Source organism: Harpegnathos saltator, unplaced genomic scaffold (assembly GCF_003227715.2).
Source record: "Harpegnathos saltator strain DR-91 unplaced genomic scaffold, Hsal_v8.6 scaffold772, whole genome shotgun sequence".
In the NCBI taxonomy this organism is placed as follows: Eukaryota; Metazoa; Arthropoda; class Insecta; order Hymenoptera; family Formicidae; genus Harpegnathos; species Harpegnathos saltator.
This window is the reverse complement of record NW_020230618.1, coordinates 125,162-269,340: the sequence shown is the minus strand read 5'-3', so window position 1 is coordinate 269,340 and position 144,179 is coordinate 125,162. Positions and strand designations below refer to the sequence as shown.

The window sequence follows — 144,179 nt, the reverse complement described above, 5'->3', positions numbered from 1 at the left end:
GGCTCCCGTGACGCTCGAGACACAATCGGCGACGGATCGATCTGTTTTTCTCGTGGCCCGACTTCGACCCGAGGCACCCAATCGGCCGCCAATTTTCCGCCGAGTCCGTTCTCCGGAGATCACTCGCGGTCTATTCTCCCTGCGTGCGCGCGAAAACGCCGTGCTAAGCGCCGCGGACGATGCGAGTCCTCCGGGGAGACGCTTAAAGAATATCCTTTACGGACGCTCTCGTGTACTTTCGATCTTGCTTTCGACTCGATCGTCATGCTTCCTCCGAAAACTCCGAAAAGGCTTTCCCCCGCGCTTGCGAACACCGATCTCTCCGTCGTGGAGAGACAACATTCTCTCGCAAGGCGATCTTTCCCCCGAGAGAAAGCCGCAGTGTTCAGCTGCCCATAGAAGATGTCTTGGGGTCTAATTAGGATCCAGCCCGACTGCGAGAGATATCTACGTAGAGTCTACGTAGATAGAATAAGCGATAACGCGACCTAACTCAAGGTTCACCCAATATTCTTCCTGATCTCCACTTTACGTTAAAATTTCCTCGTTTGTTATTCCGCCGATAATTCGATAGTCGCTGTAAAAACGGACCCCTTACTTGACGGAATAAAAATGTACAAACGTAATCGAGCGAAAGATAAATGCGGATTCCCATAATACTTTATCCCGAGATTCCAAATGGAGAACCCCAAAATAGGATCCCCAATTGGTATCACGACCGAGCCACTAAGTTCGGGACAAATTTGGGGATCCTAATCGGGTTCTGGCCTGCGTCTGATGACAGCCAGGACAATTTTCGTACAGGCGCAAGATCAACACGCGAAACGTCGTCGTTCCGCGGGGAACAGGACGACCAGGGTCCAGAGCAAAAGAACGTGAGCACACGAGACAACACGAGCAGCTACCTGCGAACTGTGCGAACCGACTCGCTCGTTGGCTCGGACTCGTCATTAGACGCTGGAGCCGCCGGCGGAATTGGCCGGTATGTAGTAGTTCCTCACGTGCAAATGATTGTGAAGATGTACAGCCGAGAGTTGCTGTTGCTGCTGCTGTTGCTGCTGGCCGCCGCCGCCGCCGCCGCCGCCGCCGCCGCCGCTCTGTACACTCTGGTGATTCCAATGGCCAGTCGGCGACAAAATCTTCGAGTCCGGGCTGACCGACGGCGGCGTGCCCGGCGACGGTAAGGCGTTCGCGTCAGCGACCACGTCGACGTCGACGTCCTCTTCGTCCTGATCAGGCTCCGGTAGGTCGTGCAGCTCGTCTTCGCTGCAGCTAAAGCGCCGCGACTTGGTCGGATCGGACTCCACAATCTGGTGTTGCTGATCGTCCGGCGCCAGGAGCGATGCCACGTCGAACTGCCGTTTTCTCGACGGCTGGAAAGACGACTGCCGCAGCGACTGGCTCTGGAAGGAGTGCTGTTGATGTGACTGTTGCTGCTGCTGCTGCTGTTGCTGCTGCTGTTGCTGCTGCTGCTGGTGATGATGATGCGGCGTCCACAGGCCGGTTATCGGTTGCGTGGCCACCGGGGGTCCGAGGGCCGCCGGAGGTGGCGGGGTGGCCGGCAATGGTGGCGGGCTAGGACTGTCCGGTTCCTCGTCCACCGCCAGTCCCATGTGCCTGCGTACTTTCCGCTGTGCCTTGCGCCGGCGGAAGTCACCGCGCCGGAAGTCCTCGAGATTCGCCGGGTGGATCGCCCAATAGTGACCCTTACCGTTGGCGCTCCTACCGGACTTGACGAAACAGTCGTTCAACGAAAGATTGTGCCGGATGGAGTTGCGCCAACCGGGTCCGCGAGTGCGGAAGTATGGGTAGTGCTCGAGTATGTGCTGGTAGATGTCGGATAGCACAAGTTTCTTCTCGGGCGACGACAATATCGCCATCGCGATCAAGCCAATGTAGCTGTGCTGGGGCTTGGGCTCCTCCGGTATTCGCTGGTGATGCGGATGCAGCAACGCCATCGACAGCGCCAACCGGCCAGGATATCCGGCGGCGGCGGCTGCTGCCGGGTACAGCGGCAACGGCGCCGGGAAACCCGGGCTCATGCTTAAAGTCGACGCGCTCGACGGCGGGTGGCCAACACCAGGGTGCTGTGGATGTAGCTGCTGTGCCAGTCGCAGTCGCTCCGCCATCGCGTAGTGGTACAGTTGCAGCCGATAGTGCTCGAGGCCTGGCAAGAAGCCGGCCATGGGGTTACCCAGACCGACGGCGAGCGGTTCCTTCGCCGGCGGCGGGCTCTCGTTGCTGCACATGGCCGCGGCCGATCGGACAGAGCGAACTGTTCCTTGAGATCGACACTGTGCCGGTTTGATCCTCACGCGAGCGACACGCGGACCAGGTGAGCGGCCGTCGCGATGGCGTCGTCAACGAGGGACTCGTTCGAGTTCGGGCCCGTTACGTGGTCATACGGATCGTTACCCAGCAGACCGGAGCAGACTGACGGAGTCAAGTCGAGAGGCACTGTGTGTACGTGTGTACGTGTGCGTACGTGTGTGTCGGCTCGCGGAAACACTGACTTAACCCGCCGTAACAGCCGGACTGTACGGTACCACCGGGTACACGGTACGCGCGCTCAACAGCCGTGGTCGGCGAGGCCCAAGCGTGGTGAATTAACGCCGCTCCGGGGGTGGCAACGTCGCGGCGACCGCGGTGCTCCCTGTTTTCCAACAGTTTTCACCCTGTTTGTCACGATGCGCTCCGAGCGGCCGACTGGTCATGATTTACGATCTCGCCGGTGCGACCGCCTCGCCGATGGCTTTCGCCCCACTCGCGGCGCGGGCGCGACGCCGGGTAACACCCACCACGCACTGCAAACACGGCCGCGGGGAAGGGGAGCCTGGGTTACCCGAGCGCGGGCGAGAACGCGCGGGACCCGGCGCAGCACCCGGCGCGGGACCTGCCGCGGAAAAAGGAGCCCGAGAACCGGTACGCCGACCAATGGCAGCGCGGAGGACGGCGCGGTAACGCGGTACCCACCACCGGCCGCCACACCTACGACGTCGCCGATATTGATCCCGGACAACCTAATCTGGCCACCGGGGGCGGTGGTGGAGATGGTGACGGCCCTGATGATGGTGCGGCTGCCAGCGTCGTCTCTCTTATCTACGTGGCCTAACGTAGCTCGATATCATAGCCGATCCTGTGCCAGGGAGTCGAGACGATCGATGCGTGTTTCCCGTTTTCAGAGCGTGCTGCACTGTGGCTTTCGGAAATGGCATTGCTCTTCTCCCTCCAGCTCCCCCATCCTCCAGCCCGGCCCCTTTCACGCCCCTCCAGCCCCTTGCCCACTTCCTTCTGCCTGCCTATCTCTCTCTCTCTCTCTCTCTCTCTGTCCTTTCCTCTGTCTGTCCTCTGGCTCTCTCGCCACGCAACAACTCTCGACTGTACGCGTGTCCCTCTCTGTCGAGCTCGGCGCAACGAGAGAATCGCAGGAATCCCCCAAGACCGTTGGTAGAGAAATCGTCACCACGATACAACGAGAGTCGCGCTATCCCCGACGACGACGACGACTACGACGACGACGACGATGATCGCGCTTTTCCTTAGCAATTAAGTCTCCCCTTGAGGACCGATCCGAAAATCGGGTCCTCCGGGTGGAGTCGACAAGGCCGGCGTCAAAGACGTTCTCGCGGACGGGGGAAGATTGAGGACAAGAAAGGAGGGAGGATCGAACGGGATATCACCGACCCCACCGTTCTCACACATATACACACACGTGTACGTACGCACACATATCCACTGCACCCTCTCTCCGCGCCCGTCGGAAAATCCTTTCGGGCCGTGCGCGGCGCGATTCGCGGACAAAGGATACGCGAGGAGTACCCGGGGTACTCGGCGTGCATTTATACACGTAGTCGCCGCCCCGCAACTATTTGTAAGCATCCGCCATGCTGGTTTCATATCTGCCGTTTCGGCTTGCACAAAAACACTATTTTCAATCGGGCCGCGCAGGGGTATCGGGGGCGGGAGGGCGAGTACGGGGCGGAGGGGCAGGAGGGGAAGGAGGGTGTGCAGCCGCAACAGCAGCAGCAGCAGCAGCAGCAGCAGCAGCAATATGGCGTTTATCTAACCGGACGTGTACGCCGACGTGCGCTGCGCGCAAGCGAGCGGGCGAGCGGGCGAGAGATCGGCTCGGGTTGCAATTGTCGCGACTCGTTGCAAATAACAGCCCGTTGTCAGCCGTCCCTCCCGACCCGTCCCGCGCACCCAGGGCGCTACTACTTGTCCCCTACTAACCGCTTCCATCACGACATACCCATGTATGTCTCTGTCGCATTCGCATTCGCCTGAGCCTCGTCGAGCGAGCGGAAATACAGCCAGCATTGGCTGCGCGTATTGCATATCGGCGCGTCACCGGCGACGCCGGAGTTACGTGCCCACCCGGTAGATACCGCATACGCGCAACGGCTGCGGATAACGATAGCCCGCGTTGTCTCCCGGCGAGGCGAGTCTCCCCCCGGCCGTGTACGGTGTACGGCTTTTGCGTCCCCGGGAGTAACGTTCATCCGGCGTGTTCATTCGTCGTGAGTTAAGCGCGCGTCGTTCTGCCAATTGCGCACGGAGAAAAAAGTTTAGTCGAATTCCACGTGACGATGGACGATGCAAACGCATTTTGGGAGTAGAGAAGGAAAGGGAGTCCCCGTGGCTGGTAGAAGCAAATTTGGTTCCGCGAGCTCCGGAATTCTGACCCCTCCCACTGAAACGCGCTCGGTTCGTTCGGAATCGTCACGGCCGATTCCGCCGATCTTTTTCCCCTCTGCGTGGAAATGGGAAAATATAGCCTCGAGCGAGATAACGTTCCCCGCGACTGTGTATCGCGCGTCGCGTAAACGAGAAGAGGAGGTTCGTTTTGTACTTGCGACAGGTGACAACTGAGCTTTCACGCTGAGCTTTCACGACTCGAGTCCTCGAAACCTTTTCCTCTTTGTGGCTGCGTGCGACAGTTAGCAAGAATTATGACTCTATTCAATTTCCCCGCTTTCGGACGGATTCGTATTTTCGAGTGGAAAAATAGAGATAGAGGGATACCCACACCCACCCACACACACACACACATACACACACACACACACAGAGAGAGAGAGAGAGAGAGAGAGGGGGGGGGGGGAAAGAGGGAGGGAGAAAGCCCACGAAGAACATATTGAACGTAAGTACGGCTCTTAGAGCTGCATTTAACGGCAAATTCGCGCGAATATCGCGTCGTGTAAAAAGATGCAATTTCCCGGCATAATCCACTTTGCGCGCTTTTTCGCGCCACGATGGGACACCCGGGGATCTACGTGAAACCCCGGGACATTGCATTAACGGCAACAGTGAAAATCGCGGGGTAGATAGGTGCGATAACCGGAGCCTTTCAAAGGAGGCGGCCCTCTTCGAAATAACCGGCGAGCGTATTTGCTCGCGCGAAACAGGACCCGGACGAGCTCGTAACTCTAAATCTGCTGCTCCGATCGAATATGCGATCCACCGCCGAGCAAAGAGAAAAAACTGTAGAAGCAACGTAGAAGCGAGAGAGAGAGAGAGAGGGGGGGAGAGAGAGAGAGAGAGAGAGAGAGAGAGAGAGAGAGAGAGAGAGAGAGAGATGGCGAGAGGAGCAACAGAAGAACGGTGAAACGGAGGGAGGAGGAAAGGCGGGAGAGACGGAGGAAGGCTGCGAGGTAAGGTGCTCTCGAATTCGCGGGGCAAACTCGAGCGTCGATAAGATCAATCTCTTCCGACGACGATGGCTACGACCGCGGGAAACAGTAAAGCCGACCGGAGGTGGTTGCGCGAAACCAGACTCGCCGCCGCTGTCAAAACACAATAAAACGCGCGATCGAGGGAAGAATCTACGGTCGATTTCTCGAGCGGTCGCCGCGATGACCTCCGGGTCACGTCTGTATGTGTGCGTGTCTGTGTTTGCGCGTGTATGTATGTGGGTGCTTATATAATGGGTGCGTGCACGCGGGGATGCGTACAGATGATGTACAGATACAACCGGGGCATTGTGAGCGCGACTCGCTTCGTGCCGCGCGTTAAAACGCGCTCTCCTCGCGCCGAATAATGGCGACATAATTGTGACGAAATGGAGCGTCATTGTGGGGAAAAAAGGTAGAGCCCGGGTAGACGCGGTCGAGGACGGCGGCGCGGATAAGTGGCAGATGCATGGCGCTCCGTTGACAGCTTCTCCGATTTCCCGGCGCGTCCGCGTCGTCTCGCGCTGCCGGAAACACGAACTGCTTCGGGGATGCCTCCCCACGTCCTTACCTCCGAAGGCACGACGACGCCGACGGGATGTTGACGAGAGAAGTCTTAGCCAGAAAAGCGTCAATTCGGAGACGAGAATTTCTGCTCAATTTCTGCGCAATTCACTCTCGAGGATATTTCCAGCCGAAATCGATGAGGTGACTCGAATGTACTCCACTGTCCGTACGGGAAACGACATGTCCGCCTCGATCGACTGAGGCATTCGCTCATGCGGTGTTAGCGTTCGCTCGAAACTCGAGCGAAACGTTCATACTCCGCCGCAATTTCGAGCGGCAGTGTCTGATTGCACCCAGCGCCTCGAGCGCAAATACTGCCGCTTTTCGTTCGTGTCGAGTGTGATTCCAATCCGAGGAATTTAAGGAGCAATTAGATCAAAATCAACTCGCGCACGCAACACGCTTGCTCCTTGCTCCCGCGTGGGAAAAAGCCCACTTCTTCCGGAGCGTCGCGCGCGCTCTATTTTTCGGCCGGGATATTAGAGTAGCGGGAAGTACGCGAAAATTGGGTAACGCTAATCCCGGCTCGCCTAATTCCCCGTATAATCCGCCGCCGCGGCGGAAACTCGCGGCAGTTTCCCCGTTGGTAAAGGTAATAAATGTCGCGGTGGAGCGACCAGCAAGTTCGAAGCCTGTTCGGAGTTTCACGTTGGCGCGCACGTTGGTACTCGACTCGGTATCCGACGGTTTTGATGCTTCGAAATACACTGCTAATCGGTTTTCAAACTCCTGCCGCTGTGTACACGCTCGCGACGGGCGATCGAACAAATCAAACCTCCCGATATCTCGGTGGAATTCAATCTCGCGCAAGACGCGTTAAACATACGGCCGGAGCGCGCACGCGAACTGCGCGCTCCTTGCGCGTGACTTGAAGCGTCGTCTACAGTGGCAGTAAGCAGTGAATTACGATGGACTTAACGTAACGGGACGCGACGGGACGTGAAGTGACACAAAACCTAAAACACATTGTTTTATATGCGGCTAGTTACGATCGACTTTACGTAACGTGAAATGTCGGAAGTTAACGCGACGTAAAGCTTGCCAATGTCAAGTTTAGATGTTGCATTCCGTCAAGTCGGACAGTTCGTGTGACACTTTCAAAAACGGAGTTCTTCCACCAGGTTATGCCCGTCGCCAAACTGAATTCTTCTTCGAAAAATATCTCTCACACTAATATAACCTCAAACGTCAAATTCACGTAACGTCACTTCACGTCCCGTCGCGTCCCGTTACGTAAAGTTCATCGTAATCCCGCCCTAAGAAGTAAGCGTGAACAGTAAAAAATGGACCAACCACAGTCGATTATTTCTGTCACAATCGCCTGTGATTGCTTTATTTCTTACTGCTTACTGCTTACTGTCATCGTAGACGACGCTTGACGCTTGCACGTTGTCATTGTTAAAGCGCAAGAATAATATATTATTACAGTCATTCGGCATTCCGGGAGAAACTCTCTGAAGCGCAGGCCGCGATGCGAGTACAATTCGTTGCTCTCTAAATTTCTTGCGATGAAATCTCACTCGAATTCGCATCTCGAGAGACGTGGAACTTTTGTCTCGAACGTCTCCATCAATTCGAGTGCAATTGTTCCTCACGCAGCAACGCAAACGGATTCGTTGCGCCGCGCGATAAAAACGCGCTCGATCCTTGCGAGGTGTAAAGAGCGCAATTGAAATCGCCCGAGAGCGGAGGAGTCAGAGCGAAATTCACCTGTCGCCAATCCTATCCCTCGGAAAGTGGAAATTGAAGCACGACGGTGCAGCGCGTACATCGTTCGCCGCCCGATGATGCTCATCGTGCATGTTGCATTCGTACGATCGTTAACTATTCCTACGACCGTGCCGTTTAGCAAATAGCGCAAACTCGGCAAACACTTCCGGAGCTGCCAGCCATTACGGGAGCCGCGCACCCATTAAATTCTCCGCGCGGTACGGCCGCGCAAGAGAAAGGGCATTTAACAACGATGCTTTATGCATATTCTAACGAGCTTGCAATCAACTGGTACTAAACATTACCGGGGCTTCCACGTTGCCACCCTTCGCGACCCGCTTTTGTAATGCGGATGGAAAGAGTGAAAGATGGGAGGGGTCGAGGGAGGAGATGAACACCAGAGGGACAGAGAGAGAGAGAGAGAGAGAGAGAGGGGGGGAGGAGAGAGGAGGGTTGAGAGGGTGCAGAGGGTGGTCGAAGGAGCGGGAAGTGCCGTCGGTGTTGGCGTTGGCGTCAGTGTTGGCGTTGATGCTGGTGCATCGTGATTGTATAGGTACAGTAACCGGTAGATAGCGAGGTATAGAGAGAGAGGTGAAGAGAGCACGCCGCGCGCGGCGGCAAAGAGAGAGAGGTCCATTAGCTTTGACGCTCGTCTCAAAGGGATGCTGCCGTTTTAGCGTCGTGTACCGGCCTGTTTCCTAAGCACCCCTTTCACGTTGCGCGACGTTATTGCACTGGAGACCGGGAAAATAAGCGATGCCCGTCGACGACGACGGTGACGACGACGACGACGACGACGACGACGACGACGACGACGACGACGACGACGACGACAACGGGTGGACGTACGGAAAAAGCAGCGCGCGCCCGACAGATTTCTCCCTCTTTCCCCTTCTCTCTTTCTCTCTCGCTCCTTTTTTGTCTCTATGCACGCTTAAATATTCATAATTTATAAACTCCCCGCCAGAGCGTCGGTCCCGTCGGGCTCCGGCTGTTTCCCGCCGTCAAATTTCCGGAGCTCTCTCGCTTTTTTGCCGAGCGCGCAAACTCCTCCGCGATAAGTAACGTGCCGCTGTTTTCCTCTCGACGTCGTCGCCGCCGCCGCCGCCACCACCACTACCATCGGGCTCCATAATCGGGGATCCATAATGCGATATCTCGGTGTCGATTAACAGCTCACTAAGTGTTAATAAACGCGCTCGCTCGGCGGAGGCTACGCGCTCGGCGCGCTTCTGAAAACAGACATTGTTCGGGAGAGACGCGAATCGTTCGCAGAGACCGTCGTCGTCGAGGTGTCGAATCGACGAGAGAGTGGCGGTTCTCCATTATAGAGTGCCCTCGAGAGAGCGACGGCGTGCTAAACGACTCGAATTGCCACTCGACGGAGAGAACGAAAGCGAGAGAGGGAGGGAGGGAGAGAGGGAGGCTGGCGGAAGCTGCGCGACGACGATCGCCACGGGGTGCCATTTGTGTTTACAGCCGCGCGGTTCTTCGCGTTTAACGAGGCGCACCGGACACTCCGGGGCTCTTCGGGGTGAGCCGCACGAGCCGCCGAATCGAGAGGTGTTGACGTTACTCGTCACCCTCCCCCCTCTCTCTCTCTCTCTCTCTCTCTTTCTCTCTTTGTGCTGCACGAGGAAAAGAGAGAGAGAGAGAGGGAGGAACAAGCGGAGCGGAAGTGCTCGAGATTGGAAAATCGGGAGAGGCGCGCCTTCTCGATTTTACTAAGTGTAAGCGCGATTCTACGATCGAGCGGAACGTGACCGTTTGGCCGTTTAACAGGATTACAAGGGAATAGATTAGATCCTCGAGGAGAGAGGGAGAGCGAGAGGGGGAGATATTTAACGGGGCCCGGTCCGCTCCCGCTCTTCACCGCTTGTACTAACCGCGGCAGAATAGCGGGATTTCCGCCAATATTTTGGGTGTTTAGCCTTTGTCGCGACTCGACGGCCATTGTCGCAGGGCCCCGAAATGGGCGTGGAGGACTCCCTCGTCCGAGAAAGGGAAAGGTAACCGGTCACTTTTCCCTCGGCCTCCGCGTCCGCGGCCCATCGCTATTTCGATCTTGCACAAAAGGGTTCCTGGCCGTCGCCGATTGACCGCCGCTCTCGAGATAATGAACGAGCCAGTTGGCTCCTTTCACGGGGATCTCCTTCAGGACGCTTTCCCGTTAGGACGCATCGCCGGGGCGAATTAATTTGGTCAGTTCCGAGGCAAGACGCTCCGGCTCCCTCGTCGCGAAAATTTACATATCGATCTATTCCTCGGCCATCTCCGAAAGTTACACACGCATTACACTCGGCGCAAATATTTCGCAAAATACAGATGCACGCTGGTGATTAAATGACAATCGTTCGCTCGTCGATGCTCGCCGATAACAACGGCAAAGCCATAACCGGTTTGGCGGCGAGCTCGCGTGATTTGCTTTTCTAACGGCGAGATAAATCCGCGCGCGCTCTCCGCCGCGGTGAATTATCGGGAGCCGGGTGGAAAAGAGTGGAGCAGCAGGGGGCGGGGGGTTGTACGGCGCGGCGGAAAGGCTTATCGAGCCCTTTGATACGCGTGGCTATCGGCGATCGAGAATACGAGATCAAAGCCGACGGCATCGCCAAGGTTATACCGTCCAAATGTCGCGGTAGCGACGAGGCTTCGGATGAATATTTCAGACCCTCCTCCCCGCCGCGCCATCACCGGCGGATAGCTTTCGGATGTCGTCCCGCAAAGAGCATTTGCGCGATCTATTAGCGCGTTCAGGACTCTCGGGGATGAAACCCTTTTGTCGCTCGTGCGAAGCGCTTAAGCGGTTGGTTAAGCCAGACGACGGGGTGCAAAGCCCGCCCGCTCGCTCGCGCGCGCGCGTCTCTCGCGAGTTCACTCGCGATCGATCGTCATCATCGACGGCGACGGCGGCGGCGGCGGCGGCGGCGCCGTCACCGATTACGCTTGATCCCTTGTTGACGGATAATCGCGCAAATCGCCACGTTTTTCAGAGGAGCACCGAGGCTCGCTCATGCACTGGCAAATAATTTGTCGGCGAGAGGCGCGCGCACACGCGCGGATGGATACCCACGTCGATCACACCACCGCGCGGCTCGGCTCGGCTCGGCTCGGCTCGACGTCCGGGACGACGTTGCACCCTACCTACGGTATTCGGCAGGCCTACAAAAACACTCGAGCTGTTGCGACAGCCGCCCATAACCGTATCTCTGTTTCGGATTGCTCGAGCGCCATTGTCCGGCCGAGACAGTTCCTAATCATAACACACGCTCGTCTCGAGAGCGCCATGATGCCCCTCTCAGCCTGAGCCCTTAATAACCACGGAAATATGTGTTACAATAACTCCGCGAAGCTCGACGCGTGGTCGTGTCGAACGGATCGAGCGGAGCAACCGTCTCTGCTAATCTGATGGGGGAATTCCAAAGAAGCACGCGAGAAATTTCACCCTTCCGCTTCGAAGGGCGCATACGTACACACATGCGCGCGCGTGTCTTTAGTTTCAAGCGTGCCGCGACGGAAATATCAAAAAATATTCAGGATGGAACCTAAAGAAAGTTTGAAAGCTGAGTTTGAGACACGAAAAAGACACCGTGTCGATGGAATTAATCAACAGCGCTGCAAATAATTGCAGTGAAAGTCTCCGTATTGTCTCTCCGTATTGATAGCAATATTATTGCGACTGATGCATCGTGCATTGTGTTTCAACAACAGTCGGGCATTAGTTTCATCGCTGATATCGCTGTTGAATCAAAAAGACTTCCACCCCAATTACGGCACTGCCGATCAAGTCTATTGTTACAACGGCATTTTTTGTCAGTGTAGACGCCGATCGCGCCCGTATGAGTGTCCATGCAAATCAACACGGCGCGGAACGAGAGAGAGAGAGAGAGAGAGAGAGCGGGTGAGTTAATCGTGGAAGAAGGCCGATATCGCGAGCATCTCGATAGCCCGATAGACATCGAGATGCCCGGCGACATCGATACTATCGGGCAGCTGTCGCGTGGCACGACTATCCGCAACAATACTCGTCGTCGAAGTCGATAACAAAGGGCAACCCCCAGTTTTCTCGATCCGACCACGGAAAGTGAAAGGGCTGCGTGAGTCGCATGGCGAGCGGCCACGTGAACACCCGGACGACAACCGCCGTAACCGAAGACTCGATAATTTTTAACGCGGCGATATTAAACGCGGTAATAAGACAATGTCGTAGTCGTGGTGAGGACTTTCGCACACAAATTGCCGCGACCGTAAACGTAAGACGTAATTTATCGTCGGTTTTATCTTCGTTCAGAGTACACTGATGTGTCTCGGATGAATTCCAGTGTCTTCCAGCTTAAGCTTGCATCTTACGAAAAGATGAAGAAATAAGGCTCTTTGCGTTACACTTTGCGTTCACACAGTCGTGATAATCGAGATATACGAAAAAGCTCTGACACCGAAGGATCGCCATCTCTTTCCCTCGGATTCGGAGATATGTTAAAACGTCTGGAAGAAAAAAAGATCTTCGCGGTCGTCGATTTAGCGGAGAATGTCCGACGGATTCATGCGAGGACGCGCGCATCCCTCGTGGTTTATGTTTTTGCACAACGGCAACGGAGAGAGTAGGCAGGCTGTGCGTAGGAAGTGGATTGGATTAGGATTTGGAAGAAAGGCCGAAGGGGTGGGCGACCCAATTTGCATGGCATAAACCACGTCGATCCTCGGGATTCAATTTAACAGGAGAGGAAAGCGGAAGACGCGCGCGCGCTGCTCTCGTCGATGTAACTAATACAGATCGCTGCTCTCCTCCCGCGCCCTCCTCCGTGCGGACGCGCGCTCTCGTTATTGCGGATTACGCGAGAGACCGCGCGGCCTCTCCTCGGAACTCGTCTTTTCGTCGGGGAAGACTTCTGTATGCGTTGCATTTCCGAAAAGCTCCCGAATCTCCACCGCGGCGTTGACCCGACGAGTTTCCGACATGCGGGCGATTTTTTTGTTTCTTTTTTTTTTTTTTTTTTCATAGCAAATTCATCTCTTCGTGCCTTCGAGAGAGAAAGCGAGAGAGGTAGGTAGAAAATGTACGAATCGCGGGTGACGACTTACTAAACACCAGTCTCGCTTCCGCAAGACAGATGTACGAACATGTGTCTCGCCGTGAGGCGCTAAATGCACGCTGGATTTATTCGGTTTGTCATCGGATCCACCGCACCGTGAAACTGCACGCTTATTTCTCGTATTACACCCACGTACTGTTGGGTAATCATCGCGTAATAGCCGAATAATAATTTCGGCATCGACATCGAGGGAGCCGAGGCGGTCCCGTAAGAACGAGGCACAGACTGCCCGGAGGCAAGGGGACCAATATGGGCACCTTAAACGTGCGCTTGCGTTTGCCGAAAGGGCGGGAGGCCGAGAGAGAGAGAGAGAGAGAGAGAGAGAGAGAAATGGATGGATGGGCAGATAGATAGAAGGAGCGAGAGAGAAGGACAAGGCCACCGTAAAGCCCCCGATGTATCTAACCCCACTGCGATGTTTATTATTCACTTAGAATGCTCACGTTCTACTTGTTCCCCGCAGAGCTCGATCCGAGATCGGCTTATCCCTCGAACGACGCGAATAAACGCCGGATGAGAATGTCGGATAAATGTTGACGTTCCTTTTTGTGGCCGGCTCGTGACGAGACCATCGTGATGATGTTAATAGCGGGAGGTTCGTAACGACCCCTTCTGCTACGAGCGAATGGGTTGTCCTTCCCTTTCGTCCTTTCATTGCTCTTGACAACTTTGGCGATATTCCTTTGTCAACTATCTGAATTTTCGTTCACTTATTTTTTTTCGTAGATTTCTCCCGTTTTAGACCGAGTGAGATGATACCCTGAGAGAGAGGAAGAGAGGAAGAGAGGAAGAGAGAGAGAGAGAGAGAGAGAGAGAGAGAGAGAGAGAGAGAGAGAGAGAGAGAGAGAGAGAGCTGTAAGCGATAAAAAATGGGAAACGCACGATCGTCGCACAGCGAGTCTATATTATTACGCAATCTTCCGTAATAACTATCTTTTCATTAGCTTAAATACTTTTCTCCGGGGAGTCTCGTCGTCATGAATAATTCCCTTACGCGATATCGGTCGATCACGTCGAATGCGGTATATATTACGATATTAATTGGAAACGTTCCAGACGCTTTAATTCGCCGGCAGCGGATAAATGGCGGCTATCGAGCGAGTACAATGGTGACGTTTACACCGGAGACTAGAGATTAAGGGTGCATTTGTGATATTTAGCTTCAAGTTATATTCAAATTGCGTTCTCGTGCAACTAGTAAGTCGTCTAGCTAACACCATATTTAGTTAGCAAGTTGCTCCAATGAGTTATCAGTTATCAAGCCGCTCGTTTCGAAAGCGTTGTAAGTCTGTGTCTTTCGAGCATTTTTCTCCAAACTATTTTTTTCTCGTCACTTTCGATCATAAGTGCGGTAATCGAATTACCAACTTTCTTTCGAAATTCAGACTTTATCATTTTCAATTATACTTCGTTTTTTTGCGTTTTATCATTCGCCGCAAGCATTGAAATAATTTAATCCTTTAACGCCTACTGGTAACTATAGTTATCAGAAACGCATTTAAGCATCCGTAATTTCAAAGTCAAAAAAGGAGATATTTTCGTTTTCTTCGCATCACTGTAAAGGTGAATTCTTCTTCTAAAAAATAGTACATAGATTGTATGTAGATTCGGTTTTAGTCTATTTTTAGCTCAGTTATAATGATAACATGTTTTGTCAAATTCCAAGTAGGCATAGTTAGCATTGTTACTGACATCTAGAAGTGCACTATAAACGAATAGATTGGTATCTGTTATAATTTTATACATTTGGAAGCTTTCTCAGATGCAAAATGTGAAATTAAAAAATACAGAAATCCAAAATGGCGAATTCAACATGGTGGACACGAAAATCAAGAAATCAATTTATTTTCGTGAAACCTGATGACCTACAGTTTTTATGCGGCGAAAAATGAAAGGACGATTGACTATCTAAACGGTGATCTATAAGATATTCTTCTGAAATAGTAAGCTTGACGCTCTGAATGATAAACTTCACTCACAAATATAGTAAAGTTTCAGTTAAAAAATGTCAAGCTGGCTATCAGAGTTATGTCGTATAGATTACCCTTCATTTTTCTCTGTATAGGTTGCTCATTTCGTATATGCTTTTAGGATCCAAGTCATATCTACCAATAAACAAAAAACGAACGATAAAAAAAACCAACATAACATTCTGATACTTTTTTGGTTATCACTACTTATAGTTTCAGTTCAAAAAAACTCAAATTTTATTCTTAGAACACTTATAAAAAAAGTCGGGCGTTAAAGGGTTAAACAGCTGATATATCATGTAAATATATTACTCACCGTAAACGACGAGAAAACCACAAGCTCGATGGAAGTAATCGCTGTGACCACAAAAACCACAGGTGACGCGATAGATACGGCTTACGTCAATCGCTGACCTGCGAGTACGGCTCATAGCTGCGCCATTTCTCGAATTCTGGAAAAGTAATTAACAATATCGGTGTTAGCACGATTGTCCGGACGATCGATCGACGGATCGCTCGCGGATAATTCTCGCGCAGCGCGATTTTGCGAGCGGCTTTTCTCGAGCCCGTGCCTTCGCGCGCTCCGTGATATTTCGACAGATATACGACGACGAAGAGTGACAAGAGACACGAGGCACGACCCAGGAAAATCGTTTGTTGCAAAGTGCGGTTAATGACTGTTTTGACAGAGGCCGGCGCTCGACGGGCCCGGCGCGAGGGTCCCATTGTCACCTGGACGTTGCAGATTGGAATCAATATTTACACTCAAGCCCGTGTAAGCCGCGGATTAGCGGAGGCTCAAGCTGCTCCCGCCAACCCTTTCCTGCGATTGAGTCAGTACCTGTCGTCCCGTGAAAGAGAGAGGATCGAGAGATTCCGGCGGGAGAGCGAGAGCACAATTCCGCGCATATCTCCTCGAGAGAGAGAGAGAGAGAGAGAGAGAGAGAGAGAGAGAGAGAGAGGAGGAGAGGCTTTTCAGAAAAGTGCAACGTGCCGGCCCGGTCCCGCACTCAACTCTCGAAAGCCCTTTCGTGCACTTAAGTAAACACACGTGTGTACGATTCGATTTCGATGGATTTCGTCGTTAGCACTCGTCACCGACCTCACACCGTTGCTACTCATTATCGAATAATAAGTAACTCGACGATGAATCGTTACTTTTGCTTCCGCTTCCTCGATTATCTTGCGCTCTCCTTTCTCCCCTCTTTATTTTCCGTAGTTTTCAGATTCCCCGATTTGCGCTCGCGAGAGATTGCCCATTGGGCTTCGATGACGATTTCTACTCCAGCTCGAGCCAGGTTCGACCGCCACGTGTACCCGATTTCTACTCCAGCGTGCTCGTTTTCGCGACTTCACGGCCCTTTAGACGATTTCACGCTCACAACGGGACGCACGAGGGTGCCGTCAGGGGCGTGACTGCTTGATAGGTATTTAGTTAAGGGTGCGCATTGAGGAGCGACAATACACACCGGCGATCATCATTGTGCGACCCGTCCCGGTATAGTTCGGACGACGATCGTGACGATAAAGAAGAGAGAGAGCCGCACGAGCGGCTCGCCGGCGGCGTGAATAATTCGCAATTGGATTATCCTAAGCTATCTGGGAATCTACGAGCCGAGCGGTTCTGCTCGAAACGCCACGCTCGTACGATCGAATTTGGAATCTCGATCGAGTAAGGGGGTAAATAAAAATTTGCCGCGGGACGTTACTTTAGCAAGCGCAACGCAAGCAAAAATGCGCGAAAACGACCGTGCCGGCCGATCGAAGCGATCGCGAAGAGAACATTTGACTTTTAACATTTAACTTGACATTTAACAATTATTATTATCGCGAAGAATATACCGGATGTCGGAACTTCGACCAGTGATCGTGCGTCGCTAATATAACGACCGAGAACGCTTGCAGTCTGTATTGTTATATCTCACGCTTGTCGATAATTATTTTATTATTGTAAAATGAGACGTTCTCGATGAGACGTCATCTCTTCATTCAAAAAATTTTGTCGAGAGAATTCCCTCGTCTTATCTCGCGAGTTTCATTTTCCCGCGGCGTTCCCGTGTCGAACTTTCTGGTGATCGATCACGATACTATGTTATACTATGAGAGAAGTGGTTACGATATTTATATATTACTGAAATTCCACCGTTGTTATATCAACGACGATTCTACTTGTCAAACAGCGGAGGATAGAGAGACGTCCTAACCTATTTCAATGGCAGCTCATTCTAACGATTCTCGCTTGTCGCTTGAAAACAGAAGTCGCTCTGACTTACCACTCGGACTTATCGTTCAGAATTGACAAGCCCACTGCCGTTGAGTCGTATTACGTGATTTTGTAGAGAAAGAGAAAAATCTGCGAATTTTTTTACTGCGGAGTGTTCTACTCGATCGTAAAAGATTTCCCCAAGTCGTACTGCAATCTCGACTTTCCGTTGGAACAAGTGGCGGCATATAGCAGAAACTCCGGAACTAATGGAAGTGGACCCGCTATTTAATCTCACCCCCCTGTTTCGCCAGTCGTTGTGTGCGTTCCACTTTACATGTATATATATATCGGAATGGAGCAGCCACTTCCTCGGGTTATGAAACCCCAAACTCTCCCTCTTCACCCCTTCTACGCGACCCAAGGTCAAGAATAGAAGAGAATCAAACCTCACACCATCTAACGGTATCTTATCCTTTGATTTATCGTCGACTATGTCTGCGTTTGGGGAGACGCTATTTAGCGCTATAAGCATGCTCTGTTCTTGTTCAACTTGCGACAAGACATAACAAAGACAGAGCACGCTTATAGCGCTAAATAGCGTATCCCCAATTGCAGCCTATAAACGACAACTCGCTTGGACAATACTTTTCATTCACACACGTTGCTCAGCCGATACTCATATTGAGGCTAATGGTAACTCGTTGGTCTCTCGTTAGTTCTGAAATCTCCGCTATGTGGCGTCACAGTCTCTCTCTCTCTCTCTCCTTCTACGGACGAATGGGGAAGTTGCAACACACGTTTTGACAGGTAAGAAATTTTTATCGACAAGTGATACAATTCGGCGATGAGTCAAGCGAATCTTTTATCGTCGCACACTTCGACCCAACGTCGAGCTAAACAAATTTCCATGTTCTCGCTTCAAGCACTTTCGAGCTTTCGAGGCAATACGATGTTCTCGACGTAGCTCCGCGCAAGAACATATCCTTTGCGAAGTCACATCCAGACAGATGGAGGTGAGTGTCGAAAACGTAATTGTCAAAAGTTACACGCCAATTCAGCCGGGGCGGCATCGATATTTCGCTCAACGGGGAGAAATCGTCGCGCGCGCGCGCGCGCGCGTTTGTTGTTTGTTTCGTCAAATTATTAGAAGAACGCGCGCTGCCTCGTAACCGCACGCACCCCCGGCGGATTCACGTCTCGCAGATGACCGCATAATAAAACCATTATTAAGATATTTAACATCATATTGCGCGCACACCCACCGGCTCCGGCGCGAGCCGCGGCGATCGCAACGAACAAAAGCGAGCCGGGCCGATCTCTTTATAGTTATGCCGGGGCACGTGCCCGACATAATTCACCATTGATGGTTATATTCCATTGTGGAGCGAGCCCATTATGGCCCGTACGTGTGCGAGGCCCGAACAAAACGCCGAAATGGTAAATACGTAGCCCGAGCGCGCCACGCCGCTGACAACTATTTTCCCAAGATATATCCGCGCGTTACATTGTCGTCGCGTGTGTACGCCGCGCTCGCGCCGGCGATTCGTATCGCGCCTAATCCGCCGATCGATCTCGCGTCATGCCGCGCGAATTAATCACCGGTGCGCCGGCGCGAGCGAAAAACGCAGCGCGATGTCCCTCCTGCCGAAATCGCAAATTCGCGAGAGTCCACATGCGGGCAGTTTTACAGCGCGGACAGAGACACGAGGTGATCGAATCTAATTCATCGTGCGCGATAATTAATTCGCACACGTTTAGCGCTGAGCGCTCGCGAGCATCGCGTTCACGCAACTTCGCCCGTATTGTTTCGCGGCGGACCCTTCGGCTACTTGTATATTTAATTGTCGCGACGTTAATTGCGAACGCGCGTGCGTATAGACAGTCGGAGACAATCGCCGGGGACACGTGCCGGCGAAGAAAAAAGCCTTAAAACGCGATGCCGCGTTTGTTTACGACCTCCGGGGAACTCCGGTGCTCTCGAGTTCGAGTGCTCGTAAGGGTGAAAAGGGTGAAAGGGGTTAGCCGCGTGTAAGTGTTACGGGGATACAACAAGGGGGTCGAGCACGCAGAGGAGTTTGTTGTTACAGTTAACACTTGTCCGGGGAGTAGTTTGAGATCTTTACCACTCTTTAACGTAATGTGCTGGGAATCGAATGAAAAGCACGTGTGGCGAAATTGGTGATAAATGCGAATGGCTTAAACGATTGTTGCGTACGTGTGTGTGTGTGTGTGTGTGTGTCTATTTTTATACTTAGCCCGTGACTGGTCAGAAAATCACAATTTTTATTCAAATGCCGTAAACATTTTTGCAGAGCAGAATTTTTAATTTTTAATTTTTTATCAAGCAAATGTTAAAATTATGTATCGGATAGATATTTTTTCTCTTTTCGTAATTTCTTTCTCTCTTCCTCTCTTTCTCCCTCCCCATTCTTTCTCTCTCTCTCTCTCTCTCTCTCTCTCTCTCCCCTTCTCTCTCCCTCTGGAAACAAAAAAGCACTCGACCACAAAAAGTTGCCAAATTGATGTGGACCAGCCGTCACCAAACGACGACAATAATTTCAACCACAAAAGGTTAATAAACTCTATTGACTGGATTTCATTGTGTGTTTTACAGATTGACTCGTCGGATTAAAATAATGCCGCGTAGCCTCAAAACGATCGATTCGCGTAACATCGTTGCTTGGGCCGTTTAGGTATTCGTAGGAGTCTTTCCTTCGGCTGGGATCTTCCGGATAGATATCTACGAGACATCACGCGAAAAACATATATTTGCGCAGGAAGTCATCGGTCACTTACCGACGTCGCGTATATCGTTCCGGGAAGCAATTAACTGTCAAAATGAAGCAATCGCTTAATTTCCCCTTCTTTCGAGCCGCTCTCCTCAGCCTAACTCGGAATAACTCAGATTGTTGCGCAGCCACGACAGGATCGTGACTTAAATTTGCGATCCAAAGTTTCGCACACCCGTATACCCGTCGGTGTCTCCCTCTCCCTTCCCTTCGCCGTCGCCACCCCGCCGGAGAAGTCGCGCGCGACTGCCTCGTCCCGGCGCGATCGTCGAAGGAGAAAAATAATCGGGAATCGATTTCGCGAGTAGAGTGCTGACCACGAAGAAACCCCGTCGCCGATTGCTTCGGGATTGTTTCAGATTGCCATTCGAGTGGCAAACACGTTCGCTACGGAATAACGGAAATGGAACACGATGGGGCGGCGGATTCGTCGACGGAGGATACGCGAAGGCGGGTGGTATAAGGGAGAAGGACGGTAGAAGAGGGGGGGGGGGCAATGGGTGGGTGCGCGAGGGGGTTGTAATCTGTATTATCCGTCGACTATTAGTGTCGAGAGGATCGAGGGTGCACGGATTACAGTTATTACAACAGATACGAGGAATAACATTATGCGTGACGCTTCCCGCGTCTACCTTCGATCATACCTGGCCTGACGATCTCTCCTTTAAATGAACCCTTAACCTGGCCTAAGGGAATTCTTCGTGAGAATCGCGCGTTCGGAGTCGGAGTCACTCCCCGATTGCGATTAAAAACGCGCGTAGAAGACGAATTATGGCGAATTACAGCTATTTCTCCATCCTCTCGTTGTCCACAGGCGTGACATCAGACTTCGTCTATCTTCGATGAGAATCAAGCTGGACTTTATTCTCGTCAGGTGAAGTCTTAGTGAGGTCAGCGCTTCGGAATTCTCCATCCTCATACAGTTTTATTTTCACCCATCGGCGTCGATACCGCGAATCGATCGCGGGACGCTCGAACGGGAAATGAAAGTATCGATGCTTCCCTAAAAAGTGACCATCCCCAGTGGTAACGATACTTCGCAGGGGCGTGACGACACTCACGATGCGCAGGGGCGCCCTTCTCCCCTTTCGCCGGCGAACACAACAACTGTCGGCCTATTAAACTAATTGACTGCGCAGTATGCCGGCAGCCGCAGCGTTGCGTTCGGGAATCACGTCGCGTTGACTTACAGGCGCGTTCTCTCGCTCTCCCTCTCTCCCTCTAACCATCCCCCCCCTCCCGGCTCCCTCCCTTTCTCATTACACACGCATCGTGCGTGTCGCAACGGAAACCTCGGCGCGTCGATTACGACCCTCGCGCGAAATTTCGCACGCATCGTCACCCCCGAACGGGCCGGTGTCGCGCCTCGAGGCCGCCGCTCGTTATGCAAATAGCAAACATGGTTCCGCACGGTGGTGCACGCTGCCAAGTGCAGCATCCACGCGCGCACCCCCGAATCTGCACGCCGGCTGGGATGCGGATTTGTTTCTTTATCTCGAATCGCTGGCGAATGGCGAATCGTATCTCCCCGGCCAGAGACTCGGAAAAATTCGAGGCTCGCGTGCATCGTTTAATCGCGTGCATCGTTGAGGAGAACCTCGTCGCCTCTCTTCCAGAGCGCCGGAAATTCGGCGAAAATTCGCGCAAACGCGTAAGCGTGAAAAAAAGGTCGGTCTCGCGTTTATGGGGGAGCGTCATTCGTTAAACACGGTAACCACGATGCGCACACACACACACACACACACACATACATATGCATACGCATATCATATGTATTTGAGAGCGCAGCGATCGGCAGCGGGATAGTTAATATCGCTTTTGAACACGTCGATCACCGATCTCGCAAATGCCGCAATTGTCGAGAGAAGCCGCGGCAGTTTCGATTATTGCGGCCCACGTGGGGGTTGCTTTCGCTCCCCTCACCGCCACTACTTGTTTCCACCCCCGGCAGATTTGATCGGTATCGAAAAGCGAACTTACCAGTGCACCCCTGCCGCCCCCGCGCTGCCGGTAGGCGAGGGAAGGAGAGGCAGGAAGAGAGAGAGAGAGAGAGAGAGAGAGAACGAGTCGATTCTCCTGCAAACCAACCGCGTGCGGTCGAACTGGTCGGCGAAGGTAGCTTTAATACCCGACACGCGCCCTCATCAAAGCGATCCCCGGCATTGGCAGTCCATTGAGATCCGCGCTTAACCACTTCATCTTCTTTCGGCTCGGCTCGGCGCGGCGCGGCGTGACGGCGCGGCGTGAGTGGCGGAGAGGAGCACAGCGATATCGTGTGCAGCTCGTTAGCTGAATCGTTCGGCGCATCGTTATTCCGCGGTCCGGCCGGCAATGGAGCCCGTTTAATTTTATCGCCGCGGAAATCGAACGTGCTCGCGGCGAATAATAGGTCGCTAACAAGGAAATAGGGACGGGAGGGGGAGGGGAGAATGGAATGGCCGGCCGATTTTCGTGCGTCTTCGCGAGCGTTACGGAACGGCGATAACGCCTCTCGGGATTGCTTCGAGCGATATTCCGCGCGAAGAGCGCGTTGAAGAAGCCGAGTCATTCGAGGTCGAGGCGACATTTCGCTTATGTGGAGCGAAATCCATTTCGAATCGCAGAGCGAACATTTTTATTCGATACTGAGGGGCGAGTCCGACCTGATATCTCCGCTGCCATTGAAATTCACTTTAATCGACTGAAACGCTCGTATATGAGTCGTGTAGGAATCTATTTTAAGTTTGAATTAAACATTCGCTCTTGTAATTCTGAGCGCTGATATTTTCACTGTCGCCTCGAGTGAGATCGCACTCCGGGAAATTTCGAGAGAGCGCGGAACCGAGAAGCGCGGCTTCTCGGGGGAGGGTAAACCTCCAGACGAAAAAATCCCCTTCCTGGGAAGCGACGTATCATAAATGATTCTTAAACGTTCTTGTCACGTTTTACTCACGATAATGGCGAAGCTCCGTGATATTTTCGCGCTTGACTCGATTTCCTTTTTTTGCGCGAGTAATACAAGTAGTGCAACTTGCCGACGAATTCTGCTCGACGTATGTTTCACGAATATTGGCAAGATGATCCTCGCCGTCGAAACAATTCCCTCCCTCCCCCCCCCCCCGTATAGTGTAGAGATCAGAATTATCTGCCGGTAATTGCGCTTCCCAATCGCGACGCTTGTATTAACGTCGCCGAGTAGAGTCTCGATCGCGCCTGAATTTGATTTAATTCCGCTCGATGCGCCCGCGACTTGATCCGCTATTTATCACCGTCATCGGGCGGTGTGTTAGCGGCGACGCCCGGCGATCATGGGACGGGCATTAATAAAATAACGCAGTCACGGATTTCCGAGCACTCAAATGCTCGCAGGGGGAGACGCGCGAATGGTGGTAGACAGTGGGTATCGGAGGGTGGCGACGATGAAACTCCTATCGGACCTTATGTTCGCGCATTGTGACTTTTCGTCGGGAGACATAGTGCAGAGAGAGAGAGAGAGAGAGAGACGGGGGGTGGAGGGGGGGAGACAGAGGGAAAGGCGCGCTGGTCCGGCATAATTGGCAGGGGTGCGCGGCGATATTTATTATACGTCCCGGGACGGCAAAAAGGAAGATCGTAATGGCCAACTGGGCTATAAACTGCACCGGCCTCTTTGCGGTTCGTTAAACGGAGCGCCTTCGCAGAAAGGATGCTCTCGAGCAGGAGACGACGCCTCTAAATCGATCTCGCGATCCTCCCTCCGCGATACCGGCTCCTTTACTTACAGCCAGATCTGTAACGATCCGGCTGTAGAGGTGAGCGCTCTTCCGTCATGAAACACCCGCGAGAAAGACTGGCCCGTTCGGAAATGGAATTTCAATTGGGACACGAAAACGCCGCTAATTTTTTAATTGAGTTTACACGAGCTTACGCGAGCGCGTCGTTCGCAGCGAGGGGGTGCGCTACGTCCGATTGTGAGCGCCGCCTGCCTCGCCGGCTGGGATGTAGCGCCGCTTGTTTGTCTCCGTTTCCTACGACGAGGTATTCCCGGCTCGGTCAAAAGCGTCTCGCAAATCGGTCCTATCCCCTCGCAGATCCGCGTTAAGCGGATTTAATTTGCGTCACGAGCGAACAGAGCGCGCGCGCGCGCGCGCTCTCCCTCTCGCTCTTTAATCGTCTTGAATGTCGCCATTGACGTGACGCACACTCCTTGGCGACGTCGGAATAGTACCTGTCACTATGGACGTGCGGGGCAAAACATCGGGCAAAAGTCCTTTCGACGCCCGATGACTGTGCCGTCGAGCGGAATCGGTAAACACCAAGTCGCAATACGTCACATTAATACATTACAATTTCCCCTGAACGAAGTAACTGTGCGTTAAGCGCGACGTAACAATATATTACATTGCGTTCGCATTGTCGAGCGAGAAGGTGCAACATCGGTGAAGTCTGCCTGCCATCGGGCTGTTTATTGGGCCACGGAGTAACTTGCACCCTTCAGCTTCACGGCTCGGCCGGTACGGACGGTAACGCAAAGTGACCTAGATAAAATAATGACGATCGCTCGAAGCAAGATGTCGAGACGTGTCCCTTAGACTTCAAGAACAATCGGTCGTTCTTTTGGGTTGTTATTCCCAGTCAAGGACCCGAACGCGTAGGACTGTAATATTCTGCAGACGCGTAAGTCCAAACATACGCGCGCGCGAGCGCGTACTCTTTTACCCTCCCTCGCCCTCTTCTTTCACTCGCTCGCTCTTTCTCTCGCAGTCGTTCATTCGCTCTGCCTGTCTCGCTCTCACCCTCTCTTCGGCCCCGTTTGCGCGCGCTCGCGCGCGCGTGGGTCGAGTGCGGGTATAATAATAATGTTCGGTAAGTACGTGTTTGTAGTTACCCCTGAGGTGAGCCACCCCCGGAGAGGCAAGAGAGCCAGGCTCCGCCTTCGTCGGCATAGGGTTGGTTGTCACGGGGTCACGGGGGTGGGACACTCGGGGGCGGTTCTTCGCCACCCTGCGTCCCGATTTAGCGCTCTCGTTCACGCGGGGTGCGCGCCGGCCGCCGGGAGGAAGAGGACGATGTGGAAGAGACGCGTCAAGTACGGCCTGAAAACGCACCCCGTGCGGAGGACGACAGTCGAGAGCTCGCACGAGTAACACCATCTCCTAAACGTGGCCCGCGACAGTGGTAGACGAGTACGGCACGACCTGAATCGTCGTGCCGTAATCAAGAACGTTCGGAGTTGACGCGACCCAAAAACAGCGGCCGTCGGTTGACGAAGAAACGAGTCGTCGTCGTCGTCGTCGTCGTCGTCGTCATTGAAGACACGAGTTCTGTCGCAGTTGAAAAACGGGGTCCTCATCGTAGCAGAAAGAAGAGGTGGGAGAAATAAATTTCTCTTGTCACAATCGGAGAAACAAGTGCTCGTCGTAAAGGAAAACTCAGAGAGAAGCTAGTCTGCGTGATAGTTGAAGACGACAATCTCTACCTGAAGAAGGCAACCCGGATCATCCCCCGACGATCACGACTTTTGACGACTCGATTTTTGTGAACGAAAAGCAGACGACACGCTCAGCTAAGCGACGTCAGGACCGCGTCCGCTTCAGGTATGTACCGTTTGTTTGTACTCCACGTCCAAGGCTCTGTCGCTTATCATTTCTGATCATTCGCGTTTTCATATCGAATGAACCATTTCGCGCGTACTTGGCGACGCACACTCGAACCCCCCTTCCTAGTGGCGCCGAATCAGTGTCGCGGAGAGAGCCCCCTTCGGGGCGCTGTTAAATAAATTGATAGTCGATTCACGGGTCCCAAGCAAACTGGTCCCGCGGGGCTACACGGGGTCGTAGCGTCGCGGAGGGGTGCCGAGCGCACGAACAAACACCATAAACTGCTTGCGCTCGGGATTAGCCGAAGAACTCTCGTCACCGAGAATAACCCGCGCCGAATGTTCGCTTTGTTACGCTCCGAGCTGAACATTTCGCAAGGTCCAGGTACTCGTGACACACCTGTGTGGCGGGGTCGCGTGTGCTCGACGTAATACCCGCGCGAATCACGGAGGCGTGCTCGGTTGGTCCGGCTCCGACGGCAAACTGGCGACTGCTGGTGGTGGGAAATTAGCGCGCGGAAAATATCCCGCTTAGGCCCGCGAATCGATAATCGCGATGATCATCCGGAGACTCAGGTGGCTGCCGGGGAAGTTTCCGAAAGTTCTCGCTGATCGCTCCGAGAGAGACGTGTCTCGCCTAATTTTTTGCTCGGCTACCCCCGCGCGATTTATAGCGCCGCTGAGCGCGCTTGAGGTCTCCTTTAAGCGGGAACCCGCTCGGGGAAGTCGGGAGAGTGGCGTCTTGAAAGTTTCAGCGACCCGGCGGCGTGGATTTAGCCGGCGCTCCCCCGCGAAGCGCTACAATGTGCGCGAATCGCGTTCCTCGTGTCAGATGTACACAGAAAGACACAGAAAGGTGATGCGCGATCTGTCGCGTGACTTTCGGCTCCGTCTGGTCCAGGTGGGAGAATTCTTCTCCCGTTGGAAAACAGACTCTCCCACGACGCAGCGCGGACGCGGTCCGAAAGTCACACGGGGGAAGAAAGAAAAGAAACAGCGAGCGAGAAGGACGCTCAGTTCAGACGGCGTGATTTTCGTATCGATTCACATCGGAGCGCAAAAATAAATGGCCGACTGCAACTGGGTGTACGAATTGCAATTGCAATCGCAAAAATACGAGTCGAGCTCTTAAAATAGAAAGACCCTTTTTTCCCTGGATGGAGCTAAGTACTCATGACGATCAGAGAGAGTGCATTCCGGTTATTAAAATTATTATCCGAGTGGCATTTAATCTCCTGATCCCCTCTCGACGAATTGCGATAGCAGCCCGCGGCGTTGCGCGTCTCTCTCTCTCTCTCTCTCTCTCTCTCTCTCTCTCTCTCTCTCTCTCTCTCTCTCTCTCTCTCTCTCTCTCTCTCTCCCTCTCTCCCTGTTCTCCTCCCCGCTCGCCCTTCCCCCCCTCTCTCTCTCTCTCTCTCTCTTTCTCTCCCTGTTTCTTTCTCTCTTTTCAGTGCCATTCTACATGATAACATTTTAACGCGCATATAAATACAAAGGCAAACGGATCAATGCGCTGCTGTCAAAGCTGATGCTTAGCCGCGATTAAACGACAAAAGCATTAAGAATTAACGAAAGAATTAAGAATTAAGAATAGAAAAATTAAGAATTACGTTGCGTATATTAATATAGGAGTTTCTGCGGGCGTACGCAATTCCGACTACTGGCCTTTATAGTTTGCCACAAATTCACACGAAACAGTTTCAATTGATATCGTGTTTCGCTCACTCAGAGGAAAGAACTTGCTCAAACGGGTGAACAACTCGCGACTATTTGTTGACCTATTTCAAAGAAACGCGCGCATATACATTTGAACAATCGTAATCTCCTGGCGATAAAATCTGTCTGTCGAAACTACTTGGTCAAATGTTTTTCACACGAGCGAATCCAATTTCATGATGCACGTTTCACCATGCAAATCCGCGATGAGCGAGTAAAAATGATGTTCGCGTCATGAGGGACAAAGAGAGGGGGAGAGAGAGAGAGAAAGAGAGGGAGAGAGAAAGAGCAAAAGAGCTCATCGACAAAACGATCGCACGACACAATTGACCGGCGTTATTTGTAATGGTAATTTTCGCCACAGTCCGCGGGTGTATATATATATATATGTATATATCGAGCTTTACGCAAATTCGTCGAATCACGAGAGGCCCCCGGGAGATCTTTGATTGCGAGCTCGGCCGGATTTTCGCGTGATCGAACTAATCGAGAGTCAAAATTAAACTCGACAGCCGGATCGATGGATTAATTGCGAGCGTTGAGCGCAATCACCGACAACCGGGCAACGCGATGACGTCGACGTTATTAATGCTGATTACATCGCGCTTCGTTGTCCGGCCGAATTACACGCTCGCTGTCCCAATTTACATCTCTGCGGAGGAAATGTCAACGGGGGCTGTGAGGGGGAAGGAAGGAGCCGCGGCTCGGGCGAGGGGGGGAGAGAGAGAGACAGAGAGGAGAAAGCAGCCGCTCATAAATTATGCGAAGAATGCGAGAGGCGCGTACAATTACCGAGAGAGAGAAAGAAGACGGAAGATTTCCTACGCAAGACAGAGAGAAGCCGGATAGGGAGAAAGGCCGGCGCGGAGGAGGATTCAAGTGAAAGAAGGAGGTTGAGGGAAAGAGAAAGAGGCAGAGGGAGAGGCAGAGAGAGAGAGAGAGAGAGGAGAGAGAGAGAGAGAGAGAGAGAGAGAGGGACACACGGAGAGATATAGAATCTAGAGGGGTAGGAGATAGTCATGATGGAAGGACGGAGATTTAACAACGTTACAATGAACGAACGAGCGGGCGAGCGAGCGAGCGAGAGAGAAAGAGAGAACGAGAGAGCGAACGAGAACTCTCGTCGTCTCCCCGGCCGCGCCGCGCCGCGTCGGCGGAGCCCCAGGATCGCAGATTGAATTGTAAAATAACCGAGAGGGGAACAATGCGCCCCGGTACAACATTGTGTTTGCATTTAAATAATCCGCGAGCCCGCGGGTACGTAATCCTGAGAGCGCCGCTACTTCTATCTCTCTCTGTGTATCTCTCCTCTGGTCTCTGTCTCTCCGGCTCGCACGCGCAATCCTCGAGCGCCGGCGGTCCTCAAGAGACGACTCGCGGGCGACATTTCCGTGCGATCGCGTCTCGACGGAAAACGATATTCGGCGATCGCGTTTGGTTATTAAATTTAATTGAATCGCAATAACCTGAAGTCCATTCCGTAATTCGCGACGAGAGACCGAACGACAGAGTCGAAGCGCATTGGGATTAATTAAAGAAGTGGAAGGAGACCGCGTATCGTGTGTTCCTCTCTTTTTCTCTTCAATTTTTATCACTGAGGAAAGACTACTGATAAAAGTTCCAAAAATTGTCTCCTATCACAAGACACAGGATTCTCCTTGCATAAATTCGCCGTAAATTAGACGGCGCTTCTCAAAAGCGTCCTTGCGAGATTTTTAACGCGGGTGACAGTTAAGCGGTCTTCGTTAAGTCGACGAGCGAGCGTCTCGCGACCGTTGATGGTGAACGAGCGAGCGACCGAACGACCGGCTGTTTCTACCAGATCTGCACTATAATTGTAAGTAGCGAGTAATTAATGCGGTCGATTCGAGTCCAATTCGTCCGACCGCTGACCAACGGAATCCGCGAGGTTCGTCGACGCAGCAGGCCCGGCGGGGGGTGAGAAGCGTGGGGCATGGGAGCGGGGAAACTCGCGATGGGACGGAGGGGTTGTTCCGGGTCGGGTACCGACATTGTTTCACGGTGGATGAGAATTTAATTTGCACGGTACGAGGCGAGAGAGGAAGGGACAGAGGGTGAGAGGACGATGGAGGAGGGCAAGAGAGAGAGAGAGAGAGAGAGAGAGAGAGAGAGAGAGAGAGAGAGAGAGCGCAGGAGGGCGCGTGAGGAGAGGTACAGAATTACGGAGGAGGGGGTAGGAGGGCGCTCGGATGGGTGCTGCCTTGTTTAAGCGTGGGTGGGGGTGTCAAATTGAATTACCCCCTCGTACCACGGCTCCCCGGGGACGTTTGCCGGGGCGCTGGCGCTCTCGCTGCGCCTCCGGACGTCGGGGCGGTTGCGTCGGTGTCTCTGTCTGTGCGTCTGTGTGTCCGTGCACGCGCGCGTGTGTGTGTGTGTGTGCGAGCGACACACAGCGAGCGCTTCCTTCTCCACGAAGGCGTTTTCAATTAAAATCAACACCGGGTCGGGGGTTGGCCCCGACCCGGTCGCTCTCTGCGCTCGGCCCCCGCTCGCTCCTCTTGCTGACCGTTTTGATCTCTCCTCCTAATCGGCGTACCTGTTCCGCGCGATGCACCCTCCCGCCTCCCCCTGCGCCCCCAGCCACCCTCCGGCTCGTTCCAGCCCTCACTTCTCTGCCCGCGCCGCGTCTCTTCGCTGTCTTATGTGCATTATGTTATTAATTCGGTTACCGTACCGTGCTCGTGTGCGGTAACGACCCGAGCTGCGTATTACATTACTTAGCGACGGCGACGGCGACGACGACGGCGACGGCGGCGAGGACGATGGAGCTGCAGCGGCAGTTTGCTCGTCGCACGTGTACACGCTTTTAGTTCCGCTACGCGTCGCATTGAATTTGATGAAAGTGGAAATAAAAAGGGAATGGAGAAACAGAGAAATGGAATCCTGCCGCAGGATCCTGCCTCCATCGCAGGAGACTGGCTCGGAACTTGCATGACTTTTGCGCGTCGTACAATGCGGTCATTTAAGCTGATCTGCATTTATGATTACGTTGCAACACAATATGTAGAGCGATATATATGTAGCTTGAAGCTGGCGCGCACGGAGAAAGAGACCAGCATAACAGCCTTAACATTTACAACGCCATGATTATTACAGCATTACGTGTGCATATGGTTAAAAGTCGCGGCACCTCCGTGTATTAATATAAATGTTAATACATAAGGCGATCGCGTTGGTCCCGCACCCCTCTCTTCACCACCTCCACCTTCGCCCCAACCCATCCGTTGCTCAGCACGCGTCGTAACGTTTCTTGTTATGCGCTTCCCGGTGAATCTGTCTTGGGGAGCGCGATCGATAAATAATTTTCCTTGTCCGCCTCTCTCGCCGTGTTCCTCGGAGGTTCGCGACTCGCCTCCGGCGAGTCGAGTCCTCGTCGGGTGCGTTAAACTAACAATACAGAAACCTCCAGTCACTTATTACAAACACAGAGCCAGAATTTTTCGCCGCTTCTCCGTCCCCGCTAAGAGGATAAAGGACTCGATTCAGAGCAGACTCTCATTTTCGCCTTTAACATTCCACCTTTTTTTCCTCATCCGACGGTACTCCGACCGCAGTGAGGTAAGAACGCTCCGGTGGAAGCGGGCGCGACGATGGAAACGGCGAATCGTTCTCCTTAAGGAGGATGCTCTTCGCGCGCATTCATCTCCGCGCGAAATCCTCGCGGAATTTCGTGTCACTTTGACCCGCGGGAAAAAAATCACGACGACCTGCGGATTGATAGTTTATCACTCTGAGAGTTATTTCCTCGCGAATCTCTTCGGCGACGCCTCGTCAATCGGAAGGAAGGTTAGGTTAGGTTAGATTCAACGTAGTTCCGCGAGACGAATTCCACAAAAAGGGATGCAACTTTCTCATAAAGTTCCGTCCGCGGGATTGTGTCTAAATGGAGAAGTTCACCTCAACGTCGCGCGAGAAGTAATCGTTGCGTTATTACAATCGATCTCGCGTTACAATCGAAATTGCGAGTGCATCGCGCTAAACTCTTTCTCTCAACGACGCTACCCGCGGGCAAAACTTTGCGTTAGAAAAAAAATCCCGTCTCGTTAACCCGCTTTCGCATTCCCAAAGAGCTCAATCGCGAGATCAGCGTCTAGAAGCGCACGGACATGGTCGCGTTGTTCTCGATTCACGATTAACGAATCAACCAATTATCGATTACGGAAAGAAGCCGGAAAGAAGGTTAAGCGAGAGAAAAGGGATTTAATCGTCTTTAATTCTATGCTGCGATTCGCGAGAGAGACAGAGAGGAGAGGAGAGGAGAGGAGAGAGAGAGAGAGAGAGAGAGAGAGAGAGAGAGAGAGAGAGAGAGAGAGAGAGAGAAAAGACTGCGACCAACGCTTTGATCGCGCGAGTTTAATTTCAGCGGGACTTCGGATTCGTTTAATCACCGCCCGATAATTAAGGAGTGCCCTTCGAGCGACAACGACGACGACGACGACGACGGTGACGACGACGATGACGGCGTCGAGAACAACTTAATCACACCTTTCAATCGACACGCGTGTTTTCCCAATCGCGGATAATCGCAATCGAAGCACTCGTCGCGCCGATCAAAAATTCGCCGTGCCAGACACAAGTTGTACGCGGCGTGTACTATGATGAAAACACGAGATGAAAAATTGAGGAAGCATTTCTGTACGCAAATAATTCGCGTATCCGGTTTATACTCGTGCTTCAAAGCAACCGGCCCGACAGTTTCCATGCGCTCCTGCGCGAAAATATCAGCGCGGATCGGTAGCTCCGGCCTTTGTCTTTTTGTGTAAAAAGATCGAATATAAATGGAGATCTGAGAGCGCGGCGTGTGTTTGCGTTCGCGATATGAAAAGTCGCGTTACCGTTCGCGATTTAATTGGCCGGTGATCGCGCGGCCGTCGGGACAGAGGAAAAACGAGGAGGGCCCGCGATTTAATTGAGCTGAATGCACTGCCGGACGCAACGGCATGTTGAAAGAGAGAAAGGGAGAGATGGGGAGAGAAAGAGGAAGAGCGGGGGAGGGGGGCGATCGATAAAGTGTAATAAATATAATTACAATGAGGGTGGAGGAGGAGGAGGAGGAGGAGGAGGAGGAGGATGCTTTTTTCCCGGCGCGGCGCGAGCGGAAAACACGGAATTTATTATCGAGCGCGAGCATCGACGGAAGCGACCGTAAAACATCAGAGATTATAATCAATCTCGCCGATAACGATAAAAACCGCGTCGAGAGAAATTATTATCAACGCTGGCGTATTTCCCATCGGGCCCGCAAATAAAGCCGGCGCTCGCAATATCGCGCCACCGGGTCGCGCGGAATTAACGAACAATTCTCGAAACTTGCGCTCAAAAGACCGTTACAGTTTTCAAGCGACCAACGGTAGGTTCTCTTGAGGAAAGGAGGCAAATTCCTTGTCGTGGAATTCTCCCTAACGACGTCACAGCTCGTGTCCCGATCCGATTTGATACGTGTTGTAATTTCGACTGGTCTTCGCTCAAGGGTGCGTTCCGTTCAGTTAGCCAGCGGGAGATAAAGATTGTTAGACGAGCGAAGCAACGTCCGCTCGCGTCTCTCTCCCCGTTGCTTAATTTGGTAAAACCGTCTATTTCAGGATGGACGGGCCGGCGGTGTTGTCGATGCCGCCGTTGGCCGCCTCGCAGAAACCGGCGCAGTCGCCGCAGCCGCAACCGCATCCAAAGCAGAATCAGGTAACAGCGACAATCTGGACGACAGATCTCGGACAGTCGAGATTAATCGATTCACATCCGACAAGGCAATTCGTCCAAGTGACTTTTGCATTCGGCTTCTCGATCGACTCATGGAACTGAATATTGAGCTTGCCTAACACGAGCGACAGCTTAAGAGAACACCGAAATTTATATGCACAGTCCTGAAGTTCAGTTCCTTTGACTTCGATTCGAGTTGGTCTCTTCTTTTCTCTCTCTTTGCCGCCACCGTGATAAACGAAATCGACCGTAGTTCTCGCGAGCACCTCGTGAAAATGGAAACGGGCTTTCGATGCGCTTCGACTTGCGCCGCTCCATTAGGGCATCGTAGTGCAACTAAATCGACAGGAGTTGCAGGTGGGCACCGTGTCGCTGTACGGCATCCACATCGTGTCGCTGGTGATCGAGGGCCAAGAGAGACTCTGCCTGGCGCAGATCAGCAACACCCTGCTGAAGCAGTTCAGCTACAACGAGATCCACAATCGTCGGGTGGCGTTGGGCATCACCTGCGTGCAGTGCACTCCGGTGCAGCTGGAGATTCTCCGTCGTGCGGGCGCGATGCCGGTGTCGTCGCGTAGGTGCGGCATGATCACCCGCCGGGAAGCCGAGCGCCTCTGCAAGTCCTTCCTCGGCGACAACGCGCCGCCCAGGTCAGTACAAAATAACCGGACCCTCGCCCTTCTCCCTTGCATTGCACGCGACTGCGTCGCGTTGAAGAAAATCGAATGAAAAAAAAAATATACGGAGTTACGCGAATTTCGTTACGCAAACTGCAACCGAGTCGAGTCAAAATCGAGTCGGGTCAACAGCCTGACGTAGAAGTTTCGACCGCGAAGTTCAACAGTGGACTGAACAAGACTCTTAACGAGACTGAAACTGCAGGTCGCGTGAAGCGAATAGCTGCGTGTGCGACATAATCTTGATCTTTTTATAATGCACCTGATGAAAGAATAGCCTGATGGAAGCAGAATACCCTGTTGTCCTCCGCCTTTGTGTATCATCGCACCTCCTTGGCCGAGGTTGTCATTAACAGTTCAATATTACCGATTAAATTAATATCCATAGCATATCTCGAGTATCGACGACGGGGGAGGGGAGAAAGGGAGAATAATAATAACGACAATAGCAATGCGCCGGCTACCGGGCTGTTTCGCAGATTGCCGGAGGACTTTGCGTTCTCCGTCCACCACGAGTGCGCCTGGGGATGCCGCGGCGCGTTCCTGCCGGCGCGTTACAACAGCTCGCGCGCCAAGTGCATCAAGTGCACGTACTGCGGCTTGTTCTTCTCGCCGAACAAGTTTATCTTCCACTCGCACCGGCTCAGCCCGTCGGACAAGTACGTGCAGCCGGACGCGGCCAACTTCAATTCCTGGCGCCGACACATGAAGCTGTCCGGCAGCCCGCCGGACGAGGTGGTGCACGCCTGGGAGGACGTCAAGGCGATGTTCAACGGCGGCACCAGGAAGCGCCTGTTGGGCAGCGCGAGCGCCCGCGAGTCGCCGAGCTCGGCGAAGCAGCCCAGGTCCTCGCCGACCACCACTGCGCAGATCCCCAATCTGGTGCCGACGCCGGCGCACCCGCGAGTGCCGCCGTTCCCGGAGCTGCCACTGCCACTGTCCAGGAGTCTCGTCATGGACTACGTGTGGCATCAGCATCAGCAGGCGGCGGCCGTCGCCGCGGCCAAGACGCCCGGCTTCGCCTTCCCGCCCTACGCTCTGCCTTGGTTGGCCAAGAGAGGTCCCGTCTTGTTTCCCGGTGAGACGACAGTTGCCGATATGTTTTCGACAACGGTGCGCTTGAATTCATTGCGGTTCGCGGAAAACGGGCGGGAAATTAGGATGGAGAACGGTGGCACAGCTTGCGTCGTAAGGAATTTGTGGAGATTACCGGGCGGCAAACTTGCGTCATACCCACATAACAATTATTACTTCCACGTCCTTTCAGGACTATAGTCGAGCATAATCACACAGCTAATGTTCGGCGGTTAATCGTCCATTCCATCGAACTTGGAGTCGCGTTAATCGCGTGTCTTCTTCTTACGTGTGCAAAGCTTCGAAGTCATAAAACGTACGTCTCCGTCGGCGATCGCTCGGCACATTTTCACGCAAACGACCGACTCGACCTCAATTAGGTGACGATCGCGCGCCCTCGCTCCTTCCAGGACCGCTGCCGCCGCCGATAAGCGGCTCCAGTCCCACGGAACCTTTGATTCCCACCGTGAACCCGCCGCTACATCAATCGGCGTTCCGCCCGGTAATCCGTGGGCCACCCATCGTCGAGCAGCTGGTTCCGGAGCGAGCGACGGACGCCGCCGACAAGGAGGAGAACTCTGACGACGAGGTCGACATCGAGACGACGGAGGACGAGCCGGTGACGCCGCTCAATGCGAGTCTCCAGAACCTACACTCGGCGTCGAATTCCGCCATGAGCAGCCACAGCGGACGGAGTACGTCGCCGCAGTGCTGGAGTCCCCCGCGAGAAACGGTGAGTTACGCAGTATTGAAGCCCGAGCTGCTTGTCGATATGAGTGGTACTCCACTTTCATAACTTTCAAGTGTGACTCGAGAGTGTATAATACAAGTATATATATGAGTGTAACTTAAAGTATACCACTTGAAGCATGCGAGTTACACCGAAGAGTGCGCGCGTACGAGCGTATCCCAAGCGTGGCTTAAAAGTACACAAGTACACTTTTAAATATAGCTTAAAGTATAGCTTAAAGTATACCGCTTCAAGCATCGAGGTTGCATTTGGAAGTTACGCTCTTTCCAGCGTAACTTGAGCATACAGTATGGCTGAAGTTGCAATTATAAAAAGTCCCGATCGTGCAAATCGCGTCCCATCGCACTCGATGCACCTGGAGGCACTCGAGAGAATGAGCGCGAAATGTAAACCGCGCGTTGCGACGCGCGACGACGATCAGCCACGTGCTGGCCAGGATCGAACCACACGTGTCTCGATCGCACTCGCGGCGCAGGCATTATCGTCGGCCGATCGCAAACACTCGACGATAAGCGGCGGAACCGTCGCCCGTCGCTGGAAATATGCCGTCGCCTCGTGACGGAAAGCCCCTATCGTTGTTGACGAAGACGTAATCGCGCGCGCGCGCGTACACACAATCACGCCTCGGCACACGCGTGCTCGGCACGCGATCGGCTACCGCACGCGATGGCGCACCGAGGTGCAATCGCGACGAATGTGAACCGCGATCTTCTCCCTCGCCCTGAATGGCTGGAATTGGAGGATCTCCTCTCTCGGAGCCTGCCCGATTCTCTCTCGATTAACGAACACTATTTTCCTCCCTGGGTTTTTCCTCCGCTCCGCTCCGGGAAGGGGCAAACGCGAAAGTATCGAAGTTCCGTTCGAAACCGATTGAAGTCCCCGCTAAAGTACCGAAGTTCCGCGTCGTCCTTTTCCGACTGCGCCGATTGATTCTGTCGCTGAGCCTTCCCGACTCGAAATCCTGCTTCTACGTTGAGCCTGCGAGTTCCATCGAATCTGAGGAGTACCAACGGAGACTCCCTAGGTGCAATGTTGCGAATATTTTTACCTCTTGGCGATGATTATTTTCGATTTCGATTTAATTCATCGAGAACGGAGGACGCACGTAATATGCGTTATGCGTGACAAGCGGACGAGCGGGACTTGAGTAAATAAACGGGAAATAAAAGTCTCGATGCGCGCAACGCGACGGTTGACTCCCGTCGCCTCGATAATTCAATGTCCGCGGCGATGTTTATGGCGTGGCAGAAACGTCAGCCCGAGAAGCAATTTATTACGGCGTGACTCTTTACTCACTACTCGCTAGTGAATAAGAGTACACGTCCTCGGCGCTTTAATAACGGAGTGTATTTGCGTTGTAAGGAAAGTAGCCCCGCAACGCCCCGCACGCGCGACCGGCCGGGTCTCCCCTGTAAATGGCCAGCGAAATATTTTCTCGCAACACGACACCCAACGGCAAACAGTGCCGCCGCAAAGTTAATCAAATTAACGTCGTGTTCGACGTTCTCGTTTAATCGAGTCCTTCCTTCGTCGAGAAATCGTTCGTGGCATACACACGCAAAAAACACACGCGCATGAAATAACGTATTTATATGTGTTAGGCTAGCTGATCCGAGTTGAGAAACCGGTCGATTCTCCGTGTTTCCTCCCTAAAAATTCTTGAATCGTTTTGGAGGATCTTGCAATTGCAGGAAAGAAATCTCAATTCTCGGTTGGAATTATGAATCGATAATCTTTTTTGTGATTTTTTAACATAAAGTAGTAATCTTAGCTCTCAAAGATTGAGTTCGAAGGCTTATGCGAAGAGAAATCTTTCGGTAAAATCTTCATCATTGCAACCGAGAGACCCGCAAAGGTAGCAAAGACAGCTACAGAGGTAGGCAAAGAGGGGGGAGAGAGCAGCGAGCGGCAATTAGCAACGACTTGCGTCCGATCGCTTCCACTCAAATTTCCCTCCAATGTAACATCGCGTAGGCTGACTGCGCGGGGAGGAGTGTTTATCGTCAGGTCAAAGCTGTGCAGAGCAAAGCAACGTGACGCGGCAATTAACATCGAGGTCGTCGGAATTTTCGACGGTACTCGGGTTAATTATTCCGCGGCAATTTAGCTGGTAACGAACCGGCGGTAATTGGGTGCCTGGGAATTATTGTAACGACGCGCCCATTGCCACTGCCGCCGCCGCCGCCGCCGCCGCCGCCGCCCTGGCCATTTACATCGTGCCACGGCGGAGACGGCAAAGCAACGTAATACTACTCGACTCGTCCCTAGAATTTGCTCTGCGGTTTGACTGCTCGTGCACTGCTGGCGGCGGCGGTGGCGCGCAGCGGTCCTCATCATCAATCGCGATAATTATTGTGCCGGTAAATATACTCCGTGTACAAACGAACGCGGGGACCGATCGCGCTCGCGCGCATGCACGTCATATCCGAACACACTTACGGCGACGACATGATTAAATGAACGTATTCCAATGTATTACGCTACGCGTGTCCGGTACGGTACCGATGTGGATCGACATTTCACTGGCGCGGTAATGACGGCCGTCGACATCAAAGACGGATTACTGGGGCTCGCTGCGAATAAACGAGCGAGCGTGGTGCAGTCGATTCATCGGGTCTCTCTCTCTCTCTCTCTCTCTCTCTCTCTCTCTCTCTCTCTCTCTGCGGTCGAAACATGAAAGCTTATTTAGATCGAATGATTTTCGACGTGATACCGAAGCGATATCGAAGACGACGCCGCCGCCGTTATCGCGACGCATGCTATCTCGCGATCGTCATTATGCTCTGAATAAAAAAAGAGAGAAATCGAGGGATATTTTACATTCAAACGGCGGAATAACGTGCGATCCGTTTTACTTCTCCTGGACACGTCGTCAATGCTCGTTCTTCGTGCGTGTGGGTCCCTCAATTAAGAGTTCTCTCGCACTTTTCGCTTAGCGTTGCTGGCATTAGAGGGTTAATGCCGGACTACTTTCGAGCGGGATAACCGACTAGCACGTCTCTTCCATCCTCTTAAAAAAATATAACTAGCGAAGTGGCCCTGATGTAGTTTACCGGCACTCGAAGACCTTAATCGGCCGTCGCGTGTTGAAGAGAGAAGGAGAGGGAGACCAGTCCGGCAAAAGGTCGTTCCCGTGCCGAGTACTCGCAGGAAGAAACGGAGCAATGCGAGAGGAAAAGACGAGAGAGAGAGAGAGAGAGAGAGAGAGAGAGAGAGAGAAAGCGAGAAAGAGAGAGAGGGAGGAAAAACAAGAGAGAGAGAGAGAGAGAGAGAGAAGGAAGAGGGAAGAAACAGGAGAGACGACGAGGGTGGATTGGGATAAGCCGTCCGGATTGCCAGACAGCTTTTCAATTCCCCCTTGTCGGTGAACGTGTCGAGTGGGACGAGCCCGTATTTTGTCCGGAATCTCTGTCTCCGTCTATCTCTTCGTTCTCCCCCTCTCTCTCTCTCTCTCTTTCTCTCTCTCTCTCTCTCTCTCTCTCTTTCTCTTTCACCCTTAGCATGGCTGACGAGCATGTACATACACGAGAGATATTTATCACAAAGGTGTAGGCGACTGTACATCACATAGGAAGTGGAAACCCAGTTACTGCACCGCGCCACGATGGAAGGACCCAGTAGCGGAGTACCCGGAGTACAAGTGTATCGCGGTAACTGAGTAATCTCCGAACGTTATTTGCAGTTATTTTTCGCTCCGCTGACTAAACTGAGAGAGCAAGCGAATGAACGAGAGAGCGAGAGCGAGAGAGAGAGAGAGAGAGGGGGGAGAGAGAGAGAGAGAGAGAGAGAGAGAGAGGGCAGGAAGGACGTATTTTCATTTTCGCGACATCTGTGGATCTCTCCGCTGGTGTGCGCGGTTGTGTGTATACGTGTGTACGTGTGGGCATGCGTTGAGTCTCGCGAAGCGATCGCTTTTTCTTTCAGAACCGAAAGACCGCGCGAGGACCTCGTTACCGAAACACAATGAGATAATCGAAGCACCGTTGATCACAAAAAAGCGCCAAAGGCGTGTATTTGAGACGAGCGCGGGAGAGAAAGAGAGAGAGAGGGAGAGAGAGAGAGAGAGAGAGGGAGAGAGAGATACGTCTCGAATTTTGACGTGTGACTTCGGCTGGGAATCCGGCTGAAGTCAGTAATTAAAAAGTCCAGGTAAGAGACGCGCGCGTGTTTATTACAGCGCAGCGACGACACCTCGCTCGCTCGTAATTTTAATCAGAGTCCCGACTCCGCAGACGGGAGTAAATCGCTATCAACCTAACCGATCAATTAAGATCCTTTGCTCGATCGTGATTACTGAAAGTCTGAATCGCGCCGTGTCGGGCTCCCTGCGGGGCCGGGCTCGCTCCGTTTGGAAGGCAACGAAGATACTCGCGGAATCTCCTCCGCCATCCATTTAAATGCAATTAAGCAACGTCACGTAGAAGCGTAACGGGGGTCGGAAACGTTTAAATCAAACTACGGCTGGTTTAGTTAGTTTCGACCGCAACTTTTAATTGCGCCTCGACCGTCTGGAGGGCCATTAGGTTCCCGAGAAGAGATACGTTATTTCTTTTCCCTTCTAAAACGCCCAACGCCTCCTCTCTCGCTCATTCTTTCCTCCTTCTCTCTCTCTCTCTCTTCCTCGCATTTTTCCGCGCGATTTTCCCTCTTACGTCGTATTATAAAATAATTCGCGTGAATTCCTTCGTTCTCTTTTAATACACTCTGAAACAATACGATGAATGGAACGCGGAACGCGGAAACGTAGCGCACTCTCAAATCCCTGCGCCACCCCGCATTAATTAAAGAACACCGGCTGGCATTTTTAAGAGCCAGTGAGCACCGCCAAAGTTACTGCCGGCGCAGCGAAATGTCAGGCTCTGACCTTATGTTCCCAGAACCCTTCGGGACACGGTGTGATTAAATCGACTATCATATACCTGCGAAACACGTTACGAGAGACGTGCGCTCGCGTCCGTCTTCGAAATAGCTTTTAACCTGGTAACATTTCGTCGAGCGGAATTATCTCGTCGTATGAGCGATAGTACGCCGTTGCTGATTCATCGAAGCGGTCGTGTTTAATCATAGACATCGTGCTGTCGCGAGCCAAATGTTCCGTGTTGTCAGTCGCAAACCCGACTTGATCAGTTCGTAAGAAAAGGGAACGCCTTGAAAGAAATCTACTAAGAGATTGCCTAAAGTAAATGTAATAAACCCACTCGCAACCTTGCTTTCGGCTTTGTCCGAAGTAGACATAAATAAGTATGTACATATCTGTTTATTACGTCCATATTTTTACGTCTTAACGCGTTTCCAACGATTTACGCGATTACGCTCGATGTCAAAATTCGACCGGCGCGAACGCCGGGGCGCCGTCTTATTCTTCCTTTGGTTTAATCCGCGGCTCCGACTACCTCTTACTTAATTCTATTTGCACCCGGACATCGCTCGCGCCCCGCCAGCGCCAGCGCCGAGAAAAACAACATCACGGACCGAAATGGAGGTTCTCGCCCATGGAAGTCGCGCCCGCGCGCGCGAGGGCGGCGACTGTTGATTTAATTATAATCGTTAGTCCGGACCAGCTCCGCCCCGGGACCCTCAAATCCAATACAACTCCCGCCGTCTGCTATCATCCCCCGCATCCCGGACACTCTCACCCTCCGTCCTCTCGCACCCTCTTTCACCGTGTCTCTCTATCTTGCTCTTCCTCTCTCTCCCTCTCTCTCTCTCTCTCTCTCTCTCTCTCTCTCTCTCTCTCTCTCTCTCTCTCTCTCTCTCTCGTCTCTGTCGCCCTGAGCTTCCGCGGTGTTGAGACTTCCGGGAATGGTTTTGCTCTTGACTCGTGACAGTGGCAATTAAACGTATATTCATTAGGAAAGAAGCCGTTTGCTGGAAGACAAGAGCACGCACTCGAAATCACCCTGCCCTCCAAGACACATCCTCTCCTCAATTTTCCACACGGAGAGAAACTTACGGCGAAAATTTCTGCAAAATTTCGTAACCGATCATTGAAAAAGCGAACACATCGACTTAATTTATCCGCTTTAATTTATTATCCTTCCGTCTGACATGTGCCAAACAGAGTCATTTGCCTCGTGTTTTTCTTTTCCAGTCTATCTCTATTCAGCAGCTTAGCGTCCACACAGTCTCAGGAGTGAAGGGAAATCAATATATGAAATTTTTACGCGATACGCGGCTAGCAATATCGGAATTTTACCGCGGTGATTACGACGCCAATCCGCTAATCAATAGCGGACACAAACGATATGCACGGCGCTTTCTATCGACACACGGCGGAGCAAGGATCAATACGTTTCGGCGACGTTTCTGGCCAAACGATTGAAAAAAATAATTTCCATGCTCGCCGTGATGCGAGGTGAAAGGCACCGGCGGCACTCTGACGCAACCCCCGGATTGAAACTCGTTAGCGCCGTTACGGTGTTCACAGTATGGCCACCTAAATGGAGGAGCTTACGCGAAAATTGTTTTATACCTCGCACGCGAAATTGAGAAGCTGCAAATAATGTTTCGCCGCGGTGAACGCCAACATTTTCGGCCGCGTTTCGCGCGCAGCCTCGGACATCCGTACATATTAGAAGTGATTAAAGCGCGAGCGAATCCTCCTCCTGTTCCGAGAGTTTAAAGGACCGGGCGCACGGCGCTCTATTTCCTTGGAGGAATAAATCGCTACCAAATTCTCCCCTCACGCTCTTGAAATGGAAGAGGGAAGACTCTTTTTCTTATCCACCGACTGTATTAATTGAAACACTTGTACGTTCGGAGCAACACTTGCGATGTTACAATTACTATCGTTCAATCGATGTGAGCCAAGCTTTTAAAAGTTGAGGATTTCAAATATGGTTGTTTAATCAATGTATCTCCTGAGAAGGTAACCTACAACAACAATAACACTCTACCCACTCACTCATTCACACAATATTTATGCGGGATAAAAAACATATCGGATCACGCGGGGTAAAATTTGCGAGGATGATCGTAAACGTTACATCGTAAAAAATTGCAAACTGCAGGATCACAGCAAGCGATTCTATCGGGAGTTTAAATGAGTGGATTACGGCGGGAGCTTGTGATCAGACCGCTATGAAATCGCGTCGATTCTCACCAGCATCGGGATCGGTGGCATCAGTCCGTAAAAAGGAAAAACCGTCGATAATGCCCGAAGGATCGGGAGCGGGAGTAACTTTCAGGTCGCGCGAGCGCACGCTCGAGAGCCCGCACTCATGCCGTCGGACACGTAACGCTCTTCCGGACTAAATCCGGCATTATCGAGAGTATAATCAATTTCCCAACATAATACCGAAACGCGGGGGTGGGCGGGCGGGGGCCGTGAGCTCGAGCGAGGCCGGCCGACCGGAAGCGATTCGACTAACACGATTGCGTATTAACTTCGCGCACCACGTGTGCTTTCCAATCCGTTCGACTTCGCAATCGCGTTCGCATCTATCCACTCGCCCTTCCCTCTCCTCTCCTCTCCTTCCACTATCCATGCAAACCCTTTCGGAATCACACACTCGCGCATTCTTCCACTTTTCGAGTGTACACGGTGTCCTTCATGCTGCTATCGTACCTAGTTCACCGACCGCGTTCGCGAATCCTGCAAGACCCACCCCTTCAATCTTTATTCTCTTTGCACGAAATATACAATATATTAAACTACTGGCGAGAATGCATCGAATTATGCGAGGCAAGTTGTTCCAAGACAAAAGTTCACGTTGTAATTTGACGAACACACACATACGCACCACCCACTCATGACAAACGAAAGGACGAAGTTGTGAAATCACTGTCGCGAAATTCTCTCGTATCGCAGACTAGATGAAAGAGAGAGAGGGAGAGAGAGAGAGAGAGAGAGAGAGAGAGAGAGAGAGAGAGAGAGAGAGAGAGAGAGAGAGAGAGACAGAGAGGGAGAGAAAAAGAAATAAAGGAAAACAGAGAATAATCGCATCGGACGCAGCTCAGTACCGCAGTTCGGTCCCATAGTCTCAATGTACGACCGGGTCGAAAGTTTCGCCGTTAACGTAAAAGCGTCGTGCACCGGGCTGTCGAAAGGACGGGGTGATGGCGGTGAACGTAGAGAAAGAGAGAAAGAGACCGAGACACAGACAAAGAGGGTGGAGGGGCGCCGCCCGCGCGCTGCACGCTACGATTGTTTCGCCGTAATCCTTTATTGGATCAACGGGGCTGGAAACAATCGAGCGCGCCATAACGCGAGGATGGGCAGACGACCGCGTCGGTCGTTCGTCGCGTTCGTTCGGCCGGTCGGTCGGTCGGCCGGTTCGTTCTCTCGGCGGACTTTTCGGTCCACCGGATGGTACCGGATGCGGCGCCGCGCCTCCTCGGTTCCCGCGGCCGGCGTCGCTAGATAAGCGACGGGGGTGGCACCCGATGATGGGGAAGAGGGTCGGGGATTTCTACCTACTTTGCCGGGTGAACGGAGTTACAAATGGGAGAACACGGAACTCATCCGCAAGCGGGAGGAAATTCTCCTCCGGGCGTTCCGCTTCTTCTCTCTGTCCTCTTTCATCTTCTCTCTCTCTCTCTCTCTCTCTCTCTTTCTCTCTCTCTCCCCCTTCCCCCCCCTCTCTCTCTCTCTCTCTGTCTTTCTCCTTCGCTTCCTCCTTCCTATCCTGCCCTGTCTGTCTGCGTTTTCCTCTCTAGGCATCTTCCCCGCTCCTTCCCGCTCGTTAACCTAACCGACCTCTCTGCCATTATTTTTCCTCATTCGGTTGTTACGTCACGTTTGTCGTTCCCCTGCCTCCATCAGTTCCGCCTTCTCCCCCTGTGTACGCGTTGTTTTATTTATCCGCGATCGCAGAGGTAATTTGCGCGAGCGCACAAGGTTCTCGCTTGTCCTACCTCTGTTCTCTCGCTGCATCCTCCGAGTCCGTACAAAATTCTCCTAGGAGCTCACCCGCCCCCTGAGTTGAGTTTTGCGGAAAACGCGCGATAAATTTGATTTTATTCCGTCCGACATCCCGCCACCTTCCTTGCGGCCCCTCGCGCGTGGCTTTCACGCCCGGTAATCTGCCGTTGATTCGATGTTCCCGTTACACGTACGCCGTACCGACTATTCTCGCGTTTCCACGCTACGAGCTCGCTGCTGGCATTCGTACACGTCACGTGCCGGCGATATAATAACGAGGTGGGTAACATAACGAGGCTTACATGCCTCGAATTCGCCCCGGTCGGCTCTCTCCGCGCCCGATTCGCGTCCGATTTTGTGTCCTCCTCTTACCTCTCCTCTCCTTCCTTTTCTCTCTTTCTTCATAATTCTCCACCGTCTTCTTCTTTATCTCCGATAATTCGTCTGCCGAAGGATACCCCCGGGGATACCGCCGCGCCGCGGGCACGAACAGAAACACCCCCGCCTACTTCGCTCCTGCGACTATGTCCGCCCGAAGACGGTGTCGTCTTCGACGCGATATTTAAGTGGATCGAGAGCGGCGAAGAGAAGCGAAATGTTGCGCGAATAAAGTACACGGCACGTGAAGAAAATCGTTGTAAATGCCGGAAATAAATTTCCCCGTCGCTTGCGGCGGTCGCGCCATTCTTCTCGTTTGGCGACACAATCGAATCATTCCATGTGTTTCCCCGACGGAGTTCTCCGTCGGGAGTGCAGCGCGGAGCTTGGAGGAGACTCGGCTATCGCGCGCGCTCGCTTTCCTCGCTTAATTTTTCATATCGCGATCACGAGGGGGCACACGCACGCCGGCAGCAGGAGCCTGTAAATCTTCCGACGAGCCTCTTCGTTTCGCCGCTTTTAATTCGTTCGGGAGCATACGGGGGTTAAGGATCCGCGGCTCGTCGTGGCGAATCGATCCTCCACGAGAACAGATTCGCCAACCGGCACCGCGATCATCCCTCCCCGTGTACACACACGGAGGTTGCATGGATATCACGGGGAACATATGTGCCGACCCCCAGGATACGCAACGCGGCCGTCGACTTCACAGGATACATATCGCGCGGGCCACCTGCTACGCAGCGAGCGTTCTACTCGAGGTTTATATCGAGGATTCGTTTCGCTTCCCCGCTCGAAAAATCGTTAATTGTGTGATCTCGGATGGCTATTCGCTTCGGCGAAGGCCACTTTCGTCGAAGCAACGAAAAGAATCCGTCCGCCGATCGGCGAAAAAACAATGCGGCAAGAGGGGCCGTGTATTCTTCGGAATCACGCCTGTCGAACAAAAGTCACCCTCCGTAACGTTTTACTTCGTCGAATTACTTCACAATGGACAACGCGACCCCTTTCGACCCGTTCTCTCCCCCTCGCGCTTTTCTCTCTCCTCCCGTACACAAAACATAATTATCTGAAATCCCAAACAGCATGAAAATTTGATCGCCGCTCCCTTCCTCCTCGCCCTTCCCCGTCGCCGACAGACGCGGCCCATTAAAACACATCGGGCGACGATTAATGTTTACGTAACGAAGGGCAACGCAGATCCCCGCTTTTAAATTTCTTCCTGAAATTCTTTTGAATTTCGCGACCCTCCCACCAACGAGACGAGATTCCGTCGAGCGATAGCGCTTTCGTACCGTTTGCGTCACGCTAAGCTTTGCCCCTCGAATGTCGTTCCTCCTCATTATCTCTCTCTCTCTCTCTCTCTCTCTCTCTCTCTCTCTCTCTCTCTCTCTCTCTCTCCCCCCTCCCTCCCTCCCTCCCTCTCTCCCTCTCCCCTCCCCCTCCCTCCCTCTCTCTCTCCCTCCCTCTCTCTCCCTCCCTCCCTCCCTCCCTCTCTCCCTCCCTCACTCTCTCTCTTTCCTTCTCTACCTTTTCGTTTCCCTCTCTCTCTCTCTCTCTCTCTTGGAATAATTCGTCGAAATTCTCTTGAATCAAAGCTTATCACGTTACAACGCAACGAGAGGAGTTTGTTACGCGACGTAGCCGTGTTAACAAGAGTAACACGCGCATGAAAAGGGCACGATGCTATCTTATCGGCACACTCGGAAATAAATACCTTACTTGCTTCGCTTTGTATCCGTGCACGCACACGTGGGTGTGTACATGTGTGTGTGTGTGTGTGTGTGCGAAGGGAGTCCCACCCACACGCGCAATAATATCCGATGGAAAATTACGCGGAGCGGGCGCGCGTGTGACTCTCGATTTCTGTGTCTCCGCGCGAACCTCCTTACGTGCTGCGCTTTCCGCTGTTTTGTAAGCGGCACGATAAAAGTTGATCGCGTGCCCTCGTATGAGAAAGAGACACACGTATGCATGCACGCATATCGAGAAAGAGAGGAAAAAGGAGATACAGGGCCCGCTACTTTAACGCGTGAGCACGTCCCTTTAAACGCACTCCGGCTCGTCGCGCACACACACGTCGAGGTAATCGCCGAGAGAGATGCACGAGCCGCGATAGGAACCGCCTCGAAACGGCAGTTAAAGTCGATTGTACCGTGACATCAGTGCTGGCTGGGCGGCATGAAATATTTACACTACCGTGACGATTACCACGTCACGTAAGCGCGGACGAGAGAGAGCGACGATGATTACATTTACCTTTGCCGGCCGCGGGAGAGGGCGCGGGAAAACGGGAGAGAGAATCGTTCGCTGCCATCAGTTAACAATGTCCGTTACATCGGCGAGATATTAGCGTCGCCGTGCGAGTCGCGAGGCGCAGCTCGTCGTCACGTCGGGAAATCCACGGGAAAATTCTCGACGAAATTCCACGACGTACGCTCGCGTTCGTTCGGCTCGACAGCGACGTGGCAACCCCTTTAATCGCGCCGATTCCGGCGATTCCAGATCGAGTTCCAGACGACAGCAGTCTGTGCTTCGCCTTCAGTCTGTGCGTTTCCCTCGCGATCTCTTCTCCAATTAAGTCATGGCTTTCGTCACAACGCGATTAGCGTACGTTATTGTTGAATTTATCACACGTACGTACGTGTTTTGCTACCAATTCGATTTCAGCAACATGTCCGTATGTCCGAAAGAGAGAGGGGGCAGAGACTTCTGATATTCGAAATACATTTTCTCATCTTCATTAAATATGGCGCAGCATAGCTAGTTCGAGAAATTTCGTCTCGAAGAGTCCCGCGCAAATAAATGCAAAGCGTTTATTTGCGCGATCAACTTCTTCTTCCATCGTATTTTCCTCTCGCGGACGTCGGGCGCGACGGGCGCGCGCGGCGATTACGAACCGCTCCGTTTTCCCGGAGGATAGGCAGGAGCGGGAAGGAGCGGGTAACTCGTGCAAAGCGTGTATAACTTATATGAAGTTGACGTCGTGGCGAGTGCACGACGGGTGCTAGACGCTCGTCGTTTCCTATTCCGTAACGCGTTTAGCCTAACGAGTACCGGCGTGCGTGTTATTATGCGGCAAGCACGGCCGCGCACAGTGGTATCGTTAAAAATGCATCCTCGCGTGTTCCTTCCCGCCTCCACGCTTCCTGTCCTTTTTTCACGCCTGCCCGCCCGGACGCACGCACGGTGAGCACACAAGCACAAAATCGGTGAGCCGCGACATATGCTGATTTTTAAATAACGTCCCTCGCCCGACCCAGAGGTGACCCGCGGCGAATCGCTGTAAACAACATCACGGCTGCGAGGACGCTCGCGCCGTGAAAATTCGCGCTTAGTGCGCGCGCGTGCGCGCGCGCGAAAGAGCGACGTTCTCGCGTAAGCTGATCGTCGCGTTGTTACAGTTGCTGCTTGACATTCTCGCGGCTCGTAGATTTGTCCTCCTCCGAGAGGGTCGATCCCCGAGCTCCACTCCGAGCGCGGCGATCGCAGCGAAAAGTCAGGCGGAATCTCATAGTACGTTCATAGTAATACTAAATATCGCGCGTATAACGAGCGACGCCGTTTCCGGGGCTCCCCGGGGGCCGGTAATCTCCCTTCCTTGGACATTAAAACGGTAAACGCGCGATTCCGTGACTTTTTAATCGTCCAACCAGGTCAGCGCGGCCGACGAAGCGACCGCTCGTTCCGTTTCCGCTCGTGCGAGCGAGTCAAGTCGAGTCGAGTCGAGTCGAGTCGAATCGAGTGAATAATTCACCTCGATCGATCGCTCGCTCGCTCGCTCGCTCGCTCGCTCGTTGGCCGGCCGGCCAGCACGCTCGGCGGAATTAATTTAAGTAATTTGACGATCGCTATCGACGGAAGCATTAAATAAAGCACCGTGTCCCGCTTTGGGCGAACCGCGCGTTTAGATTGTTACATAGATCGGCGGGTCGCCCTCGCGCTCGCCGCGCTCGCCGCGTTCTTCCCGCGGCCATCGTTGCATACCTGAGTGGTTGATCAGGATGAGTGGGTCGTCATCCATTTCCACGGCTGTCATTACGTCAAGGAGCCGCGACATATCGCGGCTGTTTGCCAACGACCTGTCTCGCTCCCGTTACGTCCGCTCGCTTGCGCGACCTGTCACGCGCCACGAAAATGACGATTCCCGCTGTTTTCAGACGAGCGCTTTCGCGACGACTTAAGCGCCGACGATATTATTGTATCACGGGTCAGCCTCTCTCGTCTCGCCCCGTTTCGTCACGCGCGTCACGAGCTCATGGCTGACCAAAGGTCGACTGAACTCCTTAACGTCGAACGCAGGGCACGCATCGCGCCGCGAAAAGGAAGCGGGAAGAAGTAACATATAGGACGGTTTTGTGAAAAGTCATCATTTCCCCTCTCCCCTTCCTCCCGCGGGAATTCGAGCAGCGGAAAGATCTGCCGAAATAAAAACTTGCCGGAATTTTAGAAGCACGCAATTGTTCCGCAAAGTTCCAACGCCGGAAGTAATACAAAGCGCTCTTCAAGTTCGAAACTATCATCGAAATGTTATCGCGGTTATCGCCGTTAATTGGACGGTGTAACGAGAACGCAACTAACAGCGATTTCACTCGGCACTCACACACAACTGAATATTCGTTACAGGAGCGGGAGGCGGAGAAGATCGCGGAGGAAGCCGCGGCTCTGCGCGACGTGAAGACGGAACTGCCGCCTGCAAGAAGTCCGGAGAGCTGGCACGGCAACCCTTATTATCGACATCTCAATGTTCTCAAGGGTGAGCGAGAGATATCGCGCGAGTTAGCCTGTAGACGAAGAGAGCGATCGATGACGAGAAACCTCGTCGTCGGATCGAAGCGCCGCGAATAGCACAAAGGGCTCAAAGCACACTGCTGACGAAGCCGAGTCGATAATTAATCCCATTAAAAAGTCCTCGCGACTCGAAGAAATCCTTGAATTCTCTCCTTCCCTTTCTCTCTTCCTCTCTTAAAACTTCGCGTCACGGCTGAAGACGGAGTGTCGCGCGCTTGCCAGCTCAGAGCGAGCTGGATGAAACAATTCCTGACATTTTCCGGCGCAGGGAGGACGACGCTGTCGCTCGAGACGTCGTTTGGAGCGACGTTTTTTTCGCGATGTCGTTTGGGTGCAGCCTCTCCTCGAGTCGTTATCGAAATGGGAAATCGTCTTGAGAACAACACTTCCGCGATTGCAGCTTCACGCTGCCGCGAAATTTCACGCGCTATTTTGCGCTCGTCTGCGAGAGTCAAGTTTAAAGCGACGGCTGACAACACTCGTCCTGACTCGTTCCGCTGATATTAGTAATTAATTAGTAACCGCCATGGATCAAGCGGAGAAGATCGGAGTTCCAATTAATTAGAGTAATTAGTCGCGACCGGAGTGTTAAATGGAAACGGAGGGTTGCCTTGATATCAGGCCGGGGAGGGATGGATCTTTCAGGCTGTAATAACGCGGAAATGGTTTGCGGGTGGCCTCGACCAGCCAAGGGGCGTGATTTTCGCCGACGCTTGCGCGTACCCTGTCTCCACGCTGGCCGACGTCGAGTTCCGTCGTCGTGACTCGCGAACGCGCCATACGACACGATGCGACGCGTCACCGTGTGTGCATGCGTGCGTGTGTGCGCGTACGTTTGGTATGTGTGTGTGTGTGTGTGTGTGTGTGTGTGTCCGTCGTGTTTTCTTCTAATTTCCATTAACGGCAGCCGACGCGGCGAGTGGCTATTACTCAGCAGGCGGATAGATACGGACGGGATAAATTAAAGATCGTTCCTACATATATTAACGTTAATTAAAAAACGCTTCCCGACTGATGAATTCTCAGAATTTTCGTCAACCGCGTCGACGTCGAATTTGACTTGATCGAATGAATTAGCCGCTGAAGCCGCTCGCGAGGGATTGCGCTCGTCGAGAATGACGAGCGCAACGATGCGACAAGGAAAAAACACGTCAATTAGAAAATATTTCATGAATGATAAATCCTCCGAATTTTCGTCGGCGTGTTTTCCCGGTCTCCGCGGACTCCGGCGAGGCGGACTTCTCGAGTGAGCGAATTTTTCGCTGGAACGTGTTCGCGAAGTATTCTCCACGTTGATAACGACGAGCACGGCGCGCGATGATACGACACGTACGAGTACGGGGAGAAAACACGTCAATTAGAAAATATTTTATGAATAATAAATCCTCCGAATTTTCGTCGGCGTGTTTGCCCGGTCTCCGCGGACTCCGACGAGGCGGACTTCTCGAGTGAGCGATTTTTTCGCTGGAACGTGCTCGCGAAGTATTCTCCTCGTTGATAACGACAAGCACGATACGCGGCGACACACATGTAAGCACAGAGAGCACGCTCGCAAATACAGCGCGCGTATTCAGCACACGAGACGCTCGCACCCGAGTAACCCTTATACGCATATCCACGCATATACACACCTACTACACACACACGCGTAGGCACGAATATCACCCGGTATATCGATGGCTCCGTCCATTCAACGCGAGCGTAAGCCGAAAATAACGAGATAGGTGCTGCATCGGCGCGATGAATACGAATACAGGATCATTGGCGGTGAACGCCAGGCACTTTGACTAACGTACAGCCCTCGGAAAAAGAGTCGTTTTCCCGACCTCCTTCTTTCCCGTCCTCTCGTTCCGCGGGGGCGAAGCGATCGCGCGATCCTTTCAGACGGACTCTTTTGAGTCGTCCTCGCGCGCGAGAGATCGAGGTCCCCCGTCTCCCGATTCAGTGAAACGACGCGTTCGCGAGTTAAACGGACAGAGAGACTAATTAGCACGTGTCCGTTTTCGTTTCGTCAGTTTTATTTTTTGCCTTGGTAAAATGTCGAACGCGCGACTGCCTAGCTGATAGCTTCTCTGACCATTGGCTTCCGCCCTCTTGAAATTTCTTGAAGTGGAACTCACTCAAAGTGAGTAGAGCGAAGTATCCGCTCTGAGTCATCGAGAGTGAACGAAGCCGAATTCAAACCGAAGAGCGACTTCGATGATAAAGGAAGCATGTACTGTCGATTACAGAGCAAGGAGGTTGTACTAATATTCCATAAAACCGTATTGAAACCAAGTGCATGCGTGCTTCTTTCAGTATTTCATATATGTCATCGCGCTCCGCTGCGCTCGCAGGAGTAATTTCACTCTGATCGATTGAAACGTTCGCTCGCACGTGGAGCAAAAATCCCAGCCGAGCATCAGGAGATCGGAAAATCAGAATCAGCTCGAGAATCAGCTCCAGTGAGGACTCTGCTCCTCGCGATTCGGAGTGACGGTATTTTCGTAATCTCGTCGAATGAATTTTCTCGCTCTCGTTCTCGAGTGAGACCTCACACTCCGAGAAATTTAGAGAGAGTATTTACGCTCGAGATTACGCGGGATTCGGCGAGAGCGAGTTCGCGACACGCGAGAAAAATGACGACACCTGGCAGTGGATTAATTTTACACGCATAAAGAGACGCGCGCTCGGCGCGCGGCTAGCTCGACTCCGCTAATTACCGGACGATAATTATTGCAGGAAACGAGCCGGCAGCGGAAAGGGCGGGTTCCGATTGCTCGGCTTGTCGTCCACGTATGTTTTACGGCCAAGTCCACAGTCCGTCCGCGCCGACCAATTAATCGAGCTGGCTGGATTAATCGACACGCAGCGCAGCGCAGCAGCAGCGCATGAGGAGGACACATTTAATCCGTATCGTTCCGTAAGCTTGCGACACGTCCGTTGCCTTTCGTCGCACATTCGTCGATCTTTCTTTGTCTGCGAATCCAAGGCTTCAGCGCAACGATGGTCTCGCCCGATTTTCTAAGGACTCGAGGAGCGAGCTCCTCCCGGCTTCGACGAGACTTTTTTCGAGGAATCCAGCGCAAATTGACTTACCCGATCGGCCGATCGAGCTGAAACCGAGAGAGTCGAATCAATCGAACCTGATGTATAAGCACCGATCTGTAGTTGTAAAGCCCATGTCCGCAGAATGCTGATCTGTCACTAGCGAATGTTAGGAAATGTTTCGTCTCGCGCGTTCCCGACGCACTGGCTAACAAAGCGGACCTCATCACATCCTACATCCGGGTCGTCGTCGAGAGTGGCGGATTTCTCCGGCATCTCGAGCAGTGGATCTTAGTTTTAGCGAACGTGTCTCGTCTTTGCGTGCGCGGCCGCGCGAGCGAGCGAGCGAGCGAGCGAGCGAGCGAGTGAGCGATCGATCATCAGCTCGAATCGAACGGTGCTCGGCGAGAAGAATCTTGGCGAATGTAGAACGAGCGGCTCGGCGAAGTCACGTATTACGTCGACGCAGGAGGAAGGTCACGTCGATATTTGCGATTCCGGAGATCCCGTCGCGCGAATTCGCTGCTCATCCGCTTTCCGCATTACGTCGATTGTTGTCATTTTCTAGCGGACTACTCGCGGCGCGGTGCGAGCGGACGGACGAGCGCGGACAGACGAAAACGCTTGTCGCTATCTCGCGGGAACGCACGATTCGCGTTTCCGATTGTTTTCTCCGGCGTGGAAAACAGACGAGGAACTGTCTGTACTCCTCCTGTTCCTGAACATCGCGTTTCTCGGCTCCCATTTCCTTCTTGGGTCGACTTCGCGCGATGCGACAGAAACCAGTATTCGGGGAACCAGTATCGGTCGCGAATGTTGGGCCGATATAAACATTCGCGCACGCAAAAATCAAGGAATAATTAGAAAATTCAATTGTGGCGAACGCCACATTGGCGCCAACGTGGCGTCGACGTGCGCTTGCCACATCGCGTGGTGCCGGTTTTAACTCTTCCCAGCGCGATCATCGTGACAATGAACGAACGAGTGACAGTTCTGAGAAACAAAGGTCCTTGTCTCAAAACGCGTTTGATTCGTTCATTATCACATCGACCCCCCGACCTTTCGCTCCGTGTAATAAACCAGGTCAGCGAAAAGCATCGCGGCAACTGTGTCACCGAGCAAGCTGGAGAGAGTTAATGAGACAGACTGGCGAGACACGCGTCGTGCTTGCGAGCATTATCTAGATACCTGTTCGCGATGACTCCCGATGCACTCCCGATAATCGGTGCACCAGGAGCGACGCGCGATCGACACGCGTCCGTGACGAACTTGATATATTATGCGCCGACTCGCAGCGATTTCACCGAGAGATTCGGTCGCGACACCGCCACCGTCACCGTCGTGGTCGCCGCGCCGCAATCGCGATTCGCCAGCAGCCAGTGTAGCTTAGGATCGACGGTCATTTATCGCGAGGACGATACACAGTGCAATTATACTTAATTACGTCGCGTAATCGAATTAGACCAGGAATTATACAGAGGAGACACGACGACGAGAGTCGAAGTAGGACGAGCGGATCCTTCGCGCGCCTCACGTCGTATTGCCGCAGCACTGTAAGTACCGCCGCTAGAGTAGAGCAACAACACCGACAAGAGTTGCATCATACTGAACATACTGTAGACGACAGCATGTGTGAAAACAAAAATTACGAGTGTAATCCAAGTTCTAATAAAATCTTGATCGCTGGAAAGATACCTTGCGTCGGTAAAATCACCCCCGTCGTCCCGTTGAACTCGTGTGTGGGCCGGTTGCTCCAACTTCTTGGTAAGTTAACTGATAGTTAAAGCATATGTTTATCATTGTTTCTCTTTCGATTTGAGCAAAGACAGACACATGATGATGACTGTCAGTTAACTTACCAAGGACTTGGAACAACTTGCCCTGTGAAGGTCAATCAACGAAGGGGAACTATTCATCCACCTGCGCCGATATATCGGAGTCGACTTATATCTTCAGATTAACATCGATTTCATCGCGTGAGTCGTATTTCGATTCAAAAAATTCCGGAAAAATTCCAAAAAAAGGAATCATATTAATTAAGAGTCCGTGCAACGGAATAAGAATGATTTTCCTTTCGAAAGTATCGCGAAGGACTCGCATCGGCACAACGCGAAGGAGTTGTGCATCAACTCGGTGATCAAGACCGGGGTACGTTATCAGCGGCGCGACATTGTCGCAGACCCCGCACGTGTCTGGGAGGAACAAATCTTTTTCAATTACTGGAGGAAACTGCCGTGCGGTAGGATGTGCCGCGCGATGTAATCCCGCTCGTCGCTTATACATCCCGGCCGGCGGAAAATCCTTGGGGAACCCTCCCGAGTGGTACGTAAGGACGCTCCAGTGAACAAAAACCCTTAACTGATACAGCCCTGCGGTCCCCGGGCGGTCGTCAGCAGAATTTCGGATTTCGACCACACACATGGTACTCTTACGCTCTCGAGAGTATCGTTCTCGCGAACGAACGGATATGTCTTTCCCGACGCATGATCGACGAGTAAGTTGCAAGCCCGGTGAAGACAAGGTCGGGGCGGAAGACGCGAGTCACGTGATAGATAATAATTGCAATAAATCACGTGATATTTCAACTATCCTTGATTTACGTCAGCTTACATCAGCCGAAATTGCCCTTCATTTGGTTGAACAAAGAAAGGAGTTTCCGTATCTCGTAGTCTCGCTTGAGAAAGAAATTATGCTTGATGCAATAGGAGACGAAACATCAACGTTGATAATGGTGAAGGGGCGAGGGGGACAAGGCGGGTGGGGTTGCGGCAAGAGGGTGTCAATAATGGACGCCCGTAGGAGAAACATCGTCTGCGTCTAATGTTCCGGCAAATTGGTTTCGCGAATGTAGCGTCGGCCGCCTCCCGAGAGGAATCTGCAAGTACGAGCGGGATTTCTCGTTGCGCCGATTTTTTTCCCGTAAGTACGTCACGTCTCGACGATACCGGGTATATACATCTATGCGCTTCATCGGAATCGAGTTCCGCGGGTCGCTAGCCAAGCCCGTAACCGAAGGAATTTATAAGGAGTGGAAAGTGAATGTAACATGTATAGCTGAAAGCGCGGAGTATTCCTTCGTGAATTATAGTAAGTCAAAAGGTTCGACGTAAGGATACCGAAATACTATAGTCGCATCGAGATATTTTGTCACTCCACCAACTAATAAAATAATAGAAGAAGAAAAATATGCATGCACATAATATATACGACATATGTAATAAAAGATATGTAACAGCATATAAATGTTACTAAGCTCAGCATTAAAATACATAAACGTGCAATCAGAGTCCGGGAGAAGGAGAGGGAAAAGAGAGAGAGAGAGAGAGAGAGAGAGAGAGAGAGAGAGAGAGAGAGAGAAGAGGGATTGTCCAAGAGCATTGTGAATCGATTCGTTCCGCGCACTTCTGCGCGTTCCCATCCCGCGCGAAGGTCGTGTATAACGAGCCACGATTTAAATACGCGCTCCAATCGTCCACAATGGAGACGTCGGGGCGCGTATTTAAAGAAACATTTTAATTGCAGGTCGTAAGCCGCTTACGTGTCCCCTTTCTCATACGTTAATAAAAAACAGCCCTACCCGTGTATTTTAAGAAAGCGGCCGAGCTGCTCACATTGTGAGCTCAGCGCGGCAAGTAATTCGACCTGTTTCGCCTGGCCAAAAATTGCGCTCGGTTCCCTTCGCTTCGAGCATAAGGGAGGAATAACTATTTTCTAATTTGTCTTCGATTTACGATCGGCGTGCAATGCGATCGCCAAGAACTCCCTGTTAGCGCATTGTTTCGACAGGGTTTCAATAATCGGCCGGGAGATATTCCTCCAGCAAGAAATATCATTTTTCCATCGGTTGCGATCTCCACGTCCCAACCCTCCATACTAAAGAACTATGCGCTCTCTTTCTCTCTCTCTCTCTCTCTCTCTCTCTCTCTCTCTCCCTCCCATCCTAACCTCCCGTGGGGCATCGATTTAAGTTTTCTGTGGTAACCGTCGTGGCTGTCGACGGGCCGGCTGTGAAGAAGGAACGTATAAAGAAGCGGCGCCTCTGTAATTGGGCATCAAAAGACGATATTTCGCCGTGTTCGCGCCGACGAATGACGGAACGGGGAAAGAGAAGTGGCAAGATTCGCAGTGCAGGCTCGCTCTGGTGGACCGGTCGGATACCACATAACTGAACGACGGGGCGGGGGAGGGGGGGCCGGCTCTTTACGAGGGTTGGTTCTACCCCGAATGATGATGGTATGCCTTGTTACCGCGGCCACGACGCCGAGAAGAGAATCGCGCTCCCCCGGGTAATATCGCATACAATTATGTCCACAGAAGAGAAGACACACATGCATTATAGATGCGGGGTTGTCCCCACCCCTGTCTCGATATACATACCGCCCCCGGTAAATCATGTCACAAGGTTGGTTAACTCTGCAAATGATCTGAGGCGTTATACGCCTCGTCGGCCTTCCAATCTTTCTCTTGTTATTTGTTTCTCGGTTTCACGCTTAGATATTTTACAATATTAACACTTTCACGAATGTTTTAATATTTTTTGTGAATAGGTTTAGAGAATCGAGCATATCCGTGGAAAAATATAAAAGTTCCTTCTCATATATTATGCTCCGGACACTATATAACGCGCTTTCGCGTATTGTTATTTACTCTTCCTTGTCAGAAATCGATGCGATTCACGTTGTGATATGCGCGTAACTTGACGTTTTGAAAGTATTAAAAATGTACTTCTTATTTTGCCTGCGTATATACCGGACAACATCTCATTGGCTTACGTAGCTTACGCTGTGAGTTGGTTGCTTGCATTCGATATTTTGTTGAAACGCTTGGAGTTGCAAGTTCTCTCGAGATTATTACGAACGATGTTTCAACATGTGTTGACAGTATTGATAATGTGTAACTCACATATATGTGAGTTACACATCATCATATACATATTCATATACATATTCATTAGCGTCAATATATTTATATCAGATGGATATAAACAAAGTATTTCAAAAGTTTGATTTAGAAAGCGGTCTTAGCAAGAGAATAATTTTTTAATTTTACTATGAAAAATTAGAAAATTGATAGAAACCCAACTATTTTTCAAGATAAGTAAAGATTTTGAGAATAAATGTTTTACCATTTGTCGGTAACTTATTGATGCACATGCATCCTTCTTAAGGTAATGTTGCTAATGCTTATTTCCACTACAAACGTAACATATTCCTACTTTATCCTGTATTCCGTTTTCCAGAAATTGAAAAGAAAAAACTTTCCTGACTTGTTGTGAGCATTCAGCGTAAACATAAAACGGTCTTAAATACAGGGTACGTTTCGTTGCATCCACATGCGTTTCATTGATGCATATAGTTTGCATCATAGACATAGTATATCTAGACTGCGCGTTCTCCCAAATTTCAAGAGTGGGGGTACAACTCTCGGAGAAAAGGAAACACTCTGTTTTTACTGTTCGTTCTCTCTCGCACAGTCCTGGTGGAAGGGAAATAGGAGCGGTGGTTACTGTACAGCAACTGTCTCCCCTATACCCCTTCCATCGGGACTGTGCGAGAGAGAACGAACAGTAAAAACAGAGCGCTTCCTTCTCTCCGAGAATTACCTCTCCACTCCTCGAACACGCAGTCTAGATAGGGCGAGAGCATAGACTTCTGCATAACGCATGATACACAACGCATAAGAGAATAAACCAATTGTTTTCTTCATTTCCCTCCTCAGGACAGAAATGAAGAACTCTGATTTGTTGATTCTTTTATGCGTTGTGTATTATGCGTTATGCAGAAGTCTGTGCTCTTGCCCTATGTCTATGGTTTACATAGAGAATCGTTCTGTTTCACTTAATGCGCGCATCGGGAGGTGTTCAATTGGACACTGCACGATTAGACACAGCCAACCGGTGCAAAGCTTTCTCTAGTGAGTTACTAGGTCCAACCAATCGTTGAGTCTGTTTTCTGGTGCTGCGCTGCTAATAAGTTAAAGTGAGAAAACATACACTTGTCTCACTTTAACTTACTGCAAAGCAGTTCAACAGGAAACAGACCCGTTATATTTTGTATCAAATTACCTTCCGCGCGCATCAGCGAGTATCGATAGCGTAGAGAATTCCCTAGGTCCCCACTACTTCTCCGCACCAACGTGCATCGTATTGCCACAGCTCAGTGAAATGCTTGATACGAAGATGATGCATACGCAATAAATACGAAAAAAAATATTATTTATATTAAAAAGTCTCTACGGGTGATTCAGCAACCATCAACACAGAATACGTTAATTCCGATTCGATATTTATTGATACGATATCTTCTATTTCATCTTCTTCGCTGTCACTGGTACAGGTAATATCCAAACTTTTTTATCGTTTATAACATTACTCATAGCATTCATTTTTTATTTGCATCAAACTCATGAATGCATGAAAAACTGTTCGGCATATCATGGACATTAACGAACGCTATCAATGTCAGCAATTGTCACAATTGAATGCGATTTATGCGTTCAATGTGTGAAACAAAAGGCACTCATATACTGTGGATGTTATTAAGCTGGTTTTCAGTCGATATATAAATTAATATAAATACCGGGCATAATTGAAGAGAGAAAAGATCAGCATTCAGTGGCTACTTTCAGAAAACACGATATTAACGATCATTATTACTAATGTGTTATTCTATCTATTGTTATATGTCTAATGAACGCCGAAGATAAAAGACACGTTAGCGCTAATAGCGTGCTTCCCGAACACGTTCAATAACTATTACTTTTGATTTATATATATATTCTGAGTCTCTATCAAAATAATTTAAAAATGTAATCTAATCACAGATAAAATTTACTAAGAGCTTACTAAACGTTAGCGTTATATTGAACGCAGTCGATATAACAATCAGCTCAAAATGTCATTCAATGAAACTTCCTTTTAATAAAAGATAGTAATATTAACATTCCGCGACACCCAATGTTAAATATCAATAGAGAGTGTGATACTTATGATTATGCAATTTGTGACATCGATAAGATATAAGAAAAATGCTAAAATAATGTTACTATATAAACAACTCAAAATCAGTATGTATGTATATATGTTGAATACATATGTGTTATATAACATAGTAACGCTGCTATGCTTATTAAATGTTAAAGTGCATTCATGCAATCTTGTTTCAAATAATATAGAGTCCACACGGAAAAATGTGCAATAAAAAAATTATTTTTTGAGAAATCCTCAGATTTTTTCATTGAACGGTTGATATGTTCAAAAACATCGATATAAGCTCATGTCCGCGATCGTACTATGCCGCTAAGAAATGAATAATAAATGTAACGACGCTTTAATATGTGTCTTGTCATCTAAAGGTATCACGACCTCGGGAACAATACTTGACGTAGTCAAAGTGCAATCATAACTCTAATATTTAGAATTTCTGGCTGAAAAAATGTTATCATCGTTTTTCAACGAAATTGAATTGAATACAATTGTGTAACGTTTAATCTTGTTTTTTTATTGAATTTTCATATCGAAAATTTATTTATATTAAAAAGAGACGTGTATGTTAAAAGGTCTTTGAGATATATAATTTTAAATATATATATTTTAAATATATATATAATTTTAGATATATATATTTTAAATATATATAAATATATATAATTTTAAATTATATACATATACATATATAATTTTGACATTTTGTACAAATATAATATTCACCTATACTTTATCTTTAGAAGATAGTACTATTGAAATTCTGTACAGTTTATCTCAAAATATGCGATTAATGATGAAAATTATTTCCAAAAATATATCGTTAACAACAAATTCGTTATTCTCTTTATTAGCACATTCATCGTAAATTCCGCACCTATTCAAATTATTTGCGTGCATAAAAATACTTGCGTCGAAAAAAATTTATGCAACAGAGGTTGCATAAGGTCAACATTGATTATTAATGATATATCGATAGGCTCAAGTCCAAGCCTCGAAAGACAGTCATAGACACGTCAGTCATAGACACGTTCATGCATTGCTCGTAAGTCCGACTTTACTCATTGAGTTTCAGTAGTACTTTTGCTTCTTTTTGTATCATCTCTTACACATCTTGTTACTTTAATATTAATTAATATAATAAATAATAATTTAATAATAATTAATAATACGAAAAGAATGTTTCATTAAGTGAACTAATGTTCTCGTGAAATATGGACGATACAGAAATTCCGATTGAAGTTATCAGAATTCAGCCTAAATTATCAAGATTTCTGGTTAATTTAAACAAAATTCTGGTATTTTCAATTGAAATTTCTAAGTCATTCATATTTCACTAGAACATTGGTTCATTCAGCCAAATATTTTCCTCCGTGCATGTTAATTTAATAGACCGTAAATTGATTTTTATAAAACTATATATACATATTAATTTCTTTCTCATAATATTTTTCTCACAAACGTTATTTACATGCCTGTATTAATTTTTCTTCAATCCGTAGAGAGAGAGAGAGAGCGAGCGAGAAAGAGAGAGAGAGAGAGAGAGAGAGAGAAAGAGAGAGAGAGAGAAACTCAAAATTACTTAATTTGCAACGTAATGTCATTAGAATTCCTCGCGAATTACTTTTGATCATTTCTATCTGATGCATTCCGCATCAATATTATTCTTTGGTACTTATGTGAACATCTGTCGCAAAAAAGAAAATAAAACTATTTGTTAAATGCTAATTTACTTTGTGTGTTTTTACGACAAGATAAAGTTGCCATTGGCAATCTCAGTCTCAGAAACAGTGAGTGCGTTCGCAGAGGAGATACACAATAATCAAAATTTGCGGAAAGATGGTGAGTACATACACAACAATTTCCAGCTTAACATAACATGATGTACACATGAATCGAATTATCATGGTCATAAAATTATTGAGCCAAAAAGATCCGATTATGATAAATAGCGCAGTCGCGACATCCGATATCATGTCATATATTCATTATCATTATTTGACTTAAGAAATAATCCCCAGAGACTATCTTATAATTTTCTGTGTATTCACATAACACAGATTTAATATATTTGCTAACAGAATTTATTCAAGGACGCTTTCGATTCAAGAACGTCTCAGTTCTTTTTTCTTCTTTTACGTCATTGCATAAAACAGATTTTAATAGTGTAGATACAAAAAACAAATATTTCTTATCATACATAAGTTACACCGATAGTGAACATATTAATTTGCTTATATAGATATTAATGTGTTTGTATGAGCATAGGATGAGAAATTGATGTTACTATACTATAGTTACTATAGTTATACTATAGTATATATATATACTATAGTTACTATACTATGATGACCTTGATCGATGTATCGCATGTGTATATAAAGTTAATAAAAAATATACTAAATAATAATTTATAAAGCGGTTAATTACGGCAACTATCGGACGACGAAGAAAAGAAAATACGCAGTAAACATTGAAGATTAAACAAATGGACTAATCGTGTTATCGAAAAGATTATCAAAAAGTGAGATTATCGTTAAAATTTCAGACGATGACCGATTTACTTTACTGTATGAGTTTTATTGCTCGCGATTTCCGATACGCTATAGTCTTAATAAGTGAACCAACTGGTCGATTGATTTTTTTTTACGAATTTGCCTTGCAGAATTTTGCTATGATAGCGACCTTGTGAAAGATTGATGCTAAAATATGTCCTAAATACAATATCCGATTTCATAACCAACTGATGTAAGCAGTAGTAGTGTTTTTATTTTTACGTTTCCTTCTCAGGAATAAAAATACTGATCTACTCAGCCGCGTTTGAATAGAGATTATAATAGATTATAATAGACGATTTCTGAAAAAAATGCGTAATAAGTACAAAGAGGATGATTCGAGCATATAACATCACACACTGAATTTCAGCATTTCGAAGATTATAGACTTTATTTTAAATCTCGAATAGTCTGAATGTATCGAAATAACTTGCATCGAGAGGAAGATACCTAAAAATAAAACCTATTCGCGTACTTCGTGCTATTAACATAATTACATCAGGGTTGGGAAAGTTACTTTTTAAAAGTAACTCGTTACCGTTACCATTACTTTCGGTAAAAAGTAACTCGTTACCATTACTCGTTACTGATCTTAAAAAATAACGCGTTACCGTTACTTGAAAGTAACGATATTTTATTTCGTTACTTTCCGTTACTTTTTTTGTTGTAAATCCAAGATTATAAGAAAGGTGCTAAGACAAAATATAAATCGGACATAAGACGATTAGAAATATACAGGGTGCACGATTTATCTGAAGACATTGAAATATCTCGAGAACTATGCATTGGATAAAAAAAAGTGGTTAATGAAAGTTGTTAGTCTCGAAGGGGGACATCCAATGATACCAAACTCGACCTCCCACCCCACCCCCTGGGGGTGGGGGCAACTTTGAAATCTTAAATGGAAACCCCCATTTTTTATTGCAGATGCGGATTCTACGCCACAAAATACGTAAATTTTGTCCAAAACTTTTTTTTTATTCGTGATAGATGGCGCTGTAATCGCAAAGAATTATATTTTCCGCTTGCGCTGAAACTCCCGCAGATATGCTTCTATCCTGTGTACAGTCATTTGAAAAAAGAATCAATAAGTGTATTGAAGTTGAAGGTAAAAATTTCGAACACTTACTCTAATTAATTGAACAGTGAGAGGCAAGGGGACTCACATTAAAAAAGCACCCGAAAGGAACATAAAACTACTACGTCCTCGTCGTTGTTCCTGTGTAACGCTAAAAGTAGTTTCTCGGAAAAATCCAACGCTATCTATCACGAATGAAAAAAATTGTTTCAATAAAAATTTCACGTACAATCTAATTCTGCAAAATGTTCTGAAAAATGTGGGTCCCCATTTGAGATTTGAACGTTATCACCCACCCTACCCCGAGAGGATGGGGGAGGAATAACTTTTATTATGTTCTTTAAAAATATTGAACAGATATTTTTTATTTCTCAATCCAATGATCATTTCTGGAGAATTGCGGAAAATATAATTTTTTGCGATTACAGCGCCATCTATCACGAATCAGAAAAAAAGTTTCGGACAAAATTTACGTATTTTATGGCATAGAATCCGTATCTGCAATAAAAATGGGAGTTTCCATTTAAGATTTCAAAGTTGCCCCCAACCCCCACCCCCAGGGGGTGGGGTGGGAGGTCGAGTTTGGTATCATTGGATGTCCCTCTTCGAGACTAACAACTTTCATTAACCACTTTTTTTTATCCAATGCATAGTTCTCGAGATATTTCAATGTCTTCAGATAAATTGTGCACCCTGTATATATATATATATATATATATATATATATATATATTTAAATATTTTTATTATTTTATGTTATTAAGTATTGTATTTAGTGAAAAGTTTCTTAATTAGTGGATATAAATTAATTTAATATTTGGACATTAGTGCCTGTTGACTTTAAAAATCTTTGTCATTCATCATAGGCAGATTTCTCATTTGATGTTTGCTATTTAAAATTAAAAAAGTCATCGTTATTATTGTGCTTATCAGATATCAAAAAATTTTTAATTGAAGGAATTCCTTATAAATCTTCTAAATATGTTTGCGCAAGTTTTCACTTATCTTCAGCTAACCAACTCAATTTGGGATGCAAAAAGCTGGCAATTATCAATTCTTCTTTTTCGAATGTAGTACAAAACCTAAAGTTGAATCAATAAAATTAAATATGAACATATTGATTTTTCTTTTTGATCAGATGAATGTTGTTTGATGAACATATGTATTAACCAAATTACACCAACTTACCTTTCTTTTAAACCTTTCTGTATAGCTAAGGCCAATGGATGACAATATGTGAGTCCATCTTTATTGGTTCTCATTAAATTCAGCATAAAACAAAAAATGCATAGAAATTAAATACAATTAAGTTTAATGTTATAAAAATTAAAAAGTAACGATTAAAATGACGGACGTTTTGTTACTCGTTACAAAAAAAATGTATCGCCATTACTTTTTCGTTACTGACACCAAAAAGTAACGGCGTTACCTAATCGTTACTCAAAAAAGTAACGATACCAGTAACAGCGTTACAAGTAACGCGTTACTTCCCAACCCTGAATTACATATATTAATATAGTATATATATTTGCACACTAAAAAAATAAACTTAAGTAAATTATTCATTCAAAAAATTAATTACTAATTTAAATAAAAATTTTTTAAATTTAAGTAAATGTCTTACTAATATAATATCTGAATAAGTCATTCCAATTAAAAAAAAATTTTTTCCATTATGCAGTCGCGAGATAATATACTTTTAATTTGGAAGTGAAATTGTTAGATAATTTCTAACAGGCCAACCAGGTTGTATGGTTATATTATCAATATAAATGAGCATTCAGTATTGCGTTTGGAACATTACAAACGATCACGTAACTCACGTTCTCGGCGAGAAAGTGGAATAACGTGTGAAAGTTTTAGAAAGAGAGAGAGAGAGAGAGAAAGAGAGAGAGAGAGAGAGAAGAGAGAGAGAGAGAGAGAGAGAGAGAGAGAGAGAGAAAGAGAGAGAGAGATGTAACGAGAACGGGAAAAGAGATTCAGGAAGAGATCTCCATTTCCTACTTTCCAAGCAGACAGCTGCTAATATCAGAGCACACACGGAGAAAAATGTTTGATTAAATGAACTAGTTTTCTAATAAAATATTAACTATACAGAAAATTCAGTTGAATTTATCAGAATTCAGTCTAAATGGTCGAAATCTCTAGCTAACTTAAACAAAAATCTAATTTTTTCAATCGAAATTTCTGAATCGTTATATCACCTCATTTCAAATGCGTCAAATACATATATGTCAATGATATTTCCACTTTTAGGCAGAAGTGGTAGTGGAAATTCCGTCGGATAGTACTGATATACCAGAGAAGCTCAATGCCTGTTACATCGACGTCCAAGGACCGGTTATTTTGGATGATGTTTTTGAATCATGTAAGTAGCTTTTTTGAATGATAAATAGCTTATTTATAAATTCAGAAGCAGACGAAGACTACGATCAATATCATAAAAGATAATGTCACTACGTTCATACTTGTGTCTCGAAGTTCAAGGACTATTATTTTACACTGCGCACTATATAGTCACTGAATTTTTTGCAGAGCAAATACCAGTTTCGCATAAAGACTTTTTTTACTTAAAGCTACTTCATTGCTCAGAAGAGCATCTAATGAAAAAGATGTTATACTAATCGTATTATTTATTAAAAACTAAATTAATGATCTGCAAGCTATCTTGTATATTTATATTGTATATTTATACTATATATATACATGAAAAATTGCAGTCGGAAATAAATAATGAATCTATTACATAGTTCTTATAATCAATGACAAATTTTGTATTATTTTTATAATCAGTGACAAGTCATGTATCATTCTCAATAATGTGACTCATATTATTTAAATATACCTTCGATTTGAAAATGCCTAAATCAAAATTGAAATAATCATCATGTGCACATGAAACATTGAAACTACATTTTAAACTTTACGATTGAACTATATAATTGTTTGCTGTTGCTGTAATCATAATTACAGTTTAAATAAATCCAAGCAATAAGGCTCTTTTAAATAGTTCCGAAAGGAACGTTAATAACTTCAATAAAATTACAAAGCAGGCAAACACTAAAATAATATTTGATAGTCATAGCTAAAATTTGAGAAATAATAAATGTAAACCTGAAAGGTTCTTAGATTCGTATATTTAAATATTCGACGAAGTAAAACGCAGAACCGAATCAGTGATTCGAAGCTGGATGTTTATAGATTGATGTTTATGTATTCAGTTACGACATATTGCGTTAAATGAAGGTGAAAATTAGATGACTTAGGACTTCCAGTCAATCGAAAATAAAATAAGCAATTTGAGAGACACTGTTTTAAATTCCGAGTTATCCCCTCCTCACTCATCATCATTGCTGTCGCCGGTAGTTGACGTACCTTTCGTATTTACCTCGTTCATTCTATCGACGATACAGTCGTGAATACTAGAAGCTCGGTGGAACACACGGATTTTGAAGTCGAAAACAACAGCAAATCGGCGAGATTTATTTCATTGTATTAAACGTACATTCTGTTTTAACTTTTGTCATCGACCGATTATCCTATGCGACTTGTAAGCCTATATTACCAATCGCAACGACAAAGATTTGCGATTTAAATCCGATTTTTCCGCGAAATGTGGAACAATTCTGTGAACCTATCCGAAACAGATTGTGTGAAAGTGCACATGCAGCCAAAGCAGGACAGTCATAACAAAGGTATGTCTTTGTTTAAGAACGATTGCTCGATGAATTTTGCTATTATTTTATATTTGGTTCTTCTTAATAAACACGCAAAAGACTCAGCGCAAAAGATTTCCGATCAAAGAATATTATACAGAACCGTCTCCCTATTATGTCATTATTTTTTTTCAACAGACTGGCTAATTTAGTATCAAATTGTCCGCGATAGAAATGTCGAAGCATCGATAATTTTTGAATTTTAAGTGATTGAAAAAGGAAAACTTTTTATAAAATAATAGTACCAGATTCTGATAGATTTGTGAAAGCGATACTTGTATATCGGCCGTTAGGACAGTTCTAATACCAGAACCAGGTCACGCAAATAGTTCAATGTTCTACGTAAGAGACCCACTCTAGCTACCTACTAGTGGTTAGAGTATTGCGAAAGATTAAACATCGAAAGAGTAAATAATTGAATATGCTGCAGAAATTAAATGCATTTTCAAGATGATTTGCGCAAACTTCAAATGTCAAATTTCTAGTTTCAGAGCTTTATTTCGATACAAATTTCATATGTTTTGTAAATGATGAGTGATTTTTCAGAATATATCGATCTTTCAAGATACATATATCTTTCAAAATACAGATACATATATTCCTTGTAGAACCTAGATTCCTTGTATAAACGTATTATTCACAGAAAGAGAGCGAAAGGCATTCAATAGCATGATAAATATTCAATGCACGAATACCACCATGGTCACAGGTTTTGTTAAAAATCGTTCCTTGTACGTTCTAAACGTAGAAATCGAACGTTAGAAGAAACTACTCTCATACTGGTTTCTTCACAATCCTATTTAAAGGCAGTTTAAATGCACTTTAGCACGTGACATTTAACTATGGCGTCATTTTAATGTGCCTGAATAAACATTATTTAGTAGCTCAGATAAGACTCATCAAAAGATCGTCATCATCATAGCAACGCTGCATGCGCAAATAAAAAATTATAATTGTGACAAGAACAGTAAGAAAAGGATAATTTTCTTTATCAAATTCACTTTCTACGTTTACATAACGTTTACACAACGTTTACATACAAAAATACATAAGATATATAATAATTTCGATAAAATCAGTGAAAACGTCCTTGCGTTGAAAATTATGCTATATTGGATTAATTTTTCCGAATTTACTTTTCAGGAATAGTCAACTATACAGATTATAAACAGATTGTAATAAAAATGAACGTGAAAATAAATTCTAAAGAACAAAAACATTGTATAGAAAAACCGTGAAAACGTAATAAGACGATTTTAAACAATGAACATCCTCTTTTTCTTATTCGTCACTTATTCGCACGTTCGTTGCTTTATTTTAACTTTCTCGGTACCGGAAACATGTTCTTTGTTCGAATTCAGAGTGTCTATTCATCGACACAGTTGTATTATAGCCAAGCACCAAGCAATATAATAGTACTTAAGAAAGTGAACACAGTACATAACTTGAAAAATTCAACACGAAACTAAATTAATATATGCGCTCGCGAGCAAGATGATTTCATGTAACGTTTCCTTCATGCGCTATAAAGAAACAAAAGAGAAAACATAAAAAGAAACAATCCCTTGTTAGCTTTACATCGATAAAAAGAAGAATAGTCACAGTTAAACCGCAGTTAGCACTGCATTGACAACTCGTGTTATAACTCGTGTCGTCAATAACTCAGTAAGCATCTGGTAATATTACATTAATGTTTATAATTTCTCACTCAACAATATAACCATCACGTACAACATGTTACATTACATTTACAGTATTACGTTACATTTACAGTGCTGAGTGATAAATAATAATGTTACTGTTAGTTAGTTAGTATTTACCAAAAAGGAAAATGATCTTAACATTAATGACAGAAAAATCCTTAAAATTTCAAATTTTAAAGAAACAATTAAATAAACTATTCGCTTTTATTCGCTATTATTCGCTTAAATTCAAATTAGTCTTATCGGTATCGGGTAATTGTTGATTAGAACTTTAAAATATAACTCACTTGTCGCAGGACAATTGTCGACGAAACTACTAGCACAAACTGAAACAATGAACATGAATAGTCATATTACATAACAAGATAATAAAAAACTGTGACAGAAATATAGAAATGCGTGATGCTTCCGTTATTTGTCAAATATAGAAAGTCGCAAATTGCATTGGAGGTTGGGGAATAACGGCGCGAAATGAGACATACGGCACGGAAAGATCAAACAAAGAAAGTGCACATTATCTAGAATACTCTGGAAAAAGGAAATACAACTATTAGTTCGATAATAGTCGCCGTCCATCCCGTCCTAATCTCTCCTGATATCACCCTTCACTTTCGTATGGAACGCGTAGAAGAATTTCCCGTAGACGTAACCGACGAGGAGATCGACAAGTGGCGCTATCTAACAGACATTCTGTAACTACTTTTATTGAGCACTGAATATATAAAGATCGTCAACTCTGTTCGATTTTATTAGTTATCATGTCCGTATGATAATTGAAGACGATAACATTATGTGAACGTTATGTGAACGTGTACGTGCATACCTATATACAGGGTATCTCAGAACTTTGGCACACGGGCTCCGTAGGGACATAGGGCTAAGTGAGAGGAACAAAAAGTCCTGTATCATAATGTGAAAATCGTAATAGTTTTTTAATTATACAGCGCAAAATTAGGCATTTTCCACGCCCAGCGCGGCCTATAGACGCTCCGCGGCAAGCTGTGTACAAGCGTATAGGAGCTAAGCGATAACGCGTCTCGCGCTGACTGTCGCAATGGCGTCTTGACGCTTTAATGCCGCGAGACGGTTACGCAGAGCCACGCTGGGCGTGGAAAACGCCTAACTTTGCGTTGTTATAATTAAAAAACTATTACGATTTTCACATTATGGCACAGGACTTTTTTGTTCCTCTCACTTAGCTCTATATCCCTACGAAGCCCGTGTGCCAAAGTTCTGAGACACCCTGTATATGTTATATATATGTGTGTGTGTGTGTGTGTGTGTGTGTGAATTTAGTATTTATAATTTACAATCGAATCTTATATTTAAAATTGTCTTATAAGTTCATCTTCAGGTAATCAATGGAAGTAAACCGTATGGCATTTGAAGATGAATTTAAGACAAACATTTAGAAAATACAAGATGCGATTATACGTGTATTCCAATATTCATTATTTCAGTACTGAAATTCCAGAGTGATAGTAGATATATGACATGAATTATAGATTTTCATTACGAACAATAAATATCGGAACGCAATGAACTGTCTTATCGATCAGTTCCTTTTCCACTTCTTTTTTTACATTGCAATAAATTGATATTCGTATCGCTACAGTGTGATCGTCTTAAGACAATCTTAAAATGCTATACAGCTAGGATAATATTTTTGCAAAATTTAAAACATGAATAGTTCAATTTTATACTTAAAATTAACAGTGAGTGAAGTGTTTTACAAAAATGTATATGTATAATAGCTGTATTCCATTTTATAATTTACTTTGAAGTAACATTTATTTAATCAAGATTACTTAATTAATTATGTACCACATTAAAATGAGTAGTAAATGAAAAGGTCCTTCATGAACACATGTCTCATAAATGCATCAAACATCCAAAATAATGTCTATAAAAAATAATTATAAATGTTCGTACGTTATATCAACTAAATCAATTGCGCATATAATTATGTAGTTCAAATACGAATGATATATTAATATTAATAAATATAATATTAATAAAAATATTAATATTAATAAATACAAAAATATAGATGTTTGCGATCAAAGATCATACAAATACCAAACTACACTCTAAATTTTCACGATGAAATCTGAGGATATATCTAAGCAGCACAAAACATTGGATCGATATTATTCATATGAATCTATAATGGCCAACTACTATTATAACTATTATATTATAATTTATGTTAATTATTATAATTTAAGTTGCTCGAATAATATATCATATCAGATCACATCAGATATGTTATTTTCCCGCAAGTTTCATTTCGCATGCAACGGACCTACATATGTACCTGTATATGTACATTATTCAATTATACAAATTTGTTTGATTCATTAGTTCATAGGTTGGTAAAATGTATAAAAAACGAAAGCAATAGATCTTAGACAATTGGGTAATAAATTAATCATAATAGAGAATTTTTGAAAACAGCAGTCTGATATCTTCGACGATTTTTTATCACGAATAATAGTCAATTTTCTCACTATTTAAATCTCAGGTCTTAAGAAAAGAAATTTAATAGAATGAACCTTCCACTTTTTTTACATTAATTCTAGGTATTCGACCTTCGAGAGAATTCATTAGTGACTGACACGCTTTACTATTCCTTTAACCGATTCATTAAAATGTCCATAATTTAAGTATGTGAAATCAGCTACATATATGTAGACATGATTGCAAAGTTTTCTTTTAGACGACTATTGGCACAGGTAAAGCGTCAGATTATTCACAGAGCTGTTAACTAACCTAATAAGAATCCATCAAAATAAGAAGTGTCGAAACTTTTATTGCAAATATCTGTTCTAAGTAAACCAGCTAATAATTTTGAAAAAATCAACTAGTTTTATAATATCCTTACATTTGATATGTGATAATTATTTTTTATATATATAAATTTATTACTCATTTATGCAAATTTGAAATAAATGTATCCGATATAAATTTTATTTCTTTCACAGTTCCGACTACTTCCCAGATAGCACACGGACGTCCACTGGACATCCGTTATATGTCCATTTTTTTTACAAAAGACGTCCATAGGACGTACGTTTGTCACAACTTCGGACATCCATCGGACATGAACGTCCGATGGATGTACATCGGACGTCCTACAGGTCCGATGTCCAAATAAGGACATCCTTGTTACGTCCAATTTATGTCCACGGACGTAAATCGGACATACGGACATAAATTGGACGTGAAACGTACATCCATTGGATGTCCGGTGCTATCTGGGTTAGTGAAACAGAAAAAAATGGTGAAATAGATAATAATAAATATTATCTAATGAATAACCTTATAAAATACAAAATAACCTTATAGGATACAAAATAGGCGAAACATTACATCGTTTAATACTTTCCTGTAAATTTTACATCAAGTCAGAATAGATAATAATTACAGGAATGAGTTTTCGTAAATATATGTATAATTGCAAACTGTAAAATCAATTTATTATGCACATTTGTATTTAAGATTGTCAATAATATATTATCGTTCTTCATTAATAATTAATAATGTTAAGCGGGGTGACTAACGTCTTATTATAGGTCTATATCACTTTTAAATCATTCTACATTAAGGCTGCGTTCCGATTCACTGCCAGTATTGAAAATACACAGTTTGTGTCACGTATACTATAGATTTTCAGTGCTGGCAGTGAATATCGGAACGCAGCCTTAGTCGCAGGTCGCAACTTCGCGAATAATTTGACCAATCACAGTCGCTTAATCTCCGATCACGAGAAGAACGATCAACCGTGATTGGCCGATTTGCTTGCGATTTTATGGGTCGGTTGTTCCAACTTCTTGGTAAGTTAACTGACAAACATCGATGAACAAAGTACATTTCATTTCTATGAGAAATTATGACAAAGTTAAATCATATATCTGTCTTTGTCCAAGTTGAAGGAAAAACAAAGACAAACGTATAATTTAACTATCGGTTAACTTACCGACAAGTTGGAACAACCGGCCCTTAGACTTGCAATTAATGAAATTTAAACATAATTTTATTAAATGGGAATTAGAATGGACTTTAAACATAATTTATCCAAAGTTGGCTATCTATCCTCTCATCTCATCGATGAACAAAGTACATTTCATTTCTATGAGATGATACGAATATGTTCCACCTGATGCTACGAATGCTTTCTACGGACAGCATTACAGCTCGATAATATTCAAGACTAGCTTCTGAAGTCCATCTTAAGAATCTTTATAACCAATAAAAACGACTCGTGCAGTATTTATTCGTAACGATGTCAAGTATAAGGTCAGATTGTGAATATCGATCCGTCAGCGCGCATTCCACCGCTATCAACAACGCGACTGCGCATATCCGTCGAGATCCGTTCTGAAGTATGAAGCGTACTCCGCATATTTCGTTACGTATGTCAGTTCCAATCACTAAAATATATATTAACTGGAACGAGTGTTGGTGTACGATTCTATTGTTTGCGTGCGAATAGAGAGAGAGGTTCCCTGGTTCCTCTCTTATCCTTGTCTGGCTTACAATGTCGTCAAAAATGGGGATAAGAAGGTACAGTCAATGAAAAAGTTAGTCACTGAAAGTAAAGAGTGAAAGAAATGAAAGAGTGAAAGAGTGAAAGAAGAGCGAGAAATTATAAAAGTTATAAAAAGATTGTAGATAGAAAATTAAAAAAAAAATAGCATTTGCAACGTCAAACGGACCCTGCTTATATGTATATAGAATGATATGTATATAGAAATGTATATAGAATGATATAGTATATAGATATATAGAAACCAATTTAGCTTTTGATTCGGACTATACTAGATAAAGACAGTGCTATCTTAGAGACCCAGTGACGCTCTCTCTCTATTCGCACCTCAGCTCGTTTCAGTTAGTACAGAGCTTGACAAAAAATGCACGCGACGGCCGATTTTCGACTATCTCCGCCCACCGCTGTTCCCTTTACCTCGCCACTCTGTATGCTGTCTACAAGCCGCTCGAGCCTCAGGAGCGTGTTTCCAACAGTTCTCCACGTCACCCATGAGGTACTATTGTTGACGCGTTTTTTTTTAAGTGGTATCCCCAGTAGGCCTAATTCACTGATGACTGTAACAACCCGTAACTAATTGAACAGAAGCGAAATAAAATATGTTAAATGAAGAATATTTAATTCGATTTTCGGCGTCTTTTATTAGTAAGAGCGGAAACGTCAATTTGCATATTGCATGTAGCGAGCCGCATAAGGCGTGGTAAGGAATCGTCGTTTAAAGAAGAACGCTTCTCATTTTTTATAAACTTCATTTTCAAAAATTTTTATAAACTTCATTTTCAAAAATGAAGTTTATAAAAAATGAGAAGCGTTCTTCTTTAAACGACGATTCCTTACCACGTCTTATGCGGCTCGCTACATGCAATATGCAAATTGACGTTTCCGCTCTTACTAATAAAAGACGCCGAAAATCGAATTAAATATTCTTCATTTAACATATTTTATTTCGCTTCTGTTCAATTAGTTACGGGTTGTTACAGTCATCAGTGGATTAGGCCTACTGGGGATACCACTTAAAAAAAAACGCGTCAACAATAGTACCTCATGGGTGACGTGGAAAACTGTTGGAAACACGCTCCTGAGGCTCGAGCGGCTTGTAGACAGCATACAGAGTGGCGAGGTAAAGGGAACAGCGGTGGGCGGAGATAATCGAAAATCGGCCGTCGCGTGCATTTTTTGCCGAGCTCTGAGCTAGTGAGAATCTGAGCTCTGAGTTAGTATATGTTCAGTGGTTCCGATACGTCACTGTCCCCTTCCCTGTTTCTCCTGTTATGTTGCTATATAGCAAATTACTGAACATTATCATGCACTGTGCTTTTTACTCTTTACATTACGTTCTCGGGCTCAGTAGTGTATCATATCGCGTTTATACTTGGTCATCGTGGTGATCATACAATCTCTGTGCCTGCTTTGTTAAGTTTGATAGTTGTCAAATAATAATCGGAAGAACTGCGTAACTACGTCGCTATGGGTAAGATGTTATAATTTCTACCATTTCATCTCTTATATACTGATGGCCTCGTATATACAAGGTTGCGGAAGGAAACATGGCAATGAATTTAGATTTATAGCTATGTATGACGAACGTGTTCCGCTTGCAACGTATTTCAAATGTATTTTTTTTTATTGATATCTTGGAAGTGTTAAACTGACTCGTCACTTTGTATTCATTCGTTATTTCTACTATTATAATTTTATCCCTAACAGCACAGATGTCCAGAGTATGTCTTGAGGATATCCTGGGGACGTTTCTTCCTCAGGACATCCTTAGGATGTCCCCAGGAAAACATGTGCTGTCTAGGATTTGACTTTATTGAGCATTAAGTTAAAAGTTAAACACACTATAAATGTAAAAAAAAGAATAAAGATGATGGTAATTTACTTAGGGAAAATTTTGAAATAGTTATCATCTTAAGTTATTTTTCAGAAAAAGAATGATATCTCATATCAACAAAATTAATATAACAACCTCTTAATATATTAAGTTACCATTTTAGGTTGAGTCTCTTGTGAAGAGCTCTAGAATAGAATAACTTGATGTGTTAATATTCTTTTATTATAGTCTATTTTTATATTAATATTATCAATTATAGAATAACAGCTGGTAAACTGTGAAGATAGAAATTTTGACAAAAATAAACTTCCAAAAACCAGCCATACCTACTTAATTGCTGTAAATTTAATGCTAAAAGTATTCAATATTATATATTTTTATTAATATTATACTACTTTTTTCAAATTTATTAATATATTGTGATATGTTAATAAAATTTATACTTATTTAATACTTATTGAGTACTTATTTAAACTATATATAAATACTTATTTAAATTAATTTAACTTTTTCTAACTCTGCAATATGATTATTCTATCTTTTATATTTGTGCTAAGAAAAATTAAATCACTAGGGTACAAAATAATCAAATATATGAACACAATATTATCAGCGATATATGATATTATATGTTATTTGTTATATATTTATTATATATGATTATATGTTATTTAAACTGTTTTAATATTAAATTTCTTTGTCAGTGAAAATTTAAGGAATTTAAGATTTTCATTTATTTATTTGAGATAATTTGAAGTATTTTCAGCAAAATTCATCACAATAGGATATGAATGATTTTCAAAAGTTCATTTATTTTAACATGTATGGAACCTTATTAATCTTTCTTCTTAGACTTGATAGATCAAAACGTTGTGCAAAGCCTATGTCAGATTTAATATTAGAAATTGAGAATTATAAATTACAGATTGAAAAAAAGACACATTGATTAATTCTAAATCTTCTTCCCTTATTTTGTTCTTTTTTCACCTTCCACTCTGTCCTGATTAGTCAAGTTCCAATTTTCTATCAGTAATCCTCAGTCTCTAATATATGATTTGATATGGACTTAATAGAAGTAAAATAATGAATTTCATTTGATTAATAATAGCAATTTGTAAACCATGTTTGAAAATTTTTTGAAAAAAACATGAGTTATTTTTATTGATGTATTAGGACTTCTTTTATACTTTACATTATATCCGAACTATGGATCATTTCACTGAAAAGAAGAAAACTCATCATAAAGAATTACTAAGTAATACTATGTAAATAATAAATACAACATAAAGTCATGATAAATCATAAAGGAATATGTATCTTCAGGATATTTGAATAGTTTAATAATTATTTTTAACGAAGCTTGATTATGATGACACGTGTCTGTCAACATTGAAATTATCTTTCCCTTATGCCAGATAGGACCAGAGCACAGACTTCTGCATAACATATGATACACAACGCATAAGAGAATCAACCAATCAGAGTTCTTCATTTCCCTCCTCAGGACAGAAATGAAGAACTCTGATTTGTTGATTCTCTTATACATTGTGTATTATGCGTTATGCAGAAGTCTGTGCTCGCCCACAGCCTTTGAAATAAACTTTTCCACTATATTTGGACTTCGGTCAAGTGGCTTGGAGGAAATGATAATTTATCATCAGTATATCATTAAATCATCTTATATCTTCGATCAGTTTGCATGTATAATATAGGTGAAAAAAAGTAATTGCATAATTTGCGATCAGGTTTCTTTTAGATTTTCACCTTGATATGTACATTCTGCTATTTACATCGTCAGACAGGCCAGTTTGTGTGTAATGTAGTTGTCTCGTTTACTTTGCAGAGTTTTGATTGCATCATACATTTTTCCTATCATTTTTCTAACATTACAGTTATAGAACGAAAATCAATAATAAATTGAATTTTTATTATATTCATGTTCTATGTACCTAGCGTTTTCGACTAAAATGAGCTTGAATCATTCTGAAAATGATTCAATCCAATTTGTCACAAATTCACGTTCACTTGAGTTTGAATCTTAATTGGATTTTAAATACATAGCAGAAGCAAGAACAAAATAGGATACATTACTTCGTAATTGATGTTATCAAGTTGTTTCTTTCTTCAGAAATTTGCCTGACTATGATAAAACAAAAGCAAAATGTGTAATAAAATATTTCTTAGAAATTAAAAGATTTAGAATGGAAATATATTTAAAGTAAATAGAAGATCTTTTAGACATATCTAAGATGACTTGTAAAACCATACAAAATTTCAGCAAGTATTCCTTACTTATGTCCGTGGTCAACATTACCAGATTTAATATTGTGTAGATAATATATCCAAAACGATATATGCTCTCTCTCCTAATATCTCCCATACTATCGCCGTTAATATTAAAACTAATTTTAATAGCTTTCGAACAACAAAATGTTAAATATTCATATTGTATTGGAATGAATTATGACCGAAATTCAAACGAGAGTATATGGTATAATTATTGATCTTCTATCATATTCTTATGTGATAAATAAAAACAAGAAAAATATGATGAAAAAACTGATTTATAAATTAGTTAAAAACACTATTAATATTGTATATAGTAGTTGTACCAAGTAGAAACATGGGCTTACATTTATCAGTAGTACATCTTCATAAGATTCAGTCATATTTATATAGGTTGTACCTTAACCTCTTATTTTAATAACAATACACACGATTGGCTTATTGACATGTACATTTAATTTGAATAAACCTTGTTGTTATTTAAATAAGGACTAAATTTAGCTACACTTTTCTTTCTCTCTTATGTGAGCCGAGCCGCGAATTGAAAATGTTTCTTTGTTATAGCCTATACAAACGGCAAGAAAACGACGAATTATAATGACGTAAGTATTTTTAAAAATTGCTTTCATAAAATCGCATTTACATTTGATTTGCAATTTGAACGAAATGAAATCTACTAAACATTACTTTCCAAGTGTCTGAATTAGATAAATTTGAGATATAATATCGATCTAAATATAATCTCTTATCGTCACAGTTGGTCCAACAGACGCGGGATGCTTACAACAGTGGAAAAACAAAACCGATAGAATGGAGAATCAAGCAACTGAATCAGCTTCTACGTATGTTGAAGGAGACCTCGTCGAGTATCACGGCTGCATTAGAAGAGGACTTACGTAAAGTATGTAGTTATGTAATTTTAAAAACAGACAACTGCATAATCTCGATATTTTTGTACTAATGGATTTCAACTGATATATTTTAGTCCAAATTTGAGACGTACATTACCGAAATCGAATATGTAATACAAGACATTAAATACACTCTTATGCATATTAAAGAATGGGCAGCAGTGGAGAAGGTGAATATTCATACTCATACATGTAATTATTTATATCGACTATTCTGCTTTTTTTTCCGTCAGCTTGAATATCTAAATATACAGTATGAAAAGCAAAGCGCTTTGAAATGCAACTGTTACAGCCTTCGAAGGGTCTGGCGTTCATTTTCGACTCGATGGATATCCGGAAGGACCCTTACGGAGTTGTACTGATCATTGGCGCATGGAATTATCCAATTCAGCTGACGTTGACTCCTATGGTGGGTGCGATTGCGGCTGGCAATTGCGTAATCCTGAAGCCATCCGAAGTGGCATCGGCATCCTCAAGATATTTGTGTGAGACCATCCCGAAGTATTTGGACACGGTACGTATACGAACGTTGCCATTAATTTACATTTCTTGTAAAAAAAGCGGACCATCTAATCAATCGTGCTATTTGCGAATAGGAATGTTACCATGTATTGGCTGGAGGAGTCTCTGAGACGACGGAGATACTCAAGCAACGTTTCGATTATATCTTTTACACCGGGTCTGCCACGGTCGGAAAAATTGTGCGCGAGGCTGCCAATAAACATCTCACACCCGTTACATTGGAGTTGGGTGGGAAGAGGTGGGTAAACGATGTGTCAGCTAAAACTAGATATGCTATCGCGGGTTCGAAGGTTGACGATATGACATTTTTTCCTTTATTGTACTTTAACAACCGGTTCTAACGTTTTCGTTGCACTTTAAACTACAGCAATTCACAGCAAGAAATTCTATTAGAAGATATTAGAAGATAATAGATTTTTTCTTATTACGTTTTTATTACGTTTTTATTACGTTTTTATTACGTTTTTATTACGTGAAATACGTTTCTTCTGAAATGTGTCGAAAATAAAGTATGTTGACTTTTTTGTACAAATTTCGTGCAAATGCGAATGAGGTTGCATTGATCGTTAACAAATTACAGTCCTGTATATATAGACAACACAGTGAACATAGAAATAGCGACAAAACGCATTTTGTGGGGTAAATGCATAAACAGCGGTCAAACCTGCATCGCTCCTGATTACATTCTTTGCACGCCGGAGGTGCAGGACAAATTTATCGATAACGCTAAGAAAATCCTGAAGGAATGGTATGGTGAAAATCCACAAGAGAGTGCCGACCTTGTGCGCATAGTCACGGACAAACATTATCAGTGAGTTTTGTGATACAAACGCTGATAACTATAATTGATTCAAATATGCGTTTTATAGAGTTTTACACAAGTCGACGTTGAAATAACCGAGAAACATTTACAAACGTTTGTAAACGTTTCTCGGTTATTCCAAATTCAACGAAATTTCACACGAAACGAATATCTTTATCCTAATTTTAGGCGACTTGTTGATCTCTTAGACAACGGTAAAATTGTTGTGGGCGGTAATGTAAATTCTACAGAAAAATATATTGAGCCTACAGTACTCGTTGATGTTAAATCGACGGATTCTGTCATGCAACACGAGATATTCGGGCCGATATTGCCAATAGTAAATGTCAACAACGCATACGAAGCAATTGAATTCATCAACAAGCGGTAAGTTGTTTGAATATAGATATTGTTTTCTATATATTCTATAACTGAACGTTCAACATCACGTATCATACAAATTTATCGAAAATATCATTTATTTTTAAGTCTGATTTTGCAACTAATTATTTAATCATTTGCATGCGTATTTTCTATATAACGTTCTTTAATTAATACCTTAATTATTTATATTGCGATATTCCTTGTCAAGAAGCAAATTGAAAAATACGTGAGCCATTTTTTGCAACATTTAATGAGTTAATAAATCTGCAAAATCAAACTGACCATGTTTTGTTTGCTAAATCTATGAAGTATATTTAACGACATGTACAGAAATGTAACGGCAAAGCGTTAACATAAATATGCGGTCATGTCAAAAACGGCGCTGATTGGCTAGATCTTATTTGACAATTGTCACCTTATGAACTGTCGCAAAGAAAAGCTGTTTGGCTTGAGTTTTGAGTTTAAGAAATGACATTATTGAAAGCTAATGGACATTAATACAAAAATACTCTGAAATTATTATTTTAGATAATATTGCAATTCTGTGCATATCATATGTGAAAATTGTGTGTAGAATTGAAAAAAGTGTTCCTGAGTTACATCCTTTTTCTTTTGTTCTACATACTTCTCTCATGTTTCTATAATATGGCTTTGTCATGTTGTCATGTTGTATGGAAAAACAATATCGAATTAATAAATTTTTCGAGTCTAGTGAAAATCCACTCGTGTTATACATATTTTCGAAGAATAAAGGGGTACGAGATCTCATTATCAACCAAACTCGTAGCGGAGGAGTATGCGTTAATGATACATTAATGCATTTTATCGGTGAGTCCAGATCGAAATGATAGTGGCTCTTGCGATAGTTTTATCGTTATCTAATATTTTTAAGCGTAATTAAATAATTTAAGCATGATTTGTAATTTCTTGTTACAATCTTTTGTCCTTTGTATCTTTGTAACTTATACGAGTAAGCTGCTAAAATAAGTTTCAGGTACTTACTAGTTGAAAAATACTGAAAACAATATTATTTTTTCAACAGGCTTGACATTCAAAAATATTCCAATAAATACATTGTTTAAATACATTTAAAAAAAGATTCGAAATGTCTTTAGTAAAACTGCATCAGATTTCGTGTTAGAGATCGGAGATCTAAAAGTTAACCAGAAATTAGCAAGATTTATATCAGATTCTATATTAGAATTTGAAGACTATGAATTAGAAATTAAAATTTAGCTAATCCAAACCAAATGAATCGAAATTGAGACTATATGATTAATTAAGTCTCAATCGTTAATTCGTTTCGACGATCATCGATCTTTAATATGAAATCTGATATAGTCTCATTAGACATTTCGAATTTTTTTTTAATATATTTGAATGATATAATTATTGGGGGTTTTTGGGAATGTCAAACTTATTGAAAGATTTATATTTTTTGTCATGCATGGATGTTCAGTAGAATTTTTTTCAGTAGAGTAGAAATTTCAGTTCAGTAGAAATTTGTATGAACTATATTTGTTATATGTTGAATTAATCGAAGTGAAGAAAATATCCTTTTATCTTTCCTTCCATATTTCCTCTTTCCTGTTTAGATCTATCATGCATATTTCTTCTTTTTCTTCAGCTTTTAATAATAGTAATATTAGCTTCTTAGATAAACAATGACAGATGCATGTATCCTTTATGTGAGCATTTTATTCTATCATAACTGCACATTATATTTGTTAACAAAAGACTTTGTAATAGAATTGTGTAATTTGATAAATCTAACGTTTGATTAATTTATAATGTTGATAAATTTTGACACATACTGACCTAATTATTTAAATAGTATATATAATTCGAGAACCATCATAATATAAAAATTATATTATGATGGTTTGACATTTTGATAATAATAACAAATATTCAATTGGAATATCATTCTCAAATTGATCATTTAAAAATGAATAAAGAATAGTAACATATCTACACGATATAAAACACAATATTCCAAAGTAATAAAAAATTGCAACATCAGACTTAACGATACCACAATGTGTAGTACCAAATATACATATTTTTTGTTACTACTGTACACAATATGACATATAACCTATTCCAAAAAAAAAAACAGACGACATTGACATAATTACGTTACTTCTTTGATACGTTCAGGGAGAAACCATTAGTACTGTATATATTTAGCCAAATCAAAAAGGACATATCAATCTTAATTGACGGTTAATCGACATCTACTAGCAGTGTTTTACTTAATGACATTGTGACATATGCAAATTAAATTATACTATAAGGACATTAGATATAACTATATTTATACAATTACTTTAATTCTATTTCTCTATTAGAATAATTTTAGTATTGTATTATTGTTGCAATTATATTAATTATGTTAATGAATATATATTACAAATAATATTTAATTATATTTAAGGTAATTATGCAGAATAGATATTTTTTCGAATTTTGAGATTTTTTTGCTGCTATTGTGGTAAAAATTTTTGTTGTGACTCCAAAAGTAATAATGAATCGGGGAAGCCCGAAAAATATGCAACCTACATATTTTTTTTAACAATTTGTGGTAAACTTGTCAAAAGGCTACAGCACCTCCAATTTCGATGAAAATAGACTAATATATGTTTTAATGGTAAATATGGGGTTAAGGGGACCCACTTTTGATGACCTTGAATTTTATATATTTTATCAAGAACACCCTCCCGAGTAACATGCAAAAAGTTTTAGTCCGTGCTTACTGTTCGTTAAAAAGTTACTAACAAATGAAGTTAGTGATAAGAATTTGCACCGAGCATGTGTACACACATACACCGAAGGGGGCGTGCGGGGGGGCCTTCGGCCGTCTACCCGCACCCCCCTCGAGGGTTAACGGATGAAACTCGCTTCACGTGGAAAGTCGCAATAAGTCGCAAACTCACATGTGACTTTCCATATGAAGCGAGTTTCACCCGTTGACCCTCGAGGGGGGGTGCGGGTGGGAGGCCGAAGGCCCCCCCGCACGCCCCCTTCGGTGTGTATGTGTGTTGTGTGTGTATGTACATATGCTTGATAAATATGTTGGTTGCATACTTTTCGGGCTCCCCCGATTCATTATTACTTTTGGAGTCACAACAAAAATTTTTACCACATTAGCAACAAAAAATTTCAAAATTCGAAAAAGTACCTATTTTGCATAATTACCATATTTAAATACTATATATAATGTTGAGTAATATATTATTTATTATATTTATTACTTAATAATACAATATTGCATATGGCAGATATTTTATATTTTAAAATATATATAAATAATTTCTTTGTGAGTCCAGTATAATTTTGCTTTTTACTAATTGTAATGCTTCAATGTTATGTACTAAAACTTATGACGTATGCAAATTATACTATAAAGACATTAGATGTAACTATATTTATACAATTACTTTAATTCTATTTCTCTATTACAGTAATTTTAGTATTGCATTATTGCTGCAATTATATTAATTACGTTAATGAATATATATTACAAATAATATTTAATTATATTTAAATACTATATATAATGTTGAGTAATATATTATTTATTATATTTATTGTCCTATGTTATTTCAAAAACTTATGTTATTCGTTTCACAGTTGAAACCTTGCCTTTTGGAGGAATAGGAAACTCTGGTATGGGAGCCTATCACGGAAAATATTCGTTTGACACGTTTACGCACCAAAAGGGTTGTTTGTATCGGACTTACAACACACTGGGAGAGAATTTGGCTCAGTTAGTGAATTTTCTTTTTTTCACACATCTCTCCCTCTTCTCTTTCTCTCCCTATTATCATAATGGTATAAGTATGAGTAAAATACTTTAATTTGTCAATAACTAAACACAAAAATTTGCTTTACAGATGCCGTTATCCACCATATTCTGATACAAAGATGAATATACTTAAACAATTATTGAAGAAAAGGGCAGGTATTCCGGGCATGAAATATTTGCCTTATTTACTTATGTTCGGCTTTGGTGTGCTTGCAACGATCGGATACAGAACATTATTAAAGGTACAAAAAAAAATGGATTAAACTTACACTATATTGAAGTCGATTCAGGTATATTGCATTAGAAACAAATCATGTTTTATGTAAATGGGATTAATAAAAATGGGACTAATAAAACAATTCATATATATTACATAATTATCGTTAAATAAAATATAATGTAGTGGGTAATATTGTGAATATTACGAGACGGGAAAAGGTAAAGGAATTCCGCTCATTCGAAACTCATTCCGCTCATAACGAAACTCTCAAGGAATGTGAATGTAAATATTCACTATTTGAATGAAAAAATTCTTCAACATCTAGTAAAACAAAAAGTTTACGTGTAATTACCAATGAATGTGTGTTACCGCGTTCTTTTCCGTGTGAAAGATCTCTAACGCTAACACAAAACGTTTAGAAGATCTCATGTTTTCTTCTTTTATGATTTCACGCAAATTAATGTTATTATGCAATTACTATTTATGTTTGAGAGTACTGTTGTAATACAGTTACATAACTGTTACTATACTATTACTAACTATAATTATAATAACTGTTACTAACTGTAACGTACAGTATATAATTACGTACAAATATATTAATATTGAATGCATTATTTTGACATTTAAGACATTTTTAATCACGTATTTATATCACAATCCTGTTTGACACAAATGTTTAATATTTACTTTCTTTCAAAACGAAAACAATGACAAAGGAATGACTGAGTGATTAAAAAAATAAGATTAGAATAAAAAAGATAGGATATTTTAAGTCTTTTATGTCTAAAGTCTCGTCTACATTAGATGTAAGAGTAAGCCTGTAAGGTTGCAAGACACAAAATGAAATATTTTCATTTGCTGACAGCTTATGTTACAGCTTTACTCTTACAGCTATTGTAAACAAGTCTTAAGAATCTTAAAATATTATTCAAGATTAAAAGTTCTAACAAAAGAGGAAGTTTTAAGGTTGATAAGGATTCTATGAATATCTTCTAATATTTTCATGTCCTGGAATGTTTTAAGACTCTTGCATCAGTATTTGTTTCATACTTGTCCATCTAATTTCATTTCATTTACCTCAAAAGCATGTGCAAGAAGAATCTGATGCATATATATATATGTATACATTTGTATATAAGTATATCATTTTTATAGGTTCATCAAACCATAGCTTTTATTATACATTTTTGCTTTGTGCTTAGTCATTTACTATAATTAATACATCAGGTAACAATCAGAGTGTGTTTCTTCCGGATGGATACCGCGTCGTAATTCAGCTTTGTACTGACGTTTCGCAAACATTGCATCATCAGAACTAGGAGCTCCGATAATGAATTGCAGCAAGCTGCAGTGTTTGCGAAACGTCGGCACAAAGCTGAATTACAACATGGTATCCATCCGGAAAAAACACCCTGATTGTATCAATGGCCGCGAAAGTCTAAAAACTAACATCAAGTAACAATTTATTACGTGACTTATTACCCGCGACAACTACATATTACTTTGCACACGCGTTTGAGTTACTGAGCGTAAAACATCACCATCAATTATCAGCCATCATGTATGATAAAAACGGGGAGAGAACAAACGTGAGTATTGTTGCAGGAATTCAACTACATGGATGAGCAGCAATAACTATTCGGCTGTTATGTTAAGATTTTAATTTGGTATTTCAATAACGAAAAGCATATGCAAACCATGTTTATCTGAAATATTATAATAAAAGTGACATTTAACAACAGAAAATATGTAATATACTCACATATATATACACATATAATATGTAACCTTTTATATATTGTTTATACTTACAATAAGAATGATTATTATACAAATATAAATTTATTGGGAAACGTATGATTTTTTCTTTTTATATTTTATTATAAATAAATTATTTGCGTATATGTACGTAGAATATCATTTCTGCTAAAAAAATAATTTTCGCTTAGATGTATAAATTAATTCTCGGCCTTTTGACATAATGGTTTTCAAGAGTAAAGCTGTGAGGAACTCAACGATCTTCTGTATTCTTCCGAGCTTCTTTAAATGTATAAAAATAGCCGGTTGAGTGACTGACTCCCAATTCTTCAACAAACTCCTTTTGTGTCTGACAAGGATTTTTGTTCAATAGTTGCTGCAATTCTTCATCTTCAATTTTTTATGGTTGTCTGGGACATTCTTCGCCCAAGGCCGAACAAATTATTTTTTATGTTTCCACAATAATTTTTTTTAAATTGGAATGCGAAAAAGAGACTTTGGCTGCATTCAGCAGACTCAACAGTTGGACAACATTACTAGATTTTCTATTGAATCTCGCTCCTGATTGGTAAATACTTCTGGGTCTATGAAGTATCTAAAAGAATGCTCCAATCACAGACAATAATCACTAAGCGCTCACTGATAATTTTGTTCTATTGAACGCAGCCAATACCTTAGGTGCTGCTTTCCGAACGACGTTACTTTCACTGTACTAGTTTTAAAACTTAAAGCAGAGAGGAACATGAGAGCGGCCAACACGGCAACACCGACTTTCCGCACTAGGAAAGAGCGCCATCTGCATCCATTTTGAGAGGGAACTACGATGGTACGATCCACTTTCAGGTTTCGGCGGTAAAACCTGCATGTGGTGGCAGTCCATGTTAACAACCATAATAGCGTACTTGACAAGCACGGTCTCGCGTTATTACGCGTTTATAACATGAATTAACATGTTAACATGTGCAAAAAAGGAATTGGCATTGTGTATGATTAATATCATGAAGATCATACGAAGTATCCGGTAATTGGTTGCCAACCCGAAGTGTGAGGATAGATTGGGTTTAAGACAAACATGAAAGTCCCATACCGTTTTGCGAGATTCGCAATAATTATAGAGTTATTAATGACAGAAATCTGAGGAGTAGGAACGCGCCGACATAGATGATTGGAGAAGCGTTACAGCTGCTCAGGGCAGCGATCATGAATATTTTCCCTAGCGTGAACTGTGTAGTGAAAAGTGAAAGACTTCTGTGAATTAGTGAAAAATGAAAAATTTTATATGAATTTGTGAAAATCGAAACATTTCACACTTTGACAATTGAGTCGTTCAACATGGCCGTTGCATTCTGGATAATTCTTAATGAATATCAAAGAAATCAAAATGATCAAAATAATAATGTCCGTGTAGGTATCCGAAGGATATTACGTGACACGCACAAAATCCGTTTGATATAATATCCAAAAAAAATGTTTCAAAATATGTATGTACATATCGGAAGATATCAAAGACTATTAATACAGAAAACAGGCCGATGTATATGTGTATGTATCTTAGGATTGCGAGACATGAGAACATTTAGAATAATTTTTATTTTATACATATATACACACATTGGCATTCCTCAAGTTAATAATTCGAAGTTGAAATAATACTAAAATTGCGATCGGAAACATATGTACAGAGTGTTTCACAAATTCCTCGCTTCTAGGAATTCACGAAGACATAGAACGGATTAAGATAAATATAAAATTCCCATACTATTTTATGATGTACGCAACAACCGAGCTATTAATTACAGAAATGTAACGAATGAGCACGCGCCGAGATGGTATCGAAAAAGTAACGAAGCTGCTCGAGCTAAACGCGGCCCACATGATCTAACGACAGTTGCCAGCGCGCAAAAAGAAGAAGAAGGACAAGCCGCCGGTGAAGTAAAACACGAGTAACGGTGAGGCACCCGGGCGAAAGAGACGGGGCTAGACGACAGAACAACGGCTGACGAGAAATATCATTTAATCGGAAATTTCAAGGTAGTACTCACTAAATATCCCCGCTATGTCGTCGCTGCAAAATTCGAGTGTGTTGTTTTTACATGCGTGAGAGTGTAATTAGCTCAAGCTTTCTTCACACGATTCTCGCGAAATCTGAAACGACAAAACTCGCCCCCAAAAAAAGCCTCAGCCAATCGTACGCTCGTATGCGTATAAATAACACATTTGGATTTGCATCTCGAATCTTTCGAAAAAAATCGATACTCGCTCTTCAGGTTCTTACAGAGAATGTCTAAAAATTTTCTTCAAATAAGCAGTATCTGATCTTGAAATTTTTATGGATCCCGAAACTTGTATAGCGCAAGTTGGAGGAACGAGAATAGTTTCCTTCGCGGTATTTCATTTCAAGATGGTACGTGCGCTGAGTATTCTCCACGTACAACATTTTTCGTAGGCACGTCTCGGGACATTTTTTATCAAGCACGAGCGACGAACTTGCGTAAAAGAGATGGAAAAGTTTACGAGACGTTCAGAGGACAAAGATTATCCGCGGATGTCACTTTCCCCATACTCATCCGCACAAATGATCATAATGCGAATTAAACAGCCGCGGGAGCAGCTGCGGAAAGAAAATCCATGCGGTTTTTACGACCTCACCGACAGCAGGCTTTGATTTCTTCTTGTCTTTATCATCGACGAAAGAAGCGCTCATTTTAAAGAGCGATCATAAAATGCGCGACTACTTTGTCACGCTTATATCATCAACTCCCGCTTCAATATCCCATCCTCGATAGAGTCTCAACGCACGATCAAGCGCAAGTTATGAAGATTCAGTTTCCGCGAAGAAACTAGTCGGGGGACGTTTGCAGCCGCGGTGGAATTTAACGTTCGCGTTCGCAAGAGCCTAACATTTTACTCACGAAGGGACGCCATCGCCCCTCTTTTCACAACGGTGCGGATATTTAACTCCTTTCTTTCTTATTTTCCGCGACAACGATACCGCGACGAGGCTCTAACAAGGCAAGTTCGACAGTTCGCTTATAACCAGCGTTTATGTCAAGAGCACTTCTCGGGAACATTCCGCTCGAGGGGTTAGTCCGCGATAGAAAGTTTCCTGCGACCTGAGACCGCTGTGGTTTAAAGTTAAATTGCAGCAACAGCATTGTTATCGGGCAGCCCTGAGACGGGCTGCTGACATCCATTCGTGACGTCTGCCGCGCGCCTTTGCGATTATCGGCAAATTCATAGTTTTCTCGATTGCTCGCGCGATTTCAAGTGGCCATAATATATGGCGATAATACATGGCAATATGTGGCAATAATATATGGCAACAATATACGGCAACAATATATGGCAATAATATATGGCCATAATATATGGCAATAATTCATAGAATATATTTTTCGTTACAAAAGTCAATGCAAATTTGCGGCATGCACAATGTAATAATAAAAGAGCTCTCTGCGAGCATTGAGTCAAACGCTCACCGATGATGATATTGATGATGTCCCGTTGCATCCAACTGGACCCACCAATGTCCACCCATGTCCGTTGCCGTTCTCCATGTCGCGCAGCATCCATCTTGCAGAGCGTCCCACGTTGATTGCTACACTTTCGCCACACTTCCGTGACGCGGTCGATACTTGTATTAGAGCGGCGATATTTTCGTCAATTAACGAATTTTACATCGATATCGGTGGAAACTTTTTACGCGCTGCGAAACGGACTCTATAAACTCGATCGGCGAGCAGCAAGAACCGTGTGAAAATTTATCGACTCGTCCAACGGATTTTGACGGCGCTTTTCGCGATCGCGTCTGAAAAGTCGCGAAAATGCGGGAGTATCGATATCTACGAGTGAAATATTCGCGAATGCATGCGACGAAAGATTAGACAATCAGAAACCGGTCACCCCGAGGGAGCGCAAAGAGAGAGAGCGGGGCAAAGTTTTTACGCATGATAGTTCCGTCACGACGAAGCTTATGTTCGGGATATTTTGACGAAATGAGAATTTAAGCTTTCTTTGTTAGCAGCGCAGGTAAAATACGCGTATATTGATAACCGCGATCGCGATATTCAAAGGCACGCGAGCGAGGATACCTCAAGCTCGGCGTGCGCTGGCGCAATTTCTGCGCGCATTATACGCTATTCGAGACAATAGGGATCGTGATGAATGGACAATATTGCCAAATAATTCTACAGCCTGTTTTGAAAATAAAATAAAAGTAGCCAACGGTATCGGCATTTATGCGTATGAATATATTTTACACGGACAATTAAATATCGTCAAATAATTGTCGTTAAATAATTCTGCGGCCCGCTTGAAAAATGAAAATAAAGCAACTGATGACAGTATCGCGTTTATAGATATGAATATTTCTTATTCAGATAACTGAACATCAAAAGAGAATCATTCGGTATTTAAAATCTCGCATGTAATGCAGGCTCATCGATGAAGTAATCTCCTGATTGTTTCGAACAATGTATTTTATTCAACGTCACAAACATACACATGCAAGAATCTATTTGCAATTTGCATTGACTCGAACGATATTTTATTTAGTTCCACATCCGTTATGCGCAATTTTGTTTCTTTTTCATTTTGTATTTACTCACCGAAACGACTTGCAGTCAGAGCCGGCCACATTCCGCTTCAACTCTGTAACAAAAAATTCACATTTACTTATCAAATTTGACCAACGAGTGCGGGCGAGTAAAAGAGTAGTTTACCCTCTGCGATCATAATTCAAGTCGAGCCGAAAATTATATCCCAGCTCTAGATCGCCAAGGGTCAAACAGAGAACTATAGTAAACTTGTAAACTTACTTTCGAGCCGACTCTGCTTGGCCTGAACCAAATCCTCCGGTATGGCATCCGCATTGCCGGATTGTTGTTGCTTTCCGTAACAACTGAAACAGAAAAGTAGTTTCCCCAGTTGATAATCTGCGGTAGAGAGAAAATATCTTTGATCAAGGCGAATCGAAAATATGGAAATATTTTGATATGGGATTTTTATCTTTATATTTTTGTTCCAACACTGAAAATTTAAATGAGACTTGAAGCTTTCAAGAGAGCTGATGAGGAACAAGTTGCAAAGGCAAAGATTGCAAAGGGTTGAACATAGATGTGTAGGAAACTTGTAAACTTTACCTTCCGGCCGACCCTGCTCTGCCCGAACCAAATCCTCCGGTGCGGCATCTGCATCCGCCGGACTTGCTTTCCGCATTATCTGGAACAAAAATTTAGCGTTCCTGATTGGTAAGCTGTGGTAGAGAGAGAATGTTTGGTCGGGATGAATGCAGAATATTCGCTACGGTTTTCTTTTCTTCATTGACATTGAAAGTCTAGATAGGATTTGGAGCTCTTGAAAGAGCTGACGAAAAAAAATGACAACAAGAAGCAGAGACAACAGTTCTGTGCTCTCGAAAATACCCTTTTTCGAATGGACACTTAATTTTGGATCCCGTAACGAAAGTAAACAGACTTGAAAGAAGCGCTGACCGAAAACAAAAAAGGTCGCAATCTAAGAAGCGGTATGACGTTGAATATTCTACATAAGACCTGTACACTCACACAGTTGGGAATTATTAAGAATGTTTGATTGAGAACATAAATTAGAGATCCGCGTTCATAGACCGTTATCCGTCTCTGGATATCTCTTACAATACAACAACGCAATAAATAGATAGACAGACAGAGATTGACGAGAGTAATTGCAGATTCATAAAGTCATGATTACTAGTCGGATGATGACGGATCGTGAATGCCGAGCGCGAAATTCCAACTTCTTATTCCCGGAAAATTCGTCAAACGTCCGCTCTCATTATCGGAGACCTCCCGCATAATAAATGATTCCACATACCTGGAAACGTGACGTATCACTGCCGGCGTTCTGCTTCCCGGCCGCTGGAGTCCTTCGGATTTCACTCACTCACGCTTCTAATGCCGATAATCGCGATTTGCCCGTACGGTTAATCAACGCGACGTCGACGCGATGCCGATTGAGTATCTCGAGGACCGACGAGATACAGTTCTTTCAATTATAGAAGACAGAAGTGACGAGCGCGTCGAGCACGGTTGCTGCTGATGGAATGAGGTCGAGCACACGAGGTGCGCGACTATTAATACGAAGAGCAAAAAGTGTCGTCGCTCGCGAGCCGATCAACACAATCGGCGCGATGTAAACATTGCGGGCCTCGGCAGCGATTGAAACAAGAGAGACTTGCCCTTGGACGTCTCTTCTTTTCTCGAAGGTTCCGGAACGACGAGGGGAAAGCGAGGAGGCCTTTCAACTGTACGCGACATTGATTTAATATTTATTGATTACTGAAAATAAAGAAAATTACTCTGTCGAAGCAACGGACATTTGTTAGCTTTATGTTAATTAAAGAAGAATGTGTACGATTAGAAAATGTGTTAGCAACTAATTGTACAGAGTGTCAAAGTTGTGACGCCGTTTTCGAAGAATAATTAAAAGTCATGATAGCGTTAAAGAGTGAAATCTCATCCTATGCGAATTTTGTCTCGTTCTTATTAAATGTTAGATTATCCTCTGCGGACAATAACTCTTCTACTTTTCATCTAATATTCAATGATGATAAATAACATTTAATTGCATTCGTTTGGCTTTTTTTATTTCGAAAATAAAAAAATATATACCAGGGTGAGATTTCACCCATAACAACATCAACGTAATTTTCTTTGACGCTTTTTTTAAAAGTTCAGGTATTTCGTCGACTCGCGGGATATTTATAATCGGAGTCTCGTCGCGTTAATTAACATGTGCTCCTTCGAGCGGATCGAATGCTCACCGACGGACATTGTCAGTGCCACGTACGAATGTTCGGAGCGGACGGGATGCTGAATTGAGAAGCAGGACGAAGGGAATGGGACGCGGGCAACGATACATCATGCGTCTCCAGACGTGTCAAATTGTTTATTATACAGGAGACTTTTATACGGCAACATGTATTCGAAGATTTAATATTTAATACGTACTTTTATTTTTCCTGCTCCTTCCCTTTCCCCCCTCCCGCTCTTTTTAGACCTCCGGACATAGTCTGGCATAAAGATGGCAACTGTGGTTGCAGCATGGACATAAACCGCCTGAAAGTGAATGTAGCACGGGCTTCCACATGCAGATTTTACCACCGAGACCTGAAAGTGGGTGTAGCATCGTAATTCCCCTCTCAAAATGGATGCAGATGGCGTCCTTTCCCAGTGCGGAAAGTCGGTGTTGCAGAAAATGCTGTGTTGGCCGCTTTCAGGTTTCTCTCTGCTTAAAGACGGCATTTTAAAACGACTATTCGGCGAAAAAAAATTTAATTTGAACAGGTGCTGCAGTCGATTTAACCAATCACAGTCGAATGTGAAGAAAATAACCGACTGCGATTAGTTAAATTACCATTGTAGATCGGAATTTATCATCTATGGTTATTTCGAGCTACAGCTTCATACTCCAGCCATGATATTCCTCAGAGGACACTAGCGCACAGCACAAAATTTTTCTGAAATTGTGAATCCCATAAGACCAACGGTCTTTGTTAATATCTCGTCGGTGCTTGAGTTCTGATCGTATGATAAATATTATTGCATAATTACAAGTGAGTATAAACAAACGGATGATCGCCGGTTTGTCAATCATATATCAATTTTTTACCTAACCGATCAATTAATTATTGTTATTCCCTTTGCGACAGTAATTACGTAATATTTTTCGAAGAATTATGTAATGTTTTCTCTCCTCTCTCTGGTATAACCGTTATCAAGCACGTTTCACTATCGTGATTTTCTTAACTGTAACATGCTACTGTAGCAATTTTGAATTCTACTTATGATACCATTGATATGTGAGATAAGACCCGGTTCAGATCGTTAATTTATTTTGTTTAATTTATTTTCTAATAAACGCAAAGATCATTATCGCATGCCATGCGCCCAAATCTAAACTTAGCAAAATTTTACCGGTTCGGCATCTACATGTAAGCGTTACGTCTCCCATTGAAACGTTTACGACATAATACACAAAGAATATGTAACAAGAAAGAATGTAGATTTCACATTAGGAGGATATGAGCCTGTGCATCTTTGTGATAAGATAAGATATATGCAAAGCATAAAGATAAAACACATCTTGATAACACCTGCAATATAACTCATATATTCTATGTTAACAAAAGAGTGAACATATCAATACTTGCAGAAACTATGGTGGCCCATACAGTACTTCTGGACTTTACAGTATCTGGTAGCATGATTGCTGATGTAGAGAAGCGATCAAATTTAAAATCAGCAATTTCCAATGTATTGGCGGAACATTTTACTGGTCTTAAGCCATTAACAGAATCCAATATTGATGGCAGTTTGCTTGTTTTATACACTGGACCCAGAGGTAGTCTGATCACTGTCAGAGGATACACAGAAGGTCTGATTACCTTAAACATCGAGTATTACAAACAGGATGACGAGGAAGCACTCTTGACTTTTGAGGTAGGATGCTCCATGTTTGTAGAAAATCTGCTAAGCGATAAAAAATATTCATTTCTTTGTCTTTTTTTTTGCAACAATCAAAACCAGACACCAACGAAAAGCTTGACATGTTCTCTTAGGCTGAAATTCCATAATTATTAAAATCCCTTTAGGAAAATATAAAGAGAAAAGATAGGAAGCAAATTGTAGGAATTTCTCTATAAATTAGAGAGAAAGACATAGGAAACACAGATTCCTACTTAGAAATTCATAATAATAAACTTGAACAATTATTATTGAACAAATCGATTTGTTGCGGAACAAAATAAGTCAACTCAAACTAAATTGAAAGCTAAATTAAAAACGCGAAATAATAGAATATAGGCATTTTTTATAACGGAAACGAGAAATATGGCATAACTGACAGAACGTTGTAGCAGTGGCGATACTTGGAAGCTGATGTTGCCATGGCTTTGAACAGCCAGCGCAGCAAACGTTTACCACCAGTAAGACGAGGAACCATATATGACCTCTATCTGACGCTATCAGGTAGAAAATGCTTTCCCTCAATTAGATTTTGTTCCTCGTTTACTTCTCCTAACACATATCTACATATATTTACATACTTGTAGATTTATATCGTGGAATATTTGGCATAGAATTACAAACGCTATTGACTGTCACTAATAGATATTTAGGGTAGGCCGCTTGCCAGGAATGCTGACTTAATTTTCTCCCAGCACTGTTACGTTTTCAGTCCAGACTTTCTATCCAGCACTCGATTTGTTCATAAAAAGATTTTAACTATTTATTTAAATACATAATATTCTCGAGCATATATATATTTATATATATATATATATTTCTATGTCTACAACTGTTCTCTTGCCTTTTCTGGCTGTACGAGTAAAAGTTTTTAAGAATATTACTTGTCATGTTTTATTGTCAGAGATGCTCATTTGAGGGATAGCTTCAATACTGAAAGGCAATAAAAACAGATTATTACAAACATATAAGCAACTTTTCTAAATCATTAAAAATGTGCAAAATGGGCTAAAATGTCTAACATTTTTTGACAATGTTTAAGGCTCTTTGATAACGGTTCAATATGTTGTTCATACATATTTTCCTAAAAACTGCATCTAGCTTTGAGTTCCATTGCGCTTGTCACAATTTATTATGATCACGGAGCCTTTTTATTTTCTACACTTACAATCGTGAAGCAATTTGAGAGACTTTATTTCCACTGTGTGCTCGTCTTTATCGTCTTTCTCGATTTTATATTCATAAACCATCAAATGCCGAGATCATTGGATTCTTAGATTTATATTGTCTTCAGGTCGTTACACTTTTAGTCGTACGGCTCAATAATAGCGTCACACACATACACATTTTTCTTATACATATACATATAGACATATATATATAATAAAAGTGACATTTATAATAGTATGTTAAATTCGTCTTGAAGTCCTCTATAGTATTATGTAAAAAAGATTACACGGTGCCATTAAAAAGATCCAAGCTGACCTTGATTTTTTTATGAAGAAAACTTTCTAATTTTCTTATTACAAGTTGTAGCCTGCATGAAGCAGATGAGCGTTCGTTCAACTTACGTACAACTTTTTCTTTAAATCATCGGAAGTATAAAAAAATCATGCGGATAGTTACTGAACACACATACACACACAATTGCCTTTTTTTATCGTTATTGTATAATTACGTTTTACCGCTTGTTACGGTATCATTTTGTTGGACGAAAATAAGCCCTTGCCATATATCATGGCTTGCCAGATCTCGACACCTTTTTTTAGCTTCCTTAACAGCAAGGAGCGTAGCGATTCCGTTTTACAAGATAGTGCCTTTGTTCTGTTCATTCGTTGGTTCGGCTTGATGATGATGATAATGGTGATGATGATGATGATGATAATGATGATGATAATGATGATGATCTATGATCAATGATATAAATATAATAACGGATGATAATAATGATGGACGATGACGATGATCATAATGATGATGATGATAAATGATAATCATGATGATGACGGCGATGACAATGACGATGATCATGATGATGATGGCCGGTCGTGGTAGTTGGCAAAAGAATTGGAGACGGCGTTGCAGGCAGCGGCAACCGCTACACGGTCGCACACACTTACCCCGATTAAACGCGGTGGACCCTTTGAGAGATACTATCCTACCGCCGGTGAGTTTTTATTTATAATTATGTTTACGGACCAGGCCAAAACGTGGCCGTACTTACGAGACAAACTGCTTGTACTTAAGGGACTCGGTCGAAAAAAAAAAATCCATAGTATTATACATCGATTCTCTTAAATATTTGTAATTGTAAATGTCCTCACGCCTCGCTCTTGTTCTTTACGAAAAGAAGTCAGATACGAAAAGAGAAAAGAAACGTAAAGAAGAAAAACATATGTTGCGCGGACAAGCAGCGTTTTAGAAATGTTTGAACATTTGAGGCGTTTAAGATCAAAACTCATCAAGCCACACACACCATTTAAGATTGATTTCGAAATGTATAATTTCATATTTGAAGCTTGTAAAGTTTAGGCTTGGCGATTTCTGATTCTAGACACCTCTTTCTCGCCAGTAATATCCACACGAGAATCAGTGCTCGGCTCGGTTCAAGTCTGGAACGTCCATCGTGTCTCTTCGCGTTAAACCCGAAGACATCGTGTGTCTTGTTCTTGCATGACGAAACACTCAGTTTTCAAATAGCATCTCTCTCAATACCTTCACATTTTTTTCCGTCTGGTTATGATGCTAACGTTCCCATGCGTGTTTATGAGCTTTGCCTTGCGACACCTCCCTGTTTTTTCTTTTTTTTTTTTCTTTTTTTTTTCGTTATGATTATGATTATTATTCTTATTCGCAATGTTCTCTATGTATCGAAGCATGCTTTAAGTTAATGTTATCACGGATCGATGACAAGTATTGCCAATAAAGATTGCCCTTATTCAAGACGAACGGCTGCTGGAGTATGACATCGATAAGCTCGTGTTCGAGGCTAGGTCGCCATACCAAAAGGTACAAATCGTGCACTCCAAGTCACTGGGCAATTTGCTGGTGTTGGACGAGCTACAGAGTAAGCCGCATTACGTTCTGATTTCTCCCACCAATTCATAATTTACCGGAGATACATCTTTTCACAGATATGTCCGAGGCGGATCTCATATACACAGAAACGCTGATGCAACGCGGCAAAGAGAACTATGCCGGCAAGGAGATAGTCATACTCGGCGGTGGTGACGGCGGCTTGTTGTGGGAATTGCTGAAGGAAAAGCCGAAGTTCATCACGATGCTCGAAGTGAGTAAACCGATGAATAACATGCTGTAAAATTTTTAAAATTTTTAAATTTTCTAAAACTAGACAATGTAATATGTCCGTTTCTTTTGTCTCTTTGCAGATCGATGACATCGTCATGAAAGCTTGTAGTCAGCATATGCGAACCATATGTGGTGATTGCCTGGACAAAAGAAAGGGCGATAATTATGAGGTAAGGCTTACTTTGGAATCTTCGAACAATGACTTAAATTTCTGATTCTGATTCAAATGGTTCTCTTTATTTTTTTTTTCTTTCATAAATTTCGGAAACTTGATCTGAATTTTTAAGTTACAGAATGAAAGAGTTCGTGATATGATAATTCTCGCAAATTCTCGAAATCTTAAGCTGATAAATACGTTGATACTTTACAGATAATAGTCGGCGATTGCGTGAAAGCATTGGCACATATGATCGAAGAAGGCCGCCAGTTCGATTATGTCTTCGGCGACTTGACGGATATTCCTATTAGCACAACGCCACATGGTGATGCCTGGGACTTCATTAGACTAATTCTCAATTCCTCCATGAAAGTATTGAAACCCACTGGCAAATATATGACGCACGTAAGTATCTTCATTTTCAAGTGTCATGCAATTTTAAGTGCTTTTAACTCAACTGCAAGCAATATGTAAGACGATTAACCAGTACTTGGAAATTTTATAATTCATATAAATTCATATATAAAAATTCTTGACATATTTTGTTTAAATATAGGGAAACGGTGCGTCCTGTCCAGAGTCCTTGAAAATGTACGAAGAAGTCCTGTCGCAATTGTGCGTGCCCGTGACATTCACGAAGGATCGTGCCTTCGTCCCATCCTTCTTCGAGGACTGGATTTTCTACCAAGTCTCACCGAAATGATGGAGTAAAAGATATTCAGGCAGAACCTGGAGTGCCATGCCAAAGCAGCCTCCTCACAGTCTACTACCCCTCTTATGACCCAAACTATTTCCTAGTTTAGCTTTGTTAATTAACGAAATTAGTTCCTGAGCGAGGCGAATCAAACTATCATATGAATCCAATTTATTTTAAAACACAATTAAGTAATCCGCGTGCGTTTCCTCTCGTTATATCTTATATTTTTGAAAGAATCTGTTTTTATGATTGAACCGATGAATGAAAACGACAGTGTTGGAGGATAAGTCCAAAGTGATGAGCACTGACAATATAGAAGTATGGTGTTATGTATAATAAAAGCTGTTTTGGCATAAGTAAACTTTTTCTTTCACTTGCAAGACTAAAAAAAAATAATTTCTCGTGACAAATATAACTTGAATTCAGTAACTCAAATGGAATACTGACGGCATAATGATTATTTACAAAAAAGCGTTTTTATTACGTACAAATAGGTATTTCTACTGTAGATGAAAAAATATTTTTTCTCAATAATGTGAAAGTATATTTAGTGTCACTAAGTAATAAACGTTTTAATGCTTATCAGCACAAAGATTATGAAATTCGTAGTTGATTATCCTACTTATAAAGGTAGGATTAATTTTACAATAATTAATATGAATTGATGTTAATGTGAATTATATAATTATTTCTATCCAAATTTTATCTATTAGATACGCGACTAGCGTATCTAATAGATCACTTTCTATGTTTCTTAAATTACTATAGAACTCGACTTCCTCCATCGCTATCTCGATATCACGAATATCATATTGTATGCAAAATGTATCTTATAACAATTACATTGTTTCAAATAATCGTTGCATAAAGTACAATAAGGTACTATATTTTTCGTTTTTTTCTTTGGAAGTTTTAAACGAAAAATTTAGTATTTCAAGATATATTCCTTTTTACTTGACTACTAAAGAGTGAGTAGTTTTTATTGTTAATTCTTATTAATTCTTTATCAGAACTTCTGAATTGTTTATTATACGGACTGTTTATAGTTTTTCAATCATTTTACATTTAGAATTGTTCTCGTTTTGTCTTAAAAAATTAACAGCAATAATATACCCGTGATGTTACTTGGCATGTTACAGCCGATCTATTTGTCTACGCTAGCTCGTGTATCGAAATATCTATGCGATGTGTATGTATATGTGCATGTGTATATATATATATATATATAATATATATACGTCGCATGTACTATACATATACTTTGTATTGTAAGGCTCGATGTAAGAACAGTGAGAGTTTTGTCAGGATAAATTATTTTTCTAGCAAACGATTCTTTTCTCTGATTTGAACAATCACGATGAAGTGATCGACAAATAAAGATACATACGTACAACTCGATTGACCCTAAACAGTATAAAATATTTGCGTACATATCGGTATACTAAATTTATATACAAATTGTAGCGAAATCTCAATATTATTCTAATAGATTCGTCATGTTGATAAAAATGAAAACTTAATGTTATTGTTCGAAGGAAATCGTTAAAAGCGAAACTTGAAAGAATCGTGCACTTCGCTGTGTCAATATCAAAGCTCATGCGTCGTACTTATACGGTTTAGGGTTAAGAGGAAATCAACAAAACAAATAAATCTCGTATGCAGATATGAATAAATTGAAATAACGATCGAAATAACGAAAAATATTTATCCACTCATCTTTTAACTTCTTGCGCAATTTTACAAACGGTATTAATTTATTAAATATCTTCTCACAGTATTAAAAAGCGATATACAAAAAAAACGTTTTTAACGTAATCTGTTTAAAGCAGGTGTGAGATAGTAAAACGTACAAACAAAACCTAAATCGCTCCTGTCTAATATGGGTAATTAATGGAGCTTTGATAATATATCCTTGATAACTGAGCACTCTCAATAAATCAATCGATTATAATATTAATCGATAAATATATGCATACGCACAATCTAATCATATATAGTGCAGAGAAAAGTCGAAATTGCGATGTGACAATGAATAAGATTGTTCAATTATTTACAACAATGTACAATCGTCAATTTTATTCCTCAGAAAAAAAAGACCTGTCATATTATCGTGCTTTTGTCTGCTGTCAAGATTGGTAAAACGTTGTATCATATGTTAAATTCCACCACTCAGCTAACAATGATCAATTGCAGAGGACAGCAGGCATTATAAACTGAAAACTTATAATTACGATACAATAAATACGCGATTTTTTAGTAGAGAATAAACAGTCTTATAAATTGTATAATTCGGACATTTTAAGCAACACTTTTTCGAAAGGGCACTAATCGACTTGTTCGATATTTCGTGAACGACGAACACATTTCTTGTATAAAACAAAGAATACCATGATGGGTGCATCTGTCGCCGAAATACTGAAGTTTATCGCAATCGATGTGCACAATAAATTTTTTTCTTGTACTCCCTCTCTCCCTTTTTTCTCTTTCTCTCACTTTGTCGTGATCAATCTTTTCTTGCGTTTTTCTTTGATTACGAAAAGGAATATCGCATCATTCGGTCGACTTTACGTAAAAGTCGTATAAATTAAAAATATTCAGTATGTGTAAGTCTAAGGTAGATCAGCCTTCTCGGTTTCACTTTCCATGGCTTTGGAAACTTTGGCCCCCAATCAAAACGCCGGCGAATGCTATTACAGCTCATTGCAGAGCTTTGCGTTGGATATCTCCGAAAACTGTCCGATTTCGTGAATCGCGGGTTCTATTTCAGTCTCCGCGAGAATCTGTCGTAGCCATTGTTGCACCTGCATTGGATGTTCATGGTCCTTCTCCCGCTCTTTCGGATATTCGATAATCACTTCGCCGTCATCCTGACTCGTGACTTCTTTATCGATTTCTTGCAAATCGTCTTCTGTTGTTTCATTTGCCAAATCTTGCAGCTCACACAAATCTGAGGATATTTCAAAAGATCGTATATTCCGCGGATATGCCCTGTCGAAGGCGTGCAAGCCGTCCAAGGACACGTGTGTTAAGCCGAGTTTACGTTTTATGATCAAAAACGGTGAGCATTCTGACAAGGATACGGTGTCGTTGAGATGCAATAACGCGTTGTTTTTCACATTTCGTGCGTCTCGCAGATGATTCTCGATTAGAAAAGTGGGTGAAAAGCTCGAGATACGTAAAGTTTTGTAATCAGACACGAAGTCTTTGCAACGCGGAAGCCTCAAGTGATCTTGCATCTTTTGGCATGTGATCGACTTGTCGAAACTGACGTGATCCTTGTTAGCATCCTGATAGTCTGCGACTTTGTACGGCTCCACGTCTTTCACTGTAATACCATTTACTCCGTGTATCTCGATATTACCAAACCGACGTATTTGCTCTTCCAGCTCATTTTTATCATTCAAGACTGCTATCGAAGATGGCAGAAAGTCCAGCGATGTTTCTACCAGTGAGAGTTGTTGTCTGTGAATAGCTTCTGCCTGACGCAGCAATTGTTTTTCTCTGGACTGTAGAGTCTCTGTTAGCTCCTTGAAGCAGCTTTTAATCTCTGCCTGAATCTAAGAATTATATTCCTTTATTGTGGTTTTATATCATAAATATGAAAAGGATTTCACAATAGTACGGTATTCTCAAAAACCTCGCTATTGGTTGTAAACATTATCAATAATTCAAAAATTTATTCATCTTACTATTTGCACATATTTCTTTGTTAGTTATATATTATATAAAGCAACATCGTTAATTTGTCAAAAATAAGAGTCACCTATAATGACAATATATTTAACTTCTTACTAAAAATTTCTTTTATATATAATGAATTGCGCACCATATTCATTTGCTTCAATTTTAATTTAAAAATAAAGTTTACTTTCTATAGTTGTTACATCTTATATAATGATAATTGTTCTTATACGATAAAAGTGGCTTTTATAACAAAAAAAGGAATTAGACATACAAGATGTGCATAATTATATATGTTACAGTATATACTGGGAGAGTCATTCTTAAACCATGATTTATTCAATATTCTAGAAAATAGATTCCCACAAGTATATAACGATACAATTTTCTAGGATTTTTTATAAATAAGACTACAGAAGCTAAATTGATTATCTCTGCTCTTTATCCATTTCTTAATTTCAATAACGAAGCTCATGAATAATGTGCAATGTTTAACTTTTCAAAACAATAGGAATTTACAGAAAAGAGAATTTAGTTTTTGAGAAATTTAATTTTTAACCTTGCTGCAAATCATATGTAAGTTTGGAAATCGTAGTAACATTGACAACGCTCAATATACAGCGAAAAACAATCAACTTAACATAACTAACATGGAAGTAAACTCAGGTGAGCTTACCTACGCGAAATAGTAACTTTGAGAATAATGACAAATGTGCGATACCTGAGCGGTTCTCTCCTCCAACGACTTCCGCTTGTTCGCTATCAATTTTATTCGTGACTGATTGTCTTCATCGTCAACCGGTTGATTCTGCTTGCCTATCATGTTTGCTCCTTCTATGCCAGTTTAATAACATCAGTAACAGCTCAACGGCAGCAACGTTTATTCGGCCATTGAAGTTGCACCTGGTTGCACCGAGCAATCTGCGCGACGTCGATTGGCACGCTCCACGATAATAGAGATCACGATGAAGTGAATTATTAAAATAATTATTGATAATTGTAGAATACAACTAGTAAGGATTCGCGATATTTAGACATGTAAAATAAACAATTATAATACGTTGTTAGACATATTTTAATCACGGCACCAATAGGTAAAAATATCTGGTTCAGTGTATAATAAAGTATTAATTTTATAATTTTTCCCAAGGTTAGAAGATTAGTATGCAATGGATTTTTTCATATATATTTGAAATATTGGTCGTTTTTTTATTTTACCATAAACACACACACACACATGGACTAAACATTTTAATGTAACCGATTGCGTCAAGAAGTGGATATGGCTGATGAGTATTTGTCCATTTCTTCAGAGGGCGCATCGAGAAGAGCTCTTAGAAAATCTACAAGTTTGTCTGGAACTCAGGTCTGGTCTACAATACGTGTCGTAAGTTGTAAGCCGTAAGAATTGGCGAATCACAGTCGATTATTACAAAAATAATCGGCTATAATTGGTCAGTTCTTACGGCTTACAGCTTACAACACGTATTGTAGACAAGGCCGCAATTGGAGAAAATTGCATACTGAAGATTCGAACTTGATGGAACTTGATTAAACAGGACAAAAATGAGACAAGATTGAAATTTATCGTAAGATTAACAAATCATATTCTTCATATTCTAATCTCTAATTCGCAATCTTCATTCCTCAGTACTTAATTACTCATATAGACGTAATTATTTCTCAAGTTGCTCTCTTTGAAATTCGTTTCACATTAAAGTCAATGTTTCTAATAAGGTTAGGTTAGTAAATTGGCTTTTGAAGCCAAGTAACTTGTTATTATTATTCATTATTCAAGAAAAAAAATGATACTCGTTACCATTACTTGTTTTCAAAGCTGCAGTTTATTGCCGTTATTTTGATTCGAAAAGCAACGGGTAATTACGATTTCGTTACTTTTTCGTAAAATTCTAATAATCTTACGATTTTCTTACGATTCGTTATCGCCCAACTCGTTTGTATATATTCTACATATATAGGAAGTAACAATCATATTCATTACCGAGAAGTGTAATAGGTTAATAATTATATAATAATTATATCGTTATCGTTATAAATATTATAAACGAAATCCATACTGAAACAAAATAACATATAAGGATAACGATGTATAAGGATAACGACATACAATAGCTAATATGTTACTTCCCGATCCTGCCTAGAATTGAAAGAATATAAAGGGTTAAGATTGGATAAGCAGTGATATTAGGATAACGTTGAAAATTTCCTAATAAACAATCTATTGTAATTATATGTACATGGTATTTTACAACATGTAGAACTCACTGCAGTGACAAATTCGGGACTTAAAAATAATAAAATGTTTATATAAACATATGCTTCTCTATTTCAGTTTGTAGCCATTTTTGTATTTTGTATTCGAGCTATAGCTCAGATAAGTATATGTTTCGGGAATGAATGAGCTTTTTTTATTATCAGTAAATTTTGGACACATCCCTGCAGCAAGCAGCAAGCAGCTTTTACACAGAAAATATCTAAAGAATTATACAAACCGTAACATTGGAAGTTCATGTTCAAATGCGATATAACGTGCAGATGATAATTAAGCGTAACAAATGATAAGGACGCCTATTACTTATAACGTTAGAGCATTCAATAATTATCATTAGTCATAATTTTTCGAGGAAAGCAGCAACGATATCTCAAATATCGTACAATCGGAGTAGCGTTTATAATACAATAAGACAAAATCACATACAAAAGAAAAAGCGATCTTTGAAGTGTTCTCGTGCTGTTTTCTCAACAATAATTAACAGTTATGATGCACGAGTATGCGAAATGATTTGAACACTTTCTTCGAGGCATTTCGCGACACAGCCGATGTCCAATGAGAGCAGTTCTTTCCGACTAAATCTCAAATGATTGGTTTTCTTATTGGATATCGGAATTCTTATTGGATGTCTCGAAACGCGCTAAGAGAGAAAAATATTCAAAATCTAAATCTTCCGGTGAACCTGTGCTTAATAAATGCCAAGGCATCAATGTCCTGCAATTTCGATTTAAACATTTCCGAAGCTAACGCGTCGTGTTTAAACATCCGCGCCTTACCATGCGACTGTCCATTGAAAAGTTCAAAATTATTATTTTTTAGTATTCAGTGTTTTAATACGCGTGTAATATCCGGACACATGTGCGTTCCACCAAAAAATTCCTAAATCGGAACCTGCAAGCGTCACCGACGCCTGATCTAATTTTGAACACACGAAGTGCTCATTTATATTTTCTTTTTCATGATCCCGCAGCTGAATAAATTTGCATACAACCAAGACCAAGACGTACTTAATAGCTGACGAACTGAACTGCGGCTGTCAAGGATGCAAATATAAAGTCAGTAGCAAGAAGATCGCGAAGCGTTTCTCTTCGATGCGTCTCGGAGCAGACGAAAATCATGAGGACGATCATACGATTTTCCCGAAACTCGTTAAGATGATAAATGCCGTGACTTTCATCGATCATAGGATAATCAGGCAAGCAGGTGAGCACGGTGCATTTAGCCGGTCAATTTCGATAATATTCGAGTGAGATATTAGAGACGCGGGCAATATTTTGTTCAAGCACATCGTCATCAAGAGCTCCCGACGATTCACCAGTCTTCACCAGCGCGGTAATGCGTTTAACGACCGAATACGCTATTGGGCACACTACGACCAAAGCGAACCTCGCCAGAATCACCCACGTGGCAGATGATTGAATCAACACCACTGAACGTAACGTTCCATTTTGCACGCGTTCGCCGGTTAGCCGGGCGAGACGAAAGACGACGACGACGACGACGACAGGTGTCCCGAGAATATACGAGGATCCTGTATGTAGTGTCAGTAGCGGCGACAGCAGCAACGGCAACAACAGTAGCAGCAACAACGGCAGTAGTGACAGAAACTCAGAGCTAAAGTCCAAGACTTGTGAGATACGGATTCGTGCGCTCGCTGGCGATAGCAGTGACAGCCGACACAGATCGAAAAGTAGGTACCGTCGGTCGCTGACGAGAGAGAGCCACGGCGAGAATTTCGGCGCGTGTGTGCCGACCAACATTTTTCTCTCGCCGCTTTTTCCCCGCCCCCCGGACCGTCCTTCCATCGCAGGATCCGATGACGAGGATAATGTCGGATGGGCGGTCTCTGGGCTGGGCGGTCGCGCTGCGTTTCCATGTAACAGCCGCCACGACTTCGCGGCACGACCTAGCATTCGCTTGGATAGGTCGCTATGTTCCATCTCGATCAACCAGGCTCCAACGGGGCAACGAGCAACGGCGGGAGCCAACTCCGTCGATAGACGACGGCGAAGCGCCGCACCAATCGTCGACGAGACAGCATGGTCGCGCCGCTCGATTGGCGAGACTCGCCCAATGGCCGTACGGAGGCCTCTGCATCTCCACTTCTCCCGTCGCAGCCTCTCCTCCGCCTCTCCGCGGCGTATGGAAACCCTTCTCTCACACGCAAAAGGGGACATCTCATCACGACTCTTGGTAGCAGGCACTTCTCCGTAGTGGGCACTCCACTCATCGTGTCGTCGTACGGGTTCTCCGCGAGAGGCTGTGGGGCCTGTGCCCGGGCGGGCGAGCGAGCAAGCGAGCGAGCGTGCGAGCGCGAGCGCGAGCGGGCGAGCGCTGGTCGAGTGGGTCTAAGCGGCCGTGAGGACCTCTCCAGGAGTACCCGACAGAAGTCCTCTCCATTCATTCATCCATCCATCCAGCCAGCAAGGCAGGCAGCCACCCAACCAGCCAGCCAGCCAGCCAGCCAGCCAGCCAGCAAACCAGCCAGCCAGCCAGCCAGCCAGCCAGCCAGCCGAACCAGCCAGCCAGCCAGCCAGCCGAACCAGCCAGCCAGCCAGCCAGCCAGCTAGCCAGCCAGCCAGCCAGCTAGCCAGCTAGCCAGCTAGCCAGCTAGCCAGCCAGTCAGCCAGTCAGCCAGTCAGCCCGTCAGCCAGTCAGCCAGCCAGCCAGCTAGTCAGCTATCCATCCAACCAGCCATCCATCCATCCATCCATCCATCCATCCATCCATCCATCCATCCATCCATCCATCCATCCATCTATCCATCCATCCATAGAGAGCGACTCCTCTCCTACAGAGAGAGAGAGAGAGAGAGCGAGAGAGAGAGAGAGAGTGTATCCTCGACGAAGGTGGAGGCGAAGTGTAGAGTGGTACATTTACCATCGTCTCTCTATCGGCGGAATCCAAGGACTCAAAGACCCCCGAGTGATTTCAGTCGGCCGCCGGCCGGCTGTGGCCGGCCACTATCCTCGACCACGTGTGTAAGGTTACCGCCGTGGGTGCCGCGCGGCATCCCCTACGACCTTGTTCCCTTCGCGCTTCGTTGTGCGTGCGTGTGAATTCAGGTGTGAATACATGGTGTGAAACGCGACTACAAGAAGCGAGACACACCGACTGTTCTCTTCTCGCCAACAGTGTCGACGGATAAGTCAAGAGCCGACAGTTGAGCCGAGTGGAGTCGAGTCGTCCGCCGGCCGATTCCCCGCTGTGATTCTTCCGCTCGGTGCGTGCCGAATTCTTCGTCTTTGCCAGACCGTCGTTGGAAGACCACGGAAAAGAGATAGCGAGAAACAAGCGCGTGAAGATGGATTTAAGAAATCGCACCGTCGACGGTGCCGGCGGTTCGCCGCGGCTGTGAAACGAGCGTGTGGTAACAGATAAAGCGACCTCGAGGTCGACGAGTACGACGAACGTTCATGTCCGCCGTTTCACTCGCTTGCTGTCAGTGAGATTCTCGTGCTAGTGCGTCGGAGGAACTTGCGGATTACTCGCGAACTATGCGCGCGTCAGAGCGTCATCGAGATGATCGCCGCGGAATGAGAGCAGGGGACGATCACTGGCCCGAGGCGGATGAGCTTCGCGTCGACTGCGCGGCCGAGCAGCTTCGGTGCTCGTGAAAGAAACGGAGAATCCTCTACCGAGGCGGGATTTTGAGACGCGCTCGTCGGTCGCGGGTCGACGGGCGAATCAAGTGACACTGCGTGTGCACGACAGTCGTGTGCGGTGAGAGAGTACCTACCGGGACCTTCCGCTAGCAAACGGACCTGTGAGACTCCGACGTTGAAGCGACGATTGAATCCGGTGTGTTCGACAGTTGTGACCGATCGTACCCCCGTAGGCGAGAACGTAGTGAACCGAAGAAGAATCGGCGACGTGTGAACGACGCGATTTCTCGGCGACCGCGGTAAATACCGCGGTGAGTGTACGCGGTCGTCGCACGGGAGAGGAGAGCACTAGCGTCGGAATGTTGTCGCGCCGTTGCTACGGCTAGCGCCGGCCTCATCATTCCGCGAAGCGCGAGCTTCAAGTACTTCGACGGCGTCGGGCTCGCCGAAATGAGCGGTGGCAGCGGCGGCGGCGGCGGTGGCGGAAACGGCGGCGGCAACCAGGGCAACGGCGGCAATGCTACCAGCTACCACCAGCACCAGCAGCAACAGCAGCAGCAGCAACAACAACAGCAGCAGCAGCAGCAGTCGCAGCTGGAACAGGCCGGCCTTCTGTCGGACCTCAATGGCATCGACCTGGCGATGAGCCTGTCGCCGAAGCAGCACTCGTCTCACGTCCAAGCCGCCGGCGCTCACACGACCCCCTTCAGCGTCACCGACATCCTGTCGCCGATTGAGGAGTCCTACAGGAAGCTCGAGCTCGCCGCCGCAGCCGCCGCCGTCGGTGTCGGGGTCGTCACGCATCCCCAGGGCTCGCCTTACGGGAACGCTTGCGGCGCTCGGGTAGGTGGTAACACCGGTAGCTCGAGCGCGAGCAGCGGCAGCCCGCCGCTACACGGCGGCTCGACGCCCGGCGGCAGCACCCCCGGACCGGTTTCCGTAGCCAACGGGGCCGCCCCCGGTGGCGGCGGCGGCGGTGGCGGCAGTGCCGGCGGTACCAGCGGCGGCATGAGCGCCATGGGCAATCCTTACGCGATGCAGCTCACGTCGCAGTACCAATACTGCGCCGCGGAACTCTCGCCGTACCATCACGCCGGGCCCGGCGTCGGCGCCGCGACCACCGCCACGGACCCGATGCGGTCCCACGCGGTATCGTCGCACCATCATCCCTGGTACGCACCGGCGCCACCGGCCACCAACGACCCGCGCTTCGCCAGTGAGTAGTATAGTAGCAAGCTTGCTCTTCGCTCCGCGCGCTTTTGGGGGGACGATGTACCGCCGCCGTCGTTTTGCGCTTCGGACCGTACCGCGCCGAGGATGTTTTTCCGAGGGATCACCGTTCTTCACACAGCTTCCTCTTTCGTACTTAACTTTTTTATGTATCTAACGGTGACATGCTTTTGCGTTCGCGGCCCATTGACTTTTTTTCGTTGACGCTGAAAAAGAATCCGAAGGTGCGGAATTTGTTAAACGGCAATATGCGACTCTTTGCGATACAATTACGCCTGAGGAACAGCGACTTGGTTCTTGGACCTGCTTTTCAGTTTCTTGATTTTTTATTTTATTTTATTACAAACTCGTGCAAAGAGTTGTTATTTTTTTACGTTTGCTCGTCTTGCGAGTGATAAGATCCCTCTAAAACGTCAGTCGCGTACGCTCGAATGCGAATGAGGAGAACGATTGGTGGTATTGCATGTACGGTTTGAACGCGCGCGTTTAACGTAGTATGAGATTTTACCTACTGTTTACCATTAACCGTGACTACCCGTAGAAGCGCGTCTCAACTACCGAAAAGATTACGTAACACGTGTACGCGAGCGGTAAATGGAAATTGTGATGGGAGAATAGCACAAGTTGCGAGCAGACATCTCGAGAGGAAGTCGGTTTTATTGATTGGAAAAGAGACGGGGTTATGCTTGACACAGTGGCATTTTATTCTGAAAATGTAGAGAGAGAGAGAGAGATAGAGGGACATCGTCGCGACTGTAAACAAAACGCACACGCTCGTGAATGACTCGCAGGTTCATTCGGCTCGTTTTTCACGCGGTGGAATGCTCGCGCCCGAATTCTCTCGGATTTCGACGACCAGGTATCCCTTGCCGATAGGTGGATAGATCACAACGAAATTCTCGCCGCATTCCGGCAAAGTCGACGAGGTGGCTCGTGTTACCGTACAAAGTGGCGGAACTTGAAGCGTTGCGCAACGACGACACGCGCGGAACGAAGTCTCGGCGAAGTTCCTCCGCGTTCGCGAAGAACAACTTCGTCTATATCGCGAATATCAACGTGACCTCCCACGGAGTATCAATTCCGCTCGAGTTTCCGTCGAGCTCGGTGCTCGATTTTGATGAAAAGCGCCCGGCGACGGCAATTCCCGACATCTCGTCGCTACCCTTCTCTCTCTCTCTCTCTCTCTCTCTCTCTCTCTCTCTCTCTCTCTCTCTCTCTGTTCGCCCAACGACGGGGAGGCTCGCAGGTTCCCCGATAGAGAAAATATATTTCGCCAGCTACATCCATTTACATGCTCATCGCGAGTGAGAGGGCGAGAGAACGCGCCTCGGCGTGCGCGGGGCTCGTCTACATATCGATTAATTCAGCGGCCGCTTCGATGGATTGCGCCTCGGACAGTTGGTCTATCTGTCAAACGCTACCGAGTTATCGAATGCAAACATTCGTCCTCCGTCAGCCTGTCAAATGAGTTTCGAGGGGTTCGTATTTATCGGAGGCTCGTTGGTAGTCTCACGCGCGGCGTATACGCGCTCGCGGACCTACCTACCGAGGGTGGGAGAGAGGAGGGGAGAGAGGGAGAGAAAGAAAGAGAGAGAGAGAGAGAGAGAGAGAGAGAGAGAGAGAGAGAGAGAGAGAGGCACATTGTGCCTGACGACGATCGTTAATATGGAAATCAATGTCAATGTCGGACGTCTAAGCACGAATGATCCACACCTGTTATTTAGTTACGACGGACGGACGGGTGAAATTTCTCTCTAGGGACTCGCCGCTGCTGAGGATTCGCGCGCGTGGAGTTACAACGTTATCGGATATTCATCGAGAAATCTCATACCGCGTGTCCCGCGCGCGCAAATGCCGGAAGCGACGAGGAGTGCCCCGGGAGACGGGGAGGGATGGAAGGGGGGAGGGCGAGAGGGAGAAGACCGTGTACTCCCGTCGTGTAGTCACGTCGGGATGAAAACTTATCTCTCGGTCTCGCCGGCCACCATTCCTTCCGCCTTCCGAGAGTCACGTCCCTCGCGCTTTTATCGCCGTTACAACGGCGGAATCATGGATATCTTAGCTCCATTTAGGGATCGACGAGAGTGTCAGTCAGTCTCTCGTTACAAAGTCGACGAAAGAGTGCCGTGTCGTTAATTGGTAACGAGAGAACCCGCCGGGTTTCTCTCGGCGCTTTCGACCGTCTTCGAGAGCATGGCTGGCGCTGCATGGGAGCCTAAAAAATCTCGCTCTTCTCTCCGACTTCTTGAAAATTCTCCATTTTGGTCCCTCGACGATCTCTCTTTCTCGAAAAGCGATCTTCTGTCTCCGCTCGTTCGTCCATCGACGTTATACTCCTTTTCTTCCGTTCCGTTCGATCCGTCGGATCTTTCGCGCGTGCTGTGAATAAAAGAACGGGGAGGGCGGAGGGGGGGTGAGAAGAGGGGAGACGCAGGCGTCTTGCAAGGAAGTAGCCATTTTTGAACGGCTCGCGCGAGCGAACGCGAAGGGGTGTGAAAGCGTCTGGCCGAAAAGTACGGAGGTTTCGGCACTCGTGGATCCATTTGGATGTCCAGAGCGCCGCGCGAGTCTCGCGTTTCAGTGTCCACAAAAGGCCGTCGTGCATACCACCGTCGGCCAACAATGCGCGCGTCCTCGCCGCGACTTGTGTCAACAGGCATGCGTCTCCTACGTGGATTTCCGCCCGTCGCACGCGCCACTCCACCGCGAGCCGATCGTTAGTCCGCATCGATCCAGAATATGAGAAAGCGTGGCTAGTGGACAGCGGCGAGGATTTTAGTTAAACAAATAAGCGAGCGGCAGAAACGCGCGCGGAACAGAGAGAGAGAGAGAGAGAGAGAGAGAGAGAAAGTGAGAAGGGGAGGAGATAGGGGAGAGCCGACGGAACGGGGACGATACGCGAATACGCATCTACGTATCTTTCGAATTCGATTTCGCGGGACTTATCGCCGCCCCTTGCAAAGTAAACAACGCTCAGGAAGACCCCTGCGACGTGCTCCTCTCGAGGGAGAATCGCCCGCCGTCCGTCCGCTCGCTCGCCTTCCGATTCGCGATGAATTACGAAGCGACGAACTTCATCGGAGCGCGCGGGGGAAGCGCGGGTACAAAAGACCCGTCGCTCGGCGAGCGTCTCCAACGGGTGATCCTTCGACTCGACGATTTATCCGTCGCTGATGTCTGCGAAATCGAACAATCGGGATCCTCCCTCGGTAATCGGGATCCGCCGCTTAATAACAATCGCGGAATCAGATGTTCCGGACCGAATTTTTTCCGGCCCGACGATTCCGCCTCGGAACCGTTATCCCGTCGTGTCGTTAATTATCTCGTACACCGTGTCCGTGTGCAGTTCCAAGAAACGCTAAGCGTATCCATCATTAATCCGATCCTGCCCCGCGACGGAGCATTTAAGGATATTTTTATTTCGCCGCATCACACACCGCTCTCTCCTTCGTTCACGGCCCGACAGCTCTCGACGACACATTGTATCGGTCGGTCGCGTTACCCGTGCGCGATTAGCATTTTAATAAACTTCCATTATAAAAGTCTCTCGTCGTGTGCGCGCACGCCTATTGACGTTTTTTCTCTCCTCGGCGATTTTTTACGAATCGTATCGTATCGTTACATACGCATCAGCCGTGATACACGCGTCGACGACGGCAATGACGTAACGCGTCGCTCTCGAGACCGGCCGACGTATTATAGCCAGCCTCCGGACAAGGCAGCCTCCGAACTCGCGCCACGTGAATCGCGATCGACGTAACGCGATAATTACTACGATGACTCGCCGGGAGAACGAAGCGAGTCCGTCTCGCGCGAGGCAACGAAGCGAGCGGAGGATGCGTCCATGACGCGGAGCGTGAAATCCCTCCGACTTCTGTCACCCATCTAATATCTAATTGGAATTCGAAAAATCGAGACGTAGGTTTGCTCTCCGTCGTTACGCAGCATTATTGTGCTCCGAAACGACGCCAAGCCATGGCTAGGGAGGGAGGAAGGGTGGGAGAGGGAAGGAGGTGCGGGAGGAGGAGGAGGATGTTCGACGCAAGGCGAAGGCTCTCGCGACGTCGGTGGCCGGATAGACCGTTGGAGAAACGTCAATTTATTTAACGAGCTCCTGCACGCGCGTTGTTCGCCCATCGGGATCCGCCTTTCGTGTATTGGCAGAAGTTACATCGAAACATCGTCCCGTTCCCCGTCAGCCGTATCCGCGCACTCATTGTTCACGACACGACCGCTGACGAGGATAACGCCAGGATAACCGCCGTGGCGGCGGACCCCAATGATTTACAAGGCCGGTTTCATTCAACACTATGTAACAAATACAAATTCAGTTCCTCCAATCACCAAACGACTAATCTGATTGCGTAATACGGATAGTCTTATCTCCGGGGCTACTGAAGCGGACGATAAGTACGTAATGGATGCAGGCGGCCTTTGCCTCGATCGCCTCGGTGAATCTCAAGTCTTGAACTTGTTCTTGAACGCAAACGAGAGATCAAACGAACACGGCTCGCCGGTTGAAAGACGGAAAGTTGAAAATTGACAAGCATCATAACAAGGCTGATTTCGCCGGCGCGGCGCGGCGGTATCAGCCGCGATTGGGTTCTCCGTGCAGCATCGTGCCACAGCTTCATCTTCGGCTCACGATCCGAAACGTCCGAGCGGAGCGAAGAGAGAGAGAGAGAGAGAGAGAGAGAGAGAGAGAGAGAGAGACGGGTGAGTCGAGTCGGCTGCTCGACGAGTCGGCCGTTGCGAGCGTAGGCGGTGCTCGCGACAGCCGCGCTCCGGATATCCGCGTAATGAGAGGGATAAAAATACACAGCGCACTCGTCAGGCCGCCGCCGCAGCGAAAATACAATATTGCTTACGTTCGATGTAGGCCGTAGGAGAGAGCGCGAACGAAAGCGTCGGGAGCCGGCCTCGAGGCCCGGTGGATTTCTTCCTCGGGAACGACCGCGCCGAGCCGCGGCGGAGCCTCGGGGTAAACAAATTTGACGGTATTTGTTCCTGCGCTCGAGTGGTATTTCTTTCTCGCCCTCGACTCCGCTGACGGCTCACGGGAACACGTTCTCACAGACATAATAATTCGGGTACCTCGTCTTGGACCTCCCGCGCTCGGTGACGTAGCACTTCGCGCGCCTAAATCGTTCTCTTTGTCCGCGGCCAGGCGCGTTCGTTTCTGACAGCCCTTCGCCAACTGACAAGGGATGGACCGTGCTCGCGCTCGCTCGCTCGTCGGGTTTCGGTAGCTCGAACTCGAAGAGAGAATCGCTCGGCAGCGTCATCCTCGTGGATCCGACGCGGAACCGCTTAAGTATTCCACTTTTGCCGCGCGCGCGCGCGCGGTCTACTTCGGGGCGTACCACGAGTTACGCGCGCGAACAATCCGCATATCTCTCGAATGTGCGCTGAAGGGGCCGAGGGACAGGCATTCCACCTTGTTCATCTTGCGATCGCACTGATTCCTACGAAAGATATCGCTCGACGACGAAATTACTCGTCGCGTTGTCGACCGTTTGACTGCCGGATTCTTCTTACGCTTCTTTTTGCACTTTTTCTATGATCCTTCAAATATCGGTCATCCTGGGAATGAATTTTCGGTTGATGTGAGTGAATAGAGATGGATGGAAGCTCATTAGTCGGAAAAGATATCTCTTAATATGACCGAAAATACCCGCCGAAATATTCGATTACGTTGAGAAGAAACTCGCTTGAGATGACTGAGCGATTAAAGGTGCCCAGCTAAGAGAAGATTAGTTGCACGAATCGAGTGTTTCCCTCAGTGCAGATGTGGCTGTACAAAATAGCCGGTTCGTGTGACAGAATTTTTGCTCCCTGGAGATCAGACGAAAACTCAGCATCGAGAAAAACGATATCTGTCACTGCGACTCAGCTGAGAAGAATGAGGACAATTGATTATAGGTAGAAACAGGAGTTCTCCCGCTCTCAGAATCGAGTTTTCGTCTCGTCCTTGGGCGACAGAAATTAAATCGGTTAGAAGAAGCGAATTTTCTTCACACGAGAACACAACTCAGGGATTAAAGGATGTTACGTCGTTGTAGAAATTCGTATCCGTAATGAAACGCGGCATCCGGCGAGGATGCGAGGTCAATATAGGGAGGTCAATATAGAGATAAGTCTACCGATGAAGAAAAGATCGCGAAGTATCATTTCCGGTTTGCTCAATATGTTTTGCAGTCTCGCGGCTGATGGGTGCCGCGGCGGCGGGCGCCGGGACCAACATGGCCGGCTGTTCGGTGGGCCAGTCGATGGGCGACGTGACCAAGTCGTCGGGAATGGGGGTCGGCGTCGGCGTCGGGGTCGGGGTCGGCATGGGCGTCGGTGCGATGCAGTTCCCCCTCGCCCAGAGACGGAAGAGACGCGTGCTGTTCACCCAGGCCCAGGTGTACGAGCTCGAAAGGCGATTCAAGCAACAGAAGTACCTCAGCGCGCCCGAACGAGAGCACCTAGCGTCCCTAATTCACTTAACGCCTACTCAGGTACGTAATCAGTGCCGATGCGCCAGCTACTTCTTGAATAATCAAGCCGAACAACCGGCCGAGGAATCCGGAGGAGTCTCTCTCTCTCTCTGGCTCGCGTTCTCCGGCGGAAGTCGCGCGGTGAAAAACGACGCGGATGATCGCCAAAGCGAATATTCGGATATTCTCGCGATTTCACAGAATTCAGGAATTGTTTGGTGCGGGCGTGCGACTGTATTCGACAAGCGTTCGGTCAAATCGACTCGTCCATCTGCATGTGTATAAAACACTCACACATACACACACACACACACACACACACACACACACACACACATATATATATATATATAGACACATATAAATATAATAGTTCATACCAAACGTGTGCCACCATAGCGAAGATTAATCGCTGAAAGGAGATTAATTGCGGAAGCCGAATGGCGGGTATACGCGCGCGGGGGTGTAACCGCGTCGTCGCTCGACCAATCGAATCGATTCGTGGCGCGGGCGTTGGTCGTTATCGAAGTCGTTAACGCAGCATTTCGAAACGATTCGGAAAAAAGCGAACGTACGTAAATCGGCCGTTATTGCAGCCGCGAAAGTTTCTATTTTAAGAGCACTCTCCGCGCGTCCGTCGAATACGAAAGGGTCAATCGCGCAGCTCGAATCGCGGCTGCCCGAGTGCGCGAGTGCCGGTAACAAATTCCAAAATACAACGTGCAAAATGCAATCTCGATCGCCGAGCATTTCCATTCTCGATCCTCCACAACGAGACAAGACTGCGTGTTCTCTTCTCTCTCCCTCTTCACACTCTCGACGTGGTGCATCGATGAGCGAAATTAGCGAAACGAGGTCATTTGTTCGTCCATAATGGAGACCTACGTACAGACACCTCCGAATATCCAAAGACTTACGATCAATTTCAAGCCTCGCAGTTTCCCCTCGAAAATTATATAACGTCCGTTGTGCTTGTATCGGAATTAACAATCATCCGTTTGGTCGACGGATTTACGCGAGCGAATAAAAGTTACTCCCACTGGAAGCGACCGTGAATGTTACCTTATTCCAGCCGATCGCGAGGTAAATTCGCGAGCCAGCAGATATTTCGCGCAATTATCCGGTTATATCGCGCTGGAGTTGCCGAGGCATTCGGCGAGCCGATTGGTCAAGCCGGTCGATAAGGCATACGTCAATTTTAACGAGCGTATTCATTTCCATTGGACAGACAGGTCTGGCCGGCTCGACGCGGCATGGTGCGGCGCGGCGCGGCGCGGCGCGCATCAGTCTGGCAACAATAAATAATTGTTGCGTGGCTCATTGGCCGCATCCTGCGTCCGTGCGCGCGTAACGCGCGGCGAATCTCCCCCTCGTATACGGTCTATCGTTTCGTCTACCGTTCGTCTCTCCGTCTGCGGCTCAATTTACTTATCAGCCCTTCGAAAGTGAGCGTTCGGGAATTGTCTCCGTCTGTCATCGGCGGAATGTTTCGTTTCGACGTCTACCGACGTTGCTCAAATTTCTGTTCTCTATCCTCCTTTTATTCGCTGAACTTCCGACAGTCTCGTTGTGCGTCGCGCACGTGAAATCACGCCGTGCTGATAATGATCCCAAGTCCCATTTTTCTCACACGAACGTTACGAACGTTGCGAACGCGTAATGTTGCTCCTGAGAATCACAAAGCATCGCGTATTTATCGCGTGTTTGATGCGCGATCGAAAGCGAGACAGATCGGAAGCGAGATAAAATATGTACATAAGTGCGGTCCCCCGCAACGCGGTAGTAACCTTTCGTCCGATCGGAAGCGATGAAAGCGGAAGCGGAGTGCTTCCTTAAACCGGAAGTCGAGCGTGCACGCGCAGGCTCTCGGGGCGCACTTGGAGCGTCGCCGACGAATCGATTCCGAGTCGAGCACGGAAGTCTCGGCGAAGAGGCCTGATTGCAATCAGCCAGGATTTTCACGCGCGCCCGGGGCGAATGCCGTGCGCGAGCCGTACTATCTACATAAGTTTCGATAACGAGTTCTCCAACGAGAGAGGCCACTCCACCGACCGCCGAAATCGCGCGGCGAGGGGAGGGGGGGGAGAGCAATAACGAAGAACGAGGCATTACACACTTCTTTTGCCGGCGGCGTGCGCTGCGCTCGCTCCTCCGCGCTTCTCTCGGTGTGTCGCGTAACAAAGTACGTACGCTGACCAGGATGACAATTGTAACCCTTCGTGACCCTTTGGACCTTCGGCTGCTGAGGCTACCTCGACGTCGCGCGTTTCGCTCATGTCTGTGTGGATACCACGCGTACTTCACATCATCCAGCTCCGCGACATATCATCCACGGAGAAGTACAGACTCGACAGCCGTTCCTCGTCATATCATCGTGTGGAAAAAGAGGTCGGCCAAGAATACAGAAAAATGGTGACACGCGTTTATCTCGTCGCGCTTCTCTCGCTGCACGCGTCGGCCGATCTTTCGTTCTTCCGAGCGTATCCTCTCTCCCTCTCTCTCTCTCTCTCTCTCTCTCTCTCTCTCTCTCTCTCTCCCTCTCTCCCTCTCTCTCTCTCTCTCTCTCTCTCTCTCTCTCTCTCTCTCTCTCTCTCCCTCTCCCTCTCTCTCTCTCCACCCTCTCTACCCTCCTCCTCCTCTTCGTCACCTCCTCTACCATCCAGTACCCCTTCTCCCTCGTGTGTCTCTTTGGCACGGGCACAAGCAGATGGGTCCCTCCATTTTGCGCTCGCATTGTTACTCCAAGTACCCGGCCCCCCTCGCGCGCGAGCGCGAGCGCGAGAGAGAAAGAGTGAACGCGCTGCGGTGTGTTACAATGCCCGGCCACTCCTGGCATTGTTACCGGTATTGTTATTATTATCGCTACTGTTGCCGGTTGCGGCCGAGTGGCGAATGGGAAAGCAGAGGGCCGATGAGCCAGCTGCTACGTCGAGTGCTGCATTAGAGGCAAATTACACTCCTCCCGCTCGCCTAGCTAGCTCGTAGCTTTCATCCTATCCCTCCCCCCGCCCCCCTCTCTCTCTCGCACTCTCACTGTTTCCCTCTTTCTCTCTCTCTCTCTCTCTCTCTCTCTCTCTCTCTCTCTCTCTCTCTCTCTCTCTCTCTCTCTCTCTCTCTCCTCTCTCTCTCTCTCTCTCTCTCTCTCTCTCTCTCTCTCTCTCTCCTCTCTGCTGATTTTCGAAAAGATCTGTCGAATAACACCGGCGAAGAAATTCGATCCATTTTCCTTTGGGTGACACTCGCGCAATGGTTGTCGATATCACGGATGATTAAGCGCGTTTAGATACATGCACGTTCATCGGGGAGCCACGCCTTTTCGCCTGCTTTCCTTTTCTTTTCTCCCCTCTCTTTTTCTTAAATACATGGAATTTTTGCTGAGCGGCTTGCGCGTCTTAATTAACACACCGCGCCTTCTCACCGCGATCTAAATTTCTCTGATTTTTTTTCTCTCCCTTTTCCTTTCGATACGGCTGCCTCCGTTTAATTAATTTCTCTTTGCCGGAACGGAGTTCTCGGGACTTAACGAGGGCGGAAACGTTATAATTCACCGCGATTCGTTTAAAAACCGCGACTGTTGCTCGACGGATTTAAAAGTAAAGTTCTCGTGCCCGAACTCCCCCGAGCGACCCCGGGGAAACTTTATTCTAGCGCCGCGAGGCGCTTTAAGCGGTTCTCCCTGCGTTCTATCTTCCGTCTACCGCGATAGCAGTAATTGGTACTCGGTAATTTTCATTCTCCATCGTAGCGCTTACTCTAGCTCCGGTTAACGGCACGAAATATTTCGGTTGTATTTATTAACACACTTTCAACATCGCGCTCGAGCGATTCGATACGATAAATTCACACGTAATAAAGTACATTTGCGTGTCGACCTCGCTCACTCGCTCTATATCGTATTAATTACGGAACCGACGCGATACAGAGCGAACGAGAAGAGAGCGCTGAACAAACGGATTTTCTCTCTTTCTCTCTCTCTCTCTCTCTCTCTCTCTCTCTTTTCTCCCCTCCCTACCATCTCCTACCCAATTTTAAACCGTTTTCTGACATAGCTTACCACAATAGCGAAGAGATACGACTGCCCGATCCATATACGCACGTGTCATCGTGAGGAATGTCAGATTGTAAAATTAAAACTGAAATAAAAAGACGAGGGAGAAAGAGAGAGAGAGAGAGAGAGAGAGAGAGAGAGAAACTAGATCAGAGAGTGACGAGAGGGAAGAAAGAACGCGAGGGCAGGCGGAGGAGGGGGAGGAGGATCGCGACCGATTCAGCTACGCGGATAATAATCATAATAATGCGTTTGCGTACCACCGTGCTCTCTCGCTCTCTCCCCCTAGGTCCTTCCATCCCTTCGTACTGCAGTCGGCAACCCCGGTGCTCACGCTCGCTGTCGCTCGCGCGCGCACACTACTGCGAGGGATCGAAACTCGGGGAGCAGAGAGAGCGAGCTCAATGCCGTGCAAACACGTCGCTACCACCGCTGTCGAGATCCATCGACGAGAGACGAGAGACGAGGAATGAAACGAGACGATACGAGACGAGACGATCGACAGCGGACGCACGCGCGCGTGCGCGTATCAGTGACCGTATCAGTGACGATCCTTTGATACGATAACGGAGAAACGCCGCCATTATCCCGCAGGTGTTTACTCTCAGCACTGTGCCTAATTATGTTTTTACTTTTTTCTCTATTTTGCGCGCGCATACGTACGCATATGCGTGAGGGTTTATCGCGACGTCTCTGCCGTGTGCGCGCGACCGTGCGCTCTCTAAGCGTGTGGATATCGCGTGAGATCCGCGACGAGTACGAAAGCTCCACGTCCGCGAAATATTCTGAATCACCGCGGTTGAAGGCTCCGAGAGAGAGAGAAAGAGAGAGAGAGAGAGAGAGAATGAGATCTGCTTTAAATTCCGTTTCTCTGCGCGAATTCGTTTAACAAGCAAATATATATATATATATATTACATCTCTACAATATCTCTTAATAATAAAATAAATGCGTTTAGCGCAGCGGTCTCTCAGTGACAAAATAGCCTCGCGGTTGTTTATTGAATTTCTCCTCACGAATTTTGTCTTTCCTAACATTCGCGACATCTCGAACACCGCCCTCCCTTCTTTTTTTCTCTCGACTGTATGTTCTGAGAAAGAAGAAAGTCTAGATTGTTCATTGAGCTAAAAACTTGTCCCTTATGAGACGAAGCGAAATGAGCTATAAATTCTCCAGATTCGATGGAAGCGATTTTCGTCCGACACTACTCTTTCTTTCTCGCCGATAAACTTTATCTTGGCGCGGAAAGGTGGCTCACGCTAGGCCTGGGACATCCTGTACGACGGCAATTTCTTTATTGTCAAATGCGTGCGGTTAATTGAGCGTCCTGCAACGCGTGCGCGCATCTCTCGAGTGCACTCACGGCACCCTCGCGCCCATAATAACGCACACATGAATATGTCGCTGGCTTTTCGCCGCGTTTCGCCGCGACGCGACGTCTACACGGGCAGCATGTGGCCGACATAATTACACTCCTTTCTCCACTTCTTCGTATCGCTCGTGCGAGAAATGTCTGCGTCCCATGGATGCGTACAGGTCGAGCCGATGCCGCGCGATGCTGCCGCAAAAATGATCGAATTCCCCGGGCTTCCATCCCCTGACAATTTCGCCGTGCTTCCCGCGTTAGAGATAAAACATGGCCGCTGTTTATTTTTCGCGGTTACTTCTTATCTTTGAATGAACGAGAAATTAGAAATGGCCGAAATTCTCAAAGCGCAGTCGAATCAGAAGTTCCAGCAAATCGTCGCAGTCTCGATATTTCCGCCGAAATTTCAACGTTCCACGCGCGTGCGAGGAGGAAATTCCAAACTTATCGCGTGCGCGCGATAAACCACTTTTTGTGCTTCGCCCTGTAGAGCGAGGGCGAATTCTTTGCAACCTCGGATGCATACTTCAGGTACCTAGCCGCGCCGAGGGTGCATATATTCGGACCGCAAACACCGGCAACGTCCCCTAACACAGTGCTCTATCGCATCACCCGTCCGCCCGTTCCGAGCGAAAAGACGTTAAAATTGAAAAGCTGTGCCGACAAAAAGCGCGATCCGGCTGTTGATGGAGATTTAGCGCCTCTTTCGCGATTCCCGTCGCCTCTCTCGCGACGCGACGGATGCGGCGTAATAACGTACACGCGATGTCCCGGCTTCGCCGCTGTCACCTTTCACTTCGCCGCGCGATGATTAAAAAGTCATTTCTCTATTTATGGACTGGAAGAGAGAAAAAGAAAGGGGGGGAGAGAGAGAGAGAGAGAGAGAGGAGGGGAGAGGGAGCGGGGGTGGCGCAAAAGAGAACGAGAGAACCCTGTGGTTTCCAGACGTTGCGGCCGGGTAATCGGTAAGTCATCCCCGGCCGATGGCATTGAGTTAAAACAACAAGAGGGAGGCGGACTCGTGTTTGCCCTCGGGCTACCACTCAGCAGGGTCAACACGGGACAATTAACAGCCCTAATCATAATTTGACGTTAGTTGATCCCGGCATTCGCAAGTTCACCGTTGCGTGCGATGGTGTGCACGCGCTTTGCGCGAGCGCGCACGCACTTGCGCCGCGCGCGCGCTAATGCTCGAACGTGTTCTGTGTCGGTGCTAGAACAATCGCGGGATAATGACGTCGTGATGCGGCGCTTTCGTCGAGCGCGCATCAATCGCCCGGCGATTACCGTGGTAATGAGCGTCTCGAGGAATCGCGAGACGTGATACACGAGACACGAGTTGCACAGAACCGCAGCGGGTGATCGGAAGTTGACGAGCGTCGCCTTGTGACCGACGGGGAATCGTAACGGTATATTTATTCGACGAAATATTTCCTGGGAAATTAACGATCCTGACGAGGGATCGACGTGATTAACCGGGGCACCGCTGGAGGCCGGCTGATCGTGATATCGCCGCGCTCGATTAATCTACGTGCAAGACGTATAAGCCCGATCGCGATGTGACAAATTAAATACGCGAGCAATCGCGAGCCGATGAGACGAGCTGACGAGATATTTCATGAGCTGCATTTATTCGCCGTAATTTTCGGCGACTCGAATCTAGTTGAGCCTTCAAACAATCGGTAGAAATCAACGTATTAAGCCGTCGAGCGTTGGATGCCCCGAGGCTTCCCCTCACACCGTTTTCCCTCCGGAAGGAAATGATCTCGAGTGGACAAGTCGCGGTTATGTCGATGTCGTAAAAATCGCGCCGTTGTTTTCGTTGCGGTTACACGTCGGGGGAGAGAACACGCTCGGCTGAGAAGATCGCGCGGCCTTGTGACGACTGCTAGACACATTTGGTTCATTCGGGCCACGTCGTCGCGAACCCCAATCGAGACCGCCACCGTCGTCGTCGTCGTTGTCGTTGTCGTCGTCGTCGTCGTCGTCGTCGTCGGAACTGAGGTACAGGCCGCCATCGAACGGATAATCCAGTCGAAGATTAGTGTCGAGTGAAATTGCTCGAGAAGGCTGTTGTACCACCTACCTAACCTAGGCTAGGGGGCGGCCGGTGGTCGTCGGTGTTTCACGTCAACCCCCGATGTTCGCGACGTAATGACGTTACGCTAACTTGATCAATCGTCCACTCTAGTCGCCCCGTGCTCGCCGCACCGTCTACCTACGAGCGCGTTTCTGTCGAGCAGAGGCTAACAGATACTCGATGCTACCCGAACGCGTGTCGACGTGCGTGCGAGCGAGCGAGCGAGTGGACGGACGGACGCACGCACGCACGCACGCACCGTGCGATATAATCATGCACCTTCGCCGTGGAGGCGTGCCGCTCACTCGGCAGATTTATCGGCGTTCAATGGGCCAACTAACGTCAAGCGGCGACAAGCGGCAAGTTATTTACGACCCGGTCCGATTTGATGGATTTCTTAATCGGATAATCGCGCGCACATCGATACGCGAGAACGTCGTCCGTTAACGAGCGATACCGTTCGCGCTCGCGGCACCTGTTGCGAGCGGTGGAATCACAGCGAGCGACGGGTGTCCTCGACAACGAGTCCTCGAATTCGTCTCGAAGATTTACCCTGCGTCCTGAGAGTGTAAACCGACACTTGATGCGCGCGTGGCCTTCGAGATCGACTCGTAGGATCGATGACACCTGAGTGAGAGTGAGAGAGAGAGAGAGAGAGAGAGAGAGAGAGAGAGAGAGAGAGAGAGAGAGAGAGAGAGAGAGAGAGAGAGAGATGGTTCGTTTAGGTTCGCTCCTGGCAATTAGCCGGGAAGGACGTGTGCGGACAGGTTCTCTGTGGCTTTCTGAAAAAGAGGCCGCATGTCGTTCGTCTTTCGCGCGGCCGCCACCGCCGCCGGGCACTTCATTTACCTGGCCGAGCGAGAGCAAACTACGAGTTAATCGGAAGTTAAAGCCAAGCTACCGTCTCCCTCGCGTTAGGTAAATTTCGAGCCCGCCTCCCCGACCCTCGAGGTCCTGTGGGGATTTTTCGCAGGGACGCGACTGACGCATACACGGGCCGACATTTCAGGATATATCTGAGAGAGCAACAGTCGCTTTCAGCCGTCTTTTAATATCTATAATGCGAGCTTTTAATATCTATAACCTATCTGCGACAATTTGTCCATCCCCTCGTTGAGTTTAGCTTATCTCGACATCTAACGACGGCTCTAACTTTGGCCTATCTTTCTTACGGTTGCTTGCATCTAGAGCCTTTAAAGAATCGCTATTTCTGGTGCTCGTTACGAGGGAGGGAAAATTTAAGCGAAGCGATCGAGGAAATACATCGTCTCGCTCGACATCGTTAGCCTTGAATTTTACGCCCGCATTTCGTGTTCTTACGAATACACACACACACACACACCCACACCCAGTTATATATCCTTATCTCGTTTAACTTTCCCTGTTTACACACCGCATCTCTTACCGGGAGTGACAGACAAACGGACTGACGGACGCGTCGGTTCTCTTGAAATAACAATTCGCTCCGCCGCGCCGCGCCGCGCCGTCGGCTCGGCTCCGGCTCGACTCCCATTCCATCGTCGGATCTATCTCTCGCGCAACCTTCGGACCTTTATTCGCGCTCGGGTTCAAGGTACATACAAGGTGCGACAACAATGCGCGAGTTGCGCGTTGTTGACGACGTCCGCGCACGGTCTCGCCTTTCGGTCCCGGTCTCTATTAATCAAGACTATTAACATCAGCCTCAGACATGTAATTTTCCCCTGACTTTTGTTCTACTTAAGCGTCGATTCTCAAACAGACGCGTCCGTCTCACCGCGAGCGGCGATCAAATGCCAACGGTCGTTAAACTCGAGGATTCGATGACGAGCGAAAATTTCGCGAACCGGAAAGGTCTCCCCGTCGGCGTCGCGTCGCGTACGTACGACCCGCGCAAGTTCACACGCAGAAGTAAACGGCTATTTGTAGATCACTCGAAGTCAGCGCGGAGTGTGCTCGCGCGCGCACTGTGCGGCCGAAACTCGACAAGCCTCGACGAGTGGATTATCGGTAGAAAAGGAATTAACGAACGGTAGCGGCGAAAGAGTACTTCCCTCGTCTAGTACCTCTTCGTGGCTTTTAGATAAGGTCTCTCGCCCCCTACGTACCGGCCGCGCCACAAAGCGTACGTAAAAACTCACGCAACGGTGCGAGAAGGGCTGCGCGCGCGAGTGCTTCCTCTTTTCGCGATCAAATGTTCCTTAAGATGGATTCGCATGGCTTTTCGCTCTTAACGATGATTCCGAGTGGACCGATGAAACAATACGGGTAATATAATGCACAGAAGGGGGAGAAATAAATCGCGGTAGAGATGGGTGGGGGGGGGGGGATGCTCATCTCTCGGCTGCGTGGAAGATGGTACGATCGCCGCGAGTTAGACATTGCACGATTGAAGTTATCGCGCGTCCATCTGCAGCTAACTCCAGCCGAGGCGAAAGTGTTAATCGCAAATAAGAGCACGATCACAAGCCAGGACTTGTCACGTCACTGACACCGCGTCGCTTGCAACAAAAGTGTCCCCGTCAATCGTTCCGCGTGGTCCGGTCTGACCACCTGCAGAGAGCGAGACGCGAGACTTGAAGGCGCGGCTCGAACAATGCCAGTAACGAAGAGAACGAGATAATCGATCTCCGGGTACCGGCGACGAAACGACTAAACCAACCGGTGACCGCCCACGCTCGAGGTGGCAATTCCGGAGGGCCACCCCGGAGGGGTGGAGGATATTTCCGAGGGTGGCCGCCGATCCCGCTAATATTCAAAGAATTAGACAGACGGTGGCGAGTCCTCGAGACACGGTCGGCTGGACGCTCCCCTTAAAGTGCTTTCGTTGCATTCCCGGCGCACGCAGCTACGACAATGGGGGTTACACCGCCTCGGGAACACGAGGCTGCAGCGCGCAACAGCCACTCGACGAGGAGGTTACACGCGGCAACATATGCACTCTCCGTAATAATGCGAACGATAAAAATCGCCCGCCGCGAAACGACGACGCCGTCCGCAACGGCCGAGTGAGCCAGGAGGATTCCGAGGTCCGATTCATTCCGAGCCGGCGAGGCCGGTGATACTTTCGAAACCGCGAAGCGTCAGTAGGGGGATTCATCTCTTAGTTGTCATTATCGAGGATCAATTTCAAACGGCTGCATCTCTTCATCTTTGGGTTACAGCGCCAATGAGAATAAAAGAATGTCCGCGAATTTCAGTAAATATTCGTCAAATTTCTGCGAGTTTGAGCAATATTCCGCGACGTTATCTTTCACGTTACTTACATGAAGAGTTTCTTCGGGAACAACGTAACGTCTAACATACATTCACTGACCGTCAACCGACATTGAGAGAAATGATTTTGTTGTAGTCATAGCGAAAATTATCTAGGTACGAGAAATTAGCTGAAATGGCTAAATGACTGGCAAGCACTACGATATTGCATATGTTTTGTATCTAACCAATATAAACAGACAGAACAGAATTTCGGACAAATTGACTGTTTGTCAAATTTAGCAAGAAAATCTCTTTGTGGCGCCCAGTCACATTATTATTATTATTATTATTATTTTCATTTAACGCAGTGATTCATATTTAGCTACGGGACCTAAATTTTCCCGCAGGTATTGTTTGAATATTGTTGTTGTAAATTTCGTGTATCAGCAGATGTTTAGCAGATACAAAAATCGGCGAAAAATTTTGGCTGTAACGTTTAGAATTCTAGCTGGACCGGCGAAACATTTTTTTCAGTGGACAGGAAATAATTTCGGAAATAGCGTAAAGCGACAATTTACAGTTGAAAAGGAGAACCGACAGTCGAGAGTTTAATCTAAAACGCCACGAATTCCACATGTTTCATTCTATATATTCATGGATAATGTTGCTTGTCGTAAAATCACGCCGACGGATCTGCGAGTTTTACTTTTCGGTAAGAGCAGTCGCTCGCGCGCGCACACGATCGGGGTCGTGCGAGGATGCTTTCACGGCAATTGAACTAAGCGATCGGGGAGGAGGCTGTGCAGCCGCGTGCAGGATGGAATCGGGATTGACATCTGCTTATGACAGGAGCGCGTTATAATCCGCGCGCTGTGCGCATTATGCGCGGCGCACCACCAGACGCGATCTGATCGCATCTGCATTGTCGTCCACCCGCGAAAACAATGGGCCACATCCTGTTGGCTGATTTAATTCTTAACTAGGGATCGGTGTCGTTGAAACGGAGCAGTCGCTTTTCTTGCGCTTCGGACGTGAACACATTCGCAAGCGAAGCCTTGACTCATAACAGTCTCAAAGTTTATTGCCGCGCCTTTCGTCCTATTTTCATCTCTCTCTCTCACGCTACTCTACCGGTTAATCTTAAGGAATGACGGTAGCGGCGATAAAATTATTATTATCGATATCATTATCACATCGCGACAAGTCGACATTCTCCCGACGCTTTTAGCGACAGACGTCAATCTCGCGGAACGAGATTCACGAAACGACTTTCTAAATACCAAACACAAACTGAGTAATGTAACGAGATTGTTTTCGCAGATCGAGGCGGCTCGCGCGAAATTCAGCGGCGGAGCGGAAGTTCGGTGATTCTCTTTTCTTTCTCCCTGGCGCGCGACGTAAAATTCGTATTATCTCTTTCTCTCGGAGCGTCGGCCGTCCCGGTAAAGTGAACGACGCGTTAAATCCCTCTCGAAGAAATAACACAGACTTCTAACCGTGAATTACGGATTTAGGGGATCGGGGATGGCTCGGGGAGGGCCGAGTTGAAAAGTGCGTCTGACAAAGCGGCTCGTCGCCGCCGCCGCCGCCGCCGTCGTTGTCGTCGTCGTCGCGCTGCCTCTGGAAAAACATTCGTCGGCCTACCTGGCTGGATAGTTCGCGCACGAAACCTGGTGTCACCCAGTTTATACCGACGTAAGAGCGACTCAATGCCGTCGATTTTCGGCTTTGACCGCGGAACTGTTATTTGTCGAGGGTTCCAGGCATCGCGCGCCTCGTTCAGCCCGCGATGAACGCTAAATATGCCTTTCTAATTCCAAGTTCCGCTTTTCCTGCACAAAACGTCACGTGTAACGTTGCTTCAGCTTGAGAGCCACATTTAGCGTTCGCCGTTCGCGCGTCGAGAACACTGATATCAAGCGCGATGTTCAACGAAGACTCAATTGTTGCGTTTTTCATGTATGTGCAGGTGAAGATATGGTTCCAGAATCACCGGTACAAGTGCAAGAGGCAAGCGAAGGAGAAAGCGATGGCCGAGCAAAACGCCCAAAATCAGGTAATTGCGCGTACCTCGAGGTCCATCGCGAGCCACTTCGAGCGCGAGTCGATCGAGCAGTATAATTTCTCGAGTTGCGTCACGATGCGACATTTTAATGACTCCTGTTACGCTCAACCAGCTGCAAATGCGCCGTTTGTTAACGCGTCATTCGTGTACGCGTGATGGCGCGTCTGCCATGCGATTTCTACACGGAGAGTGGAATTTTATCGTGGAAATTACTATGGAATTTTGTTAATGCAACTCTCAACGCGACAATATCGCTATCATTCAGCGTCGCGCAGCTCTACGCGATTCTTCACGACTGTCACGATAACGCATAACGTCAATGTTATTATGGAAGGCGGCAGCGAGAGATGAGGAGGACACGGACGGCACAAATGTATCGGCATTTGCGCGATCAGGGATGCAACATTTTCGAGCGACGAGCGCACATGATTTTTACGTGCTTGGCATCGAGATGCCGGCGCTCGGCTCTCGATCGTTCCGGCGGTTTTTCAAATAATGACGGTCCGTGCTCGACGCGGAAGCGTCGCGTCGCGTCGCGTCGCGCGATTCGAAATGAAATGGCTTTCAATGAGAAATATCACGGAAGCCGCATAAATCCTCGCATTCGCATCATATTTCGCTTCGAGAGCGCCACTCGAGCGCTCGAAGCGATTTTGCATTTATTTTGTTATGTCATTTGGGATTGCCGAGGGAGATCGCGCCGTGCGTCGTCGACAGAACGATAAAATTGCTCGCGTTGAGCACGTAATCACGCCTGTCGCGTTTGAACGTGGCTCAAAAATTTAGCGCGAGATTACCAGGTCGAGTAAAATATTCGTACAGTAGGCGGGGTACATACGGGGATTTGCGCGCCGCTGAAATTTAAAAGTCACTGAAAATCGCGCGCGCCGGATCGCAAAATGCAAAGTTCATCGGAGCGGTCGCGACGGTGGGCGAGCGAGCGAGCGAGAGAGAGAGAGAGAGAGAGAGAGAGGAGAGAGAGAGAGAGAGAGAGAGAGAAACGGGGGAGAGGAAAGAGAGAACAACACAGAGAGAGAGAGAGAGAAAGAGAGAGAGAGAGAGAGAGAGAGAGAGAGAGAGAGAGGATGACGTCGGAATATTTTAGCGTGCTTCAGTTGTACGAATTATACGATCGCAAGGACGTTTCTCTCTCGGAATCGATTCGACATGTTAACGGACGAAAATTGTCGACGCTAGCCGAGCGGGCCAACACGTGCCTGAGCACGGTAGCATCGCGAGCATTTTTTAAATAATAACAGTCGATCGTCGAGATACCGTGGCCGCGGCGTCGAAACGTGCCGTGTCTCTCGGATCTGCTCGTACACCGCGCGCGCTCCAGCAGCAATTGTCCTCTCCCTCTCCCTAGCGGAGAATATTATTAGAAAAAGACACCGGGCTCGTGAGATCGCGGTGATACGCGTGGATTCCTTGTGGAATATATTAGGACACATCGCGCCTATCGCGAATGCGCGGTCACGAAGACTGAAAGCGCGCATTAACGGCGAATCGTGCGATTCGCACGACGACGCGACGGCGAATACGCTCTTGCGATTTCGTGATTCGCGCGCCTCGCCGATATTGTTATTTCTTGCGATATTTCGCCCCACGGCTCGGACTCGGCAACATGCTCAAGTAAGAAAGAGATGTCAGAAATGCTGTAAAAAAAGAATCAAAAAGGACGGTACGCGAGACAACGCGAGATACTGGTTGTGAATATTCGATTATATAACGAATCAGAAATAGCCCGAGCAGTTTCCTTTTTTTCCTCTTTGGTACTTACGTTAGGAGGTAACGGTGAAGATACTACGATCGTGACGATACATCGTCGTCGAACGGAGGTGGTTAATAAGATTTGCGCAAAAACGGACGTTGCGGTGCCGCGCGCGGGCTCGACGATCCACGTTATAAAAGTGAAATTCGTCACTTCGTTATCGCTTTAGGGAGATAATATTCCTCGTGAAATACGTGGACAAGTGTCACTCTCGGTGCAGATCGAGCGCACCGATATAAGCGGATTTTCGTTGCGCACTGTTGCGCATCGGGAGACGCGGATCGCGCGGACTATCGAAATTCGATTGAAAATATAGTTTGCCGTTTGCGAGCGAGCGAGTCAAAACACACCGGCCGCGAACGTCCGGCCGGACGATTTCGTTAAACCGTCGTCGTGCGGTGTTAGAAACCGTTAGAGATCGCAATTCAGCGAATTTCACTTGCGCTTATCGATTATCCGGAGATGCACCTACGGCCGGAAAGTAAACAATGGAACGTCCGCGATATCAACGTCGCTTTATCCGCCGAAATTGCAACACGATTTTTGATATCCAAACGGACGTGCCGAGAGACAGATAGAGAGACAGACAAACAGATGCATTTAGGTAATTGCACTGTAAACGCAATTAGAAAAGAGAGAGAGAGAGAGAGAGAGAGAGAGAGAGAGAGGAGGGGAGGAAGAGCTTCCGCAAAAATTCGTTGCCGCGAGATGTCAAAGATCCTGCGCCTCGAACGGAAAGTCTGCCGATCGCGAAGATATCGACGACAGAAGCCGCCCGCCATCGAGACCGAGCCTGTTCAGTAAGCGACAATAAAGACTCGACGTTGCGTCGCGGTGCAGCCCGTAAACAGCCATACAGCGCCATTAATGGCGCTGAAAGTAATCTGGCGGACCGATCTGCGAGAGCGAACGATTCTTTCGCTCGGTAGCCGCCCTATAATTTAGTCGTTAGTTTATCGTGCTTCCGTGGACATGTTTACACATCGATATGTCCTCCCTTCTTTCCATGACGTTCGACCCGGCCGCTCTCGCTCGATCACAACACGACCCTCCGGATTCTCGCCCTCCGGAGTGCCCGCGACGTAGCTGTTTTTTTTTCCTTTTTTTTCATTCGATTCTTCTGTCGTCGGCGCGGAAAGAAAGACGCGCGTCGTGTATCGCGGAGACTCCGTGTCGTTTCCGTCGACCTACGATGCGATCCCGATACGTCTCGGCTAATTTCACGCTGCATGGCGGGAAAATTCGATCGTTACGCGCGCAAAGGTGAAGTGGAAGGAGAAGGAGGTGGAGGAGGAGGCCGAGGACGAGGACGAGCGCTCACGAAGACGACATCGACGACGCCGACGCGGGCAACGGCACCGCGACGATCTCAACGGCATGCTAGTAGTCTACGTTGAGATTTTCTCCCCTTTTTTTCATTTTATTCCATTTCCACCCTTCATGGCGGTAAAAAATTTCAAGTACCGGTGTGAGCGAGCGAACACGAGGGAGAGAGAGAAAGAAAGAGTGAGTGAGAGAGAGAGAGAGAGAGAGAGAGAGAGAGAAAGAGAGAGAGAGAGAGAGAGAGAGAGGGAGGGAGGGAGAGAGAGGGAAGAAGGAGGGCGAAAGGAGGAAAGTGGAGAAGGAGAGAGAATGCAAACCGAGAGAGAGAGAGGGGGGAGGGGGAGGGGGAAGAGAAAGGTGAGCGAGAGGAGAACAAGGGGAGAAGAGAAAAGAGAAATCCTACAGGGGAGTACCGAAACGGGCTCTCGAGGGCCGGTCGCCATCTTGCCGTGGAGTACAGTCACGTGCAGCATCTGGACGGGAATCGAGGACTAATAGGGCTGTGCGAAATATAATAAAACAGCATCCGATTTCCGGAAATCAATGCGCAAAGTCGACTGGAATGATAACCACCGGGAGGTAATCGATTTTGCGTTCGGTACCTGGTAGTTTTGCGGCGCAACTCTCTCGGTCACCAACACACGGATACACATGCACAGGCGTGGATCTCGGTGCACGGTATTGATTTAATCTCAGCGTCGACGAGCGTAGTCGCTGACCTTCGACCTTGTCGCTGTTATCGTACGAGAGAAACGAGTTGTACAATTGATATATTAATGATCATGCTAATCGTGTTACGCTGACGACTGCAACGGCGAGCGTACTGTTTAATCGGTAATTTTATTATCGCCCTTTGAAGCGTGCTTTGAAGCGATTATCAAAAATTAAGAGGGTTTTCCTCCGATAAAATCCGAAAAATGAGCTTCCTGATGACAGATGAATAAATAATAAAGAAATTCAAGTACGAATAAGTTTAACATATCGTCGAGTCCATTGGCGAATAGAGGGGGGGGGGAGAGAGAGAGAGAGAGAGAGAGAGAGAGAGAGAGAGAGAGAGAGAGAGAGAGAGAGCGACTCGACGCTTTGTACATCTTCGAGATTGCGAGCAAAATTATCCTGCTGAGAGAGCACGCATTTTCAACGAGCGGAGAAGAAGAAAACCAAAAGTTTCATTCGCACGGGTAACGGTGAAGAACTTAAATCCAAGATTCGAGCCACTTCCACGGCGACTTCCACGCGAACGCTGCGTCGGCCAAGAAAGGCTCAGAAGGTTCCCGTCGAGGTCGCTACGTGAGTAATTAACCGAGAGCCGCCTCGTGCATTGCCGATACCGCGATGATGCCGACTTCAGCACCGTGCTCTCTCTCTCTCTCTCTCTCTCTCTCTCTCTCTCTCTCTCTCTCTCTCTCTCTCTCTCTCTCTCTTTCTCTCTCTCTCTCTCTCTCTCTCCCACTCGCTCTCTTCATCGCGATCTCCAGCCGAACAAAAGAAACGCGGAAGGGACGCGGAAAAGATTTCTGTCGGGGCCTCTCGTTTCCGCGACGAATGGAATTCAATGGGTCTTATAAACGCGCGCGCTCTTGTTTGTAAATCTAATAACGGCTCGACTTCCGTCGCGCGCCGCGCGCGTAATTATATCTCGCTGGAAGACCACCTCCCGGTCGGCGCGATCGTCTCGTTTCGTTCACCCGGAGACACCTCGACGGAGGGAGACGAGCGAGTTCCGCTCCATTAACGTACGATCATCGATCGTCGCGCGACTTTCGGCGCTGTTCTTCCATTATTGCTCGCCCGAGATATCATCGTTGTCGCTATTGTTGTTCATATTATTATGATTATGATTATTATTATTGTCATCTCCGTTTGTTCAATGTGCGCCGGTACAGATCCGACGCGTCGTGTGACAGCTGTCCAGGCCGAATCGGGCCTGGAGCCTTCTCTCGCGAAAGCGTACTATGCGAATCCCAACATACAGGCATTTTGGCCGGAAATCGTTTAACGCGCGTTAAAGTGGCTAAAGTGGCGTGACGCGTGACGCGCGCACGGACCGTCATGCGTTTAGCGTAATCGTCACTTTGTCAGCTTGAAGTGCACGGCATGCCCTGCACTTATGCTCTCGCAAACGGCAACGCGCACGTAAGTTCGTACCGGCCACTCGAATCAAATCGGTCGTATACCTCCCCGGGCACTCGACACTGCGCGGATTTGCATAAAAGTATCTATTCGCGCGCGTGAGCGACAAAAAATTCATTGCCCCGCATAAACCTTTTCGTCGCGTTCCATTGGCTGGCTGGCATATCTCCCTCTCCTCCTTTTCTCTTTTTATTTTTATATTTTTACATACACACATATATATATATACATATACATATATATGTATATAGACACGCGCGTATTCATCGCGGCAATTTTTCCATCGCGCAAATGAACGAATGCGAGAAAAAAGCGGGAAACACAAAGATTGCTGTGAATCTTGTTTAGCTAGCAACATCGATATAAAGTTAATGTAAAGAGTTCCTGGCCCTTTTGAACGCACAAATTTCGAGAGCGATGCGTATCAGAAATGAAGCAATATATGTCTGCGTTATTGAAATTCGGGGAAAAGGGGCGGAGAGCCGCATAATCGCGTTTTATTCACTGAGAAAGGAAACGTTTGCTGTTTATGACTCCGATTACACAACGAGATAAAAATCATAGTCAGAGAAAAAACATTTATATAATAAGACTTACTGGAATATTATTGATGATAACTTCACGAGTATATCGCTGTCGCTACTTTGTTCTTAGAACAACAAAAAGTATACTCAAAATATCTACGATTTGAAGCGAGTAATTAATCATTTTTTCTCTCGGTGTTTTTCCCGGTAGAGAAGCGACGGCGGGATCGCGTTAGAGAGTCGTACAGACGAAACTCCGCGAAAATATTTTTAACGCGACCGGCGAGAGTCCATCCGACGGACAATGTAGTAACGTGATGATCGAATAAGAGAAGATCAAAGGTGTCGTCCTCTCATAAACGACGACGCCGATTAGACTGACGAGAAGTCGCGAGCAAGCCGTACGACGTTATTTTCCAGCACGATCGTATTATTAAATCTCCTCCCACCCGGCGAGGAGATCGAAGAGGAATGTCGTGTATCGAATGTTGATACAGCTGAGTGGTCGTCCTGGCAGGTACTCGGCCTGCTTGCTTCGGCTTCTGTTTGGTATGCAGTGGGGTCCGCGGGGTCCAGGTTGACGTATAGAACAGGGCTGTCTTTACGCCCACGGGCCCAACGTGACATGTGTATGTGTATGTCTGTGCGTGTATGAGAGAGAGAGAGAGAGAGAGAGAGAGAGAGAGAAAGAGAGAGAGAGAGAGAGAGAGAAAGAGAGAGAGAGAGAGAGAGAGCGCGCGATCCTCTCCTTCGAGCAAACTTCCACAAATCCGAATTTTCACGTAAGGTGACGCAGAGGAAACCGCGATCCTTACGATCGTGTCTAACATTTTATACGAATCCGGCATGCGTAGGGCGGAATGTGTCAACTCGGTCCAACGGATCATGTCGGCCGTGCGTCTCGCTCGTGCGTTTACTGTGAGAAAAACGGTCGAAAAGGGACGACAAGGTGTACATTTTAGGGTAACTTTTCAACGAAATGTTTTTTTCAGAACGTTTTCTGTAAAATTTTCTTTCCTCAACACGTGCTCATTGCTATACGATGTTTCTCCTGAAACACTTTTCCGATGAAATCTTATCTCTCAAGAGGAACACCTTGCAATTCCCCTTTTCTCCCCTCTCCTCCCCCCTTTTCCCGCAATAGGTACATAAACGACTATTCTCGTCGATCGTGTAAAGATTCTCTACTCCGTCCACACATGAAACTATATTCGAAGCGTGGCTCACGGTAGCCGGTACTGTTTATTCGTAACGAGAATCCATCGCGCGGGCGCGCGCTCGTTCTACGCGCTCCGTCCGTCGTAGCGAGCGCCGATCGCGGGATATCGCGCGGGTTAAGTGCCTTACCGGGCCTACCGCGCTGCGCGTGTTTGCTCGGAACACAGGAACGCTCGGTCGAGGTCCTCGCCGGCCCACGTATCCTCGCGTTTGTTCTCGCAGCGTCCACCAAGCCGGGAGAGGAGATTGCGCGCGGCATGTACATGTGTGCGTACCGGAGTGCGCACTTAAAATGCGTACACTCGTTCCAAGGAGCTTCGGCAAACAGTGACGTTTCAATATTCCATGAGAGACGATCGGTAGCCACGCGCGCGAGTGTTTACTCATTAGAAAGAAAAAGAAAGGGAAAAAGAGAAAAAGAAAAGGACCGAGCAAAAGAGACCCAATAGGACCGCGCGCGCATTTATTTATATCATATTATATTGAACACTTGCGCGCGATGCTGGAGCGCCGGCGACGTTGTGCAAAATTCCGCGAGGGGATTTTTCAGTCGCAAACGTGGAAAACATATTTCGCCCGGAACGAAGGATAAATTTGATCGTGGGCTCTCTCTCTCTCTCTCTCTCTCTCTCTCTCTCCATTATTATGCAACTCGATCGGTGATTTAACTCGCCGGTGATGAATCGCCGCTTGTGTCGCGCGCATACGCGCGCGCGCACACATTCACACCCACACGCACACGCACACGCACACATACACACGTCCACAAGCGACGAGAATCGATGATGACGAGCGACGGGTCTCTCCCTTGTTTCAGAGCGCGAGTTCGCCGCGGCGGGTGGCGGTGCCGGTGCTGGTGAAGGACGGGAAGCCGTGCGGCAGCGGCGGCGGCGGCGGAAACGAGGGTAGCCGCGGCGGGCCCAGCGCAGCCTTGGCGAGCCCGGCGCCGCACATGACGGCGGCCTCAAGTCCCCACGGCAGCCATCACGCGGCCACCTCGTCGGTCGTGTCCCATCACTCGGTCGTGGGCGTCAGTCATGTGATGAGCTCGAGCCAGAGCCTGCAGCACTGCTCGTACACGCGGGCTGGCGCGCAGCAGGGCATGCAGCAGCAGCAGCAGCCGCAGTGCAGCGCGTACCTGCCGTTGCAGGGTCGAGCTTGGTAGTGCGCGCCATCCGCGGCGGGGGCCGCGGCCTACGCCAATCCCTCCGTCGCAGGCCCATGGGCCCTCGCCGCGGATCCAGCTGCCTGGTACGCCATACCCGATGATAGTCCTTAGGAGGGACCATGGTGAGAAAGAGAGAAAGAAAGAAAGAAAGAGGGAGAGAGAGAGAGAGAGAGAGAAAATACAGTTGACTGGTCGTGGAGTCCACGGCGACCGGTCGTTGACGGACTGGACGTAGCTGCTTCGTGGCGGCAAACGCAGGATGAACCTGACGCTTCCTCCGTCTTCTTCGCCGAGGGCATTTCATGGGGCAGAGGTAGAGAAGGAGGTAGAGGAAAGAGAGGAAGAGACAACGCGTGGATAAAAGACCTGTGAATTCATGGACCTCTTCTCTATCCGTCGTTGAACGTTCGGATGTCCCACGTGATATTGATTAACCGGTTGTTATATTGCACGAGCGAGGTTTTTCCTTTCTCTCTTTCTCCCTTTCTTTCTCTTTCTACCCGTTTCTCTTTCCATAACGAAGAGACCAGCCCATGAGCGCACCGGTTATTATGCCGTGCCGGGCGCACGGTAACCAGGTTGGCGTCGGGCGTATTCATACGATACCCGCGTGTCGTCGGTGGCACGCTAATGACAACTGAGGACGTGATGTTGCGACAATCGACGATCGATGAGTATGTATGCTCGATGATTGTAGGGGGGAGGGGGCCGTCTCAGCGTGATCGTCCGCGTCTCTATGAATCAGTGATCTCGATAAGGAGCCGGTCGTGGGTGACATTAAGACGAGGACGCTTGAGTCCGTAGTCGTAGTCGCCACATCAGGGTAACCGTTAATTTGTAACATAGCCGTCGCCGCACAGATCGATCCGCGAGTGATTCGTCGGGCGGGCAAGCGGGCAGGACCGAAGCCTTCGATGACTCCCGCAAGGTGCGCTTCGACGCGCACACAGGAGATTGATTCGCTCTTGCTCGGACGTGTGAGTCGTCCCCAGGAAAGATAGACACGTCGGCATATCTTTCTGGGTCAACGTGAGGTGCGTTTTCGCACGCACGAAGCTCGACGATGACGTTTGCGGCTTGTTTGCGGATTCTCACGTCAAGTTAGCCGACGTGAATCGATCGCGAATCGCTAGCTTCTCTCGCCGAAGAGACCAACCGCTCAGCCGAGAACACTTCGCGTCGACACACTCGAATCGATTTTCCGGCGTTACCGTCGGGAGTCCGACATACTGCGGATGCGGCGAGCGCAGCCGTGATAAATGCGAAACGTTTCCGAACGGTAACACCACAGTAAGCACCGGTCGCTTCAGACAACGCTGTTTTCCCTTCTCCCCACGGAAATCATGACTTCCCGTTTAAAGTAGCAAATATCCGAAATGGTTGAACGACTTCCTATCTGTTTCCTCTCTTTCTCTTTCTCTCCCCTTCTTGCTCTCTGTCACCCCTTCTCCTTTTCTTTCTCTCTCATCGAGTGAGCGGAATAATTGCGAGTCATTGTGTGTGCGCGTGTGAAGGCGTCACGTCGCGAAAAAATGTTTCACTCGGGACAAAAAGGGGGAGAGGAAAGTAAAATGGAATTTTTTCGGCGGAATCGATATGGCGCGTTCGAATTCGAATGGCGATTTTCCGAGGAGTGCGTCTCGTCGGGCGAAATAAACGACGACATTGTAGAGCGCCGCTGCAGTCATCGAAAACAAAACACGCGTGGCTACAATGGAACGGCGAAACGGATTGTTCGCTCGCGAATTATCGGTCCCCGCGCCCACTCGATGGGTTGAAACCCGTCGATTTGAATTACGAAATAGTACACCGCATCGCGCGCGTGATTGTGACTCGATTTCACCGAACGCGATATTCGAGACACGCTCGCTCGCGAGAGCGACATTGTCGCGCGGAAAGTCGCTCCCAGACAATGCATCCGCTTTCTCTCTCTCTCTCTTTTCCTCTCTCTCTCTCTCTCTTCTCTCTCTCTCTCTCTCTCTCTCTCTCTCTCTCTCTCTTTCATCGAGCATCCGATGGACAAATCCCGACGCGTTCCGCATTTACGCGCGGAATTTTGCAGCATTGTCATACACAAATGCGATATATTGTCATGTCAACGCGCATTATTTCATCCGCTCGCGCGCGACACACGACACTTTCATCGCTTCGGTAGGAAATCTCGCCGACGACGCGACAATTTTTCACTTCAACGAGAATACGCGCGAGTACGACGGGAATCACACGACATTTCACATTGTCCGCCTTATACGATTTCACGTAACGTATCGAGACAAGACGACAACGTCTCTCTTTCTCTCTTGCGTCTTTTGTTCGAGCGGTGCGTCACGCAACTTCGGACATCGAATCTCGTAGGCAGCTGAAATTTTCGTCGTTTTATCTCGAGAAAATTCTAGTCCTGTACTGAGACGAAACGTTGTTTCAAGCGGTGTATCCTATCGCGCGAGTGTGTAAAAATATTCCGTTTCGTTAAGAAGAGAAGTAACTTGGCGCGTTGAAGTCCGAAAATGTCGCGCGACTTACCGAAACGATGACACATTTCGCCTGTACAGTATCGTGACACGATTTCATTCGCGAGCTACGACGTTCGCAAGGAACAGCTCAACGGTCTCCTTTCTCGTTGGAAAGGAACGAAGCGTATAGGACAATGGAAGGATAGAGAAGAAAGGATGGGTGCGAGGAACAAATCGAGTCATTCTATTATTATTTTCCTCTTATTTTCGAGATACACGTTGCGCGTTCGCGTCGCGAGTGAGAGAATCTCAAGGTGAGTGTAAAGTTTAGAATTCCGCACGTTCAATTGTAAATGACACTTATACATTGTAAATACACGTATGTACGTACGTTTGTTGTGTGTGGTGAGTGATGATCGCGCGCGCGCGTTTCGCGCCGCGAAGTGATGAGAAAATGGGGACGCGTCGCGCGCGTATGACGACAACGAAATTTTTCAATCGCGCGAGACGACGTTCATTATACATAAATGACTTAGAGGACGAGCATTATCCGACATACCGTATAACGATCACGCAGAACAAGAGAACAAAAAAAGCAAAGTATAGGATTGACGATATCGAGTAGTATGTCATGGTGAGCGAAATCAGCTAGAGATTATTATCGAGTTTTGTAAATAATAAGAGAAATATTAATAAAACGATACACTTATTCGAACACACCAACGAAGCCCGTGTTTGCACACGCTATGTATGATCATTCATTTTTCTCATTTCTTTGTCACCCTGTGAGAAAAACCGTCGATCGCACGAAATCGTAGTTGTACCTGCATGGATAATTTCTTAAAATCTACTCGAGATTCGGTCGAATTTCCCGAAAATTTTAATAAACTATATAATTGGGAAATTTACGCAAGTTTGAGATAGAGTATTTCAAACACGCGATTCTACGTGGAACTCAAACGGATCCCGTTTCCAGCGTTTTCCCCAAGATTTCTTCTGATTTTTGTTTTTTAAAATTGGACGAAACGTATAAAACACCGACTATTTCCGCTGCTTCAAAATATTTTCAAGTGTTTCAAAATGTTTTAAATATTTTTTTTATTTTTTTTCTTTCTATATTGAATTCAACGGTTGATATAAAAGTGAGATTTCCCATTTGATTTCATAAAAGCACACCGATTTTATCCACTGAAAAAAAGCGCTGGTTTCCATATATTTCGTTTCTGGGCAAAGAGAGAATCTATGTTTGAGATAAAAATGGTTTTTCGCGAATTGCTGTCATAGCGGGAAACATTCTTTCGACTCAAATCTGAAAATTCTAATCGGAATGTAACCCCGGGAAAATGTAAAAACTTTTTATACAGGTGGAAGGAAGTCCACACTGGCTCTCTCCTCGATATACCTCGATACTTATGTTTAACGAACGTGAGTAAGAAATAAAAAGCAATCTACGCGTAGCCGCGTAAAAACGCGTCCACGCGTCCTCGAGGGGCAGCAGCGTGGACGCGCATGTTCGATGCAGCGAGTCAAAGTTCGCTCTCTCGTTCTTCTCGCCGGCGCGAGAAGAGCAGCACTCGCAGCGATGAAAATACGAGCCCTCGTCGCGCTAAGAATGTTTCATTACATCTCTCGCGATTTTCGATCAGGGCTCTCGCCCTGACTACGCCGCCTCGTCCATCCGCCAGACGCCAGACGCCATGGTAACACCCTTGCCAGGAAAGGGGCGAGCGAGCGAGCGGAGCCCCTGCGTCCCGGTGATGAGGCGACGACGCAGAACGTTGGCCCCGTAACGTCGTAACCCCCTTGGAGCACGACGTGTACCTACGATTATTAAGGTAAGCCGATCTCTCTCTCCCGGACGTACGGACGAAGGTTAATGCCGGCCACGCGGGACGGCAGGTACGCGCGCGCGCGCGCGCGTGCAAAGCGTGCGGAGCAAAGCGGAGCGGAGCGAAGCCGGTGAGAGACGAGCCGAGTCAGCCGGTCGTTATTGGATATTTTCCGAGGGGGAGAAAGACGCGACTTAACCCTCCCCGGGGGTTAAGCGGGAGTTGGCGATTTATTAAATGCACCGTGACTAATTGCTCCGGCGCGCCACATTGCGGATACGCGCGAGCCGTCCGAGCGTAGATCGTACGCCCGCGCTGACGCACGTAAGTGCGTGCGTAACGCGCGTACGCACGAGAAGCCGGAACGCGCCACGGAGACGCGACGGATTAGCGCGTAAATTAGGAGGAGGGTCCACCGCGAGCGGGTGGAGATCTGGGGCGAGGCCGGGAACGAGCTCAGTAGACACGGTAATCGCGAAAGAAGATGCTATTCTCGCGCATAAGTCCTCGCGAGAGAGTCCCGATTGATCGAAAGTCCTTATCATCGAAATTGAAATCCAAACATCAGCGGCGGCCCGATCTGAACGCAATCGCTTCACGTGTGACGGAAAGAATCGAGCAAATACGCGCTCTCTCTTTTCGCGTGTGTTGCTATGTCCTTTACTACGTACGCATTTACCCTGTATACGTGCGTGTGTGTATGGTGGGAGGGGGGATACGCGCGCGGTATGTATCCGTGCGCGTACGCGTATACGTGTCCACGTGACATACGAGAGAGGTCCTGACGATGACAGGTCTCCGCTTCTGGTGGTCACTCTTATACAGTGGTATCTCCCATATCGCACCCCACGTACCCCCCTCTCTTTCTCTCTCTCTCTCTCTCTCTCTCTCTCTCTCTCTCTCTCTCTCTCTCATTCCACCCGCCATTATCATATTTATTAACTGCCGCTCTGGTGCTTATATCTACACCTATTCGCTCTGCCATTCCTATATAATATAATCTGTGCTAGTGACAGCAGCACGTGGCAACTGCCTACGACCACCGATCCCCCTCCCTTCACACCCAAGCCGCCCGATTCCGACCGGTTGATCCCCCTTTGCTTCTCGGGTCCGCGGTTCGCGCCCTTGTACACTCCGGTGGCGCAGATTTGTTGCCGTTTGATGCGATTATGGGCCGGGGACGACGACGCGGTTCGCTTCCAACTGGGGACGGTCTCACGACCGACGGCCGTAAGGTGGGCGCGAGGAGATGCTGCGCGCCGTGAAAGCCCCGTTCAATGTATTAAATGCCGAACGGGATTATTTACCGTGCACTTCTCGCGCGTTTCAGAAATTCGACGCAGCGTCACGCAGAGCCACGTGTCGCGACTCGAAGCCGAAGAGAGCTCGGCTTCAAATCCTTTCGTGAGCGAGCGATACGGCCGTTTGAATTTGTGCTTACGCGCTGAGAGATAAGAAATCATTAATCTCACTCATCATTTTCAGAGGACAATATAGCAGCAATTTACACGTGGAATTATCAACATTAATACCGTAGGTAGCTTCCGCTAATTATATAATAAAAAATTAATTCCTCGACTATAATTACTTCATTATGCAACTGCAGTCACAAAGACTAGACGCTTCTCTCAACGTGTGCGCTCGTCCACCGCAACCTAGCGGACTCAGAATCTTCCTGTGACGGTGCAAGCGAGTAACGGGCGACGAAAACAAGCGAGAAACAAGTGAGATGCGAGTGTCGTACGCGTGCATCGGTTATTTTGTTCAGAATCATTCAGATTCGCTCGCGAATGTCACCGTAGCTTGCCTAGAATCGAGGAGAAACGAAACGCGCACGGAGAGGGCCTTCTTCGCGCGACAGTACGCGTGAACACGCGCTGGTGAGACGCTTCTTTCTCTCTCTCTCTCTCTCTCTCTCTCTCTCTCTCTCTCTCTCTCTCTCTCACGCGATTCGTTCTGTTGATTGTAAATTCATGAAGGAAAAGGAAGCGGCGCGCAACGCCGCCCCGTCGTCGTCGGTTCCCCGTTCATGAATACCGAAGAGACGAAATCATGGGGTTGTCTCGATCTAAGACGCCTCGTAGGAGCGGCAACCGGCGAGCAGCAACAGCGGCGGCGGCGGCGGTGGCGGTGGCGGCTTAGTGCTCGCCGAGGATGCTAATGCCGGATTCTGCTGCTACTACCGCCGCTGCTGCCGCCGCCGTCGCGTCGCCGCCGCCGCTGCTTCCCTCGCCTCGCCCGTCGCAAAGGGTTGCCTTGTTTGCGTAGGAGAAGGAGCGGGCGACGTTCGCGGGTACTCGTAATTCATGGGATCGTAGATTATATCGGAAGCCACCCCTACGCCGCGACGCGGGACTCAATTAGATTCCTGTCAAACTGTTATTGTAGGGCCCCGATAGGGAGGCGGAGAGTCCGCCGTCCCTATCGAATAAAGGGCTTATTAATTACCGCGAAAATATTCCTCCTCGCTTTCGAGGGAGTGACGACGACGACGACGACGCGGTCGGCGGCAGCGAGCGGCGTTAAAGTCGTAACGCGGAAAAATTTTCGATCACGCTTGCTCTCTCCTCGTCGACTGAGTATTGTTTCATCATTTCGAAGAGACGAGTACTTTTATGCATTGCCTCTCTCGAGTGGGCATTGAGAAGAAAGTATTTAGTATACGCAGCTGTAATTGTACACACGGAGGAAAGAGCTTCATTGACGCGATTGGATTTTTCGTTGATTGACAATGAACAATTTCGTTTCTCTCAGTAAGTGTAAAAGATACTTTCCGCTATATTTTGTGGATAATACACATGGACGATGCGCCAGTTGGCGAGTGACAGTAATATTCGCGTGATATATACAACTCGGCGAGGTCTGCCTTGAGTTGCTTGCGGAAACGACGCCACCAAAGGCCGACCCTCCTCGGCTTGCCGACGGAAACGCTATACTATACACCCGTACAGATACCTGGATGCACGCGAGAGCGAATATCGCGAATTCCCTCGTCCTCCATGGCAAAGGCATCCTAGCATAGCAATTACTCGCGGCACGAGGGAGTCGAGTAGCAATATCTGGACCCGTTATCCAGTTCGGTTATCCCGCCTGGAATGCTTTGTGTCACCGTTGCGCTGCATTTTTACCCGCTTGCGTGAATAATTCCGCGTGTGATATCCGCGCTCATAAATTTCTCGCTTTATATTTCCAAGCTTCGGATCCCGTTGCTTGTGGAAGACGAATCCTGGAAGACGAGTCCCGACCGAGTGAAAAATCCCGGCGACACGAAATTCATTCCTTACGAAACGAAAAATCTCGGTAGTCGATGACGCACCTCGCGGAATTCGATCGCTGAATCTGCGATTTAATTGCGACCGGAACTGCCGCTGAAAGTTGATTATTATTCGGAGATTATTATTT

General features: G+C 46.3%; 6 protein-coding genes across 20 annotated transcripts in view; 4 read left to right on the top strand and 2 right to left on the bottom strand.

Moving 5' to 3' along the window:
• fd102C (forkhead domain 102C) overlaps nt 1-2,917 on the bottom strand; it is a 4,236-nt gene extending 1,319 nt beyond the window's left edge. Inside the window, exon 1 of the mRNA XM_025306247.1 lies at nt 1-2,917. This exon is cut by the window's left edge and continues 1,319 nt beyond it. Within this exon, the coding sequence (XP_025162032.1) occupies nt 951-2,249 (1,299 nt within the window). The 5' untranslated portion in view covers nt 2,250-2,917 and the 3' untranslated portion in view covers nt 1-950.
• Nucleotides 2,918-25,010: 22,093 nt separating this feature from the next.
• fuss (SKI family transcriptional corepressor fussel) lies at nt 25,011-54,237 on the top strand. The gene is made up of 7 exons (XM_025306248.1): nt 25,011-25,559; nt 32,881-32,977; nt 33,344-33,645; nt 34,152-34,750; nt 35,157-35,479; nt 49,365-49,494; nt 52,251-54,237. Exons 2-7 carry the CDS (start codon nt 32,882-32,884, stop codon nt 52,349-52,351), a joined length of 1,551 nt encoding a protein of 516 aa, XP_025162033.1. The 5' UTR covers nt 25,011-25,559; nt 32,881; the 3' UTR covers nt 52,352-54,237.
• Nucleotides 54,238-61,292: 7,055 nt separating this feature from the next.
• On the top strand, nt 61,293-85,702 carry Aldh-III (Aldehyde dehydrogenase type III). 12 transcript variants are annotated; one of them, XM_025306219.1, is made up of 13 exons: nt 61,293-61,380; nt 65,428-65,539; nt 77,824-77,861; nt 78,017-78,160; nt 78,245-78,340; nt 78,463-78,684; nt 78,767-78,930; nt 79,273-79,503; nt 79,684-79,881; nt 80,591-80,706; nt 83,512-83,647; nt 83,775-83,928; nt 85,515-85,702. In XM_025306219.1, exons 1-13 carry the CDS (start codon nt 61,378-61,380, stop codon nt 85,542-85,544), a joined length of 1,644 nt encoding a protein of 547 aa, XP_025162004.1. In that variant the 5' UTR covers nt 61,293-61,377; the 3' UTR covers nt 85,545-85,702. The 12 variants fall into 12 exon arrangements, with proteins under 12 accessions (XP_025162004.1, XP_025162005.1, XP_025162006.1 ...); XM_025306220.1 differs by lacking the exon at nt 78,245-78,340; XM_025306221.1 differs by lacking the exon at nt 79,273-79,503.
• A 7,248-nt stretch (nt 85,703-92,950) lies between these two features.
• Nucleotides 92,951-100,795, top strand: Sms (spermine synthase). 4 transcript variants are annotated; one of them, XM_019841911.2, is made up of 8 exons: nt 92,951-93,261; nt 93,861-94,147; nt 94,567-94,675; nt 97,116-97,238; nt 97,306-97,460; nt 97,561-97,650; nt 97,851-98,042; nt 98,194-100,795. In XM_019841911.2, the coding sequence occupies exons 2-8, from the start codon at nt 93,866-93,868 to the stop codon at nt 98,338-98,340; spliced, it is 1,098 nt and encodes a 365-aa protein (XP_019697470.1). In that variant the 5' UTR covers nt 92,951-93,261; nt 93,861-93,865; the 3' UTR covers nt 98,341-100,795. The 4 variants fall into 4 exon arrangements, with proteins under 4 accessions (XP_019697470.1, XP_011141160.1, XP_011141159.1 ...); XM_011142858.3 differs by having other exon boundaries at nt 94,564-94,675; XM_011142857.3 differs by lacking the exon at nt 94,567-94,675 and adding an exon at nt 96,227-96,338 and having other exon boundaries at nt 92,954-93,261.
• On the bottom strand, nt 100,620-103,251 carry LOC105184219 (uncharacterized). The gene is made up of 3 exons (XM_011142855.3): nt 103,234-103,251; nt 102,737-102,958; nt 100,620-101,891 (listed from the first exon to the last, which is right to left on the bottom strand). The coding sequence occupies exons 2-3, from the start codon at nt 102,836-102,838 to the stop codon at nt 101,025-101,027; spliced, it is 969 nt and encodes a 322-aa protein (XP_011141157.1). The 5' UTR covers nt 102,839-102,958; nt 103,234-103,251; the 3' UTR covers nt 100,620-101,024.
• Nucleotides 103,252-107,030: 3,779 nt separating this feature from the next.
• Nucleotides 107,031-139,784, top strand: LOC105184280 (homeobox protein Nkx-2.4). The gene is made up of 4 exons (XM_025306229.1): nt 107,031-109,129; nt 115,342-115,643; nt 128,263-128,349; nt 136,145-139,784. Exons 1-4 carry the CDS (start codon nt 108,364-108,366, stop codon nt 136,490-136,492), a joined length of 1,503 nt encoding a protein of 500 aa, XP_025162014.1. The 5' UTR covers nt 107,031-108,363; the 3' UTR covers nt 136,493-139,784.
• The last annotated feature ends 4,395 nt before the right edge of the window (nt 139,785-144,179 follow it).

Bases quoted from the DNA above. Each gene is read 5' to 3' on its own strand.
- Sms (XM_011142858.3), top strand. From the start codon at position 93,866: ATGGTGGCCCATACAGTACTTCTGGACTTTACAGTATCTGGTAGCATG. The intron at 94,676-97,115 runs GTAGAAAATGCT...CCCTTATTCAAG, and splicing joins CCTCTATCTGACGCTATCAG to ACGAACGGCTGCTGGAGTAT. The intron at 97,651-97,850 runs GTAAGGCTTACT...GATACTTTACAG, and splicing joins GAAAGGGCGATAATTATGAG to ATAATAGTCGGCGATTGCGT.
- LOC105184219 (XM_011142855.3), bottom strand. From the start codon at position 102,838: ATGATAGGCAAGCAGAATCAACCGGTTGACGATGAAGACAATCAGTCA. The intron at 101,892-102,736 runs GTATCGCACATT...TATAATTCTTAG, and splicing joins TGGAGGAGAGAACCGCTCAG to ATTCAGGCAGAGATTAAAAG.
- Aldh-III (XM_025306219.1), top strand. The intron at 77,862-78,016 runs GTAAGTATTTTT...TTATCGTCACAG, and splicing joins AAACGACGAATTATAATGAC to TTGGTCCAACAGACGCGGGA. The intron at 83,648-83,774 runs GTTAGTGAATTT...TTTGCTTTACAG, and splicing joins CTGGGAGAGAATTTGGCTCA to ATGCCGTTATCCACCATATT.
- fuss (XM_025306248.1), top strand. From the start codon at position 32,882: ATGGACGGGCCGGCGGTGTTGTCGATGCCGCCGTTGGCCGCCTCGCAG. The intron at 32,978-33,343 runs GTAACAGCGACA...CTAAATCGACAG, and splicing joins CGCATCCAAAGCAGAATCAG to GAGTTGCAGGTGGGCACCGT. The intron at 33,646-34,151 runs GTCAGTACAAAA...GCTGTTTCGCAG, and splicing joins GGCGACAACGCGCCGCCCAG to ATTGCCGGAGGACTTTGCGT.
- LOC105184280 (XM_025306229.1), top strand. From the start codon at position 108,364: ATGAGCGGTGGCAGCGGCGGCGGCGGCGGTGGCGGAAACGGCGGCGGC. The intron at 109,130-115,341 runs GTGAGTAGTATA...TATGTTTTGCAG, and splicing joins CAACGACCCGCGCTTCGCCA to TCTCGCGGCTGATGGGTGCC. The intron at 115,644-128,262 runs GTACGTAATCAG...ATGTATGTGCAG, and splicing joins TTCACTTAACGCCTACTCAG to GTGAAGATATGGTTCCAGAA.